Consider the following 128,491-nt stretch of genomic DNA (forward strand, 5'->3'; position numbering starts at 1 on the left):
CAAGAGCCTGTGGTCCCCTTCTAGGGAGGCCAATTTAAGTCTTTCCATCCACCCATTCTCTGTCTGTGTATTGGTGTCCTCATCAAAATCAGTAGACAGTATTTCCCTGAAGCAAGTAGGGATTCCAGTTGACAACAGTAGCTTATTGAAAGTGCTAATGCAGGTAACTTGATTTGAAATTTGACCATTGAGCATTTTGATGAAGTTCATAGCCAGAAAATCAAATGCAAATTTTAATTTTTACCTGAATATTCTCTTCAATGACTTAGGAATCTAATGAAGGTATTTCTTACCATCCTGGTGCATTTTTATAAGGCAGGTGTATACAAGGTTTACTTGTTATTTGAGAAAAATTCTGGCTGTAATGAGTGAAAAATATTAATGAAAATAACAAGAGAAACAAATCTACAAAACCAAATATACAGAAATGAGCTGCTACAATTAAAAGGTGTCTATAAAAATCAGGCAAAGGGTTGTGGTAGTAGGTAGAGAGGCACCAACCACCTATTGAGATACTACTGCTAGAGTTATTGGGCCCTTTGACTGGCCAGATAGTACTAAATTGGATCTATCTCTGGTTGCGGCTCATTTTTCCTTCGCCTACGCATACACCGAATAATCTGGCCTATTCTTTACACATTCTCCACGTTCCTGATACACCTGCCAACACTAAGATAACTGAAAAGTTCTTATTTGTGCAACACGTTAAATACTGCGCTGTAATTATTCAGTGGCTACTTCCCTCTTGGTAAGGTAGAAGAGATTCTTTAGCTATGGTAAGCACTCTTCTAGGAGAAGGGCACCTCAAAATCAAACCATTATTCTCTAGTCTTGGGTAGTACCATGCCTTTGTACCATGGTCTTCCACTACCTTGGATTAGAGTTCTCTTGCTTGAAGGTACACTCAGGCACACTATTCTAAGTTTCCTTATTCCCTTTCCTTACTGGGCTATGTTTCCTAATGGAGCCCTTGGGCTTGCAGCATCCTGCTTTTCCTACTAGGGTTGTAGCTTAGCAAGTAGTAATGATAATAATAGGCCATACAAGATAATTTATTTTTTATGGCATCTCTCAAATTATATTGCTTGTGTGCAGTATATGATACGTGCAGTTTCTGAGTGCACTCGGTATCCAAGGTTATTTACATTTGATAATCCAGATCATGCACGCTTGGTATCCAGATAATTTACACTGTAATCAAGATCGTGTATCTCTTACTGTACATGTCCTTTGGTTTTACTTGTTATGCTGCTTCAAAGACCTCCTATTCTTTTGTTGATCTTGGAGTTTGTCTTAATACATGTACAGTAATTGTCTTCCATTTTTGGTCCTTTGATGAAATCCTGTTGAAAATTATGCTAAGGAACCAGGTATTGCTAGTGATTATCTACTTTTTTAATTATGCATTCAAATCTCAAAGTTTGATCAGGTCATGCACATTTTCTGACCCTTTTTAATTGGATAGTAATGGTGGTCGGTCTCTCTCTGTAAGGCATCTGGAATGTTAAAAAGTTCCATAGTTATAGTTATGGATTATATAAACAAACAGATGAGTTGACATTTATACTTTTATATATGTGGAGTAATTTTTGGTACTGTATTGAAAAAACTGGTATTGGCCTGGAAATACTGAAAGACCTTTTGGTTTAAGATGTCTTCAGTTTCATAGACTCACTCTTTCATTGCATTTAGCAAAGCAAACTGTTTTTCCAAAAAACAACTTTGAGAATTTTGGAGTCTATTAGTTTGGGTCTTGGATGGCATAGCACCATAGTTTTTACTTTGTAATGGTTGCTGAGAAATGGGTAATTGCTATACCCATCAGTTCCTCATACTATATCTAGCTTTTCCAAAGATGTTTTGGAGATAGCAATGATAAACTCTTAAGTCATTCGATTGCTTAGTGTTATCTTCTTACAATCGTAGTCTCTTTCTCTTGTGAGGTTTAGCAAGGGAGTGCTTGCTCATTTAAAGAAACTCACTGGTATTGTCTCTTAATTTTTTCTTCCTTATTTTAAGGTATTTTCTTCCACTCCTCCCTATGATCCAAATTCAGGCTTTTTTCGTATATTGAAGAATCAACATTGTCAATGTAGGACTGTTATCATGTGAAGCATATTTACATGATTAAAATTCAGTTCCTTTGGGATTGTGTTTAAGGAAGTACTTGATGTTTAAAAGCCCAAGACATAACTGATTTGTAAGCTTGGTGCCCCACATCAGGCCCTTAAAATCCCCTTATCACATTACTGCATTATTTTCTTGTACTGGCTGCTATGCAAAAACTTGTTTCTGGTCGACATTGTCAGTCAGTCTGTTATCACAACTTCCCGCAGTAATGTGGAAAGGATTTCTAATGTAACCTCAAGTTCATGTTTTCTGCAAATTTGATATTTAACAGATTTTAAGCAATGCAGATACTGCTATGAAAATTTGAAATTTAGTCTCTGTTTATTTTAAGAGATTTTATTTGTTCATTGTTCTCGGGTCACAGCAGCCTCATCCTCACCCACTTTCTTGACTCTGTTGTTAGCTGCATACCAGGTTTAGGTATCACACATGTATTGTGTGGATATTGATAAATTGTGGTCAAATTCTTTGGTCAGGAATATTCACAGTACACATCTAGATTGGGACATCTTTCCAGTTTGTGTTGGTTTCAGTTGAAAGGTAGCAGATATATGTTAGATTACTTTAAAGTGCACCTTCCTGTAGTGACTTGGTTAGAACAGATCATGTCATTTATGATCAAACATTTGATTGGTTGAAGACTAGGAATTCACATATTTAAGATTTGAAGAGTTATTGTACTGTGAGTGCTTGGAGTCATTTGTCATTTTGTATTTCTGCACCTTCCAGAAAAAAAAAATATTGCATGACTACTAATATTTTATCTGGAATATATTGGGTCAATAATTCCAATGCTGTTTTGTTGAACTGAAGATTCAAAACAAATTTGATTATCCTGAATTTGTTTGGTGCATTAATACTCAAGTAGTGTCTTTAAGGTTGGTTCGGAAATATGGCCTTAGCTGTTTTGAGGTTACTAAAGTTTTTCTTGATATCAGCATGTCAATGTACACAACCTGAAGGTAGTTAGGATGCTGATTTGACTAGTTCCTATCCTAAGTTTTTGTTATTCAGCTAATAATGTTATCCTAGCATAGCTCTGATAAGCATTTGGGGATACTATGGTTCTCCTATTTAGAATTTGTTACAAGTCTAGTGTAAGAGGTTCACATTGGAAATGGTCAATTGCAGATTGTGGTTTCCTCTGAAAAATTATCATGGCTAAAGAGATAGAAGCATACCCATAAAGTATTTTGTGTCTTGTCTGTACACTTTAGTTTTTATAGTTTTCATGTATTCTTTAATAACATTTAATTAGAAATATTTTTGCAGTTATTACAAATGCAGAAAGTGTTATAAGATCTTTTGATACCATTTTATTTAAGTGACTTTTACTTACTTTCATTTGATTGAGAATGATATTTTGATAAAAATTTGTCTATCAACTTTATTGGATGTATTGTGCCATTTGTTTTTGCAGCTAAAGAAATATTAAGGTAATAGCTATTAAATTCCATGGGTGTAATTTATTCTTTTGTATAAAGGATCTCTTATTAATATTGCTCAGTCAGGGCTCTAAGGTTAGATTGTAAGCAGTAAAATTAATAGTGTACACTTCAGCATAAATGTTAATCTGTACATGAAAATAAAGATAAAAAAAATTGAAAGAGAAAATGAAAACATTTCAAGGGCCTAGTAACACTTGTTTTAAATAAAAAAATTTTGCTGTAGTTTATTTGTTACTAGGTGGGCTTTGGGGTGGGCCTTGGTTGGGTTTTCATTTTCTCTTTTTAAAAAAATCTTGCTGAGTTTTGGAGACAGTAAAGTCATGTTCCTTTGATGATGATGATACTACTGATACTATCTGCACCAGTACTAGTGCTTTTTCATTTCAAGTAGTGATATTTTCTCACAATATACATATACATCAAATAATGTGCTTGTTTCAATCCCCATCATTTCTAGATTTGCAAAATGAAAGAATGATTATCACAAGAAAAAAATATTCATTAGAAAATTCATGCCAAAATAACTAACTAAAAGGAAATGGTGAATGGTTATGGCAAATAAGAAGCTAATTTCACTTACTTTATTATCGACTAACATTGTCATCATTTTGGATGAACACAAATTTACTGGCAAGAATTATTCAGGGGTCTCTCTTAAACATCAGTTTACTTCCAGCCAATTTCAACTCCTTTAATGAGGCAATATTTAGTGGTCATATACCAGACCAAAGTTACGTAACTGAATATCTGGATGGAACTGGTTAACCAAGAGACTTGGGTTATAGACATTGAGGGAAAGAATGAGAAATTCAGTCAGTAGGGAAAGGGGGTTTAGGAAAATGTCAGAGAGAGAAGGGGGTGGGGGATGAAAAAAGTGTCTGGGATCCCATACCTCCAGCCCACCAACTCTTCCTCTTTCCTTTTCCACCTTCAGGTAGGTGGCCACACTGCACTTCCTGTCCCACACAACCCTATAAAGGGGGCCATTTTTTAATCTATGTCTGTAAATACTTGTATTATCTTTGGTTAATAAAATAATGAAATCTATTTTTTGTATTTTATTGTTGCCTCTTCTTACATGTTACTTTTTTACATTTATCCTCTTCATTAAAATCATACTGCTCTTTGTGTAGATTTTGCTTATTACATATTTTGCCTTCACAAAATATTCATGAAATTAAACTTTGTGACAGGCTTGATCTAGTCAACCTTACTGCAAATACACCATTAACCACTTCATTAGCATATGCAATAAAGCAGATTAGGACAAGTACAGAGTCAGACTTCTCATAAGAGTTCAAAAGCTAGCGTGACATACAGGCATTAAATTCATAAGAAATCTGGCCACTTTTGTACATCCTATTCTATTTAATTGCATATGTTAAGACAATGGTCAGCAATGTATTTGCACAGCAAGACAATTTAGATCAAGCCTTTAAAAATACTTAATTCTCATGTTTTTATTGTAACAAACAAATCATACACAAAAGGCAGTATGATTTAACTTTTGTTTTAATGGTCTTAAAAGAATTTTGCCACAAACCAAACTTACTTGAATGTTGTTGAATTTCATAACATAATTGTTAAGTAGTCTAGACAAATAACATTGCATATGCCCTGCATGATTTTATATCAGGCTGTCAATATAAGTGTTGCACTTAAATAATCAGAGGAACCTGAAAATTCCGAGACCATATAACAAACCAATTTGCAATCACAGTTGAAAAAGCTTGATGATAAACATTGAGTTATTGATAGGGAAAGCAAGGTTAGCCAAGAATAAGAAATTCACATACTGTAAACTATATGATAGACTACGGGCTGGCAACGCAAGAGCCTGTGTCCAGCAAAAGGATGGGCAATCTATCATGCAAGCAATATATGATAGAGAACAGTGTAACACTACATAATCAAGCTATTCAACAAGAACCAATTAACCAGCTAAAACTTCTGCTATTCCATTCAAGAGCATCATTATGGAGATCCTTCCATAACTGGTCCATATTGGAAAAATTTCAACAGAGGTTATCAAATATTCCCTAATAGTGAAAATGTACTGTACAAAGCTATTTTACAAATACTAGCTACAGAAGTTACAGTGATCACTTCCATGTGGACAAATGTGTAAGAAAATATTTTTGGATAAAGCAGAACATCTGAAATAACAGCAAATCTTGAGACCTTCAATTGAAGATACTGTATGATCACAGTGAATTAGACTACCAGACAACTTAGTAGAGTAGAATTAAATAACCCGAGGTATACAAAAAGCTTTGGCTCCTACAATTGACAAGTTTAATACAATAGACAAACAAATACCCAGGACTTCGACATTCATATAGAATAGAACCTGTTTGCAAAATATATGCAGACAAGGTGAAACGAAAAGCGACCTTAAATACAAAATTTTAGTTATTAATATAACTAGCAATTCATCTGACCAATTCTTCACATTACTGAGTTTGATCTAAAAGGCCTGGACAAGGACAATCAGCACTAAAATGCAGCAGTGTTGCTATAAGGCTTTCAAGATTAAAAGTTGGACAGCAAGATGGATTAGAGATGAAATGGGCTAAGAAAGTTACTGTAGCAAAGGCAAAAGGGATGCTGTAAAGTTCATTTAGCAATGCCTACAACATTACACAGCAATTGGAAATGAAAATAAAGGTTTAAAATATCAGAATTACCAAGGAATCAACTCAAAACTGAAATAAAGCTTAGGAGATTGCTTAGGCATATGTTTGTCCAATAAAGCAAGGGCCAGGCCATACACAATTTAGAGGTAAAGTAATTACTAGAAAACTTGTAATAACATCTAACCTTGGCAGTCCAAAGAATATTCTGGACCCATAACCAACATGTGATTATATATAATTTAATACCATCTATGACAAGCAGTGCAAAGAAGCCCAAGAGTTAGCTCAACCTGAACAAGAGATTTCAATTTGACATTTTCAAGTGGTCACTTGAGAACTTGTTCAATATTGAAAGCAAGGGGAATCTATGAAGGAAATACAATCATAAGGGAATAGATAGTTGGTTCAATTCCAAGTGATTTTTCCATCTAGCCAATTCATGACCTAGGTTGTGAAAAGCAACCTGATACTACTGTAGAAGTAGCACTTGAAGAACCCAAGAACCAAGGACACAAATCTGGCACCCCAAATTACCAGTGAACTTACCCAGTATTCAGTAATGTAAGACTATCAGTATGCTAGCAAAGTTCTATCCATTTAAGGACCTTAATTTGATTGAAAACCAGTAGAGCTAAAAGTTAAGTCAGCCATGCAAACCAATAGGGAAATTAGTCATGGATATTCTATATAAAAACAAAATAACGAATGAAGAATAAGAAGTATGCATATTGAAAGGGTAGTTAACCTTGTGTAGCTTTTATGTAGGTGGGAAAAATGAAATACAAATTTGCACTTTTAGATCAGCATGAATGACTGGCACTTACAAAAATTGATTTTGTAAGGTATGACTGCTATTTAATAATATTCTTTAGTGTATTGGATTACAATAGAGGAAGTGAAGAGAGCACTAGATGAAACGAGAGTAGGAAAAGCATCTGGTATGGATGGTGTGAGAGCCGAGATGTTGAAGGAAGGGGGTGTGACTGTACTTGAATGGTTGGTGAGATTGTTTAATATGTGTTTTGTATTGTCAATGGTACCAGTAGATTGGGTCTGTGCATGTATTGTACCACTATATAAGGGTAAGGGAGATGTGCATGAGTGTTGTAATTCAAGAGGTATTAGTTTGTTGAGTGTACCTGTAGTTGGAAAAGTGTATGGTAGAGTAATGATTAATAGGGTTAAGGATAAAACAGAGAATGCAGTCTTAGAAGTACAGGGTGGTTTTAGAAGAGGTAGGGGTTGTATGAATCAGATTTTTACCATTAGGCAGATATGCGAGAAATATTTAGCAAAAGGTAAGGAGGTGTATGTTGTGTTTATGGATCTGGAGAAAGCTTGTGATAAAGTTAATAGGGAAGCAATGTGGAATGTGATGAGGTTATATGAGTTGGGGTTATATGGAGTTGGTGGAAGGTTGTTGCAAGCAGTGAAAAGTTTCTACAAAGGTAGTAAAGCAAGTGTTAGAATAGGAAATGAAGTGAGTGATTGGTTTCTTGGTTTCCGGTGAGAGTGGGGCTGAGCCAGGGATGTTTGATGTCGCAGTGGTTGTTTAACTTGTATGTTGATGGAGTGGTGAGAGAGGTGAATGCTCGAGTGCTTAGACGAGGATTAAAACTGGTAGACGAGAATGACCATGAATGGGAGGTAAATCAGTTGTTGTTTGCGGATGATACTGTACTGGTTGCAGACACAGAAGAGAAGCTTGACAGACTAGTGACAGAATTTGGAAGGGTGTGTGAGAGAAGGAAGTTGAGAGTTAATGTGGGTAAGAGTAAGGTTATGAGATGTACGAGAAGGGAAGGTGGTGCAAGGTTGAATGTCATGTTGAATGGAGAGTTACTTGAGGAGGTGGATCAGTTTAAGTACTTGGGGTCTGTTGTTGCAGCAAATGGTGGAGTGGAAGCAGATGTACGTCAGAGAGTGAATGAAGGTTGCAAAGTGTTGGGGGCAGTTAAGGGAGTAGTAAAAAATAGAGGGTTGGGCATGAATGTAAAGAGAGTTCTATATGAGAAAGTGATTGTACCAACTGTGATGTATGGATCGGAGTTGTGGGGAATGAAAGTGATGGAGACAGAAATTGAATGTGTTTGAGATAAAGTGTCTAAGGAGTATGGCTGGTGTATCTCGAGTAGATAGGGTTAGGAACGAAGTAGTGAGGGTGAGAACAGGTGTAAGAAATGAGTTAGCAGCTAGAGTGGATATGAATGTGTTGAGGTGGTTTGGCCATGTTGAGAGAATGGAAAATGGCTGTCTGTTAAAGAAGGTGATGAATGCAAGAGTTGATGGGAGAAGTACAAGAGGAAGGCCAAGTTTTGGGTGGATGGATGGAGTGAAGAAAGCTCTGGGTGATAGGAGGATAGATGTGAGAGAGGCAAGAGAGCGTGCTAGAAATAGGAATGAATGGCGAGCGATTGTGACGCAGTTCCGGTAGGCCCTGCTGCTTCCTCCGGTGCCTTAGATGACCGCGGAGGTAGCAGCAGTAGGGGATTCAGCATTATGAAGCTTCATCTGTGGTGGATAACGGGGGAGGGTGGGCTGTGGTACCCTAGCAGTACCAGCTGAACTTGGTTGAGTCCCTTATCAAGCTGGGAGGAACGTAGAGAGTAGAGGTCCCCTTTTTGTTTTGTTTCATTTGTTGATGTCGGCTAACCCCCAAAATTGGGGGAAGTGCCTTGGTATATGTATGTATGTATTGGAAAATATTACTTACAAATGAGAGTCAGTTAGAGGTCTAAAACTACAGATATGACAATTCAAATGAAAAATTTTGAGATGGATGACACACTATGAATGGGTGAACAACAGCAGGAAGAAACCAATGAAAAAACTTAAATGGGAATTAAGGCTGTGTACAAAACATATGAGAAGTGAGAAAAACAATAATTCTTTGTCAAAACTTCAACCAATAATGTTCCACCTGCTCAAATTACAAGGATTGGAATATACTTTTTAACCAAAAGGCCAATCTGTTAGGTTATAAGGGGAAAGCAAAACAAAGACTAGTGTTTCAAAGCCCAAGGATATTCAGGAATATGGAGCGAAGGAAGAAGCAAAGCTCTCTTCCTCCCCATCAAAGCATACGACTGTCACTGCACAGACGGCCATGACCTACACTTAGCCCACAGGGATGATTGTGAACAAAAACCTACACTTGGAGCACAGGGTTGATTGTGAACAATCATGGCCATAGCAAAAAGCAGTGTGGATAGACAGTTTAACAAAACCCAGATGCAAAATCAATCTTTCCCTGGCCTGTATGAATCTCTTTTCACATCCATAGCAATCAAAAGCCAGCATTTACTTCCCAATAGAAAGAAAGAAAAGTTCAATTAAGGGTGCAACAGTAGGTTTGTACTCATTGCGGCCAAAAACATGAGTTGAGAGCTTTCGACAGATAAAGGGAGTGGCTCTTCACCCTCACTCACAACCTGTTGTTAACTACCTAGTCAACGATTTCAAATCGTGTCCATCTCTTGCTGAAAACATAATTCCTACAAGACAAAAGACTTGTATTGTATAAGCATAAGAATAACACATTAAACCCTAAAAGTCTGCATATCAACACTTCAATAACTAAAAACTTCAACCAAAGACTAACTGCACAAACAACCTAAAAGGACCACAAATTTTCCTCTACCAAAACATTCAAGCACCACAATTTTGTCCTGGAAATGTAAAAATACAGTAAACACTTTTAGTACACAGGGTAATAAGGATAGAGTCATCTTTTATTTATATAAAATTCCAAATACCATTTGCACAATACAATTCAACCTCAATTTTTATGAAGAAAGCTCACAATAACTTTTACAAAAAATCTATGCCAGCTCAAGCTATTGATGTCAAGTATGTAATTACAGTATTACTTAGAGATTTGTTTTTTTCATTAAGTAATAAATATGTAACCATTGTCTGCTGCATTTTCAAGTTCAATTGAACTGTATGATTAAGGAAATTAAAAATGACAGTAAAAATGACAGAACTTTCTTAATAGAAAGAGCAAAAGAAAACCCGGGATGGAAAGCTTAAAATGTTTGACTGGTCACACACAAGGGTGTTCAATAAATACTGCATGACACTGCATACTGTACAGTACTAATATATTACTTAAAAACTTCATTCAGGTGGATGCAATATCATGATAAATCTATAATGTAAGTTGTTAGTTGTTGATGAGGCAATTATTCAAAATCCCCTTATTTAAATGCATACAATACAGTTAATGTACAATACACTGATGATATCCCAGAGCAAGTATTAACTCCCCATGTTTCCCAACCGAGCTTTATATGCCATTCAATACTGTATATGAATTTCTACTAGTAAAACGTATCGTCTTAGAAGTCAGCTTGACAAAAACTATCATAATAGTGAATCTGACAAATACAAGAGTAATACAGCATAAGTAAATGTAGTAAATATTTTTTTTTTTTTTTAACTTTTTAAGTTTTTAGTTTTTCAGTTTCATTTAGTATGATGAAATATGTCTTCTGCTAAAGTGCACTTCAGAAAATACAGCTTATAGGCATCTCTTGGCATGAAAATGTGTAATGTGCCAAGCAAACTGCAAAAACTTTACAATGAAATGTCAAAGGTTCCAGTGCTCCTCGGAAGGATATGGATTCAAAGCACAAAATAATTTAATAGGTGATTGGTGAGAGCCTCTAGTGAATATAGAGAGGAAGAAGTGGGAGCTACCTCAAAGAAGTATCAAAGATATGTACCAGTTTGCACAAACTATTCAGCAACTAGAGGGTTATAAACATTGAGTTATATACATTGTTCATCATTTATTCTTAATATGTTTTATGTTCATTTGAGTTATATACATTGTTCATCATTCATTCTAAATATGTTTTATGTTCATTTCAGATTGACCGTGGTCATTGTTCAATAATAAAGACATTTGAATAAATGGACCAAGCTCTTATTTATGACCACAGTCAATCCATAAAAGCCTCCACTATTTGCAGAATCACAAGTTAAAAGACGAGAGTCACGAGACTTGGTTCCTTCTTCCTCTCTCTTTGTCTGAGAAAAAAATAGAGGTCTGGCAGTGAACTATTATCATAAGTAAGATACTTTGCTAAAGATGAATTTATTAAATGGACAGATAATTCAGTGTCAATGCAATTATGGAAAACAATCTAGTACTGTATAAATATTGTCCTATTTATTAAATAATGAAAGGATATATATGATTTTCTAGAATAATGAAAGGAGATTTAAACTCTTAAAATAATGGTTATCAAGACTTTTAACTTGAAAAAGTGTGTTGTACTGATGTAGAAAGGATCATAAGATATTTTTGAAGATTCCAGAAAAAGGAACTGAAAGTCAAATAAGTTAAAAAGTTGAAATTTGGTAGGAAGATTTGAGGATAAAGGTTCAATAACTGCAGCGACAGAATTTAAGATTCAACTTGAAACTATGCTAGAACCCAATGCTATACTGTAATGAATAAATGACACATGTAACATGATTAAGTACACAAAAGCTACTTTGTTTTATCTTGTTTATAGTCTACTGCTGCCAAAAACTATCAACCTGTGTATTTTATAAGGACCCAGAATGTGATTATTTTTGGTTATACATACATAAATGTATCTGACCAGAGACCTTTCTTAATCATACTTTAAGACCCTGCAGTATCTTTCCCACAATCAACTTTGGTCTCTCCCTAGCTTTATATCCAACCTCATCAACAGGAAATAAGTTCTGGTTTTTACCCCCAGAATCAAGGATGTTTATACTGTTAGATGCCCTTATAAGTAATATTTCTCACTGGATCAAAAATTGGGATTCATCTATTCATCCCTTGAGTGAGGATTTTTGGGACCACATTAAATACTAGTCCACCAAGTTGTGAACGATTTTGGGACCACATTAAATACTAGTCCACCAAGTTGTGAACGATTTTGGGACCACATTAAATACTAGTCCACCAACTTGTGAACGAGTACTAACATCCGGGGAAATGGATGTATGGTGAAAAAGGTAAAATACTACTTCCAGGTACAGTTGTAATACATAACAATTCTCAATTTTTTTTTGCTCGACTGGATATGATTTATGAATATTGCTTGAAATTTTTTATACAGTGTATATAAAAAATATAATCTATGAATCTTACTTGAAATGGTTGTTTTATAATTATATAAAAAAGTAGTTTTGCAGATCAAAGATGCACAAGATGAGTATGCACCTTTTACATAGCATATACATTTACATTCAAATCTCATGGGGTACAATCTGAAAAAACTATAAACCTATAAAAAAGAGGAACCCTGGGTAAAAATCAGTGATATGCTAAGATTTAAACATAATAAAGCATGACAAATGTGATACTTTACTAATACCAATTATGCTTGATAAATGTATTACTGTATTTCCTATTCATCACCTTTTTTTTTTGCTTCGCTGATTCTTAATTTAGGATTTTGAATAATCATGTCGTCAGTGGATGAACATATAGCCTATTACCTGTTAGGAACATTTAGCGATACAATAGAAAAATTAAATGAGTAAAAAACTTGGTGAAATAGAAAAAAATTATTATACTGCTCTGTTTTCATAGATTTTAGTACATACTACACAATTAAACCATGTTGAGCTTAAAGTTTGCATGGGAGTCTAGCCTGATTTATGTAATAACTTAAAAGGAACATTCCCATATAAGTATCTAGTGTCTATGCTACAGTACTGGTTAAGTAATAAATGATGTATGATAATTTACAAAAATCTACACATACTATACTGACCACCTATGTATAGTGATTGAAGATCAAGATACAGGAACACTATGTGTCTCAAGAAAACAGACAATTCAAACATTATGCTTACTAAATTACAGTTATTTGTAGAATTATATTACAGAGCTATAATATTCTTGCTTCTAATGTTTCACAGATAAATTTGTAATTGTAAGAGGGAAGCTAAGAAATGGAGTAGAATAGCCCAATTACCCCGTACTCAAAGTCGCGCTTCCTAGTCTGCCTTAAGATAGCGCATATCTTAGTGTAACGCTATATGGACAGAGGGTAGTCTTGAATATAGTTTCTTACTAAAGATAGATTAATCAGACTACCATATTCAATAAGCATATCCTCAAGACCAAAGAATTTGTTTTCAGACAAGGGAATATAACTTGAACAAGATACATAAGTTGGACATTGGGAAATTAGAAAACGTAAAACTAAAATGTGGAAAGCCATGCAACTGATAGGGGCCCAAGATTAGACATATACTGCATACAATTTTCTGTTACAGACTCTAATAAAAAAAAAATCAAAACCTCTAAATTTGGATATGAACAGCAAACTAAAAGCCAAATCACTAAAACTAAAACATGAATGGCACTGTGTTCCCCTGGTGCTAACTAACCCTAGTCATTTATTAAACCAATAGTTCCCCATAAAATCCTCTGAGTTTTGACGTAATTGACTCAATATTACCATAAAATTCACTGTCATTTAATTTTCTAAATCATCCTATTAGGCATATTTAGTATTAAAGATTTCAGAGCAATTTGAAGGTGGCAATTCACATTTTGATAAGACCTTTAAAAGTTACATTTTGAATGCAAAACTATACTCTTTGCTTTGGTTGAATTCCTTAACACCCACAGGAATAAAAAAATATTCAAGAAATTGAATCGTACTGTGCAATCTAAGACTTTTTAACCAAACAAAATATAAAATTCCTGGTTTTTGCAATAATTGCTGACTAATCTCTCTTGTAACTTGTCAGAAGAGTCGAGTACCAAGTCCACAAGATGAATAAATTAAAGAGATGGCTAATAAGTACGTGAAGTATCTATAAGGAGGGCCAATTTTTCATGTACCACGACCTTGTAGGCAGTGCTTAGGAATCCTTACACCAGTTCTATTAGCTTCAGCTGTCGTGCTTTCTATCTTCAGCTTCATTCAAATATTTCATAGGACATATGGTGCAGACAAGGTGATACGGATGTCTTTCTTTTCATGTCCTGTTGAGAAGTAAAACAAGTTATTCAAACATTGTCATGACGAAAATAATCATAAAGTATTAGCCAACACAAAATATATCAATATTGTATATACCTGGCACTTTGCAAAGTTTTCTTTCTTCTAGGCCCTATGAAACCCCCATTTTCAAACTAACAGGTCTGATCAACTTTCCTTGATAACAACAAGGCTTCAACAAATAAGAACTACTGTAACTCATTTATCCTTGTAAGAGTATTACCATGTATTTTTGAGACTGTCTAAGCATCATATCCCTGCATTTTTTCTAGACAAATATTAAAACAAAATAAATAACTTATTACACTTGAGGAGTAGAAGAAAAGCTAAAGAAACCTCTCAATGTTGCTTACATATCTGTAGCAATCTAAGACACAAAAATTTTAAAAGAAATGACAAATTTGTAGATAATTTGTATTTTTCCTAACCATACAAACCTTAGCTATTTAAATAGGGTATTACTTTCGGCGTAGCTGAATGACGACCCATTAGTTTTTTAACGAGGGTCAACTACCCCTCGCTAGTTAGCGGGGGGGTAGGGGAGGGGTAGCTAGCTACCCCTCCCCAATCACACACCGGTGAACTGATTCACTTCGCTTAGAGGTAGGATTTCACGGGGGACCGGGCTGGCGGGCAAGTATGATTAAATAGCTAAGGTTTGTATGGTTAGGAAAAATACAAATTATCTACGAATTTGTCATTTGTTCCGTAACCGAAATACAAACCACGCTATTTAAATAGGGTGACTTAACCCTTAGGTAGGGTGGTAAGTCCCAACCTTACTGGCTTTGGCTTTGCCCGGGGACTCAGAATCTGAGTGTGTAGCACTCAAGATAAGGAGTCCCTGCACCTCGCAAATCCCTTGCTCTGCAAGGAACGTGCGGCCTACGTAAGCTTGTGTGTGAAGGAATGAAGTGTGACTCGTCCTAGGAAGTTGACCTGGAATCCTTTAGATGGAATTCTAGGATAGGACGTTCCCAATACCACCTCGTCAGAGTATGGGGGACGCAACAGTATTATCTTAATACTAGGAACACAAGGAAGCATGGTTTACCTGCAGTGGTTTGAGGTCAGCTGGGCAGAGAACCAAGGATGCTGCTTTCCCCAAGAGAGGGGAGGATGAAGAAAAGAGTAAGGGCCAGGCATACTTTTTCAATCATGCAGACTAAAACCGGGTAACAATGCCCTCAACCTTCTGCTACTTGTCCATTAAGGAGCCTGAAGTTTAGACCAGCTGTTGTACAGCCACCACAGGGCCGATAGAGAACGTATCGAGCCTCCTGTGGGTCACGTCCTGCAGGTAGTGGGCTGTGAAGATCGTTTGACGCTTCCAGACCCCAGCTTGTAGAACCTGCGTCACTGAGTAGTTTCTCTTGAATGCCAGGGACGTAGCGATGCCTCTGACATCGTGTGATTTAGGGCGACGTGACGGAGGAGGGTCTGGATTCAGGGACTGGTGGATGACCCTGCAAATCCATGCTGAGATGGTGTTCTTAGTGACCCTCCTTCCTGTGCTCACAAACAATGCTCGCACTCAAGGACGGGCTGCAGCTGTTCTCTTAAGATAGAGCCTCAGACTCCTTACTGGGCACAGTAGGAGATGGTCTGGGTCATCTGTTACAGAAGGGAGATTCTAAATCTGGAAGGAGTCGAACCGTGGGTCCGGAATCCCAGGATTTTGAGTCTTAGCCACAAACTCAGGGACGAACCCGAACGTTAGCTCCCCCCATCCCCTTGAATGGGCGACGTCGTACGAGAGACCATGAAGTTCGCTGACTCGCTTGGCCGAGGCCAATGCGAGTAGGAACACCGTCTTCCAAGTCAGGTGACGATTGATTGATTGATTTAAAGTTTTCAGGCATCCTGACATCTAAGGTCATTGACGCCGGTAACATTTAATTTATGTATACAAAAATAAAAAATAAAATAAAATAAAAAATAAAAGAGTATTCAATTAAAATCATAAAAGTTGAATGGCATAAAAGTTAAATAGTTTTCAGAAGACCTGCTTCTGAAATAAATCTAAAAATGCCACTTGCATAGTAGGACACATCATTTCCAAGAATCTTGGCAAGGATGAACCTGCCACCCTCACCTCGAGCCTCAAACAAATATCTATTCCTTAAGTTGTTATAATTGGGGCATTCGGTCAACAAATGCCTCACTGTTAGGGGTACTAAACAGTCGTCACAATACGGTTGGTGTTGGCCCTTCAGCAGAAACTCGTGTGTCAACCGAGTGTGACCAATACGGAGATGACAAAGAGATGTCTCCCATTTTCGGGGCATCATATTATACCTCCAAGGAGATATGACATTTGTTACCTTTCGCATTTTATTCCCATCTAGGCTATTCTATTGCTGTTGCCATTTATTGCAAACCAATTTCTTGATGTCAGGTAAGAAATCATTACAGGGAATGGGATACCTTCTTGGCAGCAACTCGGATGCAGCCTTCTTAGCCAGTAAATCTGCCTTCTCATTCCCAGACACACCTACATGTGCTGGAACCCAACAAAATTAAGCTGTTATACCTCTCCGTCCAATAATAAAAAGCCATTCTAAAATCTTTAAAACTAGAGGGTTATTAGAATTAAAAACTTCTATAGCTTGAAGGACACTCCTTGCATCACTAAAAATTGTAAAATTACCCTCCTTCTCCAACGCTATTTTCTCAATAGCGGTTAATATGCAATACAGTTCGGCAGTAAATATGGAAGCGGTCAGAGGAAGTGCACCTCAACAATTAAAACCATTACTATGTACTCCAAATCCAATGCCAGCATCAGATTTGGAGCCATCAGTATAGATAAAAGTTGATCCTCTATGTTCTTTAACATGTTCATTAAAAAAAAGACCTGGCTTCTAGGTCTGACATATTCTTCTTATCTCCAATAAAATATTTACAAAAAGATATCTCTGGTAACTTCCATGGAGGCGTTGATGATACCTTGAATGGAAGTACCTTACCTCTAATTATATCTAGACTGTTTAATAATCGTTTCACCCGAAAGCCATAAGGTTGAGGAGATTTTGGGTGCAACTCAAAGTATGATGCGTGTCTTACAAGGCTTGCAGTCTGAAAGGCTAGAGGGTTAGGGAGTCTTTGCAATCTAAACCAATACCGAATAATGGAAGACATTCGATAAAGGTCTAGAGGTAACTCTCCAGCATCAACAAGGAAACTTGGGATAGGCGAGGTTTTAAAAGCTCCTGTAGACAATCTAATACCTGCATGATGTATCGAGTCTAATATTTTTAACTGGCTTGGGGTGGCTGAAGAATATATTTTACATCCATAACTAATTTTGGAAAAAATCAAGGCCTTGTATAATTTTAAAATAGTATTGCGGTCTGCCCCCCATGATGTATGGGACAATACTTTTAATATTTTTAATATATTCAGAGCTTCAACACATTTAGCTTTTAACGCTTTTAAGTGAGAAACCCATGTAAGCCTACAATCAAATATCAAACCTAAAAATTTAGCTTCACTTGCACATGGTATCCGTTGACCTTTAATGTATATATCCGGGTCTGGATGTACTCCCCGGATACGACAAAAATGGACAATGGTAGTTTTATTTGTCGAGAACTTTAATCCATTCATGTCAGCCCACTGGATAATTTTATCAATAGAGAGTTGGATTTTTCTCTCAACCATTGCCATTCTAGTGCCAGCAAATGATATTGAGAGATCATCAACAAATAATGTTTAGAGAACATCCCGGGGAATGACTGAGGATATCCCATTAATTGCTAGTGCAAACAGGGTTATACTCAGCACACTCCCCTGAGGAACTCCTTCTTCCTGACACTTACTCTCTGATAGTTTCCCCCACTCTCACTTGAAAAACTCTATGCGAAAGAAATGACTGAATAAATAGTGGTAGTTCTCCTTTTAATCCTAGTTCATGAATTGTTTTAAGTATACCATATCTCCATGTGGTATCATATGCCTTTTCAAGGTCGAAAAAAACTGTCACATGGTGCTGTTTGGAAGCAAAGGCTTCACAAATAGAGGACTCAAGTCTCATTAACACATCAGTTGTTGAGAGCATTTTTCTGAATCCACATTGAATCGGTGATAAAATACCCTTCTTTTCAAGGTACCACATCAACCTTACATTGACCATCTTCTCCATGATTTTACATAAACACAAAGTCAATGCAATAGGTCGATAGCTTGCTGCTAAAAACTTGCCCTTACCAGGTTTTAAAAAGGCTAAAATAATGGCTAGTTCCCAAACACTTGGGTAACTATGATCATGCCATATTCTATTGATAATACTTAAAATAAATAACTTTGTATTAAAATGTACATGTTTAACCATTGCATATGGAATTCCATCGGGTCCAGGAGCTGTATCGTTGCAAGTAGCGAGTGCAGAATCAGGTTCTCTTTCAGTAAAAGGAGAATTATACGATTCTTCCCTTCCTGTTGCAAAATTAAAAATTTCTTTTCTTCAATGCTCCTGTACTGGTGACCAGGAGCTGCTACACTCTTGCATGATACATTTGAAAAATGGTCAGCCAGGGCATTACTAACTTCATTTCCTTCAGTCACAAACTGACCATTCACTTTCAACACTGGTGGTGGGTTCTGGGTAAATTTGCCTGCATTTTTTTTTATTTTCCTCCATACAGAAGATGGTGGTGTTCTACTATTAATGGAGGAAACAAAAGCCACCCAAGATTGGCGTCTAGCTTCTTTCATGGCACGACGGAACTGTGCTCTATACTTTTTGTATGATATCAAATTTTCATCAGTACGGCGTCTACACAATCTAGTCAGGGATTTTCTGGTGGCTCTGTGCAAGGCTGTTAATTCTGAGGACCACCACGGGAATGGTCGTCTTTTGAATAGTCCTGTGGTTTTGGGAATCAAATTGATTCCTGCTGTATGAAGAGTTCCATTCAGTAGGTCTATGGCATCATCAATACTTTCAAACTGTTCTGCTCTCCCTTCGATTTCACTTAGCTCACAAAATTTAACCCAGTCTGCCTTGTCTAGATTCCAACGTGGCGATCTTTGCAAAGGTGGACCCTTGTTGGTGTTTATAATGATTGGTGCATGATCACTAGTATGCCAATCATCTAATGTCTTCCAATCAAAATCAAGAAGGCAGTTAGAGCTTGCAATTGAAAGGTCAATGCATGACAAAGTACCTGTCTGAACATGGAAGTGCGTGGGCTCTCCTGTATTAAGGAGTCCCACATCCTCATTCTCCACAATTGATGAGATAATATTGCCTCTTGTGTTGGCCAAAACATCACCCCATAAAGGATGTCTACCATTCATATCTCCCAGTAAGAGAAAAGGTTGAGGGAGTTGTTGAATGACTTCTGCTAAATCATCATATAAAATATCATTTGGAGGTAAGTACAGAGAGCATATTGTATATTTTCTCCCTATATCAATTTGTACAACAACTGCCTGCAGGGTTGTACGTATAGACATAGGTATTTGGGGAACATCTCGACGAATGTACATGAGACTTCCGCCATGGCTCCCTGCTTGTTGATTATATGGTGTTCTATAGCTAACATACTCTCGAGGACTAGGAGTGTTAGAATCAAGCATACTTTCCTGTAGACATACAATTATGGGGGAATGCTCATGAATTAGGAGCTTAAGTTCTTCATATTTTGCCCTCAAACCCCAACAGTTCCATTGCAAAATGGAGGAGAAAACTATGGATTATTTCTGGAAGACATCTTGGATGAGGTCTTCCCATTAGCAGTTTTTAATCTAACATTATCACCTGTAGGTTTCTTCAGAGGTGGTCTTGTTATGTTGGGTTTTACATTTGTGTTTTTCTTTGTATCCTTTTTATCTATTTGTTGAGGTGGATGGTGGACCTCAACTTGAATTTCTGATTTATTCAGTTTATCTTCTAGTTCATTAGAAACATCAACAGACAAAACATCAAATTTATTTGATCTCATAACCTTAACGTTTCTAATGGAGGGTGGAGAGAGAGATGGAGGTCTCTCTTTTACGATTAATCGATGGTGGGATTCGAGGTTTTTGCACCTTTCCCACAACAGGTGCATCAGGTAAGTTAGTCTTAAGTGGAACCTCCATCAGATCAGGCAAGGACATGGCCTGAGAGAGGTTTGTATTATTTTTTGTAATGGCGGCTGAAGGCTGTACAGCAATGGGCAATGACTAGCCTAGTGTTAATACACCGTGGTAAAGCCCCAGGAGGTAATATGGTTACCTCGTTATTTGACATTTTGTCAGATGGTATACTTTTTTTTTTGAGCTATTGGCAGCGCTAGGTTGGTTTGATTTTAATGCCTTAGCATATGTATTTGATTTATTTAATTGTCTTTTGGCATGGGTCACACTTATATGTTCTAAGTTTGATTTGTTGAGGGCAGCTTCCTCCAACTTATATAGCTCGCAACTCGTCTGTGGATTTGTGATTCGAGCTGCAATTTAAACACCTGGCTCCAAGTGCACACTCTCCATGGTAAGATTTGGAGCAAATACCACACATCTTCTCATTTTTGCAAACTTTGGACGGGTGTCCAAATTGAAAACAATTAAAGCATTGCAATGGCTTCTGCTTGAAGGGTCTTACTTTGATCCTTTCGTTCTCAATAATAATATGAAAAGGTACATCAGCATCCTGGAACGTAAGGATTATCATTGATGTACCTGGGACTTTATGAACTTTCCATACATTTAATGGACACATGGCCAGTATCTCCTCCTCTGTAAAATCATATAGATCTCTGTTAAAGACTACGCCCCTTCCGTAGCTAAAATTTAGGTGGGGTTTGACATCTAACTTAATGTCATCATTACTTATTTTCATATTGGACAATATTACCGACTGTGTACTGGATTTGGCATGGATAAGGAAACTATTTTTTCCGAAACGAAATATATCGCCTGGTGCAATAGTTCCTACTTTTTTCTGAATAAATTTGCATATTTTAAAATAATTCCCTGTAACCCCCTTTGATTCAACTATAAGCCACATCGGTGGTTTTGGATTTCTCTGGGAGGGCATAACTAAATCTGCGTCTTTTTCCAACCAATCGGAAGGCCTGTAAACATCCAAATCTTTTGGTACCTTATCGCAGAGAGCAGCCGTGACATTCAAGTTATTAATTTTAATATTATTCAAGTTACTTATTGCACTAAATGCTTCATCATAACTACAATAAGATATCCATGAATCCCAAGTTTCAGCTTCAAGTTTCATCCTTATTTCTTTTATGCATCCATATCATTCAAATGCTTTACATAGATCATCATAATTTGTCTCTATTGAAATTTGTGTAACATGAAGGATTCGAAGTTTCCTCGTGTTACCCAAATTACTCGATTTTGAAATATCAGTAGAATGGTCCTTTCCTGTTCCGAGGTCATCAACAGAGCTTTCCCTTATCACATTAGCAGAGGTCGTCAACAGTGCCTGGGGAGAGTCAGCGTATTACTATTACTATTACTATCCAAGCTACAACCCTAGTTGGAAAAGCAAGATGCTATAAGCCCAGGGGCTCCAACAGGGAAAAATAGCCCAGTGAGGAAAGGAAATAAGGAAATAAATAAATGAAGAGAACAAATTAACAATAAATCCTTCTTAAATAAGAAACAACGTCAAAACAGACATGTCATATAATAAACTATCAACAACATCAAAAACAAATATGTCATAAATAAACTATAAAAAGACTATGTCTGCCTGGTCAACAAAAAAGCATTTGCTCCAACTTTGAACTTTTGAAGTTCTACTGATTCAACCACCCGATTAGGAAGATCATTCCACAACTTGGTCACAGATGGAATAAAACTTCTAGAGTACTGCGTAGTATTGAGCCTCGTGATGGAGAAGGCCTGGCTATTAGAATTAACTGCCTGCCTAGTATTACGAACAGGATAGAATTGTCCAGGGAGATCTGAATGTAAAGGATGGTCAGAGTTGTGAAAAATCTTATGCAACATACATAATGAACTAATTGAACGACGGTGCCAGATATTAATATCTAGATCAGGAATAAGAAATTTAATAGACCGTAAGTTTCTGTCCAACAAATTAAGATGAGAATCAGCAGCTGAAGACCAGACAGGGGAACAATACTCAAAACAAGGTAGAATGAAAGATTTAAAACACTTCTTCAGAATACATTGATCACCGAAAATCTTGAAAGACTTTCTCAATAAGCCTATTTTTTGTGCAATTGAAGAAGACAGAGACCTTATATGTTTCTCAAAAGTAAATTTACTGTCGAGAATCACACCTAAAATTTTGAAAGAGTCATACATATTTAAAGAAACATTATCAATACTGAGATCCGGATGTTGAGGAACCACCGTCCTTGACCTACTTACAATCATACTTTGAGTTTTGTTAGGATTCAACTTCATACCCCATAATTTGCACCATGCACTAATTCTAGCTAAATCTCTATTAAGGGATTCACCAACCCTAGATCTACATTCAGGGGATGGAATTGATGCAAACAGAGTAGCATCATCTGCATATGCAACAAGCTTGTTTTCTAGGCCAAACCACATGTCATGTGTATATAGTATGAAAAGTAATGGGCCAAGAACACTACCCTGTGGAACACCGGATATCACATTCCTATAATCACTATGGTGCCCATCAACAACAACTCTTTGAGATCTATTACTTAAAAAATCAGTAATAATGCTAAGAAACGACCCACCCACTCCCAACTGTTTCAGTTTGAAAATAAGGGCCTCGTGATTAACACGGTCAAAGGCAGCACTAAAATCAAGGCCAATCATACGAACTTCCCGACCACAATCAAGGGATTTCTGTACAACATTGGAGATTGTAAGAAGGGCATCACATGCTCCAAGGCCTTTACGAAAACCAAATTGCAAACTAGGGAGTAGATGATTACCTTCAGCAAACCTATTAAGACGTTTTGCCAGAAGACGTTCAAAAACTTTTGATAATATGGGAGTTATGGAAATTGGGCGGTAATCAGTGGGACTTGAGCTACCACAAACACATTTACATAGAGGAGTAACATTACCAATTCTCCAACTAGTGCTAAAAGCTCCTCTTCTTGCTAACTTGCGCAAAATAACAGATAACTTTGGAGCTAAGAAATCTGCTGTCTTTATAAAAAACAAAGGAAAAATACCATTTGGGTCTACACCTCCATAAGCATCAAGGTCCACCAACAGAGCTTTAATCTCACGAGATCGAAAAGCTAAACTAGTTAGTTTAGCCTCAGGAAAACAGGAATGAGGAAGTTCAAGTTTTTCATTACTCTGTTTACTGTCAAAAACATCAGCCAAAAGGGTTGCCTTTTCCTTTGGACAGTGAGTGACTGAGCCATCTGGTTTAAGTAAAGGAGGAACTGTTGCATCTACACCAAAGAGTGCAGATTTAAGGGTAGACCACCATTTATGTTCCTGAGTTGTACCAGAAAGTGTTTCTTTTATGGTTAAATTGTACTCCTTTTCAGTTGAGGCATAAACTCTCTGAGCAAAAGCTCGAAGCTGAGTATAGTTGTTCCAGGTCAAATCTGGGGATGGGGGTTCGTTCCTTAAAGAATCCATTAGACGAGAGAGAGAGAAAAGGGTTAGTTTGATGTACCTGCTCGAGAATGTTAGGCCATCACACGTCGAAAAGGAAATTTGCTCTCTCCACTATCGGCACAATGAGAGTATACTTCCCAGATGGTCCACTCCATACCCTACCTGAAGGATAGCATCAAAACAGATATAGAGGCACAGGTGTAAGCTGAACCCGCCTGTTAGGACTGAGACCAAGAAATTATGGAATCATCCTCCCCATATCTATAATGACGGGCTTCCGGCCAAAAGCCGAGAGTCCTACCCCAAGCATTGGATCCCCCTGGATTCCGAAGACCCAACACTTGAGAATAGTTCCGCCAAAAAAGTCCAAACCATCTTCGGGATGGGTGAAATCATCCAATACTCTTACATATAGCTTTGAATGCAAACACCTCCCAACCATGATACCTCCTCCCACTCATCAAAGCAGGCAGCAATAAAGGATGTATGAACATCCCCACCGGGGCTACAATGGATGTAGAAACATCCAAGCCATAGGAGAAAAAAAAAAATATATATATATGTACATAATATATACACATATAATGAGGGAAATTTTTCTCATAGAGTTTGGAAAGCAAAAGAAAAAGGTGAAAAAGAGAAATTTAGATTCGAACTGGGGAGCAATTTCCCCAAATTCGAGAGCCCTCTTGCTCGTCACCAAGTTTCAGCACGGGAATGAAATGCCGGGCTGAAGCTCAATGACTTCATCAAGGCATTCTCTCATTAAGAGGGAGTCAGGTGACGATCAGAAGCCTGGCGTAATGGTTCGAACGGAGGTCTCTTAGGAGACCTGAGGACTCAAACCACGTTCCATGAAGGAGGTCTCACTTCCGACTGAGGGCAGGTAAGCTCGTAGCTTCTTACGAGTAGAGAAAGTTCCAGCGAGGAGGAAATGTCCATTCCTTTCAGCCTGAAGGCTAGGCTTAAGGCTGAGCGATAGCCTTTCACTGCCGAGACTGAAAGGCGCATTTCTTCCTGCAAATACACAAGAAACTCTGCTTTTGCTGGAATAGTGGCATCAAGGGGAGAGATACCCCTTCCACGACACCAACCACAGAAGACTCTCCACTTCGCCTGGTAGACCCCTGCGGATGACTTTCGCAGGTGCCGAGACATCCTTTCTGCAACTTGTTGCGAAAAGCCTCTCTCTGTGAGGAGATGCTGGATAGTCTCCAGGCGTGAAGCCGAAGCGATGCTACGGCTTTGTGAAAGATGTTGCAGTGTGGTTGCTTGAGTAGCTTGTGTCGCGGAGGAAGTTCTCTCGGGAGTTCCGTCAGGAGCTGCAGAAGGTCCGGGAACCACTCTGCATGATGCCATAGCGGAGCTATTAGTCATTGACAGGTTGACCGATATTCTGGTCTTGTTGAGCACCCTTCTCATCAGACAGAATGGTGGGAAGACGTAAACGTCGATGTTGTCCCACCGTTGTCGGAAGGCATCTTGCCAGAGTGCCTTGGGGGTCCGGGACTGGGGAACAGTACAGCGGCAGCTTGAAGTTCAAGGCTGTCGCGAACAGGTCCACCGTCGGGGAACCCCACAAAGTCAGGACTTTGTTGGCTACTATAGGATCCAAAGACCACTCGGTACTCACTATCTGTGATGCTCTGCTCAGACTGTCGGGGAGTAAATTCCTTTTGCCCGGAATGAAGCGAGCTGATAGTGGAATCGAGTAGACTTCGGTCCATCACAGTATCTCTACTGCAAGATGGGATAGCTGTTGTGAAAAGGTACCTCCCTGCTTGTTGATGTAAGCCACTACTGTGGTGTTGTCGCTCATCACCACCACGGAGTGACCCGCCAGGTGCTGTTGGAACTGTTGAAGTGCCCCATATACGGCCTTCATCTCTAGCAGATTTATGTGGAGGCACTTTTCTGATTCTGACCATAGGCCTGAGGTCCTGTGGTTCAGAACGTGGGCCGCCCACCCTTCTTTTGAAGCGTCCGTGAACAGCATCCAATCCGGGGGGAAGACGAGAAGATCCACTCCCTTTCGGAGGTTTTCGTCTGTCACCCACCACTGAAGGTCCGTCCGTTCTGCAGGACCCATAGGGACCAGAATGTCCGGGGAATCGTGGCCTTGATTCCACCGGGACTTGAGCCGCCATTGCAGGGATCTCATCCTGAGGCGGCCGTTTGGAACTAGACGGACGGGCCAAGGAGGAAAGGTGACCTAGGAGACGTAACCAAGATTGGGCTGGAAGCTCTTCTCGTCTGAGGAAAGGATCTGCGACCCTCCTCAGCCTTGCTATCCTGTCGTCTGATGGAAAGGCTTTGTGGAGATTGGTGTCCAATATCATGCCTAGATATACCAGTCGTTGAGATGGAAGAAGAAAAGACTTCTCGAGGTTTACCATGATCCCTAGATCTTGGCAAATTCCCAGAAGCTTGTCTGTGTCGAAGAAGGGTCGATTCCGAGTCTGCCAGGATCAGCCAGTCGTCCAGATAACGCAGGAGACGGATACCGATCCTGTGTGCCCACGAAGAGATCAGGGTGAACACTGGAGAATACCTGGGGTGCTGTGGAGAGACCGAAACACAGAACCTTGAACTGGTAGATCTTGTTGTCTAGGCTGAATCTTAAGTACTTCCTGGAAGACGGATGGATTGGGATCTGGAAGTACGGGTCCTTCAGATCCAGTGTACACATGAAGTCTTGCGGTCTCACTGCAAGTCTGACCGTGTCTGCTGTCTCCATGCTGAACGGAGTTTGTTTGACAAACTTGTTCAGAGCTGAGAGGTCAATGACTGGTCTCCAGCCTCAAGACGCCTTCTTTACAAGAGAGAGTCGACTGAAGAAGCCTCGGGAGCCGTCGACGACCTCCTGGAGAGCATTCTTCTTCAGCATGGTCTTGACTTCTGCCCGTAGGGCTAGCCCCTTTGCCGATCCCATGGCATAGGAGCTCAACGACACTGGATTCGCTGTCAGGGGAGGAAGAGATGTTATGTACGGGACGCGATATCACTGACTGATCACGGAGATCGTCCAGGAATCGGGCCCGAGTTGCTGCCACCTGAATGCGCAACTTTTTAGGCATCCCCCCACTGGTGGACATGCAGGGGGATTGCCAATCCAAGCGTTTGCGGCCTCGGACGCTCCCTCTAGGATTCTTGCCTCCCCTGGAGGACTTTTTGCCCTTCTTGTCTCTGACAGGAAAGGGCTGCTGCTTGGACACCGTCGTCTTTGCTGCCGCTGCCGGTTTCGTCGTCTTGGACTGGCGAGGTTGTTGAGTTGCTGGAGGTTTGTAGGGCTTTGTTGTAAGAGCCCTTTGGAGAAGAGAATCCTGGTTCAATTTTCTCCACCTCTCAGCTGCCTGTTCCACATCCATGGGCTCAAACAAACTCTTTCCCAGGAGGGAAGAGCGTCTGAGCTTGCAGACATCCACGGCTGGGACCTTCGAGTGGAACCTCTCGGTCACCGCATCACGTCGCTTCAGGATCGAGTTTGCCCACAAGTTCGAGACTTGGTGGGCCAGAAACTCAATGGTGCGTGTGCCCGAAAGGAGGAAGGTCTCCAAGGCCTTCCTGGTGCTCTCCTTGGACAGATCCTCGTATCGCAGCAGGATGTCCAGAGACCCCAGCCAGACATCCAGCCACGAAGTGGCCTGCATGGCACACTTTGCGACCTTCTCCTGATTCAGGATCTCTGTTGTCGAAAATGTCACTTGCCGGCTGGAGAGTCTCTCAAGAGAGACTCCCCAGGTAAGCTCTTCCACAGAGTGGTGGAGTGGAAGATCTAAACAAGACTCCTCCATGATCTCAAAATACCTCCTCTGTTGGACACGAGGAGGTGGGAGGAGCTTGTTGCCAGCAGTGGAACGGCTGGAGGCAGCGAGCTCGGAGAGCTGGCCCCAACCTTATCCCTGGCACTCTTCACCCCTTGGGACCAAGGCAAGGCCGCACTGGCCTTAGTGGGTTTCTGAGTGCCAAAGACTCGGTCCAGGACCGTGTCCTTGGCCTCACGAGGGGCGATCTCAGGGTCCTTGAACCCGTTGAGATGCCTCATCAGAGTCAAGACTTGCCAGAAGGCATGTTCTGACTCTTGCTGCTCTTCTCCTGGTGAACTGGCACCAAAGTCTCCTGTCCCCAGATGCTCTACTTGGGGGGACACGTGGACGTTCTCCTGAATCTCGCTGCCTCTGGTCGAATCCTGGAAGACGACTTTGGGATAGTCTTCGAGTCCTTTGGTTCCCTTCTAGGAGGGATGCATGACTCTAGCAACGAAGTCTGAGGGCTCTTCTCCCATTGGTGCGGTGGGAGAAGGTCTCACCTCGGTAGATTCTCCTGAGGACGGAAAAGCTTCGTCCACAGGAGAGAACGTCGGTGGGGGGGAAGGAGCCTTCCTTACGTACTTCGTAGGAGCCAGTTTGACACTGGAAGAAGCCACCACGATCTCTACTCCTCTCTTCCTCTTCAGTGGGGTCGGAGCTGCCGATGGTTTGAGACCCAAATCAGCGAAGGCAGGCAACAGCCTGGACGACAGCTCAGATAAGGGACCCAAACCATGGCTGCTTACTGACAGACGCAGTGTCAGAGAATCCCGCTGGAGGGAAGGGGATCGGGCGATCCTTCGGAGTAGATACCACAGGGCCTGCCTGAAAAGAAAGGGAAGAAGATTAGTGCCTAGACCTCTCTGAAGACCCCCCCCCCCCTCCTCCTGCGAGTGCGCTGTTCTGCCCTTGCGCGGGGGGGGGGGGGGGGTGTTTGTGTGTGTGTGAAGAAGATGACCTGACTGCTCTCGCTCCTGAAGACTCGCTGGGAAGCTCGCATTGCGAAACCCGGAGGGAATCGCGCTGGCGTTCGCGAGATGGAACAATCCCAGGTTCGCACACGAGTGCGCGGGCGCGCAGATGGAGGCGCGAGCGAGTGTTGGCGAGCAGGAGAATGACGGCGCGTAGGCGAACAACAGAGTGCAGGCGAGCGATGGTGCACAGGAGGGCGATGGCGCGCAGGGCGAGCAGGTGATCTTCTGCGAGCAGGCTCATGGGCGCACTGGAGAGTGATGGCGCGCAGGCGATGGGGCGCGGACGCACAGGAGATCGCTGGCGTGCAGGTGCGCAATCTGGAGAAGACAGATGGGGCGCAGGATCAGCAGGCTTAGAGGTGCGTAAAAGAGACTGCTCGTGGGCACGTCGTGTCCAGTCCACCTCGAAGTGCGCACGGTAGGAGCTGGAACCTGTGGGCGCGAAGGTGACTGAGCGCGATGGCGCGTAGGCGAGGGTTGATGAGAGGGGGAGTTCCGAGGGCGAGAAGGCGAAGGATGAGGCTTCCTTCCTACGCCCAAATCCGAAGATCGTGGGCGCGCGGGCAAGCGATGGGGCGTAGTTACGCGCTGGCGCGCAGGGGAACTTCACTGGCGAGCTGGAGATCGTGGGCGCAATGTTTCCGGCATAGGATGACACTCAGCAACAGCAGGATCAGGAGAAGGCTTGCACGTAACTCGTGGACGCACAGGTAAAACCTGGCACTTAAGGGACTTGCTCACATTGTGAGACAAGCCCTTTTGCCCCGAAGGGACCGGTGCCCGTTGGATAACGGGGTGCGAGGGCGCCCACTGCGCATCAGCTGCCACGAACGGTGAAGAAGAGTCAGCAGGTCTGGCAGGCGTAGGAGATCGCGAACGATCTGCAGAGGTCCAGAGATACGGCTGTAACGGTCGACTCATGACAAGGAGGATCCTCTGCAGGGGACGGCAAGGGCGAGGAGCCGAAGAGGCGCCTCCTAACTCCCTTGTGGGGAGAAGGAAGTCCTCTACGGCGAGGAGGAGGGCGAGCCTTGCGACAGATACGTCCTCTGGGACCAGGAACACCATCGTCGGTCCTCCGAAGAGGAGTCTCTGTCACTGAACTCCCCCGAGGGGAAGAATCACCTGCAGGAGAGACCGTTGGACTCGGCTCCTTCCTCGAAGAATGTTCGGAGGGGGGAACTGAGCCTTCAGCAACATCAGCACCCAAGGCAGGGGTTTGACCCGACCCGTCGGAAGCCTCTGCCACAACAACGTTGACGATAGACAGAGGGTCAACCTCCGCTATCACCGGCGACTGTTTGACAGCTGCGCCCAACAGGATCAAGTCAAACAGGGCTTCCCTGGAGGGCGAACCCTTAAGCCCCAAGGAAGCCCAAAGCTGCAATAAATCATCATTATAAACAGAAACAGATAAATCCTCCCCCGGAGGAGGAGGAGGAGCTGCCTCGCTATGGGAGGCAACTCCCTCTCCCGAACCCCGAGGTCGGTCAACAAAAGAACGGCCTACGCTACAGCTCGACGGCCTCTCACGAGAGACCGGTCGAGTGGGAGCTTTGGAGGAGGTTCGGGCAACAGAAGAGGAGTCCTTGGAATTTTCCTTCTTCAAGGAAACCCTTGAAGGAGAAAGATCCCGCTTAGACTTCTTCTTCAGTCACCGGGAAAACCTCTCCCACTGGGAAGTAGACCACTCCCTGCACACTTTATCCTTATCACACCGTTGACCTCTGCAGAACGGACACAAGGTGTGAGGGTCCGTCTCGACCGCCGACATATAAGTCCCACAAGGTGGTCGGGTAAACCAGGGCATTTCCGCATAAGGAGAGAGGCCAACTTCCAAACATACAAACCGAAAGAGAAAGCAAAAAAGATTAAGGCTGTCAATGCGAGGGTGAGAGCAGACACGTCTGACCATCACCCGAGCCAAAAGCGAAGTGAATCAGTTCACCGGTGTGTGAGGGGGGAGGGGTAGCTAGCTACCCCTCCCCTAACTAGCGAGGGGGTAGTTAACCCTCGTTAAAAATCTAATGGCTCGTCATTCAGCTACGCCAAAAGTAATACCCTATTTAAATAGCGTGGTTTGTATTTCGGTTACGGAAAAATTGTATTTTTCATAACTGTACAAACCAGAGTCCTTTAAAATAAGGAAAATGTCTTCAGCAGAGCAGGAATGGGCGTTGAATTTGTTAACAAGGTAGTTAACGACAAGTGGTGAGCGTGGGTAGGCAGCCCCGCCCCTCCACCTGTCTGAATCACTTCACTTTTGACCTTCAGCTCAGGACAGACGGGCGCTTGTGGAAGTCTAACTTTTAAAAGATCCATGTTTAAATAGCTGGGAAAAATATAAATTTGTCATTCGTCCCGAAGTGTATAAAAACCTTTCGCCCTTAAAAACAGGGACACCCACTGACAGGTGGGTCGGAAGTCCTAGAACAGAAACTGGTTGGTAAAGACGCCTGCCTAGATTTCACACAATTTTCCACCACGGCAGCTACCTTTGCAGGTGGGAAAAAAAGTAGAAAAATGTTGGGTGGTCAATCACACTAGAATTTCGAAGGGCAAACATATCCGTGTGTCATGTGTCAAAACTTTGAGATGAATCATCTCATCTTTTAAGAACAGATTCCCTAATTAAATGCTGCTTGGTGAAGGACAAATTCAAAGGCTTTTGCTCCTGAATGCAGTGGTTCCTACCACATTGTTTACGAGTGTCAGGATCTGAGAGATTTTCTGAAATGGCAAAATAATATACTAGTCCTGACTACTGGTCTAGCCAGAAGCAGGTTGAAACACAGACATGGATGCAACTTCAAAGTTCAGCAATTCTTGAGCAGAAGTGATTGTAGACAAAAGGGTTTACTGTAGTTTGTCACTAGAAGTGCCCGGAGTCAGATTCACTACATCTGTGTCAATAGGCAAAGGGCTAAGATGAGCTCCAGTATGCACATAAATTTCTTTGATGAGAGAGACGAAGGAGGTAATCAAGATGACCTACTTGATCTCAAGTGCCTTTTCTGCATCTGAAATTTGATTATAGAGTAACCCCAAGGTATCTCTACCTTGATTTGATAGGGGCATGTCAAAGTTTTGACATATGCTTTGGGATTCTGGAAAGAAATCATCAACTATGCAGTGAATCGCGGTTGTCCGAGCCTGAAATTCTTCAAGACTGTCAATATGCCTAATAGGGATCATAATTTTCATGAAATGTGAGGCTTCTCCCAGGACTGAGGTTGGGACTTGTAAGGGAGCAACACTCGCTACCTCTGAGGGTTCTGCTTCATCCACCTGTTCTGGTGAACCTTCTATAAATATCAGAGAAGGAGGAACAGGAAATCTGGACTTAGTCTTGGATCTTGAAAGGTTTTGATCTTGTTTCGGAATTACTCTGGAACTCTTTACTCTTGCCGAAATATCCTTTCATTCTTGTCTAGTCTCCGATATGTGAGCAAAGGCTACAGACGATAAATGATCATAACCCAAGTACTATGTTCAGGCGGACCTGGTCATCATAAGAAGGTACAGTAATGGCAACAAAGGTTTGACCTCCTTTTCAGCTGAGGCATAGTAATAAGTTGAATTCCATGATCTATCCTCATACCAGTGATATCAAGACTTTCTGCTTGATCCCAACATTCTCTTTGTCTCCGGGGTGGGGGATGCACAGGTGAACTCAGCTCTAACGCCTATGAGCTGATTGGTTATGATAAGATGTCGGAGGGGCAACTCTACGAAAAGCAGGACATGGTTCAACTTTTCATTTCTGATGTAATGGTCTAACTTGTATAACTGAGGATCCTTTATTAATATCAGTTGGTTTTGCCCTGTGAACAAATTTGGAACAATTGTCTACCTTCCTTGAAGATGGCAAAGATCTAGAAGCCATGGAGTTGTTCTTATGCTGCGTGATCATATGTGTTTTAGGAATACGAGTAATGGTGGAAGCATGTTCAACTTGAGGCCAACAAAAGAACTGGAATTGGTAGCAAAGCGTTCCGTTGCCACGCTAATACTGGGCCACATGGTCTGTTCCGATGGATCCACTTGCAAACTTTTTTCCATTCCTGTGTAGGAAAGCGTATGTGGGACTGTTTGTGGAACTGCAGACGTAACGATAAAGTAATACTAGCACTTGGTCGGTAGGACCAGACATCTTCCCTTTGAACAAATGTTTTCTTAGGGGACCTATAACACTACTGTAATTCTTCAGGAGATTTCACTCTTTTTCTCTGAAAGGAGAACCTACCTGTAGGGACCCATGGGGTAACATGGAGACCTGATTCACACTGTGGCCTGGAAGGTGAATAATATGATTCCTCCAGAATCCTTGGAGGCATACAAGGGGGTGTATGGCATACAGTTGTAGTACGCTTTGGTGTATGCTGTGGAGACACCTTTAAAGTTTTAACAGGAGAAACTCCTTGGACCATAGAGAAGTCTTCTTAATCACCTAAATCAGAAATAAAAAGCTGGTCACACAAACTACACACTCACCAAAGTAGTGCATATTATACCAATATTTCTTAGATTTGAATTTATGAGTTTTGGTCATAAGAGCCAGCACCGGAGCCCGAGAGGCATTCGCCACCAATGTGCAACTGGGGGGGGGGGGGTGCCAGTACACATTGCAGAACTAAAAACAGTTACTGTACTTCAACCTGATACACACTACAAAACTAACATGTGGCATCGATTCTTTAAATCTAGTGTAAAATTTACCGAACCAAAACCAATCAACAGTGCACAAATCGAATGCCTATATCAAATAATTTTTTACTGTCAACTAAAACTGGTTTTCTGCAATAACGCTGAAATTCCAAAATTTATTCCATTGAAGGCGCTTAAACCAAAAGACCTATTCAGGTTCCAACATTATCCCATTCTCACAATTCAATACAAAAATAAAATATGATATGACTGCCTTAACAACAATGAATCTAAAAAAAACAAGGTATATACTTTGATTTCCAGCCAAATACATGAACCATATATTTTTCCTACTCGCTATCTTGTGTTTCATACATTACTGACCATGATTATTGGGGCAAACCACCCCCTTATATAGACAATTATGGGGACCCCCCTTGGAAACCGGGTTTTTTTGGGTTGGGGAAATGCCAAAAACGAGCAATTTGCAGCAATAATATTTGTTAGAAAGACAAAATAAACACAATATAACTAGTTGGAAAAATATGTTTCATGTAAGTGGCTGAAAATTAAAGTATCATAATTATCTACGATTCCCTTCACGTCCTTCTAATGCTTTTTGCTCCACCGTGCGCTTGCTTTGCTCGCGGAAAAAGAAAAAGAGCAAGCTTCGTATGTACTGGTAAGCAGTAATGTCGAGCTGCACTCTCAATCCCCGTGGCCCATTATTTCCAGGTTATATTTTACTTTCACATGAGTAACAATAGCTGTACACTGATCGGAGAGTGCTTCCATTCTAATTAATTGCCAACATAGATGAAATTACACTAAATTTCGTAATGGATTGTACTTCCCTCGAGTTCCTTGTTGGAGACATCTTTATGTGGTGGTGGTTTAACTCAAACTGAACGGAAGGGTGAAAAAAAAAAAATTACAGTTTTAGAACATCCCAAAACTTGCACATAAATATTTGGAAGCTCCTAATTGGTTAAATAAAGCTAAGTAATGATTACGTCATACAAAAAACAAAAAAGCTGGCCTAAGCGAATGGAAGCAATGCATGCACAGTTACCGCAATAACTCGACATCGGTCTCCCAGATGTAAACAATGGACTTAAGCGGGAGAACAGACTTCCCATTTTAATCGACCTACACGCAAGTTATTATGCCCCAGCCCTATTTAACATATAGAGAAAAATACCAAACTAGCCAGCACCCGTTGATTTCTTTAAACAAATTCCAGTTTTGCTAGTATTTAAAGTATAATATAATAACCAAAAACAGAATCCAATCAAGTGCCCCACCTGGTGACACTGTTCTGACTTCCTTAAAAGAAAAAAAACCCCGGCTATCATTCATTATGAAAAAAAACCCCGGCTATCATTCATTATACATCGGCAAATCTTTCAGACATTGCTAATTTATAATAAGTTTTATCACTTTTTTCATATTCAGATTGCTTAGAATCTTAAAAAAAAATGGGTAAATTTTTATATTTCAACAATATCTTTTTCAACTTTAATAAACAGGGATATGGTATAATTATACAAGTTTTGAAATTTTTCTATAATGATTTCTGACAGAACCCATAGTTTTTACTATAGTGAGTCGACCACCTTAACTAAAAACCTATGGTTTTGCGCTAGATATCATAAATTATGTTCAAACCACTTTGAAACATACCGTGTACCAGTCTAATTGTATGTACTAACAACTTTTAAACTGTAGTTCCGCCAGTCATCATCATAAAAAACAGTCATCGTAATAATAAGTAGTCACCGTTATCAAATCAGAGTAATTGTAACAAAACGTGGTGAAAACACTGGAGCTTTTATTTACCAGGACTTCCGGATGCATAGAAAACGTAACTTTTCAATCCATTTACTAGGGAGTTATTCGTAAGTGTCATCGTATTAAAAATATATCCCTACTTCATTGAGGAAAGGATTTCATGGATTTTGCTCTGCCACATGCTCGCTTCATTTGCGATTAAAAATTATCTCCTTGCTCCTATGTTCTAGCAAGCGGAACACGCTTTGCTACGAGTGTTAGCCCCGTGCGCTAGTATTTCGGCATTATCAATTATGCAAACTTAGAATGTGATTTCCTCGGTTATTACTACCCAATGATTCATAGTTGCAGTTTAAACCAATATACTAGTAAAAATTTATTAAAATATGCTGATTAAAATCGTTTACGAGAAGATTGTACCAATGTAAAATAAAACCACCTAACCTAGGGCACTTTTAGATTATTTTCTGCAGTTGTATCAGACAATAATTGTTGGAAATAAATAGGTTTTGAGTTACTAATGTCAACCCATCGGGTCCATGGACCAAAATAATTCATAACATCGATGTCTACAAAAACCATTATTCAAGCCACACTGAATACCAATGAGGAATATTTTTATATTTTTAGATAAGGCCATATTTCCCAAGTTCCATATCTTACTGGTATTGATTGATAAAAGCTGGAAAGAAAGTTCCGGTTAGGTTAGGCAAGGTTACGAATTAGGCAATGTTACGAATTTGACGGACCATTTTGTTTTTCAAGCTGTAACCCTTTCTCAACTAATTACAATGTTAATTCTTTGCTGGATATAAACGCTTCCCTCATTGTGGAAATAACAGAAATTAGCACAATAAATAATCAGAATTTCGAGAAGATAAGACACCAGAAAACTTATTATTTACCGGACCCAAGTACCATATGAGGACATGTGCCAATAAATAACACTTGAAATCATGTGGGGCCAATGGGAGATTTCAAAATAGCACCAAAGGACCATGCATGCAATCTGAGAATAATTGTAGCCAGACTATCAAAGTAACTATTATATGAGTTCTTTTAAAACCATTGTGAACTTATGTTAAAGCCGACAGGCTAATGGAGGACCCAGAACAAAATCTTAACCAACCCATAAATAAACTAGCAAAAAATTGAAAATTCAATTTGCACAGGTTATTACATATGACATTACAGGGCTTGAATAAATTACACTTACTTTTGCAAGTAATATAATGAAATCTGCAGTATTAAAATGTCAAGGACTTTCGGTGGAACTTGGAAAAAGGGTAGACAACACTTTCTGAGACGTTCAACATGGCTGTCATGTGTCATGGCAGCACTTAGATACTTAAAATGTCGTATAGAAGCATGCATGATTTATGAGAATCTGCATGAAAGTGTCTTAAAAGTATACCCATTTCAATATTTACAGTAAATTATCATATCTAATCTCAATATAAAGTCTAACAATACAGTACTCTACAATCAAAACTTCTAAAAGCACATTGACTACTCGTACGGCCGCCACCACAATTTCAACATTTGGGAATCAGAACCTTTAGAGAAAACGTATTCAATATATTTTCTTTGAAAATTTTTTAGTGATAGACTTAAATAAATTTTCATTGAAATTTTAATGCAAATAGATAAATATCTTCTAAATAATACTAAGTAATTGAATGACTTACATACATTGTAATATAATTAAAAGTATGCTTAAACATTTAACTCATAGTTCTCCTCTTTATCATGATCAAATATTTGCAAATATACACAAAGAGACTACGATTTATCCTTACAAGTGAGTAAATATAAACTTATGTATGTTTATAAAACTTTCCCAATGAAAAAATACGCAAAACGAGACGAAGATTTGTTATATATTAGAATAATAGCAAATTTAAAAGATCGCTAGATTTTGGAATAATCTAGCGAATATAAACCAATATGAACATACTTACACCTTATAGCCAGCGTTTGCAGTACTGTTTTACAAATTTGCGCTATCTGAGATGATTCAAGAGCTGAAGGCCATATTTATGAAAAGACATGAACTTATAGAGGAAGATGTAAGACATCATAGAAAGCCCAAGCTCAGAAAAGAGTTTAAAAGTAATATAGCAAGTTAAATTGAAAGGAAAGTACTAGAAAAGAAATGACCAAGTTATTTGGGTCGCGGGAGTTACATAGAACTTAATACAAAGGAAGATATTATAATGATGACTAGGTTGAACAAGTTAGATATAAAGGGATATTATCAAAACTAGAACTAGGATGACAGGCTACACTAAATTTGTAAATTCCAATTACGCTACAGAACATGAAAATTTAGAGGTAATAACATAAAGTTAAGGAAATTTAAACTGGAAATTACATCAAGATAAGAATACCGATATGTAGGCGAGGTATTGGAATTAAAAAAAAAGAAAAAAAAAAGAACATCATAAGTAAGCTATGGTGTATGTATGGGAGGTACCTAATAATTATGATCTTTCGCCCTACAACGTATTCCGTTTTTTTTTTTTTCCACAAAACGAGTTTCCACATGGGTCCTCCAATAATTGCATTAGTACTGGATGGTCAAGATCTCATATGCTGGATCAGAAACTCAAGTTTTAAGACAAAAGAAGAAGCAAAGCTTGAGAGAACAGAGACGAGAATGCTGACGTGAATTATGGGAATATCACTGTTTGAAAGATTGGAAAATGACGAGATAAGAGGAATGGCAGGTGTAGTAAAGGTTACTGATATGATAAGACACTACTGAGATGGTGTGGTCACGTGTTAAGGATGGATGGTGGGGAGGGAGTGAGGAGGGCTTATGAGGAAGTTAGGAACCTGTTAGGAAGAGAAGATCAAACAGGAGGCAGGGAATTAGATGGCGAGATAAAGTGAAGGATGATATGGAGAGAAGAGGTTTGATTGAAGAGGATGCCTTTGATCGAAGGCATTGGAGAAGGTGCATCAGGAAACTGACCCCTTAATGTAAGGTTAATGGTGGGAAAGAAGGTCAAAAAGCTCATGCTAGCTTAAGGATGATTTAATCAGAAGGCCGCCATCTTATCTTTGCTATTGAAAATAGATTTTGAAATGGTGAAGAAACTGATATCCCTGTTACAGCCATATAGAACTTTTGATGAATATTATGGCAATGAAGGACTCTCCAAAGGACAGCGAGGCTACTGCGATGTGTTATAGAAGTATATAATCCAGTGTTAAATGCAGAATCAGAGGAACATATAGAAATATAATATCTAAAGTAGGGAAGAGTATCCTAGAATTGAAAATGTGGGTTTGAAAATCAAAATGAGCAAAACAAAGATAAGAGTAATGAAGAGGAAGGGTCCAAGGGTGTCCATAAGGATATTTTGGAAAGGTGTAGACGTGAACTCACCACTTGAAGAAATGCCAGTAAAAACCAAAACAGACATATTATATGTTACCAATGCAACATCTTCCAAATTTTACAGTTCTCAAATATAAACATGCAACCCATTTGTATATAATGTGATAAACTAAGCAATCAAACAGCAAGTTGAGATGACTAATAAACTTATTTGCCTGTGTAAGCTATAGGTTAGGTAACAACACCATCCCTGCATCCCAGTAAAATGGTTGATTACTGTATACATTAATTAACTAGTGGATTACACACAGTTCTAAATGTTTCTTCTGGTCTCATGAATTTAGCCGTTGAACTTTAACTAGGCCTTCCATTTTCTCCTTTTATTTAGGAGCAAACTATCTGCCCTTCTCAATCTTGAATATGCATTAGATTAGTAGATAATATTTAGTCTTAAAAGTATAACGTTATTAGTTTTAGAATGCAAAAAAAAAAATGTATAAAATATTTCAGTCAAATAAAACAAGAGATAAAATCCTAAGTTCTTTAAAAATGCATTAATTATTTCTCATTTAAAGGCTATATCCACTATTCTAGCTGCACCAAGAAACAGCATGTAAAATAATTATGGATATTGGTCAATATACATTCAGATAAAATTTACACTAAATGTTGAACTGATTAAACTATTTAAAATGCTAAACAGTTTATTTTATGGAATATAATCACATAACCGAACTTACAATACTGCTTATTTTCCATATACCTGATGTTATTTCTTATTCAGTAATTCATTTTAAAGCATTACATACACGTAAATTTTATAACAAGAAAGCTTATAATGTTTTTTTTTCAAGTATATATTTACCTGTTCGTAAATACATCTCTATTTCCTAAGTTATATTTCACACTCGATTCTTCTAGGTTTCACTCGCTATGTTTGATAACCGGAGCTAATGTTTACACTCTGAACTCTTCGGAAAAACTGACGTTGGCAACGTCGTTCTTCATCGCATCCTATTCTGTCAAAACGTTTGTTACCTGAGGTAACAAAAACAGTTAAAAAAGAAAAAAAAAACCCTTAGAAAAATGTTCATTTTATAATTGTTTATTTCCTTGATATTCTGATACGAATATATATATATATATATATATATATATATATATATATATATATATATATATATATATATATATATATATATATATATATATATATATATATATATATATATATATATTTCTGAAAGTATTAATTTCCGACAGGAACGAGCGTCATTTTCGAAGAGAACGGACCTTTTTCTATCTATCTATCTATCTATCTATCTATCTATCTATATATATATATATATATATATATATATATATATATATATATATATATATATATATATATATATATATATATATAGTTTTTTTCCCAAGGTTACATTACCCTGTAATACAGTACAATAATACCATGAATTTTTTCCTGTTTTACTTTTTATTACATAGCATCATTCAATTAAATAAATCATAATTCGTGCCAAATATGTACAAAATTTAGTCGTTATGTATAAGGTGGTCTTTAGCCCAATGGAAGATGATAGGTTAGGTTATTACATTATGAATAGAAGGAAAACTCCGCATTATTTCATATTATTTGAAATAAGTTATTTAATATTTCTATGGGTGTCAGATAGTCCTACAATACAAGGTATTAACGAATATATTCTTCAACAAGCTTTAGAATCTATGCCATTTGTTAAATAACCTGAATGATTGATTTCCTGGTTATTTTTTTCCCTTTGCCTCAAATTGAGAACCTGTTTTCCAGGTTAATTTTATTTTACTTAAATGGGAATTAAATACTAGAAATGTTGCTTAGTTCTAGGCCTGTATTGGTGATAAGAATTTGCTAATGTCTTTCCCAGCTTGGGGTAGCCTAACGATTATTTTTTGTGTGGATTTTTTGGTGCTAACGAAGTACTAATAAAGTTTTTGAAGGTATGCAAAGAAGCCTTCATATTCATTTTATAAACTGTAGGCTATCATGGATTTAGTATTTTCATGAAATATTTCACATGTGCTCCTTGTTTGTGAAATTTACTCCTGCTAATGTGGATAAAAACTGTACATTTTAAAGTTAATCCTCATTGGAAAGTACAGTATTGTGTCCTCAGTGTAAAGCTTCACTTAAGAATGCAATTGTTTTAGGATTTCATACAGTGTGTTTTTTGGCTTCAACCTACCCTGAATGAGAGTATGGGCTTTGGGCAACATGGGATTCATCCCAAAAATCCTGTTTTGAAAATACATGACATATATTTCATTACTAAACATTAGTTGATCATTTGTGTTCTTGCCATGCTTCTTTATTTTGCATAAAATTTCATGAATTGAAACAATTCTTTGGTAACTAATAGCATAACAATATTCAAACCCTTGGAGTTATCAAATACAGCCCCCGCCTTTATTTTTTTAAACTTAAGGTAGGAAAATTATAATTTTTCATCTTCAGTGTCATACATCACATTGCTTTCCTGCTTATCTAACTTTTACTTTACGGGCAAATAAGTCATTTCGAGCCTGATGAAATACTACCCAGCCTTATAGTACTGTACTTATTCAATAGTAAGGTCTCGTTATGAAGATGGGGCAAGATCATAGATTTCCCTTTCTGTGTTCTACTAATAAGGGGTAAACTCGGGCACACTATTCTCTCTTGTTTCTCTTCCTCTTGTTATTTTGAAGTTTTCATCCTCTTGTTATTTTCAAGTTTTTATAGTGTGAATATGATTTGTTTCAATGAGAACTTTACAATAAACCTCAAATTTTTCTTTGACTAAATATTTCTGCCCAAAAGCAAGAGCTATGATGAGACAAAATCTTTGCTTTGTTTACTGCCCACATATGACAGTTCTCAACCTATATTATTATAATTATTATTACTTGCTAAGCTACAACACTAGTTGGAAAAGCAGAATGCTATAAGCTCAGGGGCTCCAACAAGGAAAATAGCTCAGTGAGGAAAGGAAACAAGGAAAAATAAAATTTTTAAGAGCAACAAAATTGAAATAAATATATCTGATATAAACTATAAAAACTTTAACAAAACAAGAAAAAAGAAACAAGACAGAACAGCATGCCAAAGTGTACCCTCAAGCAAGAGAACTCTAACCCAAGACAGTGGAAGACCATGGTAGAGAGGCTATGGCACTACCCAACACTAGAGAACAATGGTTTGATTTGGGAGTGTCCTTCTAGAAGAGTTGCTGACCATAGCTAAAGTCTCTTCTACCCTTAATAAAGGGAAAGTGGCCACTGAACAATAAGTGCAGTAACCCCTTGGATGAAGAGAAATTGTTTGGTAATCTCAGTGTTGTCAGGTGCATGAGGACAGAGAATATGTTAAGAATAGGCCAGACTATTCGCTGCATGTGCGTAGGCAAAGGGAAAATGAACCGTAACCAGAGAGAAAGATACAATGTAGTACTGTCTGGCCAGTTAAAAGACCCCATAACTCTAGCAGTAGTATCTCAACGGGTGGCTGATGCCCAGGCCAACCTACTACCTATACAAGTTCTAGAAAGAAAGACAAAAACCAATTGGATGACAAATAACAATTTTTTTCACATTAAACTGTGGCAGATATCAAATTCGACATATCCCAAAGAGGAAGAATACCAAGGTATAACTGCACAGCTACTATCATTAATATATGCACTGTACATTGTATTTCATATAAATTACTGATATTGAACAGAGTATAGTTCAGCGTTGTTAATACACAGACCTTTCTCGAGTAACATTTGATATACAGTATGTAAGGTCATATTTATCTACCAAGATTTTTGGACTGGTTTGGTACAGCACTATAATATAATGCTTGACAAGTTTTATCCTTTGTCCCCATTATCTCTGCAACTGGTTATTCTTGTGATTTGGACTTGTGAAACAACATAAACCATTTTAGCACTAACATGTTGGCATGGTACCATATTTCCCAACCACTACTCTTTCCCAATTGGGGGCTCCCTAGAGGAATGGCAGTATCCTTGAAGAATGTCAAGACAGAGTCTTGGGTGATGAAAGTTTTTCTTTGCTAACCATGCTCTTCTACCAATCTAGTGCGCATCCTACTGGGACTTGTTCACATTCAATGCTGAGAAGGATATGTATGGTAGATGACGAGGAAACCGCAATAGAGGAGGTCACTAAGTGTTTTAAAGATGGTACTTTGTGCTTCTAAAGGTCTAAGGAGGTTGAGGACTGCAGGTAGATTCAGTAGCCTTACTGCCTGGTGAGACAGCTTACGATTAATGGGTTTGTGTATGAAAAGTCAGATTTGTAATAAAAACTAAAATTTTCTCATTTCCTACAGGGGCAGTCCTCTTGCAGTCGACACCACAGCACATACTTGGGCTATCATGGCATAAATTAAAATGAGAGATTTGTTTGTTGTACATGAGCAAAATTCGAGTAGTCATCTTTTATCATCCTCATTTTAAAAGGAGCAATATCTACGAACAAGTCTTTGAGGCCTTGAAGCACATTTCTCACCTGAACTGTCAAAAAGACAGCGGACCATGACAAATTCAGGGTTAAAGGAATTACAGTGAAAGACATCAAACAGTTACCAAACAATTTAAGCAATTACAAAATATTTCCAGTACAAGAATAATTCTTTTAATATTTGACTTATCAATAAAATGACATCACAGGTGTTTTGTATGAATACAAATTAATAAAAAAAAAATATTGCTAATACAACAATTGTAAAGAGAGGCATATGGATGGTGATGATTAAATGAAGTAATAAGACATTAATCTTTGAATCACCAGAATAAGTAAAAATTACATATGATCACGCTTCATGCAAATGTAGACTTATCTACATTTTAACACTAACATCACTGAAAATATTTACAAAAGATGAAAAGGAACAACAACGTTAACAAAAGTTGGTTTTCAAATCAAGACAATACAACTCTAGGAATATATAGATGTCTTGATTTCCCAACAAATGCTGTGTTAAAATACCATCTAAACACATTTATAAAGTATAGTGGAATTACAGTATACTTACACTCACTTATACATTATAATTTCACCCAATGTTTATACAGTATAGTACAATTATAATTTCACCCCATGCTTATACAGTGCAATTATAATTTCACCCCACACTTATACAGTATAACTATAATTTCACCCCACATTTATACAGTATATAATTATAATTTCACTCCACGCTTATACTGAAGTGTAATTATAGTTTCATCCTATGCTTATACAGTATAATTATAATTTCATGTCTGGATTTGAAAATAGAATAGAGATATAATAGCAACATAAGTTTTCAGAAACAATAATGAAAACATTTTTAAAAGGACATCTCAAACTCGGGTATTACTTTTTCATTTAAAACACAAGATATTTAATTTGCCACGATTCTAAATCAAAATAAATCTCTTGAAAACATTCAACAATCACTATCAATGTAGTTTGGAAATGAAGCTGGTAAAAGAAACTGCAATTTAGTATACAAGTAGAATCGATAAAAAGATACCTATGAAGTTGTACCTAGAGGTCTCACCAACTTTCAAACTAACAGACTTCAACCTTCTGAACTTATTCAACAATTGAAGAAGACTGAATGAGAATTCTTTTCTCTAATGGTAAAACCAAAAAAAGGAACTGTTACTATTATTGTTCCTCCACAATATAATCTGCTACTCTTAGTTAAGATGGGCTCATTTGATAGCCATACACACACGGTATGTGTTCAGTATAAGGTCACGGTATGCCAAATTTTTAGCACTTTGAATAACTTAAGAACTGTGCATTAATTCTAAAATTCTAAATTATTGTTTCTATAGGGTTAACAAGTCTCTTCCACATACAGTCTTTGATTTGAAATTCAGTACAAAGTTTAATGATAAAATACGATAATTCTTGCAGTGCTTGCCAGAGTAAAAGTGTATGACTTATTGTGATGCTTTAAATTCCAACTACAGTACAATATCTATATTACTTGACACAATGGTAAGAGTAATTACATGAAACCCTGACCCACACTTTGGAAATGCTATTACACAAAAGTGAAAAAATTTAATTGAGCAAAGTGGTGATAAAAAATATTGCTTCTCTATGGAATCTGTTTTACTGATATTAACCCCTAGAACTAAAAAATTCCCTATTTTCTTTCTCTTCAAAGAGACATTCCCTATGAATGAGACAAATCCTTTGTCTTTTGGCCTCAAAGTCAAAACTCCTCCCTATCATCTTGGCACCATAAGTCAGTGGGAGGACAGCGGCGGCGTATATGAAGATCAGGGGAGCATAAAAATAAACCTTATTAAAATTGTATATTTTTATGAATTTCCCGATGTTCATATTGCCGACTCTCACTCACAGATGGAAGTGGGTTATCGGTGAAGGAAAGAAGCAAGTCATTTATAGTTAACATTACAGACACTCGCATAGTCTAGATTATTGGTAATAAACCATCTCAAAACATATTTTGAAATACGGTACCCAAGATTAGTTTTTTATTATATAACCACAACACCAAATAGCAAGGTTTGAATTTTTTCAACTAAGAAAAATAAAATTAATTATATAACCACAACACCAAATAACTAAGTTTGAATTGTTTTAACTAAGAAAAATAAAATTAATTAAAGCCCAAAATACTAGACCAAATTCCCAGCGTCCACCATAAGACCTTCAGCCCAAAAATCCTGATAAACAAATAAGGACTCTTAAGATGTTTAACAAAAATGATTCTTGTACATAATTAATCTACCACCAAAAGCCTTTCCGATGAAAGAATACTGCCGAAATTAAGGGATGTAATTGTACTTCCAATACCATAAACCCTGATCTTCTAGCCTTTTATTAGACTTGTGCTGATTCTCTGTGAGCTTCCGTGTCCAAACTTTTTACAAGAGAAGATATTGCTTATTTGGACAGAGGATGACTTGGAATACCAATCCCCTATAAAAATTTAGGAACAATGCCTCTAATGGTAGTAATTTTGTCCAAATTACTGTATACTGAAAGGCTCTTACCCGACAAAGAAATCTATTTTCTAATGTGGTGAACTCTTATCCTAAAATTATTTTTTGCTATGAAAAGCTTACTTTATATTAGAAGATAAGTGTTTGTAGTTTACTTATGAATTTATCCGATACCAATATCAACATAATAACTATTTCATCCGTGAGATCTTTAATCAGAAGATTTTCCTGAGGTTCAAAATTCAAACCTTCCAGGTATTGTAAAACTACATTTAAATCAAAAGAATAGGCCTGACTACTGAAGGTCCGCCAATACTAAAATCTCTAAATACATCTGCTACCATACCTGAAAAGGATAGAATTAATCCCAGATGCTTGAGTAAAGAATTGAGCTTGGATCTATATCTCTTAATGGCTGAAATTGAAAGTAAAAATCTAACATTATTCAAACTAGTTACCGTATAGTTGTCAATACATTTCTAGAATCCAGATTTGACCAATCTTGTAACAGAATATCTACCTTGCATGGTAAGGGATCAAGAATTGGTGAACTAAATACTTCTAGCATTTTGTTCAGTGATGTAACACTTCTACATTTGCTTGATTTCACAATTTCCAAATTATTAGACATATTGACAGGATGTAGACACCATTCATTTGGAAGAATCTGACTTTTCCTCCTTAACCAACTTGCTAAGCTTTTTTCCAAGAATAGTGAGGGACAAGGGTTAGTCCTCTTAAATTTGTCCATGTTAATAGCACCTCTGATATCAAGTACGGGATTCGTGACTTTGTCCCCGCATTGATTCTGTATGTAGGCCTGTAGTCTCACCTAAAAATACCGCAATGGTCTTCTCTTCCAGCAGTGTTACCTGGTCCTGAAGAGCTTTTAATTTTGGTAGATTTTAGCAATTAATAAGAAGAGTTGTCTTTGGCCGCAACCTTGACATAAGTATAAGATTTACTTGTGCTCCATTCTTCTTGCAAACAGAGAAGGGACCAGGATTTTCATTTACAAGCAATCTTCCTGGATTAACCACCTGCAATCATCCAACCAACTTCACTGGAACTGAGATTGTGTCCAGATAGAGTATTTTTCCAATGTAGATCTAAGATGAAATTGGGAAATCCCCATCTTCAGGAATCCCATCAGAATGAATTACTCCAAAGAAGTCGTTGTCCCTAGGTCTCACTAACTTCCAAACTAACAAAGACTTCAACCTCCTAAACTTATTCAACAATAGAAGAAGACTGAATTAGAATCCTTTTCTCCAATAGTAAAAGCAAAAAAAGAAGTTACTATTATCATTCCCTTTTGAGTTAGAACCAGAGGGGGGACTTCTCCCAAGCTTTCCCGTAACCTTAGCAACCACACTTGCTGATCCAGAATCCTTTCCAATGAATCGCTTAAATATAGCAAATCATTTAGATATAAAAGAACTCTTAGCCTCAGAACCCACTAATAAACCTAAATTTAAACAATCCGGAGTCAGGGTCAGTTGACTATTCTAAAGTGGACATTAAGACAAATGATCTATGGCTTGAACAAACCATCGATGGTTGCCAGTAACAGCTAGATTATCTTATTACTTTATTAGAGGCGTAATTCTACTGAAGGGAAGAAAACAGGATTTTTTTAGTTTAAGAGTAAATGTCAAGAAAATCAAGCTTCTGGAGTGAAGGAACATCAGAGCAGGTTCATAAAAATAATTTGCCATTCCTTCAATACCTTACGGTATTTGTAATTAATCATTTAAAGAATGGATTTACGAGTAAAATCTATTAATTCTTTGTAAACTAAAAGTACTTTCCATGCAGGTGCAATCTACTGGACAGGCGTTACAACAAAACCCACGCAAGGGGTGAGACAAGTTACTGCACAACTCGGGCAATCGGAGTGACTTCAATCCTTTTACTGGAATAAAGACAATTTGATCTGATGGCTGAAAATGATCCAAGTAAGAGTATGAGAATCTGCTCCTTAACCTTCAACAGTTTGTCTTCTTAAAAACCACCCTACTCTCAAATGGAATAAAAAATTATTAAAATACTTTCAATCTATGTAATGGACACTAAGTCCAACAAAACCTCTTGTCCTTAGCATTTTCCTATTTCTTAAATACTTTCCATTATACTATAAAAAAGCAAAGATTAAAATATATTCTACAACCAGCAATTATCAAAACTTTGTATTTCTTGCCATTTAATACTTAGCTATCAATATACATGCAAGGTCAAAACTGCATACACAAATCATATTGTTATTTTTATTTAGCTTAAATAAAAAATAAAGAAACCTGAATAATGTACTATCAAATAAAGTAACACGCACAACAAAAAATACATCTACCAAAAGTAGCACCACAGGCCTTATTGCATATACAGTAATACAAAAAACTGAATTATAATCATAAAATTTGTTTCCATATTCACCCGATGTTACATATCGCTTTTCTCTGGAAGCTTGGTTTTATCAGTACTTACCCCTGAAACTGAAAAAAAATATCCAATTTTCTTTCTGTTCACGACTTATGCATCTAGTAAAGGAGGCAAATTACTGCTTAATGTCAAGAAGCGAGGCTCAGGCAAGCCACAGAACCTTTGTCTTTTTAGTCTCGAAGTCAAAACTAATCCCCCTCATCGTAACAACACCTCAAGTCAGTTGGGAGGACTGTAGGCATGTATATGAACATCAGGTGATATTAGAAATAAATTCTATTATTAAAATTCCAGTTACCGGTAGTTCTAAAAATCTCCCCTGACATTCATATTGCTAACTCCCACAATCCGATATGCCATTTATAGTTTTAAATAATACTGTACAATTTATCAAAATTCTAGATTCCACCAGCAGTTTAAATCATTGGTAACAGCTCAACTAAAAAACACAAACAGTGAAATACGAGACTTCTTCAAGTCTTACTTTTTAGATATATATTTCATCAAAACTGGGTATTAACTCTTCATGAAACCCTGAAAAGTTCTCAAATAACTACATGAAATTTTGAGGAAAATAATTTTCTCCAACTATGGAAATTTTTCTGAAAAAATCATGAATTCCAAAAAAGTGTACGGACGATCCATTCAGTGGGCATGGAACAGATTTTCTACACAAAATACCTGAACTGTCGCCATATTTGTGCGAGTAAACGGACTACTCGCCAAATAATTACATAAAATTGCATTTGAATTTCAAAATCCAGGGAAAAATTACTAGAGCCATAGTCAACTAAGCATTATATCGGTTCCATAGGCTAAACTGCTGTGACCTTTAAGAAAATGACAAATTTAAACGTTTTGTAATATAAAACCTTGTAGCTAATTATCAAGGACTGAAATGCGAGTCTTTAACATTCAACACACAAAGAATAAAATGAGTACAAAACCCAAAATGTTATAATAAACATACAGTATCTGCAGTAATTGTCTGATTACTAGAAACCTACACATCTTATACCGTAAGTTCTTTTCTCTGCATCAGTACTAGGAGGCACCATTTAAAAAAACTTCTAATATTGGAGGGTATACACCTACTAATGTACAGTATTATCTCCTAAACCCTAAGCCCATCTTTTGTTCATTTTAAACTATTTATTTCCTGTGATTCTTACTTTGCCATAATTCAAATTTAATTTACATCTTCTGCATTAGAATATTACAAATAAAACAATTCAAAATGTCATGAAATGTCTGTAAAAACATTATTTGCAGCCTATTAAAACTTCCAAGATCAGAAAGACTGCCTTCCAATTTGTTAGATAACTAGATTTTTCTTTATAATTCTCTAATCTGTTGGACCATAATATCCAGTAGACTTCCATATTTTTCTACAACGCTGAACCCTTTCCACTAACAATACGGATGAATGGGTAATTTTCTTGGCTTTCCGGTGTGCTGTATCAACAGCACCTTTCATGAAGAACTTCCAGAACCTTTGGCTGTAAAGAAATTAAGCTTTTAATTACATAAACATCACATATTAACATCATTACCAACAAAAAAATGAAATAGACACCAATTATAAAATTTACCTTAATATATTTACAATAAGACATTTTATGGAAATAGTTTTGCAAACAGTTCATTACACAGCAAACTTTCATCCCCAGATTCAACCATTGCTAGGTGTATAGCAAAGAAATTATCTTCAAGCTCCCCTACATTGTATTTAATGAAAACAAGAAAAAATGTAGGGATAAAAATTATAACTATAATTTGTAAAGCGATGAAATATTAGGTCATATTTATTAGCTATCACCAGAATTATAATCCAATGCTGTCTCTTGCTTTTCCTCTATCATAAGACTAAAGGATGCAGGAAGGAGTGGATCCAGTTATTTAAAAATCTCTTACCATAATTTTGAGCAAATCTGCACACAAGAAATGCTACACTGCTGTTTGCCAGCCACAATAGCACTATCATACTTTTGTACTGCACCATAATGCCTGAATTCTATGACATAAAAAAAGTATGAAAAAATGAAAATGGGAATTCCAGCAAGACTATGAAAATGCCCATTAAAATGGAGGCACATTATAATTTTTCTAAAATACAAGGAATAGGAAATTTGAATAAAAATTCTTTGTAGAGAATTGGTACATACGATTAAAAACTTACGTTAAATAATCAATTACAGCAGAACTCACTACCTTTATAAGCAAGGAATGGGTTCTATATTCCCCTTACTTAAGTGGGAACTTGCAAAAGATAATTGGTATCAATGACCTTCGATGCCAGGATGCCAGAGAACTTCGAATCATTCATTGCAAAAGATAAACCGTAAGCATAAAGTCTGCAGCAGCACGATTAAGTAATTCATTTGCAACTTTTCATCAATAAATACCTGGTTGAAAATACTTGATCTAGCTCATGATATGACACCTGATAACCCAGAAATTTTACGAAATTAATGGATGACTTTCCCTCATAGTATCTTGATATGCAGCACTATCCAAAGATCATAATCCATACCTTTGGCCCTTACAATAAAGAGAGGTCTGAAAATGTGCAAATGCTTTTTTCCAATTTATATTTCATATGCTCCCTTAGTTGATAATTAAACAAGTTCTAATACTTCCTTTGTTGAATAATTATGATCCTCAGTATGTTTTCAAATTCTTCATCAATTGTATCCAAATGCCTATCAAAATAACCTCTCTTGCAATTCAAAACATTTTTTTTATTTACCCATCAATTCTGGCGAGTCTTCAATGTCCTTCACAACTATCTATCATCTAAGTGACATGTCCTCGATGTGGGCTGTCAATTGCTTTCACCTGGTCCTGTCTCTAGCTCTCTGTATAAATTATCCAGCTGTTACTTACTTATTTACATCTTCCAGTTAGCTGTCCCAAAAACTTTTTCCATTGCTGGCCTCTTACTCTTGCCCCCTCTATCTTTACCCGAAGGCACAAAAGTTTGATCTTTTCCCTTCTCATCGCATGCCTTCACAACTATCAGTCCATAAACCTTCAACATGCAACGATTATTTATGGTCGTCTTCATTCATTTATGGCAGATTTAACAAGTCTGTGACTAGTTGCTACTAAGGATGAGGTTGACATCTATTGCTCTTTTGTTGTGGTAAAAACAAGGCAGGTCTATGTAACTCTCCCAATCTTAAGGATGAGGTTGACATCTATTGCTCTTTTGTTGAGGTAAAAAACAAGGCAGGTCTATGTAACTCTCCCAATCTTAAGGATGAGGTTGACATCTATTGCTCTTTTGTTGTGGTAAAAAACAAGGCAGGTCTATGTAACTCTCCCAATCTTAAGGATGAGGTTGACATCCATTGCTCTTTTGTGGTAAAAAAACAAGGCTGGTCTATGTAACTCTCCCAATCTTGAGTGTAGGCAGATAAAAATAAAACCTCAATCTTCTCCTGTCCATACAACAGTCCCTTCGAATACATGCAAAATTGGTTTGAAACCTAGTACAAAGCATGAAATTTTTCATTACTATATGGAACCCATATAATACAGTTAAGTATATTTCTATTACTGAGATTCCCGTATGGTATTGTTCCTTTTTTAATTACTGTATAGTACTTTATGAAAAAATAAAGAACAACCATGTTAAGTTAATCTAACAAAGTCTAGGCTTATTGGATCATATAAACAAGGAAAATAATGATATCTAACTCTTCCTTTGCAAGATGATCCACCATTTCCAGAGGGATATAATTAATATGCACATAATTTTACCCTTGTAAAATAATAAGGGTTATCTACCATCCTTCTTGCAGTAAAAATTGAAGATATCACAAATTTTTAAGTAATTTGTATTTTTCCTAACATACTTACCTAGAACTACCTTCTTAGGAGTTACTGGTAACTCTACCTAACCGACCACCTTTTTGTATAGTTTACCCTCTTTCCGTTTTCTAAGGGGTCAACCTCAGGCGGTGTGATATGTGCCCTGAGGCGACCCGGGGTCGGGCAGCGTGCTAGCTCAGGTAGAATCGCCAGTAAGTTTCTGGTCGCGACGCGATAAACATCACGCCGCGCTCTCTCTTACCTTGTGCGACCCTTTGTGTCCCCCGATCCTTTGTGCTTACCGTATACTGATTAAGTTATAACATGTATGTGAGAATAAAAATGCAGTAAATGATGTAGGCTGTGATTAAAAGCACTAGTCTATGAATTTCCAGATGAGACTTTTGTACAATGTCTGTCCCTTTTCAATTCATCACGATGTTGCAAAAGATGTATAACTTTGGTGATTTTTTCGGGTGACTATTACACTGCAATCCACTAAAGCAGCAACCATACTCCATAATTTTGTCTGGAGCCTTTGTAGGGTGACGGCCAGATCCCGTAGAAAACGGGAATATTCTGAACTGTGGCCGTAGTTCTAAAAACGATTTTGGCGGGAGAAGCTAACTTAAAAAAACCCACTTAACCTATGCTAAAAGCCATATCCTTACCCAGGGGGGCTTTGCCCCCCCACCCCCCCCTTACACAACAGTTTCCTTACCTACGAGTACAACGGGAGAAGCTAACTTAAAAAACCCACCTAACCTAAGCTAAAAGCACAACATATTTAAGATCCGTAGACCATTTCCAAACGTTTTTACTCTATACAAGATAACAGTCGGAGCGATAATAAGCAAATTAGGACGCTTGGCCGTAGCGCTACAAACTACCCTTTTGTCTTAAGAATCTGTGCAACCTGAAACATTTCGCCAAGTTGGTAATCACACCAACTTTGCGAATTGTTCCAGTGGGCGATAACTATAAACCCATAAAAAACCAGTAACCTGCAAACTACTAAAGTAAGAAGTTTTATAGTATTTATGCAAGGTAAAATGAATGCTCATGCAGCGTAAAAACCATAACTTTATCTGGTGCACTTAATATAGACAAACTGAATGAGGTCATATGGTGTCACTCAAAATTATTAAAAACACTTCTGTAGGCATTGTGTACCACACCTTGGATGGCCAGATATGGTACACATCGCTCCAAACGATCTCAGAAATTACTGTATGCGTCATGTACCAGACGTGGATGCAGGGCAACAAAAATCTCCATCTCTCTAACAGTACTTGTTGGAGAATTGGTAATGTTACTCCTTTATGTAAATGTGTTTGTGGTAGTTCAAGTCCAACTGATTACTGCCCAATTTCCATAACTCCCATATTATCTAAGTTTATGAATGTCTTTTGGCAAAATGTCTAAATAGGTTTGCGGAAGACAATCACCTGTTCCCTAGTTTGCCATTTGGCTTTCGTAAAGGACTTGGAACATGTGATGCCCTTCTTTTAATCTCCAATGCTGTACATAAATCCCTTGATTGTGGTCAGGAAGTTTGTATGATTGGCCTTGATTTTAGTGCTGCCTTTGACAGTGTTAATCATGAGGCCCTTCTTTTCAAACTTAAACAGTTGGGAGAGGGTGGGTCTTTTTTTCATATAATTATTGAATGTCTAATAATAGGTCACAAAAAGTAGTTGTTGATGGGCACCATAGTGAGTATAGGAATGTGATGTTTGGTGTTCCTCAGGGTAGTGTTCTTGGCCCATTACTTTTCATACTATTTACACATGACATGTGGTTTGGCCTAGAAAATAAGCTTGTTACGTATGCAGGTAATACTACTCCCTTTGAATCAATCCCATCTCCTGAATGTAGAACTTGGGTTGCTGAATCCCTCAATAGAGATCTAGCTAAAATTAGTCCATGGTACAAATCATGGGGAATGAAGTTGAATCCTAACTAAACTCAAAAGTATGATTGTAATTAGGTAGAAGACAGTTGCTTCTCAACACCCAGATCTCATCACTGATAATGTTTGACTCTTCAAATTTTAGGTGTTATTCTTGACAGCAAATTTACTTTAGAGAAACACAGGTCTGCGTCTTCTTCATTTGCACATAAAATTGCTTTACGGAGTCTTAAGATTTTCGGTGATCAATCTATTCTGAATTGTTTTAATTCATTTATTCTACCTTGTTTCAATTATTGTTCTTCTGTCTGGTCTTCAGATGCCCATTCTTATCTTAATTTGTTGGACAGAAACTTAGAGTATTAAATTTCTTATTCCTGCTCTAGATATTAATCTCTGGCTCAGTTGTTCAATTAGTTTGTTATGCTTAGTGCATAAAATTATGTTATTTTCATTAGTAAAATAAATTTTTGAATATACTTACCCGATAATCATGTAGCTGTCAACTCCGTTGCCCGACAGAATTCTACGGAAGGGATACGCCAGCGATCACTATACAAGAAGGGGGTGTACTCACCAGCGCCACCTGTGGCCAGGTACTGCAGTACTTCTTGTTGACACCACTTCAATTTTTCCTCGATCCACTGGTTCTCTATGGGGAGGAAGGGTGGGTCAATTAAATCATGATTATCGGGTAAGTATATTCAAAAATTTATTTTACTAATGAAAATAACATTTTTCAATATTAATCTTACCCGATAATCATGTAGCTGATTCACACCCAGGGAGGTGGGTGAAAACCAGTGTACATGTATATCAAGAAGCTAAGTATCCCGTATTTCATATTATCAGTTATTCAAAATAACAATGAAATAATAAGTACCTGGTAAGGAAGTCGACTTGAACCATTACTCTGCCTTTAATAAGTTCGTCTTCCTTACTGAGCGCAGCGTTCCTCTTAGGAGGCTGAACAACCCTAAGGTGCTGAAGTATAAAGGGCTGCAACCCATACTAAAGGACCTCTACACAACCTCTAACCTAGGCGCTTCTCAAGAACGAATTGACCACCCGCCAAATCAACTAGGATGCGGAAGGCTTCTAGCCTACCGTAACAACCCAAAAACAACAATAAAAGCATTCAAGAGAAAGGTTAAAAAAGGTTATGGGATTAAGGGAATGTAGTGGCTGAGCCCTCACCTACTACTGCACTCGCTGCTACGAATGGTCCCAGGGTGTAGCAGTTCTCGTAAAGAGACTGGACATCTTTGAGATAAAATGATGCAAACACTGACTTGCTCCTCCAAAAGGTTGCATCCATAATACTCTGCAGAGAACGGTTCTGTTTAAAGGCCATCGAAGTAGCTACAGCTCTCACTTCGTGGGTCCTTACCTTCAGCAAAGCAAGGTCTTCATCCTTCATGTGAGAATGAGCTTCTCTAATCAGAAGCCTTATATAATACGAAACTGCATTTTTGGACATAGGCATCGAAGGTTTCTTGATGGCACACCATAAGGCCTCTGATTGTCCTCGTAAAGGTTTTGACCTTTTAAGATAGTATTTTAGAGCTCTGACAGGGCAAAGAACTCTCTCTAGCTCGCTACCCACCATGTTGGAAAGGCTAGGAATATCGAACGATCTAGGCCAAGGACGTGAAGGAAGTTCATTTTTTGCTAAAAATCCGAGCTGTAAGGAACATGTTGCTGATTCGGATGTGAATCCTATGTTCCTGCTGAAGGCGTGAACCTCACTAACTCTTTTGGCTGTTGCAAGGCAGACGAGGAAAAGAGTTTTGAGAGTAAGGTCTTTGAAAGAAGCTGACTGGAGAGGTTCAAACCTAGGAGACATAAGGAACCTTAAGACTACGTCTAGATTCCAGCCTGGAGTGGACAATCGACGTTCTTTAGAAGTCTCGAAAGATTTAAGGATGTCTTGTAGATCCTTGTTGGAGGAAAGATCCAAACCTCTGTGGCGGAGAACTGAAGCCAACATACTTCTGTACCCTTTGATCGTAGGAGCCGAAAGAGATCTAACATTCCTAAGATGTAACAGGAAGTCAGCGACTTGGGTTACAGAGGTATTGGTAGAGGAAACTGCATTGGCTCTGCACCAGCCTCGGAAGACTTCCCACTTGGATTGATAGACTCTACGAGTGGATATCCTCCTTGCTCTGGCAATCGCTCTGGCCGCCTCCTTCGAAAAGCCTCTAGCTCTAGCGAGTCTTTCGACAGTCTGAAGGCAGTCAGACGAAGAGCGTGGAGGTTTGGGTGTACCTTCTTTACGTGAGGTTGACGTAGAAGGTCCACTCTTAGAGGGAGAGTCCTGGGAACGTCGACCAGCCATTGTAGTACCTCTGTGAACCATTCTCTTGCAGGCCAAAGGGGAGCAACCAGCGTCAGCCGTGTCCCTTCGTGAGAGACGAACTTCTGAATGACTCTGTTGATGATCTTGAACGGCGGGAATGCATATAGCTCGAGATGGGACCAATCCAGCAGAAAAGCATCCACGTGAACTGCTGCTGGGTCTGGAACTGGGGAACAGTACAAAGGGAGCCTCTTGGTCATGGAGGTGGCGAACAGATCTATCGTTGGCTGACCCCACAAGGTCCAAAGTCTGTTGCACACGCTCTTGTGAAGGGTCCATTCCGTGGGGATGACTTGATCTTTCCTGCTGAGGCGATCTGCCGAGACGTTCATATTGCCCTGAATGCACCTCGTTACCAGTGAGAGGTTTAGATTTCTTGACCAAATGAGGAGGTCCCTTGCTATCTCGTACAGCTTCCTCGAATGGGTCCCTCCCTGCTTGGAGATGTATGCCAAGGCTGTGGTATTGTCGGAGTTCACCTCCACCACCTTGTTTAGCAGGAGGGACTTGAAGTTCATTAAAGCCAGATGAACTGCCAGCAACTCCTTGCAGTTGATGTGAAGCGTTTCCTGTTCCTTGTTCCATGTTCCCGAGCATTCCTGTCCGTCCAAGGTCACGCCCCAGCCTGAGTCTGATGCGTCCGAATAGAGATGAAGGTTGGGGGTCTGAACTGCTAACGATAGACCCTCCTTGAGAAGGATGTTGGTCTTCCACCACATGAGAGTAGTCTTCATCTCTTTGGTAACAGGAATAGAGACCGCTTCGAGCGTCATATTCTTGTCCCAGTGAGCTGCTAGATGGAATTGAAGGGGGCGGAGGTTGAGTCTCCCTAACTCGGTGAACAGGGCTAACGATGACAGGGTCCCTGTTAGACTCATCCACTGTCTCACCGAGCATCTGTTCCTCTTCAGCATGCTCAGAATGCACTCTAGGGCTTGGCTGATTCTTGGGGCCGACGGAAAAGCCCGAAAAGCTTGACTCCGAATCTCCATTCCCAGGTAAACGATGGTTTGGGAAGGAATAAGTTGGGACTTTTCTAAGTTGACCAAAAGACCCAGTTCCTTGATCAAGTCCAAAGTCCAGTTGAGACTCTCCAGACAGCGACGACTTGTGGGGGCTCTTAACAGCCAGTCGTCTAAATAAAGGGAGGCTCTGATGTCCGCCAAGTGGAGGAATTTCGCAATATTCCTCATCAGTCGCGTAAACACCATAGGCGCCGTGCTTAGGCCAAAACACAGGGCTCTGAATTGGTACACAACCTTTCCAAAAACGAATCTCAGGAAAGGTTGGGAGTCTGGATGAATAGGAACGTGAAAGTAGGCGTCTTTCAGATCCAACGAGACCATCCAGTCCTCCTGCCTGACCGCTGCTAGGACCGACTTCGTCGTCTCCATAGTGAACGTCTGCTTGGTGACATAAGCATTGAGCGCACTGACGTCCAGCACCGGTCTCCAACCTCCTGTCTTTTTGGCCACCAGAAAGAGACGGTTGTAGAAGCCCGGGGATTGATGGTCCCGGACTATCACCACTGCCTCCTTCTGTAACAGGAGCGACACCTCTTGGTGTAACGCTAGCCTCTTGTCCTTTTCCTTGTAGTTGGGAGAGAGGTTGATGGGAGAAGTGGTCAGAGGGGGATTGCGGCAGAATGGTATCCTGTAACCCTCCCTTAGCCACTTGACAGACTGGGCGTCTGCACCTCTTCTTTCCCAAGCTTGCCAGAAGATCTTGAGTCTGGCTCCTACTGCTGTCTGGAGAGGAGGAGAGTCAATGTTTGCCTTTCAAAGGCTTGGGACCTTTCTTGGACCTGCCCCTGAAACCGTCTGAACGGGTACTTCCTCGGCTGGGGGCTCTGCCACGAAAGGGCGGAATAAATCTTGTAGCAGGAGTATCGGCCACTGGGGTGCGGTAAGTTCTAGGAACCGAAGGAGCAACCTTAGCCTTACGTGCTGAAGAGGCCACAAGGTCATGAGTGTCCTTCTGAATAAGGGCCGCAGACAATTCCTTGATAAGGTCCTCAGGAAACAGGAACTTAGAAAGCGGAGCAAAAAGTAACTGAGACCTTTGACAAGAGGTGATACCAGTGGAAAGGAAGGTGCAAAGTTGTTCCCTTTTCTTGAGTACTCCCGAAACAAACATGGAGGCAAGTTCGCCGGAACCATCGCGAATTGCTTTATCCATACAGGACATTATAAGCATGGCCGAGTCCTTGTCGGATGGGGCAGTCTTCTTGCTCAAGGCCCCCAGGCACCAGTCGAGAAAATTAAAAATCTCAAAGGCGCGAAAGACTCCCTTTAAGAAGTGGTCTAAGTCAGAAAAGGTCCAGCAGACCTTAGAGCGCCTCATAGCCGACCTTCGTGGAGAGTCAACCAAACTTGAGAAGTCAGCCTGGGCAGAGGCAGGGATTCCCAAGCCTGGTTCCTCTCCTGTGGCATACCATACGCCCGCCTTAGAAGTCAGCTTAGTAGGAGGAAACATGAATGACGTCTTCCCTAGTTGCTGCTTGGACTGTAACCACTCCCCTAACATTCTCAAAGCTCTCTTAGAAGATCTAGCGAAGACGAGCTTAGTGTAGGCAGACTTAACAGTTTGCATGCCTAGAGAAAACTCTGATGGAGGAGAGCGAGGGGTAGCAGAAACAAAGTGATCCGGGTAAACTTCTCTGAAAAGAGCCAGGACCTTTCGAAAGTCAATGGAGGGTGGTAACGACTTGGGTTCCTCCACGTCAGAAGAGGGATCATCCAGGTGCGCAGCTTCCTCTTCAGAAACCTCATCACCTGAGTGTTGAGAAGCGAGAGGTAAAGTTACAGCGGTATGCTGAACGGCAGAATCCTGACAAGCGGGTGCATATACACTTGCGGATTCATCCTCAAGTCTCTGTTGAAGAGGATGAGGGCTGGTAATGACAAAGTCATGAGGCTGGGAAGAAGGAGGCTCTGCGGGAGTCTGGGGAGCAAGCGTGGTGAGAGGCGACTGTAGTAAAACCTGAGGTTCAGGCTGCAAAGACTGCTCAAGCTGAGGAGAAAGAGGTAGATGCATGCGTTGAGGTGGCTGACTCATTGCATGAGGTTCCTGTCTCAAGAGTTGCGCTTGCTTCAAGGGTTGAGGTGGCTGCGCAGTAAGAGGTTCCTGACTCACGAGTTGAGGTTCTTGAGGTGGGTGCTGCGAGAGTTGAGGTGGCGGCTGCGCAGAAAGAGGCTCCTGTCTCACGAGTTGAGGTTCTTGAGGTGTTTGCCTCGAGAGTTGAGGTTCTCGCCTCGAGGAAAGTGGAGGTATCAGCTGCGAGAGCTGAGGTGGCTGCCTCAAGGATGGCAGAGGTTGTCGTACCTCAAGAGGTTGCTGCCTCGAGGATGGTCTTACTGCAAGAAACTCTTGCCTCAAAGGAAGAGGAGGTTGTAAGGCATAAGACTCCTGTCCCCATTGTTGAGGAGGTTGCCGCGAGGTAAGAGGTTCCTGCCTCAAGGAAGGTGGAGGCTGCAGCACAACGCTGGTAGCTGGCAACTCCCAACGCGGTAGCTCACGCATGGAGGTAGCTTGAGGAACCTCAACTTCGTACGTCTGGCAGACTGGACTGCGTAGAGGAGGAGGAGCGCTCGCAGGAGAAGGTGTAACCTTCTCTGCCTGAAACTCTCGCATCAATACCGCAAGCTGCGACTGCATAGACTGCAGCAAAGCCATCTTGGGATCAACAGACGTTGAGGTCTGTTGAGGCAGAGCCTTAACAGAAGTTGAGGTCTGTTGAGGCATCGCCTTACCTCTCTTAGGAGGCGTGCAGTCACCTGATGACTGCGGCGAGTCAGAGCTAGCCCAATGACTACATCCGGGCTGTGCGGTCTGGACTTTGCGCTTAAGAGGTCTTGAGACCTGAGTCCAGCGTTTTCTCCCCGAAAATTCTTCTGCAGACGAGGAAAATAAGGGCTCAATCGTCTGAGAGTGGAAGTGACGATCTCTGTAAGATACGCCCGCAACCACCGAGGATACTGCTGTGCGCCGATCAAGGCCTGCCGAACCCTTTTGCCCTTCGACATTGCTTCTCCCCTGGGCTTGGGAGCTTGCAAGAGGTCCCGGACTGGGAGGACGACTGGCACGCACAGAAGTACCCTCACGCACAACACTGACACTGACACTAGCACTCGGCACAGCACTGGCACTACCACTTCCCACTGCACTTTTCACCTTAAGTTCCTTGACGTCTGCCAAGAGGAACTTGTGGTCACTCACTACCGATTCCACTTTATCACCTAAAGCCTGAATGGCACGTAAAACATCAGACATATCAGGCTGAGCACAAATAGTAGGATCGGGGGTAGCCACTACAGGGGGAGGAAAAGGTTGAGGATCATGGGGTGAGGAATAAAGTGAAGAGCGAGCCGAACTCCTCCTAACTCTCTCTCTCTCTAACTTAGTGGTATACTTGAGGAGTCGAACAAAATCAAGTTCCGAAAGTCCGGCGCATTCCTCACATCGATCTTCCAACTGACAGGATTTTCCCCTACAGTCGGAACAAACGGTGTGAGGATCAACCGAGGCCTTCGGAATACGCCTAATACAAGTCCTACATCGTCTTTGGGGAGGAGCTTGAGAAAGGTCGGACATCTTGAATCAAAGAACAGTCAAGGGGGAATTCCAATTAAAGCAAAATATCGTTACCATTAATCAAAACAATCTAAAAGCTATCTAAGCTAAAAGACAAGTTTCCTGTATAGCGAAAGCTGAAATCTTAGAGCAATACTTCACCAAAAACCGTGAAAAAGACTCCAAAATTAAGAGCGTATCCATGAATGTCTTGCCGGAAGCACGACAGAGGAAAAATTGAAGTGGTGTCAACAAGAAGTACTGCAGTACCTGGCCACAGGTGGCACTGGTGAGTACACCCCCTTCTTGTATAGTGATCGCTGGCGTATCCCTTCCGTAGAATTCTGTCGGGCAACGGAGTTGACAGCTACATGATTATCGGGTAAGATTAATATTGAAAATTTCCTAATTCTAACTATCCTTTACATTCAGATCTTCCCGGATAGTACAGTACCACCCAGTTCATAATACTAACTATGCAGTTAATTCTAATAGGCCCTCTCCATCGAGGCTCAATCCTACACAGTACTCTCAAAGTTTTATTCCAGCTTTGACCAAGTTGTGGAGTGATCTTCCTAATCAGGTAGTTGAATTGGTAGAACTTCAAAAGTTCAAACTTGCTGCAAATATTTTTATGTTGAACAGGCTAACAAAAGTCTTTTTATAGTTTATATATAAAAGATCTGTTTTAACGTTGTTACTGTTCTTAAAATATTCAATTTTAATTGTTTATTACTTTTTATAGTTTATTTATTTCCTTAATTCATTTCCTCACTGGGGTATTTTCACTTTAGCAACTAGGGTTGTAGCTTAGCTAGTAGTAGTAGTAATAATAATAACAATAATAATAATAATAATAACTATTCTTGTTTTGAATTATTTGTTTTCTACACATCCTAGTCACTTCTAAAGGAAATTTATTTTTGCCATGTACAAAATGTCCAAATCCAATTTTTTTTACTCAAACAGATACGATTGTAGTTATAATTTTGCAATCTACCGTGGAATGATTACAGAATAACAATATCACTTCAATGAATAAATTTTTTTTTTAAACATAAAATCACAGTGCTTTACCATTATTTAGAGAAAATTATATAAAAGAAATTTCTGAAAAATTACTCTATAATAACTTTACAACAAATGGGAAACTATTTAGAGTGAAATACAACAGAAAATAGGGAAAACTTTTGATAAATTTATTTTGTAATCAGCGGTAAAATAAACATGGAAAGGTAGGTTACTGTTGAGTAAGTGAACATGTATATCCGATGGGGGAAAATCTCATATAGCTACAGAGGGTGGATCCGCTGCTTCTTAATGAAGGGGTTAAAGGTTTTCTTATGAGCAGAAATACATATTACTTACAGCCCAACCCTGTTTATTTTGGTTTTATACAGAAAACCGAGTATGCAAGTTTTAACCCTTTCACCCTTAACGCTCCAACGCAATAAAGAGCACGTACGAACCATGTATGAATAATGTAAGGACTGGATACAAGAATGAAAATTGGTTAAGAGTAACAACAGGTGTTAAGCAGGGAAGCATTCTTTCCCCACTCTTGTTCATTGCATATATAGATGTAATTATAAGAAGTTTTAAGGAAAGAATAAATATCTCGGGAGACATCATGATTTTTGCTGATGATATTGCTTTCTGGACATATGATCGTGAAGAACTAGAAAGAGCATTGATAGCCTTGAAAGATTGTTTAACAGAAGCTGGACTGAAGATGAACATTAATAAAACAGAAATATTAACAATCAACAAACAACAAGAAGCTCCAACGAACATCATGATAAGAAATACGGTAATTAAGGACACCAACGCATTCAAGTATTTAGGGTGTATGTTTACAGACAACGGGTATAAGAAAAAAGAAGAAATTACTGAACGAATAAAGAAATATAATAAATGCTGTGGAGCACTCTATCCAATTATGAGAGATGCATACGTACCTATAGAAGTACAGCAAAGAAAACCATATTTGAAGGATTACTAACACCAATCGTGACATATGGATCAGAGAGCTGGACAATGACCATCAAAGACAGGAGCAGAGTCCAAGCTTCAGAGATGAAAAGCCTGAGAATAATAATGCACAAAACAAGAAGAGATAGAATAAGAAATGTAGATTTTAGAAGGATGGTTGGGGTATCTCCTATGTTGAACAAGATTGAGAAGGGACAACTGAGATGGCTGGGACATTTAATAAGAATGGATGGAAATAGAATTGCAAGGAAGAGATGGGACTGGACGCCTGGTGGGAGGAGATCAAGAGGTAGACCACGTAAACGCCGGAGGGATGGAATTCAAGAGATTTTGACAAAGAACAACATGCCAACAATTGAACAGCTGAGAAGAGAGGGAATTTTTGAAAACAGAATTGAGTGGAGAAGACAACTGATTCCACTAACAGGCTGAAAGCCTACCTGGGAGTGGAAGTGAAGTGAAGTGAAGTGACCCTTAACGCTATTTGGAACTTTCCAACCCTTAACGCCCAAGGCGTTTTCTTTTTCACGCATGTTTTGCAATTTTTTTTTTTTAAATTGCGCTAAAAGCCTTAATTTTCGTCATAGAGAGGTCAGGTTGGTCTCATTATTTTGGAAAATGCATGAAGTTTCTCATAAAGTTAACAAAAATATAAAAAAAAATGTAAATAGCAGTTTTTTGCAAGGACGCACCGGTACGTCCACGGGGATAAAGTGATGAGTTTTGTGAAACGTACCAGTACGTCCATTGGGGGTAAAAGGATTAAGGATACAAAATTTATTGTTACTAGTACATTCATAAATTTATTTATAAGACTTATCAATAAATAAAAAAACTTATCCTCACCTTCATTAAGGATACAAAATTTATTGTTACAGGTACATCCATAAATTTAATTATGAGACTTATCAATAAAAAAATGAAAAACTAATGCTCACCTTCATCATTCTTCATTTGAGAAGCTCTTCTGGTTCGCCTACCAATTGGTTGCTCAGGGCTTTGTAATTCAGGTAACTTGGTTAGGGCACGGGGGACTATGATTTCCTTTACAGTCTTGTTTGGCAGAGGACTTGAAACTTTAACTGGTGAAGTTGGTGGACAGGAATCTTTGAGGGGTGTTGAGTGTTCAGTGGATGTCCTTTTTAACGGTCTCCCTCTACGTGATGGACTCGACACCTGAACTTGTAGGGGGACAGATTCCTGGGGAAGCCTTCGCAAGGAAGAAGACCCTAACCCATCGGAATTACTGGACGAGGAGAGTCTGTCTTGAAGCTGGATCTGAATAAGATGAGATTCATTACATGAAGATGAAGGGAAAATCAAGCAGAACTTTGTTTACAGTTATAGTGAAAGGCACAAATAAAATCTTTTTCTTTTCAATTCCATTCCAATACCATAAGCTGACGCATGAGTAATGACCTAGGTGTCCCCGAAAAGTGGACATATTATTTTGCCTCTCACTTGTTATGATTTAACTGAATAATCAACTTAATTGGCCCCCTCACCTCTTGGTTTATTTAATAACTTAGTATCATTCCTTTTAGATTTTTATTCATCTTTCAAAAGTGTACAATTAATAATTTACTTTGTCATCTGTGTATCGCAACTGTGTAGGACTAATGATATCATAATGTAGTGTATATACCAATATCTAAATAAAGCATCTTTTTTTTTCTTTTTATTGGCAGTCAGTAAAATACAACATGCAAGACATTGATTAATGTTTCCATGTACTAATAAACTACTAGTACGCACTTTTGGGATGACCAATCCTTTCAGCATGTGTATGATATTATCATTATTGTACTTCTTTTGAAAAACCTCAATGTCTTTTTAAGTTCCATTCCAAAGTGAATTCAACCACATTACTATAACATTGGAAATGTCAGTTTGTTATTACCAAACACACTGCTCTAATTGACATATATCCACATAACTATGGATGATTATGCACATGGTCTGTTTAAAGATTTGGTGGGGGGGAAATACTATGGCTGAAATTGAAAATGCGCATATGTACGACGGCGTGAACATAGAATTTTCATGGTTATCGTGAACTTTCATGCCAGCGAAATTAAATGATAACAGTATAAATTTCTATTATCAGCCAAGTACTGAAGTCTCTCTTGTACAGCATTTGTGGTTTCAGAACAGCTGAAAAAACTGTTCAATTTAACGTCTTTCCTATGGCAGATAATTAAAACAAATTTTTAGCAAATATTAGGAACGAAAGCCTTTTTAGATTTGGATGTATAGCATCTGAACTCTCATGGGCTGGCACACCTGAAGACAATCAGAGGTGAGACAACAAGATTAAAGAAAGGAAACTTTATTATTTCCATATATTTCACAAAATATCATCTTGGGAGCCCTAGTTCTACTTTTTAATTTTAGCCTTCCAATCTTTCCAGACAGTACCATCCTATTCGTAGTACTAGGTATGAAGTTGATTCTAATAGTCAGGCCTTCTCTATCATGAGGCTCAATACTACACAGTATTTTAGAAGTGGAAAAGTTGTGGGATGACCTTCCGAATCGGGTAGTTGAATTGATAGAACTTCAAAAGTTCAAACTTGCAGCAAATGTTTTTATGTTGAACAGGCTCACATAAAGTCTTTTTTGGTGGAAGGAAAATTAGTTGTAGCAAAAGAGTGGGGGAATAGAGTAGGTGGATGTAAAAGGGAGGTAGTGAGGGTTGAAGAGCTAATAAAACCGGGGGTAAAAAGTAAATATCAGGAAAGGTTGAAAATGGCATATGACGAGGTGAGAGTAAGAGAAACTGGTAATTTAGAGGAGGAGTGGAAGTTAGTAAAAGAAAATTTTGTTGGGATTGCAAGTGATGTATGTGGCAAGAAAGTTGTTGGAGGCAGCATGAGGAAGGGCAGTGAATGGTGGAATGAAGGAGTGAAGGTAAAAGTGGAGGAGAAAAAGAGGGCTTTTGAAGAATGGCTGCAGAGTAATAGTATAGAGAAGTATGAAAAATATAGAGAGAAAAAGGTGGAAGTAAAGCGCAAGGTACGTGAGGCAAAGAGGGCAGCTGACCTGAGGTGGGGTCAGGGATTGGGTCAGTCATATGAGGAGAATAAGAAGAAGTTTTGGAAAGAAGTGAAGAGAGTAAGGAAGGCTGGCGCAAGAATTGAAGAGACAGTGAAAGATGGAAATGGAAGGTTGTTAAAAGGAGAGGCGGCAAGGAAAAGGTGGGCGGAATATTTTGAAAGTTTGCTGAATGTTGAGGATTATAGGGAGGCTGATATAATTGCTGTTCCAGGTGTTGAGGTGCCAGTGATGGGAGATGAGAATGAGAGAGAGATTACAATAGAGGAAGTGAGGAGAGCACTAGATGAAACGAGAGTAGGAAAAGCCTCTGGTATGGATGGTGTGAAAGCTGAGATGTTGAAGGAAGGGGGTGTGACTGTACTTGAATGGTTGGTGATATTGTTTAATATGTGTTTTGTGTTGTCAATGGTACCAGTGGATTGGGTTTGTGCATGTATTGTACCACTATATAAGGGTAAGGGAGATGTGCATGAGTGTTGTAATTCAAGAGGTATTAGTTTGTTGAGTGTAGTTGGAAAAGTGTATGGTAGAGTATTGATTAATAGGATTAAGGATAAAACAGAGAATGCAATCTTGGAAGTAGAGGGTGGTTTTAGAAGAGGTAGGGGTTGTATGAATCAGATTTTTGCAGTTAGGCAGATATGCGAGAAATATTTAGCAAAAGGTAAGGAGGTGTATGTTGCGTTTATGGATCTGGAGAAAGCATATGATAGAGTTGATAGGGAAGCAATGTGGAATGTGATGAGGTTATATGGAGTTGGTGGAAGGTTGTTGCAAGCAGTGAAAAGTTTCTACAAAGGTAGTAAAGCATGTGTTAGAAAAGGAAATGAAGTGAGTGATTGGTTTCCGGTGAGTGGGGCTGAGACAGGGATGTGTGATGTCGCCGTGGTTGTTTAACTTGTATGTTGATGGAGTGGTGAGAGAGGTGAATGCTCGAGTGCTTGGACGAGGATTAAAACTGGTAGGCGAGAATGACCATGAATGGGAGGTAAATCAGTAGTTGTTTGCGGATGATACTGTACTGGTAGCAGACACAGAAGAGAAGCTTGACCGACTAGTGACAGAATTTGGAAGGGTGTGTGAGAGAAGGAAGTTGAGAGTTAATGTGGGTAAGAGTAAGGTTATGAGATGTACGAGAAGGGAAGGTGGTGCAAGGTTGAATGTCATGTTGAATGGAGAGTTACTTGAGGAGGTGGATCAGTTTAAGTACTTGGGGTCTGTTGTTGCAGCAAATGGTGGAGTGGAAGCAGATGTACGTCAGAGAGTGAATGAAGGTTGCAAAGTGTTGGGGGCAGTTAAGGGAGTAGTAAAAAATAGAGGGTTGGGCATGAATGTAAAGAGAGTTCTATATGAGAAAGTGATTGTACCAACTGTGATGTATGGATCGGAGTTGTGGGGAATGAAAGCGATGGAGAGACAGAAATTGAATGTGTTTGAGATGAAGTGTCTGAGGAGTATGGCTGGTGTATCTCGAGTAGATAGGGTTAGGAACGAAGTGGTGAGGGAGAGAACGGGTGTAAGAAATGAGTTAGCGGCTAGAGTGGACATGAATGTGTTGAGGTGGTTTGGCCATGTTGAGAGAATGGAGAATGGTTGTCTGCTAAATAAGGTGATGAATGCAAGAGTTGATGGGAGAAGTACAAGAGGAAGGCCAAGGTTTGGGTGGATGGATGGTGTGAAGAAAGCTCTGGGTGATAGGAGGATAGATGTGAGAGAGGCTAGAGAGCGTGCTAGAAATAGGAATGAATGGCGAGCGATTGTGACGCAGTTCCAGTAGGCCCTGCTGCTTCCTCCGGTGCCTTAGATGACCGCGGAGGTAGCAGCAGTAGGGGATTCAGCATTATGAAGCTTCATCTGTGGTGGATAATGTGGGAGGTTGGGCTGTGGCACCCTAGCAGTACCAGCTGAACTTGGCTGAGTCCCTGGTTAGGCTGAAGGAACGTAGAGAGTAGAGGTCCCCTTTTTGTTTTGTTTCATTGTTGGTGTCGGCTACTCCCCAAAATTGGGGGAAGTGCCTTGGTATATGGATGGATATGAGAGATCTGTTTTAATGTTGTTACTGTTCTTAAAATATTCTAATTGTTCTTTACTTCTCAGATAGTTTATTTATTTCCTTTCCTCACTGAACTATTTTTCCCTATTGGAGAGCCCTTGAACTTATAGCATCCTGCTTATCCAACTTGGGTTGTAGTTTAGCTAGTACAGTAATAATAATAATAATAATAATAATAAAACAAAAACAATATCATGATTCCTATATTGCTTTTTCATAACATGAAATAAAAATAAATGCCATATATGAAATGCTTGATACAAATAAGGAAGTTAATTCTAGATATTTATATTGTCTAAAATGACATTATTACAGAAGAGATACTCAACTTGCACTGCTATTTTCACACTTTTTGAAAAAAAAAATAAGATTATCAAAGAATTTTTTGGCTATATCTACTTTATCTAAACAAATTTGAAAACACAAAAGTACAATTAAATTAGAAAGGGAGACAACTTCAGAATATAGCTTACCTCTTCTTGTGGTGTTTCACTTAGAGGGGAACTTTTTTGAGTGTCAGAAGTTTTTAGTGTCTCTTCCGGCACATTGGCAAGTCCTTCTTTAGCACACGACAAACGAGTCCTTCGTTTCCCAAGACTCAGCCTTTTGCTTTTATAACTGGATTGTCTTGGTTCTGTCAGCTTTTCAATTACATCTTCACTTTGGCTTTTTGATTTGTCTACACTTCCACTCATTTCTTCACCAACTGTGACTTCAAAAAGACACTTTTCTGAAACACTACAATCCTCTTTCTCTACAGATTCTTTTCTTTCAATTCCTGCTTTGCCTGTCTCTTCGCGATCTAACAGATTACCTACCTTATCTGGAGTAGCACCTTTACCTGTCTTCACTGTGTCTGCATCTCTCTTTTCAGAGATACTATCACTTTCCTTGAAAACTGTTCTTTTAAGGCCACTATTATCTTTTTTGGGAGAGCTTCTTTTACATTCTGAATGCTTCTCTTCATTGTTATCACTGCCACTACTTTCAGCAGTCACTTTCTTCTTGAGTTCCCTGCCATTTGTCTTTTTTGATGGAGTAACTGACAGCACATCATCTTTTTTACTTCCTACCCTACTTCGTAATTTTTTAGGTGAAAACACACTTTTGACATTTGAGCGACCTTTATCACTAGAATCCGACACATTTTCAGAAGACAAATTACCCTGCTCTTTACTACGCGTCACCCTCGTCGAGGAGGATTCTTCCCCTTTACCGCTAGGAGTGTTTTTTAATTTTGATCTTTTACCCGTAAAACGTTTTGCTGGAGTTTCAGAAGCTTCAGCATCTGTGGATTCACCATCATGATCTACATTCTTCTTTGAGGAATTATTACAACTGGGACTCTTGACAGGGTTTCTTTTAACTGGAGTGCAAAGAGACAGTTTTCTATAATTTCTCTTTGGAGTACTCCTTAAGGATTGCTTTAAACTGTCTTCATCAGAGGATTTTCTAGAATACTTTGGAACATTATCTGGAGAAATAATTTTATTAGGTTTTGATTTCTTTTGAGAAAGTGACGACTCATCCTGTTCTTCAGGAATAACTTTTTGTGGTGAACGAATTCCTCCCCTTCGACCACCTCGTGTACTAATTACAATTTTACTTTCTTCGGGCAATTTCTCCAGCAGATCCCGGAGTCCCTCTGATGAAGGTACACTTTTCTTCGTCTCACTTTCACCCGAATCTAAAGGCAAAACTAATTCACACTCTCCATCACTAACATCAGGGCTAATAAGAATTTCTTTTGTAAGAACAGCCTCTGAAACACGTTGCGCAGCAAGTTGTGGAATTTCCAACTTGTCAAGGTCTTTGTTGGCAAAAGTAAAGGACTCCGTGGTTTTCCCCAGAGGGCTTTGCTTACTCGACCTCCGTTGCCACTTTTTAGATACACTAGCTGATTTGCTTGAAGTTTTGTACTTTTCAATGGTCCTTTCCTTTATTACTGTAGAAACAGTTGATTCAAGACCGTCTTCACTGTCAGCTAACCCAGATGTTGAAAGTACCTCAATTTCATCTCCTTCTTCTTCCTCTAGTAATTCTCTAAAGCTGAAACTCTCCTCTTTGCTGTTCTCAAGGAAAACTTGCTCATCATCAAAATTCTCTACCCTTTCGGAACTTTTTTGTGAAACACCAATAACATCACACTCTGCTAAAGTTGACTTTACATTTCCATCAGATAACTGAGAACAAGGATCACTGTGTGGCATATCGTCTTGTGGAGTAGAATCATCAATTCCCATCTTATTTGTGATTAAAGAGGCTGTTACCTTATCGCTTGCATCACCTTCATTCTTTGGACAGCCTTCCGAGAGAGCTGATTCTAAAGATCTCTGCACTTTTAAACCTTTTGTTTTGAAAGGAGAAGCAGCATTCACTGATACTTTCCTCCCTGGACTGTTTCTCGGAAGTGCATTTGACGAAAGTTGGTTTTGCCTTGTACCTTTACTTCTTAGCCTATCCAGAAATCCTTCTTCAACAAGGTAATTGCCTACTTCAGAATCAGATATACATTGCTTTGTCATTTTTCTTTTCTTAACCCGCATGGCATCAGCTTCACATTCTTTTGAAGAACTATAACTTTTCCTACCTCTTTTTCTCTCTATTCTATTTAAGGGGAATCTTTCAGAGAGAGATTTCAAACTTCCTGCATCAAATTCCAACGCGCCTTCACGATGTTGAGCAACATCATCGGATTCACTTGGACTAAATCCTTTTCCTGCAGTAGTACGGCTAGTTTCAGACACAGCAACATCAGAGTCGGTGCTTGCCGCTTTCTGCTTCTTTTTAAGAATCGAGCTCCTCTGACTTCTTCTTAAGGGTGAAAAATCAGAATCGGATGCTTCACCAGCTTTGAGTAACAAAGGATAAGACTTTCTCTGGGAGCGCGTCTTCCTGCGGCTGACAGGAGTCGGTTCTTCCGATGCATCGCTGCTGGCTTCATAAGCTTCATCACCATCATTGCACAAAATATCCTCGTAACTTTCACTTAATTTGTCTCGGGAGTCTTGATTTCCCTCTGAAGCAGATATGTTCTTTGGGTTGTATTCATCAGACTCCAAATTATTTTGGAGGGGCACCACCCTAACCTCATTTGGTGATGGAGGTGCCATTGAAACATCAGTATTTGTATCGAGTCCCGTTTCTTTCTCTTTAACAATTAAAGAGTCCTTTTTGTGTTTTTCTACTTGAGGCAAATTATTAACATCACACTCTGAAGCGCTTGCTGAAGATGGTGCATTGGTATTCTGAAGGTCGAGTCCAGCATCATGTGACAGTTTCAAATCAATTTTCTCATGAGAACCATTAGTACCATCGTGTGTATCATTCGCATTTGAATACATGCAATCCACTGACTCATTCAGTTGACTAAATGTTTCCCCTTGCTTACTATGTACACCATTGACATCTTTTCCTGGGGTAAATATGTTCTTTGATGTATTTTGTAAATCATCAGCATGAATGTCCCTTTCTTTGAGCTCACTGTTCTTTGGCAACTCTTCTAAAATAATTTCTTCATTAATATCTTGTTCTTTCTGTTCACCGTTTTCTAGAGAATCTTTTAAATTCCTTTCAATGACCTCACTTTTCTTTGGCAACTCTTGTAAAGTAATTTCTTTATCAACATTTAGCTTTTTCACTTCATTGCTCTCTAATAACGACTCTTGTAAATTACTCTCGACACTGATTTCTAGTTCTTTCAGTTTACTACTCTGTAAAGTAGTCTCTGTATAAGTATCTATTCCTTCCCTTTTACTATTTTTTTGAGAATTAAGTAAACCATTCGATGTGCCAATTTCTCCTTCTATTGGTTCACTATGTTTTGGTACATCTTGTAAACTCTCAGCATCAAAATTTGGTTCTTTTATCTCACTTGATTTCTCATTTAATAGACTCCCTAAAGACTCTTCCCTACTTGTATCCCCATTAGGTTTACCACTACTGCAAATAGCATCAACTACATTGGTATTTATTTTAGATGTACTTTTGGAGGTATCATTTTCTATGCAAATAACATCAGGCTCATCAGCATCTGCTTTAGATGTATCCCAGTTTGAAGCATTTCCTGTGCCCAAATCGATAGAACAATCATTTGGAGATCCAGATTTTTCAAAGCCATTCATTGTACCTAGTGTCTCATTTGTGGATTCAATTTGGGAAATTTTGTAACCAGCAACTATCTCTTGGATGTCACTACAATCTGTATCCTTTTGAGAAGTGGTATCGTATATAGAAACACTTTTTTCAGTTAACTTACTTTTACTAGAAATTCCTGGACTCAAAGCATCCTTACTCAAATTGTCAATGCTTTGCTCTTCTACATCAGGCTTCCGTTCAATTGAGTTTGGTAGTTCCTTATTACCAACAACATCAGAGATCTTTTGTATACTGCTGCTTACTACTCTTTCATGATCTTTCAAGACAGTCTTCTCTTGAATAGCATCATCCTCCAGTTGTTCCTTGAGAGTCTGATATTCCTGTTCACCATTTTCTTCTGAAATTACTACTACATCTGATGAAGAGGAACTAGATATTTCAAACTCTTCTTTAAGGCCTTCAATGCTGCTTTTTCGTCCTGTGTCTCGTACGATAGTTTCCAATATTGCCTTCATACCCTCCTCATTGTCGCTAGTAATGTCTTCCTGTTCTGGAATACTAAATTGGGAAGCTTCCTCTTCTTCATCACACAATAGATTTTTTCTTTTTGATGTGTTTCCAGTTCTTAACTTCAAGTCATCTTCCAAACACTTCTGATGGTATATACGTATTTCTTCATCAGTGAACATCTTGTTGACCTCATCACAAGGGACAATATCTCCTGGCGATCCATATGCCTCATCTCTGTCATCTCTGTAAGTAGATGCACCATCACCAACTGCATCTGTTTTATAATAGATGACATCTAGGTCTGAATCATTGTCTTCTGCTTTGGCAAGAAAGGCTTTTACTTTCGGGGAGGTTTCTATTTGTTGGGAAGGAGTCGCTATACATTTTTTTTCCTGGATGGGTGTACTCTGCACAATTTCTTTTGGGGATTTCTTAGCTAAATGAGGTGATGCCTTTCTTGGTGCGGGTTTATCCCAGTTTAATGTTGTTACAGTAAAGTCCCAGCTGCTTGTACGCAGCCTTCCTTTACGCGACTGAGACTGTGGAGGACTTGAGTTCCATCCTCTATAATCACTTGGAATCATCTCATGACTTAAAGAGACTTCATCTTTTGCACTGCTCAAAGATTTTTCTTGTTTACTAAGTTTCCTTCGTTTCTTTCCCAAGTGCGTTTGGTCTTCTTCATCTGTCAACGTGGTTAGAATATTCTCTTTTAGCTCAATTTCTTGATCAGAACTGTTCAACATTAAGTTAATAATTTTCTTTAAAAATTTCTTCTTTTTACGAATGTCTTTACTTTCAGACAACTCTAGAAGAGAATCTTTTTCAATTTTGGGTTTCTTGGCTGATGGCGTAATATTTTCCTCTTGAGCATCCTTGTCATCAAAAAGCAGAGATTCATTTTCAAAACTTTCTGACTTACACTCTACGCTACTTCCTTCGGTAACAGCAGAGATTCTCCTCCTCTTTTTCTTCTTATCTGAACGTTCAGAACTTTCCCCTGATTCTTTTGCTAAGTTTTTAATTTCATTCTTTTTCTTTTTGTGACTATGAGAAACTGGAGTTACTTGACCCTCACATTCAGATAAATCATCTTTGATATTCTTTCTGCTAACAGGAGTTTCTGCACTAATATCACTTTCTCTTTTATCTTTTTTAGTTTGAGATGAAATTTCAGGGGAATGTCTACTTTGCTTTATGGATGCTTGAGCTTCTGGTACATTTTCTAGTTTACCGATTCCACTCACATTCATTCCTTCGCTGTCCAACGGACTGGCCTCATTTTCTTCTTCAGGATATGTAGACGTTTGCTGCTTGGTTTTCTTTTTCCTCTTCCTCTTTTTCCGAGAAAGCGCTCTATCTTCCTTAGACCCTTTGTCAAACTCACTTCCCTGATCTGCTTCAACATCCAACGGTGTGACATCTACTTTATCACTACCTTGGGACACTGGAAAACTTTCTGATTCAATTGTCCTTTCAATGTTCAGACTGACTTTCTTGTTTTCATTCTTTTTCTTCTTCAATTCCAATTTTTGGTCCATTTTCTTCTCAGATTCACTTTCTAGTTTTGCCTTCAGGCCTGCATACAACATTCCACTCTTTTTAGCGGATTCTACGTTAGTAATTTCTGGCATGCAAACATCATTCAAGCATTTTTCGTCATCAACTACTTTTATGTTCTCAGGCTTTGCCATCTTCTTTTTCTTTATTTTAACTTTTTCTTTACTAATTTCATCACCAAACTCGCATATCTCCTTTGTTTCCACCGAGTTTACTCCCATTTGCCAATTTCCTTGGGGTTCTTTTAATTCATTTGTAAAACTACCTTCCATTGCAATATCATCACCCTTTGTGTTTTTCTCAACAGGCACTTTTCCCTCATCTGACATTTCTGTAATTAAAGATTTTTTACGTTTGGTTTTCTTCTTTTTCAATTTTTCTACCTTCAACTCATCACCCAACACATTTACATGCTTATCTTCCGTCAAATCTAGTTGCACTTCACTGATAGCATCGGTTTTAGGAGGCTCCGCACTGGCAATACATTTCTTTAAAGTAGTTTCCCCTACCTCAGATGTGCCATTTACGTCCTTGTCATATCTCATATCACTTTCATCGCCCTCTTTTTCTTCACTCACGCCGACTCTGCGCTTTACTTTCTTTTTTAATTTAACTTTACCTTCAACTATTTTCTCTACATGCATCTGTTCAACTTCCATGGGACTTCGCACTTCATTGCTCCTTTCTAACTCTAAAGATTCATTCACTTGTCCGGCATCCAAGGATTCTTTGTTCTTGGCTTTCTTTTTCCTTTTCTTTTTCAACTTCACTTTACCTTCAACTACTTCCTCACATATCTGTTTGGATTCCATGGGACTTTGCACTTCATTGCCCATTTCTAATTCTAAAGATTCATTCACTTGTCCGGCATCCAAAGATTCCTTGTTCTTGGCTTTCTTTTTCTTTTTTAATTTCACTTTACCTTCAACTACTTCCTTACATATCTCTTTAGCTTCCATAGGACTTTGCACTTCACTGTTCTTTTCCGAATCTAAAGATTCATTCACTTGTCCGGCATCCAAAGATTCCTTGTTCGTGGCTTTCTTTTTCTTTTTCAATTTCACCTTGCCTTCAACTATTTCGTCACATATCTGTTTAGCTTCCATAGGACTTTGCACTTCAGTGTTCTTTTCCGAATCTAAAGATTCATTCACTTGTCCAGCATCCAAGGATTCTTTGCACTTTAGTTTCTTTTTCTTTTTCAATTTCACTTGTCCTTCCTTCAATTCTTGTGCTTCTACCTCAAAACTTCCCTCCTGCACAGTAGTTTTGCACTCAAAGGTAACGTTAGGGATTTTTTCATCGTCACTCACTCTACTTTCTTCATCTCTTTCCTTAGCACAATGATTTTCAATTTCCTTTGCTTTCTTTTTCTTCTTCAATTTAACTTTCCCTTCATTTTTGTGATTCTCAAGTGAACCTACCTCCTTTAATTCCTTATTAGCATTTTCTAATAAACCATTATCCTCCGGCAATTGCACACTTTCTGTTTCTAGTTCCTTGCAAATGCTAGGCTCTGTTGCAATGCTAACTTTGCGTTTCTTTTCCTTAGGGGCTTTACAGACTACGTCAACTATTCCATCACACGTTTTCCTCTTATCATTCTTGCATTTCAACTCTTTCTTAATCATATCCTTATTATCGCTTGAACTATTCACAGATTCATTAACTTTTTTATTTAGATCCTTGTCCAAACTTTTCGCAGCTCCAGCGATAGAGGTACTTTCTTCTGATGGCGAGCATGTTTGTCCATTGTTTTCCAAGCGTTTTCCCACCTTCTGTTTGATTTTCTTTTTCTTTGAGTCTTTCTTTGTATGGTAGATTGTCTGAGGAAAATATTATAAATTAGTGTGTAGTCGAAACATAAATGTCGACAAGAAAATTATATCGATATCTAAATAGTTAAAAAAATACTCTCTCATGTTTATGCACCCTGACAATAAGAAAAAAAATATCAAAAGAGCATAGGCAACACAAGTAATCTAAATGGTAAAAAAAATCTATTAGTTATCCAACAGTATTATGTGTGGTGGAATGGTGGAATGAAGGAGTGAAGGTAAAAGTGAAAGAGAAAAAGAGGGCTTTTGAAAAATGAGCAATAGTGTAGAGAAGTATGAAAGGTATAGAGAGCAAAATGTGGAAGTAAAGCGCAAGGTAAGTGAGGCAAAGAGGGCAGCTGACCTGAGGTGGGGTCAGGGATTGGGTCATTCATATGAAGAGAATAAGAAGTTTTGGAAAGAAGTGAAGAGAGTGAGGAAGGCTGGTTCAAGAATTGAAGAGACAGTGAAAGATGAAAATAGAAGGTTGTTAAAATGAGAAGAGGCAAGGAGAAGGTGGCCGGAGTATTTTGAAAGTTTACTGAATGTTGAGGATAATAGGGAGGCAGATATAATTGCTGTTGCAGGTGTTGAGGTGCCGGTGATGGGAGATGAGAATGAGAGAGAGATTACAAGAGAGGAAGTGAGGAGAGCACTTGATGAAACGAGAGTAGGAAAAGCATCTGGTATGGATGGTGTGAGAGCTGAGATGTTGAAGGAAGGGGGTGTGACTGTACTTGAATGGTTGGTGAGATTGTTTAATATGTGTTTTGTGTTGTTAATGGTACCAGTAGATTGGGTTTGTGCGAGTTTTGTACCACTATACAAGGGTAAGGGAAATGTGCATGAGTGTTGTAATTCAAGGGGTATTAGTTTGTTGAGTGTAGTTGGAAAAGTGTATGGTATAGTACTGATTAAGGATAAAACAGAGATGCAATCTTAAAAGTACAGGGTGGTTTTAGAAGAGGTAGGGGTTGTATGAATCAGATTTTTACAATTAGACAGATATGCGAGAAATATTTAGCAAAAGGTAAGGATGTGTATTTTGTGTTTATGGATCTGGAGAAAGCGTATGATAAGAGTTGATAGGGAAGCAATGTGGAATGTGATGAGGTTATATGGAGTTGGTGGAAGGTTGTTGCAAGCAGTGAAAAGTTTCTACAAAGGTAGTAAAGCATGTGTTAGGATAGGAAATGAAGTGAGCGATTGGTTTCCAGTGAGAGTGGGACTGAGACAGGGATGTGTGATATCACCGTGGTTGTTTAACTTGTATGTTGATGGAGTGGTGAGAGAGGTGAATGCTCGAGTGCTTGGACGAGGATTGAAACTGGTAGACGAGAATGACCATGAATGGGAGGTAAATCAGTTGTTGCTTGTGGATGATACTGTACTGGTTGCAGACGCAGAAGAGAAGCTTGGCCGATTAGTGACAGAATTTGGAAGGGTGTGTGAGAGAAGGAAGTTGAGAGTTAATGTGGGTAAGAGTAAGGTTATGAGATGTACAAGAAGGGAAGGTGGTGCGAGGTTGACTGTCATGTTGAATGGAGAGTTACTTGAGGAGGTGGATCAGTTTAAGTACTTGGGGTCTGTTGTTGCAGCAAATGGTGGAGTGGAAGCAGATGTACGTCAGAGAGTGAATGAAGGATGCAAAGTGTTGGGGGCAGTTAAGGTAGTAGTAAGGGTTGGGCATGAATGTAAAGACAGTTCTGTATGAGAAAGTGATTGTACCAACTGTGATGTATGGATCGGAGTTGTGGGGAATGAAAGTGACGGAGACAGAAATTGAATGTGTTTGAGATGAAGTGTCTAAGGAGTATGGCTGGTGTATCTCGAGTAGATAGGGTTAGGAACGAAGTAGTGAGGGTGAGAATGGGTGTAAGAAATGAGTTAGCAGCTAGAGTGGATATGAATGTGTTGAGGTGGTTTGGCCATGTTGAGAAAATGGAAAATGGATGTCTGCTAAAGGTGGTGATGAATGCAAGAGTTGATGGGAGAAGTACAAGAGGATGGCCAAGGTTTGGGTGGATGGATGGAGTGAAGGAAGCTCTGGGTGATAGGAGGATAGATGTGAGAGAGGCAAGAGAGCGTGCTAGATATATTAATGAATGGCGAGCGATTGTGACGCAGTTCCGGTAGGCCCCTACTGCTTCCTCCGGTGCCTTGGATGACCACGGAGGTAGCAGCAGTAGGGGATTCAGCATTATGAAGCTTCATCTGTGGTGGATAATGTGGGAGGGTGGGCTGTGACACCCTAGCAGTACCAGCCGAACTCGGTTGAGTCTCTTGTCAGGCTGGGAGGAACGTAGAGAGGAGACGTCCCCTTTTTTGTTTCATTTGTTTGATGTCGGCTACCCCCTAAAATTGGGGGAAGTGCCTTGGTATATGTATGTAGTAATTATAGGTCGTACAATATCTTCAGAACCTTAGGCACAAGCAGAGGGCAACTAATGATTGTAGACAGCCTTAACATGCATTGTTATAATTTCTATTAAAACATTCTAACTGACCAATAACAAAATATTCTCAGCTCCTTAAAGGCTTGGTAGAGTTTGCTCTTGATATAGAGAATCTATTTAATGAAATAATCATTGGATACAGTTGAAATGTTGAGGACTTTGACAACAATTCTTATAATTTTGATAATCAATTGAACGCAAAATATATTTAAAAGTAAAAATAAATTTTGAATAATCATTGCTCAGCTTTCCAAAACTGAATCATGTATGCTATTCATCAAAGGCCCAGTGGTAAAAACAAGCATGACCAGTTTAAGGTCAGGATACTATTTACTATACTGTACTATAATTGAGTGTCCTTTTTAGTAGAAGGCATCAAAACCCTATCGTGGCTTTAATCAATCTCAATTTGAAGCAGTAAAGTGGGAGTTAAGTAGAGTGCAAGATACAAGTTATATTGCTTTAGTTGAAGCCATTGTTTCCACAATCAAGGAAGGAAGGAACCATAAAAAAATGCCCCAATTAAAAAGGTGAGGTAGAGGAAAAAGAGGAACTTGAAGTTTGCCTTCTACAGGGTCGTACAGGCGGATGACAACGCTTGGCATGGAAGCGTCAACATAGACTATGAAGAGACAACAGAACCAGATAATAAATCCTTAGTGCTTTTCCGGGATCAAGTAAGCAACTCTCCTCTTCAAACATAAAGATATCTTCCTCTGATGGAGCACAGCGATATCCAAGGAATGACAACTTCCTTGGGATTATGTCGTCGTCGTTGACACAAGGCCACAATAGCAAGGGAATAAACAGTAAATTGTAATGCTGTCTGACAGGAACAAGAATGAGGATATTGGCAGGTTTGCACATAAAACTGTCAGACAACTACAGTTTAAAAGCCACTCATGAATGGCAGAGGCAAGGGACAGCGACAATACTTTTATATTGACCATATATATATATATATATATATATATATATATATATATATATATATATATATATATATATATATATATATGTATATATATATATATATATATATATATATATGTATGTATATATATATATATATATATATATATATATATATATATATATATATATATATATATATATATATATATATATATAAACATACACATATTTATACATAAAAATATATATTTATGTTCAGCACCTAAGCCACCTTGTCAACCAAGCTAGAACCAGGGAGGCCCAGGCAATGACTGCTGATGACTCGGCAAGCAGAACTATAGACTCCCCCAAACCCTTCATTCTCACATCACATGGATGATGAGGATGTAGACACTAAAAGAAACTATCAAGCTTGAGTGGGACTTGAACCCCAGTCCGGCAGATCACCAAGAAGGGATGTTTCGTCTTTCTTAATATCCCTCGTACACGACAATCTGCCAAACAATTTACCTAAAAGAAAAGGATAGAAAATGGCTTCGTAATACTAGGCAAGCAGTTAATTCTGATAGCCAGGCCTTCTCCATCCTGAGGCTCAATATTACGCAGTACTCTAGAAGTTTTATTCCAGGTGTTACCAAGTTGTGGAATGATCTTCCTAATCGAGTAGTTGAATCAGTAGAACTTCAAAAGTTCAAAATTGGAGCAAATGCTTTTTTGTTAACCAGGCGGACATGAGTCTTTTTATAGTTTATAAAGGACATATTTGTTTTTGACGTTGTTAATAGTTTATATATGACATATCTGTTTTGACGTTGTTGCCTTTTTTAGAATGATTTATTGTTAATTTGTCCTCTTCATTTATTTATTTCCTTTCCTCACTGGGCTATTTTTCCCTATTGGGGCCCCTGGGTTTATAGCATCTTGCTTTTCCAACTAGGGTTGTAGCTTGGATAGTAATAGTAATAATAATAATAATAATAATAATAATAATAATAATAATAATAATATGGATGCCAGAAGCACATCCGTACTATCCGGTAGCTGTAAACAAAGTGGGAGCTGACTACTTCCACCTCTTTAGATCTAAACAGCTGCTCGTTAGATCTAAACAGCTGAAAGCATTCTCCTATTAAATAACAAAGATTTGTATTCATGTAGGAATGAACCTAATATTTACATGCATTACAGGGTGAAAAAACTAAATAAACTGGACCCAAAGTTCTTTTTCCAAGCTTACCTGCAAAGCAGTTGATATTACCATGGCTTTGAGAATAGACTTTGTGTTTAAGGTATCAAGCTTTAGCCATGAAATATTTTCCTGAGATGACCACTCCTCAAAGGATGGGGGCATTTTCAGCAGACTACATATGGAAGTTCGAACACTGGACACCTGCAAAACAATTGTCAAATTCAAACTCATTTACTACAAGTTACGGGTTTGAAGGATGATAAGCCTCATTTCAAAACAATGGTCATTCTCATAATACTGTATTAAGGTTTAAAGATTGAAGCCTTATCCATATTACTAAAGAAATTTTATTTTTAGCAATGTTTACTCTCACTAATTATTTGTCTAAAAGATGGAACTAAACAAAAGAATGGGTACTTTAAGACACAAGTTTTACAAATATTTAATATACATCAAGAGGTAAACTCAATATAAAAATATACAAGAGGTCAAAAATAAAATGGCGTAGTGTGAAGAATCATATTGAACGTATAGCTAACTGTCACTGTCAGCGGAGCGGATCCGCGCAAAGCCAGTGGGCTACCACTCAAGTAAAGAAGTGGCGCGGCAGGGAAAAATCCGCTCAGCTCTAGAGTGAAAGGATTCATTTAATCTATCAGTCGACTGAGAAAGGTGGATCTGCAACGCTTGCGCGAGTGTATTAAAAGTGTATAGTGCGAAAGAGGCCCCTAACTGCCATTTGGTCTGCCCGAAGGTCTGAAGGGAAGCCAAAAGATAGGATCAACTGATAGGGACCGTTTCATCTTTCTCATAATAATTATTATAAAAGCTACTGGAAACTACATTTGAGTGTTTACCAAGATACGGAAAGGGGGGGAAAGAAAATCTACCGTAATTGTAAATATTTTTCTTCAGTATCCTTCCATCTAATGTATAGATCACCAGTAAAGTGCTTATCTACATATACAGTACTGTAATATTGATAATGATTTTAAACAAATATTGAAGCCATTGTATTCTCTATTCAATATGCTGCATCCTAATTAGCCCATAATATAGTGAGGCAATATTGCCGTTACAAACATCTATCAGGTTATTCAGGTTAGCCAATTTCAACTGAACAATCTCTACGAGACACAGCTAAACTCAACACAAATAAGACATTATATCTTACCCTTAACAGAATAGGGTCATCAAAAGTAGCACAAAATCTTACTTGAATAATGGCCAATTATGTAGATGTTGTAAATACAATTAGCTATAGCCAATAGTTTCAGGATAAAACATAACAATAATGAAAAAAGCAATGGTGTAAACAACTTGGTAACATTTTCACCAGAAACCTCATCCATTCTGATAGTCTTTTTAAGGAAATGGTAACAGCTCACTCAGATAAAGAAAATATACTTATAGCATTTTGATGAAACGTAAAATAAAATTTGTAAATACGGCCTTGACGCTATTCTTCGAAAATACTGTATGGCAAAATAGTCAGTCGCTATCAGACCAGATAAATACTCCTTTAGTCTTGCGCTTTAAATTTAAAAACTTGATGGAAAAATTCAAGAAAAATTCGTGAAGCAGCAGCAACTTGGATGGTTGATGAAAAAAAAGCATGGAGCTAACTTTGCAAAATGACAGATATTTCAGAAAAAGAATTCTTAATTCTTGAGGATCTAATGTTATGAATGACTAATTTACAATGAAAACACCTAAAACACTGGTTCTGGTGTAAATAATTACAATACACTCTTTTACTAAAGTACTGTATACTGACATCTCTCCTATACAGTATAATAAAGAGCAAGAGTCTGGCTATATAAATGAAATTATATAATTCTTTCTGGTCACGCTGAGCGGCATTGCCAGATGTATAACTATTCTCTCTCTCCCCATCCCCTGGGTAGGGGGAACAGGAAGTAGTCATACCCTGGTGAGAGGGGATACCCCGAGGGGTACAATCAGAAACCACAACTGCCGTGTTGTAGTTAGGCAAGGGGGAAGGGTTGAATCTGTGTATGCATATCTATGTAAATATTTAGCCGTTGTTTTTGACAGGTGGCATGAACTAGTTATACATAAATAAAATTGGGTGTGATTGTAACCCAGATACATGGATTCAAATAACTAGTCATTAGATTATGTTTCATCTATTGTTATCATTTTACTTATTTGACATTCAAATAAATTTAAAAATAATATTTTAAAGTGACATCTAAGGCTAACAGACCTTGGTAAAAAATTGCACAGTATTAAGATTCCAATAAGATCATAGTTATTTCATTGGACTTCTGACTGTACTATTCAAAAGAAATTAGTACAAACACCAAATCTATAAAATGAGGTAACTTGAGGTAAATGCACATCTTAGGAACAAGTCAAGATGATTTTTCCAAAGGGAACATGAATTCTTTGGCTTCCATGGACTTGAGTTCTAGTACTAATGCCTTTATAGCATTCAAAATTGATTAAAATTAACATTGTATGAACACAATTCATTCGCACTAACCTCTTCTCTGGGTAACATAAAGAGCCAAAACTTTCCAAGAACAAGGTATTTCAAGTACAATTTTGGAGATACTAAACGAAGTTCATGCTTGTTCCTTTTCAAAGATGCGAAAAACAGCCTGAAATTTAAAGACATTATTATTAACTTCAGCAATCCTACATATCAAATTGCCATAATTAATGCAGTAACTCATTTCAAGTCCTGGTCTGCATACATACACAGATTTTTTTGTCATTGTATAGCAATGGTGAGTGGTCTCCATACTTTGATGTGTGTTATTGCTGTATTTTTCTTTTTTTCAATGCCTGTTTTCCCATCTAACACTCATGCTTACATCAAATTGCTACATAATCCTTAAAAATCCTCCTGGTAAATTAAAAAATCACACAGATATTCTTCAGCAAATAAGAATCCTCATATTGATGTACTAAAGATGGGGATAAGTTTCTTGTGCCTTAACACAAGGCTATTTTTCAAATACAATTATAGAATATTTCCATAAAATCCTCCCAAGTATTCATTGCAATATTTCTAGCTACTGGTGCTGCAACTCTATTGTTTTGTAAAAAAAAAAAAAAAAATCAAGAAAAGCCACATAGCTTCCTAATCTATGTAGTAATAAAGAAAGATCTTTTCACATGAATGTTATTAAAAATTCACTTGCAATTACTACAACCAAATAATAATGTACTCTTATACAAACCTTATGATGGGAACAAATATTTCTGAGTCTCTCAATTTGGTGAATATAAGCGTTCTACAGTGGAGGAGAGCATCCACCATCAGTTCTGATGACTGGACTGTAATGAAAGATTCGATGAATATTTTTAACACTACTAGGGCACCCTTGACTTTTCACAAGAAAATATCAAATAAATATTACAATAAAATGATAAAGTTAGTCTAAAACAATTTCCATGAGCTAGTTCAAGTTATTACATTTCTGGGTCGACCTGTGACGGCCGGTGAAAAGTCCTTCTTTCTACCTTTTCTGATATAAATCTTCCAAATATACCAGAGAAAAATAAAAGCATGGAATGCAGAGGTTACTACCCTCGCGCGAGCACCTCGTGAGTGTCGTGTGAAAACCACTATTCACAGGCTGTCTTCCAATTAGATAACTCCTTCATCAAAGGGAAGGGCCGTAACAAAGACCCCAGAAACCACACTTGTACCACGCCACCGTCACCCACACGAACGCCTTCTAGGTCATCCTTTTGTTTTGGACTTGCCCGCTAAGTCGTAAATTGTTTTGATCGGTGTTTCCGCAAGTGATTGTCGTTAATTCAACATGACTGACGCTGCTACTTCACCTTTACCAATGTTAAGTACCATAGTTTGTTTTGACAGTTTATTTCAGTACCGGGCATTTGTTCTTTTTCCAGTAATGTGGAGCAAGTCCAAAACAGAAGGATGACCTAGAAGGCGTTCGTGTGGGTGACGGTGGCGTGGTACAAGTGTGGTTTCTGGGGTCTTTGATGAAGGAGTTATCTAATTGGAAGACAGCCTGTGAATAGTGGTTTTCACACGCCCCTGATGTATACACGACACTCACGAGGTGCTCGCGCGAGGGTAGTAACCTCTGCATTCCATGCTTTTATTTTTCTCTGGTATATTTGGAAGATTTATATCAGAAAAGGTAGAAAGAACGACTTTTCACCGGGCATCACAGGTCTCTCCCCAGAAATAGATTTTTCCTTCGTCAAAATCCCTTTATTAACAAGAGGGGCATCCAGTAGAGAGCATGCCTTCACCACTTCAAGCAGTTTACTTAGTTCTTAACCCCACTGTGTATTTGTACTTTGATGTATTTTCTTCAAAATATCTTGGATTTGTCCTTGGGCCATAGCCCCCCTGTCCACCAAGTTTCGTTGAAATTGTTTCAGTAGCTCTTGCATAATGTTCACAAACAAAAAATCGATTGATAAAATATTTTCCATTTACTTAACCCTTTTACTCCCAGGCTAGTTGGAAATTTCCAACCCTTAACCCCCAAGGGGTTATTTTTTTCCCCAGCACATTTTGCAGTATATTTTTTAAAATTGCTCTAACAGCCTTAATTTTTGTCATAGAGAGGTCAGGTTGGTCTCATTCTCTTGGAAAATGCCTGAATTTTTTCAAAGAATTATCAAAAATATGAAATAATAAATTTTTATAGCATTTTTTTGCAAGGACGTACCGGTACGTCCATGGGGGTAAAGGGATGGCTTTTGTGAAACGTACCAATACGTCCTTTGGGGGTAAAAGGGTTAACCCCATTATGTATTTGTACTTTGATGTATTTTGTTCAAAATATCTTGGATTTGTCCTTGGGCCATAGCCCCCCTGTCCACCAAGTTTCGTTGAAATTGTTTCTGTAGCTCTTGCATAATGTTCACAAACAAAATATTGATTGATAAAATATTTTCCATTTACTTAACATTGCAATTATTTACAAAGTACTTCTGCGTACTTTTATTTTAATGTACTTAATCCAAAACATTACAGATGCATCCTTGGGTCATACCCAACAGGACTACTGTGTTTGGTCAAAATCGGTACGGTAGTTTTTGTGTAAAGTGGCTCGCAGGGGTGAATACATACCCTTTGCTGTTGGCGAAGCAAAAGTTATAACATAATTAGTTTATAAAAGGACAAAAATTAATCTACACTCGATAAAAAGGACGACTACATCCTTGAGAAAAAAAAAAAAATGTATTAATTTATAAAAGGACAAAAATTAATTTTCACTCAATAAAAATGACAACTACATCCTTTAATAATAATAATAATAATAATAATAATAATAATAATAAAAAAAAGAAGAAAAAAAAAAAGAAGAAGAAGAAGAATGGTAACCCAATCACTTTTCGATGTGTAAATAAAGGTGACCTAACTGAGAAAATAAATACTTTTGAAGTCACGAGTTACATCACTGTACAATGCATTACCATAGATATAAAAAAGACAAGAACATATATTTGGCATGAGACTAGCAAATAATGAAGTGCGCAAAAGAAAAAATCCTAGACAACTGTAAACAAAAATTTGTTTAATATCAGAAGCTGATATATCAATCAAAAGAAAAAAATAATGCCTCCTGTGGTGGGAGGATCTACTTTTGGTAAGCAGCTCTTCTAAGAGAAGGACACTCCAAAATCAAACCATTGTTCTCTGGTCTTGGATAGTGCCATAGCCTCTGTGCCGTGGTTTTTCACCTCTTTGGGGTAGAGTTCTCTTGCTTGAGGGTACATTCGGGTACACTATCTTATTTCTCTCCCTCTTGTTTTTTTTTTTTTTTTTAGTTTTTATAGTTTATATATGGAATATTTATTCCAATGTTATTACTGTTCTTAAAATATTTCATAGTAATTGTTAATTACTTTTCTTGTAGTTTCCTTATTTTCTGTCATCACTGTGCTATTTTCCCTGTTGGAGCCCTAAGGCTTATAGCATTCTGCTTTTCCAACTAGGCTTGTAGCTTTGCAAGTAATTATAATACAGTAATAATAATAATATTGGGTTGGTTGACATGAATCTCGTGGACATGGAAATATGACAAATTCGAAGATAATTTGTATTTTTCCTAACCATACAAACCTTAGCTATTTACAAAGGGTATTACTTTTAGCGCAGCTGAAATGACGAGCCAAGAGTTTTTAACGAGGGTTAATTACTGTACCCCCGCGCTAGTTAGCGGGGGGTGGGGAAGGGTAGCTTGCTACCCCTCCCCCCTCCACACACCGGTGACTTGCTTCACTTCACTTAGAGGTAGGACTTGACTTGGGGGTCAGGGATGGCGGGCACATATGTGTAAATAGCTAAGGTTTGTATGGTTAGGAAAAATACAAATTATCTTCGAATTTGTCATTTGTTCCGTAACCGAAATACAAACCACGCTATTTACAAAGGGTGACTTACCCCTTAGGAAGGGTGGAAAGTCCCCAGCCTTACTGACTTCGGCTTGCCCGGGGGCTCGATCCCTCAGTGAGCAGCACTAGAGAGAGGGAGCCCCTGTACCTCACAGGTTCCTAGCATCGCTAGGAACGAGTGGCCTACATAAGTAGTGTGAGGAGGAGAGTGTGACTCGTCCTATGAAGTTGACCTTGAGACCTTCAGATAGGAATTCTAGGATAGGACGTTCCCCATACCACCTCGTCAGGGTATGGGAGACGCAACAGTATTAAGCTTAATACTAGGAGCACAAAGAAGCATGGGTTACCTGCAGAGGTCGAGGTCAGCTATGCGAGGACCAGGATGCTGCTTCCCCAAGAGAGGGGAGAATGAAGAAAGAAGTAAGGGTCAGACATACTCTTTCATTCACACAGACTAAGACCGGGTAACAACGCCCTCAACCTACTGCTACTTGTCCAAAAAGAAGCCTGAGGTTAGACCAGCTGTTGTGCAGCCACCACAGGGCCGATAGAGAACGTATCAAGGCTCCTGTGGGTCACGTCTTGCAGGTAGTGGGCTGTGAAGGTCGTTAGACGCTTCCAGACCCCAGCTTGAAGTACCTGCGTCACAGAGAAGTTTCTCTTGAAGGCCAGGGATGTAGCAATACCCCTGACATCGTGGGCCCGAGGGCGACGTGACAGAGGAGGGTCAGGATTCAGGGCATGGTGGATAACCCTTCGAATCCAAGCAGAGATGGTGTTCCTGGTGACCCTCCTCTTTGTCCTGCCTGTGCTCACAAACAAAGCTCGCACATGAGGACGGACTGCAGCCGTTCTCTTCAAGTAGTACCTCAGACACCTCACTGGGCATAGTAGCAACTGGTCTGGGTCGTTTGTTACAGAACGGAGACTCGCGATTCTGAAAGAGTCGAACCGAGGATCCGGCACTCCAGGATTCTGAGTCTTGGCCACAAACTCAGGGATGAACCTGAACGTTACCTCCCCCCATCCCCTTGAATGGGCGATGTCGTACGAGAGACCATGAAGTTCACTAACTCGCTTGGCCGAGGCCAAGGCGAGTAGGAAAGCCGTCTTCCAAGACAGGTGGCGATCGGAGGCCTGGCGTAATGGCTCGAAGGGAGGTCTCTTGAGAGACCTGAGGACTCGAACCACGTTCCAAGGAGAGGGTCTCACTTCCGACTGGGGGCAGGTAAGCTCATAGCTACGTATGAGTAAAGAGAGTTCTAGCGATGAAGAAATATCCACGCCCTTCAATCTGAAGGCCAAGCTTAAGGCTGAGCGATAGCCTTTCACTGCCAAGACAGAAAGGCGCATTTCTTCTCGCAGATACACAAGGAAGTCCGCTATTGCTGGAATAGTGGCATCGAGTGGAGATATACCCCTTCCACGACACCAATCACAAAAGACTCTCCACTTCGCTTGGTAGACTCCCTCAGAGGACCTTCGCAGGTGCCGAGACATTCTCTCCGCAACCTGTTGCGAAAAGCCTCTCTCCGCGAGGAGACGCTGGATAGTCTCCAGGCGTGAAGCCGAAGCGAGGCTACGGCCCTGTGAGGGACACCGGAGTGGGGTTGTCTGAGAAGCTTGTGTCATGGAGGAAGCTCCCTTGGGAGTTCCGTCAGGAGTTGCAGAAGGTCCGGAAACCATTCCGCGTGATGCCATAGCGGAGCTACTAGAGTCATCGAACAGTTGACCGATAGTCTGGTCCTGTTGAGCACCCTTCTCATCAGACAGAATGGTGGGAAGGCGTACACGTCGATGTTGTCCCACCGTTGCTGGAAAGCATCTTGCCAGAGTGCCTTGGGGTCCGGGACTGGTGAGCAGTACAGGGGCAGCTTGAAGTTCAAGGCTGTCGCGAACAAGTCCACCGTCGGGGAACCCCACAAAGTCCGGACTTTGTTGGCTATCTGAGGATCCAAAGACCACTCGGTACTCACTATCTGCGAAGCCCTGCTCAGACTGTCGGCGAGCACATTCCTCATGCCAGGAATGAAGCGAGCTGATAGTGTTATCGAGTGGGTTTCGGTCCACCTCAGAGTCTCTACTGCAAGACGGGATAGCTGTTGCGAAAAAGTGCCTCCCTGCTTGTTGATATAAGCCACTACCGTGGTGTTGTCGCTCATCACCACCACGGAGTGACCCGTCAGGAACCGTTGGAACTGTTGAAGGGCCAGAAAGACGGCCTTCAATTCTAGCAGGTTGATGTGTAGGCACTTTTCTGATTCTGACCAAAGGCCTGAGGCCCTCTGGTTCAGAACGTGCGCCCCCCACCCTTCTCTTGACGCGTCCGAAAACAGAGCCAATTCCGGGGGGAGGACGAGAAGACTCACTCCCTTTCGCAGATTCTCGTCGGCCAGCCACCACCGCAAGTCCGTCTGTTCCAGAGACCCCATTGGGATCAGAATGTCCGGGGAATCGGATCCTTGATTCCACCGGGACTTGAGCCGCCATTGAAGGGATCTCATCCTGAGGCGGCTGTTTGGAACCAGACGGGCCAGGGAGGATAGGTGGCCTAAGAGACGCAACCACGATTGGGCGGGGAGTTCTTTTCGCCTGAGGAAAGGTTCCGCCACCCTCCTCAGCCTTGCTATCCAGTCGTCTGATGGAAAGGCTTTGTGGAGATTGGTGTATTAGCATGCCTAGATAAACCAGTCGTTGGGACGGCTGCAGAGAGGACTTCTCGAGGTTTACCACGATCCCCAGATCCTGGCAAAGATCTAGAAGCCTGTCTCGGTGCCGAAGAAGGGTCGACTCCGAGTCTGCTAGGATCAGCCAATCGTCTAGGTAACGAAGGAGACGAATGCCGTTCCTGTGCGCCCAAGTCGAAATCAGGGTGAACACTCTGGTGAACACCTGAGGAGCTGTGGAGAGACCGAAACACAGCACCTTGAACTGGTAGATCTTGTTGTCTAGGCAGAATCTCAGGTACTTCCTGGAAGACGGATGGATTGGGATCTGGAAGTACGCATCCTTTAGATCCAGTGTACACATGAAGTCTTGTGGTCTCACCGAAAGTCTGACCGTGTCTGCTGTCTCCATGCTGAACCGGGTTTGTTTGACAAACCAGTTCAGAGCCGAGAGATCGATGACGGGTCTCCAGCCTCCAGTAGCCTTCTTTACAAGAAAGAGTCGACTGAAGAAGCCTGGAGAGCCGTCCACGACCTTCTCGAACATGGTCTCGACTTCGGCCTGAAGGGTCAGCCCCTTTACCGATCCCATGGCATAGGAGCTCAACGACACTGGATTCGCTGTCAGGGGAGGTTGAGATGACGTGAACGGGACGCGATAACCTTGGCCGATCACTGAGACCGTCCAAGCATCGGCCCCGTGATGTTGCCACCTGCGGACGCAACGCTGAAGGCATCCCCCCACAGGTGGACACGCAGGGGGACTGCCACCCCTAGAAGTCTTGCCTCCCCTGGAGGACTTACCGCCCCTCTTGACCTTGGCTGGAAAGGGCTGGGGCTTAGACACCACTTTCTTAGCTGCCGGTGCCTGTTTGGGAGCCTTACGAGGCTGTTGCTGCTGTTATGGCGGGGCTGGAGGCTTATAGGGCCGAGTTGTAAGGGCCCTGTGGAGGAGGGAGTCCGTGCTGGATTTCCTCCACCTCTCAGCCGTTCACTCCAAGTCTTGAGGTTCAAACAGGCTCTCCCCCAGGAGGGAGGCATGTCGGAGCCTACACACATCTACGGCGGGGACCTTCGGATGGAATCTCTCGGACACAGCATCGCGACGCTTCAACACCGAGTTGGCCCACAGGGTGGTAACCTGGTGTGCCAAAAACTCGATGGAGCGGGTGCCCGAGAGCAAGAAGGTCTCTAGGGCCTTCCTATTGGTCTCCTTGGACAAGTCCTCCGATCGCAATAGGATGCCCAGAGATCCTAACCAGAAGTCCAGCCACGAAGTGGCCTGCATGGCACACTTAGCGACCTTCTCGTGGTTAAGGATCTCTGCCGCCGAGAACGACACCTGCCGGGCAGAGAGTTTCTCCAAGGGAACTCCCTTCGCCAGCTCCTCCACAGAGTGATGGAGAGGAAGAGCGAGGTTGTGCTCACCCAGGATCTCGAAATACCTCCTCTGCTGAAGGCGAGGAGGAGGGATGAGTTTGTTCCCGGCAGTGGAACGACTGGAGGAGGTAAGAAGTGCGAGCTGAGCATTGGCCCTAGCTCTGGCACTCTTCAGCCCCCAAGACCAGGGCAGAGCTGCACTGGTATTGGGGCCTTCCGAACGTCAAACACTTCATCCAGAATCGTGTCTTTGCCTTCACGGGGGGGGGGGGGGGGGGGGGATGACTGGATCCGTAAGACTGTTAAGTTGCCTTATCAGGCTTAGGACCGGCCAGAAGGCATGTTCGGACTCTTGCTGTTCTCCTCCCTGCGGGCTGGCAGCTAAGTCTCCTGCCCCAGGAATCTCTTCCTGGGGTGATACGTGGACATTCCCCTGGGTAGTCGTGGGTTCCTGACGAATCGTTGCAGAGGATTTAGGGATGGTCTTGGAATCCTTGGGTTCCCTCCTGGGAGGGATACAGGATCCCAACAATGAGGTTCGAGGGGCCCCTTCCTCACGAGACGATTCTCCTGCCTGAAGCGAAGTCTCCCCCCCTGGTGCCGAGGGGAAGACTACCGCCCCACTGGACTCCCCTGAGGACGGAAAGGCCTCGTCCACGGGAGAAGGAGAGAGTACTCGTGCAGGAGAGGGGACCCTCGAGACCGACCTCTTGGGAACCAACTTCGCCCTGGGGAAAGTCACCACGAAGTCCACTCCTCTCTTTCTCTTCAGCGTAGGAGAGACAGCTGCTGGTTTGTTACCCTGGCCGGCGAGTGCTGGTTTCATAACCCTCACTAACGCCCGTACCAGCGGACCAAACCAAGTCTGCTGCTCCAAGGACACAGAGTCCGAAATCCTCGCTAAGGTGAAAGGGATCGGGCGATCCTTTGGAGTGGACACGACAGTACCTGCCTGAAAAGAAGGTGGGGAAGAATGCTGTACTGACCTGTCTTCGTCCTGCAATGCCAACCTGTGCTTGGATGGAGGTGATCCCAAATGCCGTCTAGGAGCACGCGTCTCTGCTGCTACCACCGGCTGTGGAATTCGCCGCGAACTATGGTCGCGCGGGTGATCGCGCGGGCGCACAGGCGAGCGGTCGCGCGGGCGCGCAGGCGAGCGATCGCGCGGGCGAGTGGGCGTGAGGGTGGGCAGGTAAATGAACACGTGTCCGAGGCGACGAACGCAAGCGATGGCGCGACGGCGAGGGATCGTGCTGCCGAGTAGGTGAAGAAGATCGCTGGCGATGTAGATCCACAGGCGATCGATGACGAGCTGTGGTATGTCGATGCACTGATGTGCGATGGTGAGCAGCATGCGCAGGTGAATGACTGCGTGATGGTAAGCGATGGCGAGCAGCATGTGTAGGTGAATGATCGCGTGATAGGGTGCGATGGTGATCAACATCCGCAAGAGGGCGATCGTTCAGGGTTGTGCGATGAGGAGCAGCATGCGTAAGCGGGCGATCGTGCAGGGTTGTGCGATGGCGAGCAGCATGCGCAGGTGAATGATCGCGTGAAAGGGTGCGATGGTGATCAGCATCCGCAGGAGGGCGATCGTTCAGGGTTGTGCGATGAGGAGCAGCATGCGTAAGCGGGCGATCGTGCAGGGTTGTGCGATGGCGAGCAGCATGCGCAGGTGAATGATCGCATGAAAGGGTGCGATGGTGATCAGCATCCGCAGGAGGGCGATCGTTCAGGGTTGTGCGATGAGGAGCAGCATGCGTAAGCGGGCGATCGTGCAGGGTTGTGCGATGGCGAGCAGCATGCGCAGGTGAATGATCGCGTGAAAGGGTGCGATGGTGATCAGCATCTGCAGGAGGGCGATCGTTCAGGGTTGTGCGATGAGGAGCAGCATGCGTAAGCGGGCGATCGTGCAGGGTTGTGCGATGGCGAGCAGCATGCGCAGGTGAATGATCGCGTGAAAGGGTGCGATGGTGATCAGCATCCGCAGGAGGGCGATCGTTCAGGGTTGTGCGATGAGGAGCAGCATGCGTAAGCGGGCGATCATGCAGGGTCGTGCGATGGCGAGCAGCATGTGTAGGTGATCGCTGGCGAGCAGAAGGTCGACGCGTGTCCTGTGAGAGGATAGGTGGTGCGGCGCGTTCACGAGCAGGAACGGGAAGATCGCTGGCGCGTTGGCGAACATGTGTTTCTGACACACGCGCAGCACGATGTTGCGTAGCCACAGGACCAGGTGGATGGTGAGCAGGGAGTTCAGCAGGAACTAAAGGGTGGTCAGAGACCACAGGGCGATGGTCCTCAAATGAGCGCTGACGCTCGGAAGAGAGCTGACGAGCAGGAGAGCGCTGGCGAGGGGGGCGAACATCAGGAGAGAGCCGACGAGCAGGTGAGCGTCGGCGAGCAGGAGAGCGCTTGTGCGCTAGCCCTGCTCGCGTAAGGGAAGAATCCCTTAACCCCGAAGGGACCGTTGCCCGTCGGGTGACAAGTTCTCCAGAAGGCGAAGATCCGGCAGGAGATGGTGAGCGGTCTGCAGAGAGGTTCAAGGAGGGCGGAGCAGTCGGTTGAGGCTGACGAGGAGAGTCCCCCCCCTGGAGGACGAAGACCCAAAAAGGCGCCTCTTACTCCCCCTGTAAGGGGAAGGGAGGCCCTTGTGGCGTAGAGGGAGGTGAGCCTTACGGCGGAGACGGCCTCGGGGGAGATCGTCAGGACCATCGGTCCTCCGAAGGGGAGTCTCCGTCAAAACACTTCCCTCAGAAGGAAGCTGGGCAGCAGTCGAGACCGAAGGACTCACTTCCCCCTTCGAAGGATGCACGGAAGGAGGAGGAGAGCCTTGAGCACCATCACCAGCAACAGCACCTGCGTTGGAAGGCCCAGCCACGTCGGAGGCCTCTGTCACCACGACGTCGACAATAGACAGAGGGTCTACCTCTGCTACCACCGGCGACTGTTTAACAGCGGCCCCCAACGAGACAAGGTCAATAAGAGCGACCCTGGAGGCCAAGCCCTTAAGCCCCAGGGACGACCAAATCTGTAAAAGATCATCACTGGATAAGGCATTATTATCAATAACCTCCCCCGGAGGAGGAGGGGGAACCGCCTCGCTATGGCAGGCGACGCCCTCTGCCCCCACCGAAGGTAGGGAAACAGAACAAGGGCCTGCGCTCCCACTCGGACGACTCTCCTTAGGAGGCGGACTAGGGGGAGCTTCGGAGGAGGTTTGGGCGGCGGAAGAAGAGTCCCGAGAACCTTCCTCCTTCAAGGCTAACCCCGGAGGAGAACGGTCTCTCTTGGACTTCTTCTTACGCCGACGGCCAAACCTCTCCCACTGGGAGGCAGACCACTCCCTGCACTCACGGCACATGTTATCCTGGTCGCACCGTCGGCCCCGACATTGAGGGCAGAGGGTGTGAGGATCCGTAATAACGTCCGACATGAAAGTCCCACAAGGACGGCCGGCAACTCCAGGGCATGTACGCATAGTAAATAAAAGAAAATAACTGAAGGTCAACTTCCAACCAATCACACAAGCTGAAAAGAAAAAGCAGAAAATTAAAGGCTGTCACGAAGGCGATGAACAGACACGTCTGATCACCGCCGAGCCAAAAGTGAAGTGGAGCAAGTCACAGGTGTGTAGAGGGGGGAGGGGTAGCAAGCTACCCTTCCCCACCCCCCGCTAACTAGCGCGGGGGTAATTAACCCTCGTTAAAAACTATTGGCTCGTCATTTCAGCTGCGCTAAAAGTAATACCCTTTGTAAATAGCGTGGTTTGTATTTCGGTTACGGAACAATTGTAAGTTAATGGGTAACCTGCTTATACATTATCATCTGAAAATCATATGTAGATGATGAACATGAATTTGCATTTTTTTTTCATTTGTGAATAAGGTCAAGACACCTTTTTCATATAATGTTGAAATTAAAAACTTAATTTTTTGCTTCATTTATGATAATAATGGTAATAAAGAAGTTGTTCAGCCTATTCCTTATTTAAGGAATTAAGGACAAAAGTAAAAAATGTTAACCCTTTTACCCCCAGGCTATTTGGAAATTTCCAACCCTTAACCCCCAGGGGGTTATTTTTTTCCCAGCACATTTTGTAGTATATTTTTTTTAAATTGCTCTAACAGCCTTAATTTTTGTCATAGAGAGGTCAGGTTGGTCTCATTCTCTTGGAAAATGCCTGAATTTTCTCAAAAAATTATCAAAAATAAGAAAAAAAAAATTTTATATAATTTTTTTCCAAGGACGTACCGGTACGTCCATGGGGGTAAAGGGATGGCTTTTGTGAAACGTACCAGTACGTCCTTTGGGGGTAAAAGGGTTATCACAGCATTCCTCATAAAATCACAAATTTTACATCAAAACACAAGACTCCAGGTCATACTTCAAAATACTGTACTACTAGTCCAGATAAAATGTAAAGATTCAGAGTTCTTTCAAACACTTTCTAAACTAAAAGTAATCATTTTAATAAATAGAGATTCATAATGTACAGTCCAGATGCTTCACCTACTAAACAAATTAAGCTTAAAGCAATTTCTTCTTATACAGTAGCCACACTCACTACGGCTTCATTCCTCATGTTGTGCTCGGCTGCTAATTAAAAAGTACAAAGCTATAAACTTCAAAGGTTTGGAAGACGTAACTGTGATAATCGAAAGATAAATTCATTCAACCGCACCTGATAAAACTAAATACGTTGATAAAATCATAGATATCTATGAAGCAAATGAAAATGCATTACAACATGAGGAGTGAAACTGATATAAGAGTTAGTTAGTAATGACAGGGAGAAGCAGATTTATGTTTTTGAAGGAAAAGGTTTTGCATTTATGTCTGCTTAACCCTTTTACCCCCAAAAGGACATACTGGTACGTTTCACAAAACACATCCCTTTACCCCCATGGACGTACCGGTACGTCCTTGCAAAAAACTGCTATTTACATTTTTTTTCTTTTGATAATATTTTGAGAAATTTCAGGCATTTTCCAAGAGAATGAGACCAACCTGTTAGAGCAATTTGAAAAATATATACCGCAAAATGTGCTTGAATAAAAAATAACCCCTGGGGGTTAAGGGTTGGAAAGTTCCAAATAGCCTGGGGGTAAAAGGTTAAGCAACTAGAGCCAGGAAAAGTAAGAATCTCGGGTAAGATCCATCAAAGTAATATACATTGATAATGATTTTTCAAGATTTACAAAACTTACCTAACAATAATGTAATCTTGTTAAAAATTGTCTGGGCAACTTCAGCTTTCTCCTTCCTGAAAAATAGAAAATTTATCAACATTTCTAAGAAAAATTACACTCAAAACACTTTTATCTTTTAAAACATAATATACCTAAGCATAGCAAACTAATTGTTATTTTTTTCATAAAAGCACCCAACTTGGTATGCATTTTCTTCATTTTTTTTTATGTTGGTAAAGCCCTCAAATTTGGGGTAAGTGCCATGGTAGATAGATTTATTGTACTCAATTGAAACATGGATAAACTAATAATATGTCCTGCTCCCTAGGTAGTAAACGGTAAAACGTGAGAGCTTCAGTCAGATCTGCAATTTTATTCAATTTTCTGATTTTGTAATTACCACAATTATCAATTCCTTTTTTTAAATTAGAGTAAAGTATGTAAGCAATAACAAAATCTTTATTGATCATAAACCCATTGAATGTGAATATCAATTGACTCTAGTTCTCTAATAATAGGCTCGTTTTAAAAAAAAAAAGTTTTGAAAGAGCAGCCATTCATAAATAAATTTTTTTTTTTTACCTGAGAAAGCTTGCTCATAATACTTGGATATAATTTTCTTTATATCAGACAATGGAATTTTACATGTTACTTAAATCTAACAAAGACAATAACAAGAGCTTATATCCCCTCTGGGTAAAGTCGAACGGCGGGCATTTTGGAAAAAGAATGCCACAGCTGGCAAAGGCACAATCTTGGGTTACTCCATAGCCAGTATTGTTGGAGCCCTTGGGCTTATAGCATTTTGCTTTTCCAACTAGGGTTGTAGCTTAGCTAGTAATAATAATAATAATAATAATAATAATAATAATAATAATAACAACAACTCTTATGTTGCAACAGTTCACAAAAAAAGTTGGTTTCCTTACCTCACTGACAACACTTTAATGTCAATAACAGCAGGTAAAATGACCGAGGTCAGGCGAGCGATTTCAAGTACAGACAAATCCTGAAAGAAACTAACCATATACTTGTGCTGCATACAAACATTTTGCTAACATTGTTTATGATAAGAAGAGCCTGAGCATAAGAAGCATTTCTTGTCGAAGAGCTTACAGTACTATAAAATAATAACACTTCTAACATGATATTTGTATCTAAAAACATAATGAAATGTTTCAATGATAAATATATTTACAATACTGGCAGAACTCGTTATTGTTTTGTGAAAATACTTACAGACTCCTCAAGAGAATGAGTAATGTGTGTAATAAGACTGCTGTACGCTTCCAGTAAGTGTAATGCTTCTTTTTTGGGTAACTCCCTTTCAAGCTTCAGAGGCTGATGGATCTGACTGTAAGACAAAATAAAATAAATAAAAACACTACCTTATAGCTATATTAGAACGAAGCAATTCTTGTCCTGAAGTGGTGATAACAGTCATATGTTAGATTTCTGTCACATTACACAGGACTGGATGGGAAATAAGAAAGAATTCAGATGGAAGATGTCCCTTGAAAGAACTGAACTTAAATGAAATCGAAATGAACAAACATTCCAAAACAAAAATGGTGATACAGGGAGAGAGTATAAAGCCATGAGGGTGAACAACAATAGATTGTGACCTGATGAAACAGATAATGAAGAAGTTGGTGATGAGATGGAAGATAGAAGTTAATGATGATGAGGAGATGAAACGAAGAGTAAATGATGAACACGAGATGATGGATGGGTCTTATTTGTGGGGAAATTTGAAGCACAACTTCTGTAGGCTAATGATGAAGAAAGACTGCCAATTTTACTTTGTAGTCCTTAATTTTTACAATAAATTCACACTTTTCCTCATTTAACATCACGCTCCATGAAACAAATGCAAAAATATTTTTGTGCTTACAGTAATCTAAATCTGTTAGTGATCCTACTCGTCCACCAATTATTACAACGATGATATTGCAAGCTAGGTAATTTTTCAAGCTAGGTAAATTACATAAAATACAGTAATACCTTGTTATACAGGTAAGTTTTTCTGAACCTCAAATCCTAATTACACTAACGCTATCATTGTTATTTTTCCTTCTTCAAAGCTTCCGACCATTTTCCCTTCTACAAAATACCTAACGGCTTTCTTCTGTCTCCTTCTCTTAAAACAAAATGAAAAAAAAAAAAAAAAAAAATTGATGATACCAAGGACCAATGCCCATTTTTTTCAAGACATGGCTAGTTTAAAAACTGATTGCACATACACACATAAAAAGGCAATACAGTACTACATGTAGTACAGTATTGTATATTATTCATAGAGACATGTCTCAATTCATATCAAACATTTAAAGCATATTAATTTGAGACTTGCAGATGGTACAGTAGAGAAACAGCATTTCATTACACCATAGAAATTCTGCTCGTTTTGGGATAGTCTTATTCGCACAGTACTTGCCCACCAAAAATGTGCATACGGAGGGCAACTTTTGCTCGCAGATCAATACAGTACAATGAACATGTACCAAAAAGAAATGTCCAGAACAATCATCACGTAACGTCGTTAATTTCATATACAGTGATACCTCGGTAGTCGAACGACTCTATACTCGAACAATTCGGAGTTCGACCAAAATTTTCGAGAAATTTTTGCTGCGGTGCTCGACCAAAAATTCGGTACTCGACCAGCCGAACACGTGACGACCGCATGGGCTTTGTGATGATCGCGCCATCTCGGCCACTCTCGCTTGTTCGGGAAGCATCAGTTCTCTCGAGAGCGTCACTCAGACAACGCGCGATCAGCATTCGTTGTGATTTAGTGATTTTCAGTGCTTTTAATTGCTTTTTTAGCTTTCATAATGAGTCCCAAGAAAGTAATGAGTGTTAAGGGGAAGGAGAAGAGGAAAACAGTGCGAACAACGATCGAGTTGAAGAAGGAAATTATAGCGAAATATGAGAATGGTGTACGAGTGTCCGATTTAGCGGTAGAATACGGAATGGCGAAGTCGACCATTTCTACGTTTTTAAAGCATAAAGAAATGATTAAGAAGGCGAATGTTGCAACGGGAGTTACGGCGGTAACTAAGCAAAGGCCACAAGTGATTGAGGAGATGGAAAAGTTGCTTTTAATATTTATTAAAGAAAAACAGTTGGCCGGGGAAAGTGTTAGTGAAGCGTTCATTTGTGAAAAAGCGTTGCATATCTATGAAGAATTAGTGAAGAAAAGTCCGAGTACCAGTGAAAGTGATTCATTTACATTTAAAGCGAGCAGGGGTTGGTTTGAAAAGTTTCGTAATAGAACAGGTATTCATCGTGTTACTAGGCATGGGGAGGCAGCTAGTTCGGATCAAATTGCAGCCGATAAATACGTGGGGGAATTCGATCGGTACATAAATGAACAAAATTTGATCGCACAACAAGTCTTTAATTGTGATGAGACTGGGTTATTTTGGAAGAAAATGCCAGCCAATACGTACATTACCAAGGACGAGACGAAGATGCCAGGTCACAAGCCAATGAAAGATAGGCTAACATTGTTGCTGTGTGCAAATGCAAGTGGCGATTGCAAGATCAAACCCTTGTTAGTGTACCACTCGGACAACCCCCGGGTGTTCAAACGAAATAATATTTGTAAAAGTGCACTACCAGTTATGTGGCGCTCGAACACTAAATCTTGGGTCACAAGACAATTCTTTACTGAGTGGATAAACGAAGTGTTTGCCCCCCAGGTTAAGGCTTACCTCATTGAAAAGAGCTTGCCAATGAAATGTCTTCTGGTTATGGACAATGCTCCTGCACATCCTCCAGGTCTCGAGGATGACTTGAAAGAAGAATACAGCTTTATCAAAATCAAATTCTTGCCCCCCAATACTACTCCCATACTCCAGCCCATGGACCAACAGGTCATTTCAAACTTCAAAAAACTCTATACCAAGGCCCTTTTCAGAAAGTGTTTTGAAGTGACCAGTGACACGAAGTTGACCCTAAAGGAATTCTGGAAGGAACACTTCAGCATCCTCAACTCTGTTAACATGATTGACCAAGCTTGGCGAGGTGTGACCTATAGGACATTGAACTCTGCCTGGCGTAAGCTGTGGCCATCATGTGTCACAGAGAGGGAGTTTGAAGGTTTCCAACCAGAGGCGGGTCCAAGCACTGCTACCCCTGTAATTTCTGATGACACTGATGTCGTTGAGGAAATTGTTGTCATGGGCAGGAGTTTGGGGCTTGAGGTCGACAAGGATGATATTGATGAGCTTGTAGAAAGCCATTCTACCGAGTTGACTGTGGAGGAATTGTTGCACCTGCAACAACAACAGCAGCAGGATCTGATTGTGGAGCAGGAATCTTCAGAAGAGGATGAGGTAAGGGAGGATGTTCCAAGTTCTCTCATCAATGAAATTTGTTCCAAGTGGGCAGATGTGCAGGCTTTTGCTGAAAAATACCACCCAGAAATTGCAGTAGCAAACCGGGCAGTGCATATGTTTAATGATAGTGTCATGTATCATTTTCGAAAAATACTGCAGAGGAGGAAGAAACAATTAACAATAGACCAGTTTTTCACAAAAGAAAAGAAAGCTGCTACATCAAAGCCTGTTTCTCCTCCAAAGAAGAGACAAAGAAGAGAAGAAACCCCTGAAATAGATCTGCCCACCCTTTCATTGGAGAGAGAAATAACTCCTGAAGGAGAACTACCCCGCCACATCATGGAAGGGGACTCTCCTTCCAAGCAGTAACCTCCCCCTTCCATCCTCTCCACATCCATCCCTGTATGCCATCGAACCGCTGCTCAAAGGTATGTTCACTACAGTACAGAAAATGGTTTAAAATTGTTTTATTTTAGTACAGTAAATGGTTTAAAATTGTTTTATAGGATTTTCTGACCAATTTCATACACATTTAGATAATTATTGTTGTTTAGGTACACGTTTTATTAATATTTTGGGCCTGTTCGAGTGCTTGGGAACGGAATAGAATATATACCATTATTTCTTATGGGGAAAAAAAATTCGGTACTCGAACAAATCGGAGGTCGAACACGGATCTCGAACGGATTATGGTCGAGTACCGAGGTATCACTGTACTGATTCTTATCTGCCATAAGTAGCTTCTGGATATATTTCAAGCTACTAGTCGTAAGTGTCCTATCTTTGAAAATAGCCAACATTACACCCATAGCACCATCTCTGCCTAACTATAGTGTAAATTTTCCACTCTTCCTTGCTAATACTGTATACAATATTAAATCTCCCAAACAGTTTTCCAATTTTTACTTTTTGTATTCCCGAATGCCAATAGGGCTTTCGTAACCTAAATTTAACTCAATTATTGTAATTTTGAAAATCTAATGGAATTTTAACCATTTTACCCCCAGGCTATTTGGAACTTTCCAACCCTTAACCCCCAGGGGTTATTTTTTTTCAAGCACATTTTGCTGTATATATTTTTTAAATTACTCTAACAGCCTTAATTTTTGTCATAGAGAGGTCAGGTTGGTCTCAATCTCTTTGAAAATGCCTGAAAGTTTCTCAAAAAAATTATCAAAAATATGCAAAAAAAATTGTAAATAGCAGTTTTTTTGCAAGGACGTACCGGTACGTCCATGGGGGTAAAGGGGTGTGTTTTGTTAAACGTACCAGTACGTCCTTTGGGGGTAAAAGGGTTAATTAATCAAAAAGGTTTTCTTTAAAGAATACATTTGCATACAAATACAATACCAACCTTCTGATCACTTTAGAAATATTATGCAGCAGTATCCGAGAGCCACTTTTTGCCAGCTTCTTAACGAGGAATTTCACCAGTTTGATCCAGGGTATTTCTCCTTTCTATAATAAAAAGAATGAAGTAACTTGAACTCGCAAATAAAATTATTCATAATGTAAACAGCATTATCATATTTGTATAAATTTTAATAATAATCATGATATTAATACTAATAATAATGATTAATGTTAACATTACAGTAATGTTAAATATCTACTGGCATTATATATATATATATATATATATACCAAAGGCACTTCCCCCAATTTTGGGGGGTAGCCGACATCAACAAGAAACGAAACAAAAAAGGGGACCTCTACTCTCTACGTTCCTCCAGCCTAACCAGGGACTCAGCCGAGTTCAGCTGGTACTGCTAGGGTGCCACAGCCCAACCTCCCATATTTCCACCACAGATGAAGCTTCATACTGCTGAGTCCCCTACTGCTGCTACCTCCGCGGTCATCTAAGGCACCGGAGGAAGCAGCAGGGCCTACCGGAACTGCGTCACAATCGCTCGCCATTCATTCCTATTTCTAGCACGCTCTCTTGCCTCTCTCACATCTATCCTCCTATCACCCAGAGCTTTCTTCACTCCATCCATCCACCCAAACCTTGGCCTTCCTCTTGTACTTCTCCTATCAACTCTTGCATTCATCACCTTCTTTAGAAGAAAGGCATTTTCCATTCTCTCAACATGGCCAAACCACCTCAACACATTCATATCCACTCTAGTCGCTAACTCATTTCTTACACCCGTTCTCACCCTCACCACTTCGTTCCTAACCCTATCTACTCGAGATACACCAGCCATACTCCTCAGACACTTCATCTCAAACACATTCAATTTCTGTCTCTCCATCACTTTCATTCCCCACAACTCCGATCCATACATCACAGTTGGTACAATCACTTTCTCATATAGAACTCTCTTTACATTCATGCCCAACCCTCTATTTTTTACTACTCCCCCTTAACTGGCCCCAACACTTTGCAACCTTCATTCACTCTCTGACGTACATCTGCTTCCACTCCACCATTTGCTGCAACAACAGACCCCAAGTACTTAAACTGATCCACCTCCTCAAGTAACTCTCCATTCAACATGACATTCAACCTTGCACCACCTTCCCTTCTCGTACATCTCATAACCTTACTCTTGCCCACATTAACTCTCAACTTCCTTCTCTCACGCACCCTTCCAAATTCTGTCACTAGTCGGTCAAGCTTCTCTTCTGTGTCTGCTATCAGTACAGTATCATCCGCAAACAACAACTGATTTACCTCCCATTCATGATCATTCTCGCCTACCAGTTTTAATCCTCGTCCAAGCACTCGAGCATTCACCTCTCTCACCACTCCATCAACATACAAGTTAAACAACCACGGCGACATCACACATCCCTGTCTCAGCCCCACTCTCACCGGAAACCAATCGCTCACTTCATTTCCTATTCTAACACATGCTTTACTACCTTTGTAGAAACTTTTCACTGCTTGCAACAACCTTCCACCAACCCCATATAACCTCATCACATTCCACATTGCTTCCCTATCAACTCTATCATATGCTTTCTCCAGATCCATAAACGCAACATACACCTCCTTACCTTTTGCTAAATATATATACGTATATATATATATATATATATATATATATATATATATATATATATATCATATACATATACCAAAGGCACTTCCCCCAATTTTGGGGGGTAGCCGACAACAACAAGAAACAAAACAAAAAGGGGACCTCTACTCTCTACGTTCCTCCAGCCTAACCAGGGACTCAGCCGAGTTCAGCTGGTACTGCTAGGGTGCCACAGCCCAACCTCCCACATTTCCACCACAGATGAAGCTTCATACTGCTGAGTCCCCTACTGCTGCTACCTCCGCGGTCATCTAAGGCACCGGAGGAAGCAGCAGGGCCTACCGGAACTGCGTCACAATCGCTCGCCATTCATTCCTATTTCTAGCACGCTCTCTTGCCTCTCTCACATCTATCCTCCTATCACAAAGAGCTTTCTTCACACATATATATATATATATATATATATATATATATATATATATATATATATATATATATATATATATATTGTAATAATTATTCATAATGTAAACAGCATTATTAAGTTAGTATTAATTATAATAATAATCATGATATTAATACTAATAATAATATTAAAATCAAATGTACATAAAATTTGTAATACTTTACAATATTATAATAATTTTACAACTTTCCACACTAAAAATCAATTCATGGAGTATAAAAATCAATCACGAGGATCTTTTAAAGTAACATCAAGACACTAAAAGTTGTGCAAAGCAGACATCTTACCTTCTTTTGTTTGCCAATTTCACTCGTCAAAGTTCCCAGCTCTTTCTTTGACAAGGAACTGGCGCTCAGTCGCTTCGTCCAGTTCTCCATCTTTACGTAGCAAGCGGTAACAAACAAAGCTCAACACAAAATTACTCTGAAAAGATTATAAAGCACAATTTTATGAATGCAATAAATAAGAAGAAAAATTAATTCTATCATTAAACTTTGAAAGTGGCTTAAAAATATTACAAGAGTACAGAAGGTTCTTAACTTACAAATATTCAGAGATACAAATCTGAGAGAAAATAACAAGGATAAGATAAAGAAAACAATACTATACCATTTAATACAGTAAGATAAACAACGTTTGTAATAACTTGATATCTATTTCATAAGAAACCTATTTGCTGAATTTTGTAGCTGGAAATCATAGGCATGGAAGTCAGGCTAGGCCTATCCTAGGCAAAATTTTAACAAAATTGTACTTACAAACAGCTTCTTGGGACCAATTAAGTTTGTAAGCTGAGGACGTTCTGTATCTGCTATAATTTGCAATGGGAAGTTTATTGCCACAAATTTCAAAACGATGACAAACTTGGAAGAACAGTACTGTAATTTGAATTTTTCCTAACTAGACAACCTGAGCTCTTCACTATGGATGCATGTTTTCAGCACAGATAGAACTAACTATAAAATTTTAATGGATTGATTGATTTAAAGTTTTCAGGCATCCTGACATCTAAGATCATTGACGCCGATATCATTAATTTTATATGAAAGATAAAAAGAATATTCAATTAAAACCATAAAAGTTGAATGTCATTTTCGAAGTTAAATAGTTTTCAGAAGACCTGGTTCTGAAATAAATATGACAAATTCGAAGATAATTTGTATTTTTCCTAACCATACAAACCTTAGCTATTTACAAAGGGTTTACTTTTAGCGCAGCTGAATGACGAGCCAGTAGTTTTTAACGAGGGTTAATTACCCCCGCGCTAGTTAGCGGGGGGTGGGGAAGGGTAGCTTGCTACCCCTCCCCCCTCCACACACCGGTGACTTGCTTCACTTCACTTAGAGGTAGGACTTGACTTGGGGGTCAGGGATGGCGGGCACATATGTGTAAATAGCTAAGGTTTGTATGGTTAGGAAAAATACAAATTATCTTCGAATTTGTCATTTGTTCCGTAACCGAAATACAAACCACGCTATTTACAAAGGGTGACTTACCCCTTAGGAAGGGTGGAAAGTCCCCAGCCTTACTGACTTCGGCTTGCCCGGGGGCTCGATCCCTCAGTGAGCAGCACTAGAGAGAGGGAGCCCCAGTACCTCACAGGTTCCTAGCATCGCTAGGAACGAGTGGCCTACATAAGCAGTGTGAGGAGGAGAGTATGACTCGTCCTATGAAGTTGACCTTGAGACCTTCAGATAGGAATTCTAGGATAGGACGTTCCCCATACCACCTCGTCAGGGTATGGGAGACGCAACAGTATTAAGCTTAATACTAGGAGCACAAAGAAGCATGGGTTACCTGCAGAGGTCGAAGTCAGCTATGTGAGGACCAGGATGCTGCTTCCCCAAGAGAGGGGAGAATGAAGAAAGAAGTAAGGGTCAGACATACTCTTTCATTCACGCAGACTAAGACCGGGTAACAACGCCCTCAACCTACTGCTACTTGTCCAAAAAGGAGCCTGAGGTTAGACCAGCTGTTGTGCAGCCACCACAGGGCCGATAGAGAACGTATCGAGGCTCCTGTGGGTCACGTCTTGCAGGTAGTGGGCTGTGAAGGTCGTTTGACGCTTCCAGACCCCAGCTTGAAGTACCTGCGTCACAGAGAAGTTTCTCTTGAAGGCCAGGGATGTAGCAATAACCCTGACATCGTGGGCCCGAGGGCGACGTGACGGAGGAGGGTCAGGATTCAGGGCATGGTGGATAACCCTTCGAATCCAAGCATGAGGACGGACTGCAGCCGTTCTCTTCAAGTAGTACCTCAGACACCTCACTGGGCATAGTAGCAGCTGGTCTGGGTCGTTTGTTACAGAACGGAGACTCGCGATCCTGAAAGAGTCGAACCGAGGATCCGACACTCCAGGATTCTGAGTCTTGGCCACAAACTCAGGGACGAACCTGAACGTTACCTCCCCCCATCCCCTTGAATGAGCGATGTTGTACGAGAGACCATGAAGTTCACTAACTCGCTTGGCCGAGGCCAAGGCGAGTAGGAAAGCCGTCTTCCAAGACAGGTGGCGATCGGAGGCCTGGCGTAATGGCTCGAAGGGAGGTCTCTTGAGAGACCTGAGGACTCGAACCACGTTCCAAGGAGGGGGTCTCACTTCCGACTGGGGGCAGGTAAGCTCATAGCTACGTATGAGTAAAGAGAGTTCTAGCGATGAAGAAATATCCACGCCCTTCAATCTGAAGGCCAAGCTTAAGGCTGAGCGATAGCCTTTCACTGCCGAGACAGAAAGGCGCATTTCTTCTCGCAGATACACGAGGAAGTCCGCTATTGCTGGAATACTGGCATCGAGTGGAGAGATACCCCTTCCACGACACCAACCACAAAAGACTCTCCACTTCGCTTGGTAGACTCCCTCAGAGGACCTTCGCAGGTGCTGAGACATTCTCTCCGCAACCTGTTGCGAAAAGCCTCTCTCCGCGAGGAGACGCTGGATAGTCTCCAGGCGTGAAGCCGAAGCGAGGCTACGGCCCTGTGAGGGACACCGGAGTGGGGTTGTCTGAGAAGCTCGTGTCGTGGAGGAAGCTCCCTTGGGAGTTCCGTCAGGAGTTGCAGAAGGTCCGGAAACCATTCCGCGTGATGCCATAGCGGAGCTACTAGAGTCATGGAACAGTTGACCGATAGTCTGGTCCTGTTGAGCACCCTTCTCATCAGACAGAATGGTGGGAAGGCGTACACGTCGATGTTGTCCCACCGTTGCTGGAAAGCATCTTGCCAGAGTGCCTTGGGGTCCGGGACTGGTGAGCAGTACAGGGGCAGCTTGAAGTTCAAGGCTGTCGCGAACAAGTCCACCGTCGGGGAACCCCACAAAGTCAGGACTTTGTTGGCTATCTGAGGATCCAAAGACCACTCGGTACTCACTATCTGCGAAGCCCTGCTCAGACTGTCGGCGAGCACATTCCTCTTGCCAGGAATGAAGCGAGCTGATAGTGTTATCGAGTGGGTTTCGGTCCACCTCAGAGTCTCTACTGCAAGATGGGATAGCTGTTGTGAAAAAGTGCCTCCCTGCTTGTTGATATAAGCCACTACCGTGGTGTTGTCGCTCATCACCACCACGGAGTGACCCGCCAGGAACCGTTGGAACTGCCGAAGAGCCAGAAAGACGGCCTTCAATTCTAGCAGGTTGATGTTAGGCACTTTTCTGATTCTGACCAAAGGCCTGAGGCCCTCTGGTTCAGAACGTGCGCCCCCCACCCTTCTTTTTACGCGTCCGAAAACAGTCAATTCCGGGGGGAGGACGAGAAGACTCACTCCCTTCCGCAGGTTCTCGTCGGCCAGCCACCACCGCAAGTCCGTCTGTTCCAGAGACCCCATTGGGATCAGAATGTCCGGGGAATTGGATCCTTGATTCCACCGGGACTTGAGCCGCCATTGAAGGGATCTCAACCTGAGGCGGCTGTTTGGAACCAGACGGGCCAGGGAGGATAGGTGGCCTAAGAGACGCAACCACGATTGGGCGGGGAGTTCTTTTCGCCTGAGGAAAGGTTCCGCCACCCTCCTCAGCCTTGCTATCCGGTCGTCTGATGGAAAGGCTTTGTGGAGATTGGTGTCTATTAGCATGCCTAGATAAACCAGTCGTTGGGACGGCTGCAGAGAGGACTTCTCGAGGTTTACCACGATCCCCAGATCCTGGCAAAGATCCAGAAGCCTGTCTCGGTGCCGAAGAAGGGTCGACTCCGAGTCTGCTAGGATCAGCCAATCGTCTAGGTAACGAAGGAGACGAATGCCGTTCCTGTGCGCCCAAGATGAAATCAGGGTGAACACTCTGGTGAACACCTGAGGAGCTGTGGAGAGACCAAAACACAGCACCTTGAACTGGTAGATCTTGTTGTCTAGGCAGAATCTCAGGTACTTCCTGGAAGACGGATGGATTGGGATCTGGAAGTACGCGTCCTTTAGATCCAGTGTACACATGAAGTCTTGTGGTCTCACCGCAAGTCTGACCGTGTCTGCTGTCTCCATGCTGAACCGGGTTTGTTTGACAAACCTGTTCAGAGCTGAGAGATCGATGACGAGTCTTCAGCCTCCAGTAGCCTTCTTTACAAGAAAGAGTCGACTGAAGAAGCCTGGGGAGCCGTCCACGACCTCCTGGAGAGCACCCTTCTCGAACATGGTCTCGACTTCGGCCTGAAGGGCTAGCCCCTTTGCCGATCCCATGGCATAGGAGCTCAACGACACTGGATTCGCTGTCAGGGGAGGTTGAGATGACGTGAACGGGACGCGATAACCTTGGCCGATCACTGAGACCGTCCAAGCATCGGCCCCGTGTTGCTGCCACTTGCAGACGCAACGCTGAAGGCATCCCCCCACAGGTGAACACGCAGGGGGACTGCCACCCCTAGGGCTTGCGGCCGCGGCCGCCACCCCTAGGAGTCTTGCCTCCCCTGGAGGACTTACCGCCCCTCTTGACCTTGGCTGGAAAGGGCTGGGGCTTAGACACCACTTTCTTAGCTGCCGGTGCCTGTTTGGGAGCCTTACGAGGCTGTTGCTGCTGTTGTGGGGGGGCTGGAGGCTTATAGGGCCGAGTTGTAAGGGCCCTGTGGAGGGAGTCCGTGCTGGATTTCCTCCACCTCTCAGCCGTTCGCTCCAAGTCTTGAGGCTCAAACAGGCTCTCCCCCAGAAGGGAAGCATGTCGGAGCCTACACACATCTACGGCGGGGACCTTCGGATGGAATCTCTCGGACACAGCATCGCGACGCTTCAACACCGAGTTGGCCCACAGGGTGGTAACCTGGTGCGCCAAAAAGGTCTCTAGGGCCTTCCTATTGGTCTCCTTGGACAAGTCCTCCGATCGCAATAGGATGCCCAGAGATCCTAGCCAGAAGTCCAGCCACGAAGTGGCCTGCATGGCACACTTAGCGACCTTCTCGTGGTTAAGGATCTCTGCCGCCGAGAACGACACCTGCCGGGCAGAGAGTTTCTCCAGGGGAACTCCCTTCGCCAGCTCCTCCACAGAGTGATGGAGAGGAAGAGCGAGGTTGTGCTCATCCAGGATCTCGAAATACCTACTCTGCTGAAGGCGAGTAGGAGGGATGAGCTTGTTCCCGGCAGTGGAACGACTGGAGGAGGCAAGAAGTGCGAGCTGAGCGTTGGCCCTAGCTCTGGCACTCTTCAGCCCCCGAGACCAGGGCAGAGCTGCACTGGTCTTAGGGGCCTTCCGAACGTCAAACACTTCATTCAGAATCGTGTCTTTGCCTTCACGGGGGGCGATGACTGGATCCGTAAGTCTGTTAAGTGTCCTTATCAGGCTTAGGACCTGCCAGAAGGGCTGGAAGCTAAGTCTCCTGCCCCAGGAATCTCTTCCTGGGGTGATACGTGGACATTCCCCTGGGTAGTCGTGGGTTCCTGACGAATCCTTGCAGAGGACTTAGGGACGGTCTTGGAATCCTTGGGTTCCCTCCTGGGAGGGATACAGGATCCCAACAACGAGGTTCGAGGGGCCCCTTCCTCACGAGACGATTCTCCTGCCTGAAGCGAAGTCTCCCCCCCTGGTGCCGAGGGGAAGACTACCGCCCCACTGGACTCACCTGAGGACGGAAAGGCCTCGTCCACGGGAGAAGGAGAGAGTACTCGTGCAGGAGAAGGGACCTTCGAGACCGACCTCTTGGGAACCAACTTCGCCCTGGGGGAAGTCACCACGAAGTCCACTCCTCTCTTTCTCTTAAGCGTAGGAGAGACAGCCGCTGGTTTGTTACCCTGGCCGGCGAGTGCTGGTTTCATAACCCTCACTAACGCCCGTGCCAGTGGACCAAACCAAGTCTGCTGCTCCAAGGACACAGAGTCCGAAATCCTCGCTAAAGAGAAAGGGATCGGGCGATCCTTTGGAGTGGACACGACGGTACCTGCCTGAAAAGAAGGTGGGGAAGAATGCTGTACTGACCTGTCTTCGTCCTGCACTACCAACCTGTGCTTGAATGGAGGTGATCCCGAGTGCCGTCTAGGAGCACGCGTCCCTGCTGCTACCACCGGCTGTGGAATTCGCCGCGAACGATGGTCGCGCGAGGGCGAATGGTCGAGCGAAGGCGAATGGTCGCGCGGGCGCACAGGTGGATGATCGCGCGGGCGCACAGGCGAGCGGTCGCGCGGGCGAGTGGTCGCGCAGGCGAGCGATCGCGCGGGCGCGAGGGTGGGCAGGTAAATGAACACGTGTCCGAGGCGACGAACGCAAGCGTTGGCGCGACGGCGAGGGATCGCGCTGCCGCGTAGGTGAGGAAGATCGCTGGCGATGTAGATCCACAGGCGATCGATGACGAGCTGGCGAGTGCAGTCGCTCAAGTTGGCGATGGCGCGATGTGGTATGTCGACGCACTGGTGTGCGATGGTGAGCAGCATGCGCAGGTGAATGACCGCGTAATGGTAAGCGATGGCGAGCAGCATGCGCAGGTGAATGATCGCGTGATAGGGTGCGATGGTGATCAGTATCCGCAGGAGGGGGATCGTTCAGGGTTGTGCGATGAGGAGCAGCATGCGTAAGCGGGCGATCGTGCAGGGGCAAGCGATGGCGAGCAGCATGCGCAGGTGAATGATCGCGTGATGGGGTGCGATGGTGATCAGCATCCGCAGGAGGGCGATCGTTCAGGGTTGTGCGATGAGGAGCAGCATGCGTAAGCGGGCGATCGTGCAGGGTCGTGCGATGGCGAGCAGCATGCGCAGGAGGGCGATCGTGCAATGGCGAGCAGCATGTGCAGGCGGGCGATTGCGCGATGGCGAGCTAGAAGCTGGCGAACCATGTTCCTTCAGGAGCGTTGGCGAACGTCGGCGCGCTAGTTGTCGCTGTTGAATAGGCGATACTAAGATCGCCTGTGCGCGCTGGCAAGCAGGTGAACGCTGGCGAGGAGGTAATCGCTGGCGCGTAGGTGATCGCTGGCGAGCTGGTGATCGCTGGCGAGCAGAAGGTCGACACGTGTCCTGTGAGAGGACAGGTGGCGCGGCGCGTTCACGAGCAGGAACGGGAAGATCGCTGGCGCGTTGGCGAACATGTGTTTCTGACACACGCGCAGCACGATGTTGCGTAGCCACAGGACCAGGCAGATGGTGAGCAGGGAGTTCAGCAGGAACTAAAGGGTGGTCAGAGACCGCAGGGCGAGGGTCCTCAAATGAGCGCTGACGCTCGGAAGAGAGCTGACGAGCAGGAGAGCGCTGGCGAGGGGGGCGAACATCAGGAGAGAGCCGACGAGCAGGAGATCGTCGACAAGCAGGAGAGCGCTGGCGAGCAGGAGAGTGCTGGCGAGCAGAAGAGCGCTTGTGCGCTAGCACTGCTCGCGCAAGGGAAGAATCCCTTAGCCCCGAAGGGACCGTTGCCCGTCGGGTGACGAGTTCTCCAGAAGGCGAAGATCAGGCAGGAGATGGTGAGCGGTCTGCAGAGAGGTTCAAGGAGGGCGGAGCAGTAGGTTGAGGCTGACGAGGAGAGTCCCCCCCGGAGAACGAAGACCCAAAAAGGCGCCCCTTAGTCCCCTTGTAAGGGGAAGGGAGGCCCTTGTGGCGTAGAGGGCGGTGAGCCTTATGGCGGAGGCGGCCTCGGGGAGATCGTCGGGACCATCGGTCCTCCGAAGGGGAGTCTCCGTCAAAACACTTCCCTCAGAAGGAAGCTGAGCAGCAGTCGAGACCGAAGGACTCACTTCCCCCTTCGAAGGATGTACGGAAGGAGGAGGAGAGCCTTGAGCACCATCACCAGCAACAGCACCTGCGGCGGAAGGCCCAGCCACGTCGGAGGCCTCTGTCACCACGACGTCGACAATAGACAGAGGGTCTACCTCTGCTACCACCGGCAACTGCTTAACAGTGGCCCCCAACGAGACAAGGTCAATAAGAGCGACCCTGGAGGGCAAGCCCTTAAGCCCCAGGGACGACCAAATCTGTAAAAGATTATCACTGGATAAGGCATTACCAATAACCTCCCCCGGAGGAGGAGGGGGAACCGCCTCGCTATGGGAGGCGACGCCCTCTCCCCCCACCGAAGGTAGGGAAACAGAACAAGGGCCTGCGCTCCCACTCGGACGACTCTCCTTAGGAGGCGGACGAGGGGGAGCTTCGGAGGAGGTTTGGGCGGCGGAAGAAGTCCCGAGAACCTTCCTCCTTTAAGGCTATCCCCGGAGGAGAACGGTCTCTCTTGGACTTCTTCTTACGCCGACGGCCAAACCTCTCCCACTGGGAGGCAGACCACTCCCTGCACTCACGGCACATGTTCTCCTGGTCACACCGACGGCCCCGACATTGAGGGCAGAGGGTGTGTGGGTCCGTATTAACGTCCGACATGAAAGTCCCACAAGGACGGCCGGCAACTCCAGGGCATGTACGCATAGTAAAGAAAATAACTGGAGGTCAACTTCCAACCAACACACGCTGAAAAGAAAAAGCAGAAAATTAAAGGCTGTCACGAAGGCGATGAGCAGACACGTCTGATCACCGCCGAGCCAAAAGTGAAGTGAAGCAAGTCACCGGTGTGTGGAGGGGGGAGGTGTAGCAAGCTACCCTTCCCCACCCCCCGCTAACTAGCGCGGGGGTAATTAACCCTCGTTAAAAACTATTGGCTCGTAATTTCAGCTGCGCTAAAAGTAAACCCTTTGTAAATAGCGTGGTTTGTATTTCGGTTACGGAACAACTAAAAATTCTGCTCGCATAGTTGGACACATCAAGTCCAAGAATCTTGGCAAGGATGAACCTGCCATCCTCCCCTCGAACCTCAAACAGATATCTATTTCTCAAGTTGTTATAATTGGGGCATTCGGTCAACAAATGCCTCACTGTTAAAGGTACTAAACGGTCGTCGCAATATGGTAGGTGTTGGCTCTTCAGCAGAAACTTGTGTGTCAACCGAGTGTAAACAATACGGAGACGACAAAACTTTTAACGCGAGGTGTCAACAATCCTCCGTTAGTAAGGGGGGCGGGGTAGCGGGTGTAGACCAGCTATCGCGCTTACACTCTCATAGTGTATCATATCACTTTTGATTTTTGGCAAGCATCTATAAGGGGATAGGCGATGGCGGAACAAGTACGAGTAAAGAACTCAGGTTTGTATAATAAGGAAAAATAAAAATCACTTCCAAATTTATCATTTGTTTCTACACAAATACAAACCATTCGCTCTTTACTATGGAGACTCGCCCTTAGGTGGGAGGAAGTCCTCAACCCACTTTGACTGTGAACTTGACCTGGGATACAGCTCTAAGTTTGTTGAGAGTAAGAAAAGTACCTTGATACCTCGTGAACTCTCAAATAAGCAGGAGAGTTGATGGCCTGAACAGTTTTGATGAGTGAATGGTAACTAAGCACCATGACTTGACCAGGTAAGAATAAAATGTACACATCTTCAAACTTAAACCTAGACATTGCATGCCTCCCCTTTGCACGGAGGACAAGGACATTATAAAATACAGTATACTGTATAACATATTTTAGACCATACAAGGGAAATGGTTATTATCTGCAAGTCTAAGGTAGGCCAGCTCGCCAAGTCTTCCAGATGCTGTGCCCCAAGAGAGGGGAAAATGAAGGATGAAAATTGCCAGTCATTTTATTCATTCATCCCAGACTAACACCAGGTAATGCCTGCCCTCCACTGACTGTTACTTGTCCTGTGAAGGAGCCGAGATATCTTGTACCACTTGTTGAGTGGCCACCGCAGGACCCAGAGAGAATATATCTAGGTTCCTGTGGGTTAAATATTGCAGGTAATGGGTGGTAAAGGTGGTCTGACAATGCCAGACACCTGCTTGTAGGACCTATGCCAAAGAGAAGATCTCTTGAACGCTAGAGACATGCTTACAACCCTAACACCGTGAGTTCTGGGTTCTACGATCACGACGAGGTGAGTCTTGATTCAGTGCACGGTTGATGACCAGTCGAATCCAAGCAGAAATTGTATATTTGGTGACTCTCCTCTTGATCCTGGATGTATTTACAAGCAAACGTTTGGCCCTCACAGGACACAGTAACAGCTGATTAGGGTCATTGGTTATGTCACAGAGACCCGATATCTGGAAGAGCCTAAACCTCGAGTCTGATACAGCCGGATTCTGAGTCTTATCTACAAAATCCGGGACGAAGCAGAGTGTTATTTGCCTCCATCCCCCTGAAGGGTAAATAACGTAGGAAAGACCATGCAACTCGCTGACCCTCTTAGGCGGGGCAAGAACAAGAAAGAAAACTGTCTTAAATGTCAAGATGTGATTGAAGGCTTAACATATCGGTTTGTAAGGAGCTTCTTTTAGGAGCGTAGTACTCGTACTACGTTTCAAGGAGATGGTCTAACTTCCAAATGGGGGCATGTAAGCTCGAAACTCCGTATGAGAGACAATTCCATTGATGAGGAAATGTTAACTGCTTTCAGTCCAAAGACAAGGCTCAAGGGTTAGGAATAGCCTTTCACTGCTGAGACTAAACAGATTTTCATCCCCGAGGTACAGAAGGAACTCTGCTATCACGGGGATAGTGGCATCTAGAGGAGCGACACCAACAACAGAAGATAATCCACTTATGAAGGTATCCAGAAATACATTTCACCACTTCATGTAAAAACTCTTTGTGAGAGGCGATGCTGGATAACCTTTAGGCATGAAGTTGTAGGAAAGCGACTGGCCTGTGGTATATCTCTGCGTGTGGCTCCTAGAGCAGGTCGTGTAGGGGAGGAAACTCCTTTGGTACCTCTGTGAGCAGGTCTGGATACCCTTCTCCTTGCTGCATTAGAGCTAATAGGGTCATCAAAAGGTCTTGCAATGCCTCAGGACCTTCTTGAGGAGTCTCCTCATCACAGAGAAAGGGTGGAACGCATAGACATCTAGTCTGTTCCACAGATGTTGGAAGGCAACTTGTAGGGATGCCTGGAGATCTGGTACTGGTGTGCATTACACGGGAAGTTTCTGGTCGAGACGTCACAAACAGGTCTATTATTGGCAAACCCCACAAAGGAATTTGATGGCTATCCAAGGAAGTAAAGGCCATTAGGAGTCAACTATCTGTCTTTCTGCTAAATTTATCCGTGAGAATGTTCTTTTTTCCTAGAATAAATCGGGCTGACAGGGAGACAGAGTTGTCTTCCATCCATTGCAGTATCTCTACCTGGAACCCGTGGCCTACCACTACCCGATTCAACAAATGGGCTCTCCAACAGTAGCAGTCCTAGGGAAAGGTTTTTTAATTGGGATCTTTCAGAACCTTCTTCCATCTAGTCACCAGTGGAGGTCTAATCTTACATCCTGATCCACTATAATTGGATCACTGTTTCATGAAGCACCACTAGACATAGCATAAGAGTAGTTGAGTGAGGGACCAGTTTTTCAAGAACAAATTACACAAAAGTTTTTGCCATAGTCAGGCTGGAAGATGCTGATGATAAAGAAACAGGTGAGCTATCCTCCCAAGTCTGCCTTGTCGAGACAAATTTCAAACCAGTTGTCATCGCCTTAATGATTGTTGTTGTTATCGTCTTCTTGAAGGAAACGGCTCCATGCAAGAAAGAGGCCAGGCTGGACTTTTTCCACTTCCAGACCATTCCATCCCATCTTCAGTTGGGAAGAGGGCAGCACTTTGACTAATAGGGGCATTTACTGCCTATAAACCATCTCATTAGCAAACCTGGAGGCTAAAGCATCCTTCCATTTAAGGACAGTTTGTCCATTGGTTAGCCAATTGGTGTGCTAGAAACATGACGACCTTTGCCCCAGAAAACACCAGGTCAGTCGACAGTTTCTCCTTCTCAGGGTCCGACAGATCCAGAGTAGTGGCAAAGTAGGCTATCATAGCCAGCCAATAGCCTAGCCAGGGTGTTGCCTGAAGTGTAGGCATGGCTGAAGCCTCCATATTTGCCAACTCTGCGGCCAAAAAGATTTTAGATTGAAAAGCCAGTCTCTCCCGAAATCCCAGGCGTTTAAGTTATGAGGGATGACTCCACTAGTATTGGTAAGGTGTTGGCCTCTTCAGCTGCATAAAAGTGCCTCTGTTTAAGGACTGGGAAGGCAAGATCTTAGAGGATGGCTCGCCTTTGAGGAATTTCTGTGACCCGAGACATGATATTCTGTAGTCCCAATTGTTTCCTTGGCCAACTCGGACCTAGGTAGCTTCAGAGTAGGTATGGTACTCTATGGAGTGCCCAGGAGTCTTTCGATCGACAAATTTCTCCTGTTCTTTGGGCCTTGATTGGATCTCCCAGTCCAATGACTTGTTTTATCAGGGATAGGTCTATTGCATCAAAAAACTGGATTCAGACTTCAGATCTTCGGCATCAGTTGATGTGGGTCCTAAATCTGGTGCCGAGGAGGCCAGTGTCAATAGAATCCTCTTGTCTGGTTGGAGACAACATAATGTTCTGAAGAAGGATGTCATCTAACAGAACTTCTTTCCCGACCCAAACCAAACCAGGGTGGTATTAGGAGGGTTCCCTTCTCTCCAGTTATCATTCTTCATCCTAGAAATTGACCCAGCTCCCTCGGACAAATCCTATGCTCTTAGCTTTACATAGATGGTTTAAATCTAGGGTATGTGGGGGGAGGGAGGGAGGGGGATCCTTAGTGCCAGGATCATGCATGCTTTTTGGCTATGTTCTATCATCCTTCATCTCTCTCTTCAGCCCTCCTATTGAGAAAGGCATGTATCAAGGATTCATGATTTGGGCACGAGCTTCCGTCAGTCCGTGATATGAGTAGGAGCTGAAATCAAAGTGGCTACCTGGTGAGCCAGCAGTCGGATGGGGGTTCACCTCTGCGTGTCGGTAACAACCAGCACCTCATAATTCTACCAGGCGAGTTTTCCCAGCGTCGCAGAAATCATACTTCTTTTGAAGGATAAAGGATTTGTATTTGTGTAAGAACAAACTGAGGTGTTAACGTGAGATGGGGACAAAAAATAATAGCATATATTTGTGGGGGTAAACATAGCACTAAATGAATAGACATAAAAAGAAATTAAATATGAAAAGTACTCATAAGGTTTATTCTTTAATTAACCATTATCCTAATCATAAGAATCAAACGTTACTTAGAACAGTATGATTATGGGTAAACGAGGCTACTTTACCTATAATCTTACAGTAAAAACAATCAAAATATTTATATCATGTATTTTCCCTATGTTCTCAAGCTAACATCCTAACAAGAATATCTTACTAAACAAAGAACATCTCGAGGCTAAATTCCAAGAAAAACCAAGTACAGTACTTGTTAGAGGATAATCGCAAGTACTTACATGTCTTATGACAAGTACTACTCGGCTCCTCTTTTTAATTTGTGTCAGACCGAGGAATCACCTCCGTTTCTTTCCGAGCGGCAACTCGATACCTGACACACTACAGGTCTTCAATTTACAAACTTACTTGGTTCCAAGAAGCTGTTTATAGGTCTAATTGTTTAAAAGTCCAATTTTGATAACTTTTGGCCTAGGGTAGACATAACCTGAATTCCATGCCTATGATTTCCAGCTACAAAAGTAAAAAAATAATCAGGTTTCATATGATATAGATATCAGGTTATTACAAATGTTGTTTAACTTACTGTATTAAATGATGCAAGATTGTAATAAACTATTTCTTTATCCTATCTTTGTTATTTTTGGTTGGATTTGTGATTGCAACTCAAAATGTTTGTAAGTCGAGTGTTTGTAAGGTACCTCCTTACACACAAATTTAACCGATATCTTAAATCTCAGATATTATATCAAAAGTTCGTATGCATTATTGTAATAGAAGGAAATACTGTAATAAAACAATTTTATGGTATATAATTCATTAACCCTTTTTTACCCCCAGGCTATTTGGAAATTTCCAACCCTTAACCCCCAGGGGGTTATTTTTTTCCCAGCACATTTTGCAGTATATTTTTTTTAAATTGCTCTAACAGCCTTAATTTTTGTCATAGAGAGGTCAGGTTGGTCTCATTCTCTTGGAAAATGCCTGAATTTTCTCAAAAAATTATCAAAAATATGAAAAAAAATTTTTATAGCATTTTTTTGCAAGGACGTACCGGTACGTCCATGGGGGTAAAGGGATGGCTTTTGTGAAACTTACCAGTACGTCCTTTGGGGGTAAAAGGGTTAAGTAAGCAAAACGACATTTGTAATAACCTAACATTTAATTCATGAGACTGTACTTCTGTATTTGTTGACTTTTGCAGTCGGGGTGGGGGTGTGTGTGTGTGTGTGTGTGTGTGTGTGGGGGGGGGGGGTTAACGCTCCTATGCCACCCCATTTACACTACCGTTTTCTTAGTCAGTCGTCATCATACAAGGAAGCGAGGTAAGGCCTACCCTAGTACAACACTTATCAGAATTTGACGTACAAACAACTTTTTGGAACTAATTAGGTTTGTAAGTTGACGACCTTTTGATATTACAATTACTCTACAGCTACACTCTTAAATCAAAACTATTTCTAATATGACCACTGTAGTAAACTACAGTATTCCTACATACCACATAAGTTAATAAAAATATAGCAAATACAACTAGTAATAATAATAATAATAACAACAACACTACTGTACACACAAAGATTGATGATTCGTCAATATTACAATTGGCAGTCGATTCATATTGAAATTACAGTAAGCAGTCGATTCATCCAGAAATTACAGCAATATATACCAAAACAGTAACTTACGATCTACAATACAAGTACAGGAGACCTTGAAATATCACCATTCAAATAAAGAACGATCCTACACGAAATATAACATATCCGACAGTTCAACTTCAAGTGAGTTTACTATAAAAAGTATTCTAATAGAAATTATCTTGAAAAATAAATACATAGACCCTTCCTATTAAAAAGAACATACACATATATTCGATGATTCGACTTAATCCCAATAAAAGCATGTAGGCCTATAAAAACCAGTTATGGTCAAACACCTGTCATTTCAAAAGAGGTACACAGATTTTGCGTCTTCACATTAGAGTCTATAACTAATCACACAACAAATACAGCCGTTTCTAGTCCACTGCAGGACAAAGGCCTCGGACATGACTTTTTTCATGTCTGGGGTTTGGCCAGTTTTCATTAGCACGTTGGTCAATACAGATTGGTGATGGTGGAAGACGTTTGTCTGATCGCTCAAAGTAAACTAACCTGATATGGGTCCCCGTAACTAGTACAGCTTTGCTAATCATGGCGATACACAAACCCTTTCACCACACAAAGTTGTCTCCACTCAGAACATCTCATAAATCGTAAAACATGCTACAAATATTACGGACCAAAAAAATAAAATTTTCTCCATTAAGAAAATTGATTTGACAATTAAAAAGAAAATTTGGAGCTTTTGTATATCAACGGCCAGTTCCTCCCGCATGCATAGAAAATGGACACCAACTAACCTAATCTGCCACACCTAACGACCTAAAAGCTGTGTCCTTACCTAGTTAACTAATGGGGGGGGGGGGGGGCTTAGTGCTCCATCATGACTCCCCTTACACTACCTTATTCTCAATTAGTCAACATACATAAAGGTGGCCGGGGGTGAACGTATGATAGCGGCCACCTGTATGTATGACGACGGCTGACTAAGAATGCAGCAGTGTAAAGGGGGTCAATAGCACCCCCAATGAAGTAAGTAGGTACGGACACAGCTTGTAGGTTAGGTTAGTGGGGAGGGGGGAAAGTTTAGGTTAGTTGGTGCCCGTATTTCATGCTCGCTGGAGGGACTGGCCGCTGATATACAAAGACTCAGGTGACCGCTAACATATATATATATATATATATATATATATATATATATATATATATATATATATATATATATATATATATATATATATACATATACATATACCCCGGAAATTTATATAAGCATGTCCCAAACAACTACACACAGACACACACACACACACAAAAACCCCCAGGGAATGAGATTGTTCAATTTGGCGGTGCACGGGTAAAGATTCACAAACTGGCCTAACCATTCCAAAATAATTTACAAAGTAATTTCACTGTAACTTAGGATGTAACCTATAAAATAAATATATAAAAAATAAGGTTAATTCCAACTACTGCTTAAAGCAAAAGCAGATATTAGACTTGATTTGTAAAAGCTTAAAAAAAAGACTTGCTTTGTCAAAGCCCAAGCCAGATAAACAAAGCATTTTCACGAGTGAATGCAAATACCCACATGGCTCTTTTCTTTCATTATTGAAAGGATTAATCACTTCCATTTATTCCCAATATACAAAATAATTGTTATTCTGTAATCTAAAATGGTAATACTATTATAGCATATACTGTACATGGGAAAACAAGTGCCGGGTAATTGTCTAGTATACGTCGTAATATTACAGTAAGCAGATCGATTATTATACTAATTATACTTAATTTAAAAGCATAAAGGCTATATAATATTATTCAGGACTACATGGAAATGAATGCCTTCAAAATAATATGTTTTCTTTTATCCAAAACATTAAAATCTAGGCAAGTTCTTGTTCAGGCTTGATGCATACCGGTGTAACTCACCAATCAAAAGATTTATCTAATGAGACAGCATGAAAATTAAACTTAATTGAAAAGCATAAAAGCTGTATAATATCATTCAGGACTTCATGGAAATGAATGCCTTCAAAATAATATGTTTTCTTTATCCAGAACATTAAAATCTAGGCAAGTTCTTGACCAGTTCTTGTACGTCGTGGTCATTAGACAGTACAAAGATCGATTATTATCCTAATTAAACTTAATTTAAAAACATTAAAGTTGTATAATATTATTCAGGACTTCATGGAAATGAATGCCTTCAAAATAATATGTTTCCTTTCATCCAGAACATTAAAATCTAGGCAAGTTCTTGACCAGTTCTTGTTGAGGCTTGATGTATACCGGTGTAACTTTATCAAATCAAAAGATTTATCTCATGAGACAGCGTGAAATGACTTACCTATCATCTACCTAATTAATGGAAGACCAAGAATACACCTTTAACTGCTCCATGTGTATGAATTAGTGGAGCACAATCGCACTTTCAACTTTCAACTTTCAACCCTCCTCGAAGTATCTGGTTCTCGTTTCTCGCCACAGTCCGGAAAGTCAGGCAAAACTTGATTTTCAAAGTCCTGTTCCTGTTTTATTTTCCTGATTTTAACCCCCATATAAACACGAGAGGCAGAAGAAATACTTATTTTATATATTCTGCCTAAATGGGTGAAAAGGCATGACTTTATAGGGGATTAATTTAGGCAACGCGGGTGGTTACAGGAGGAGGGATATTGAAAACAAGCCCACGTTTATTCGGACATTGGGAACAGCTGATCGCAACAAGAAGAAGGTCGTTGGGCGCCGGATTTAAATAGGATAAATCTCCTAATCTGAAATTGTTCTAAATACTCTAAAAAATGGTATAATAAATCCTCCTTAACTAAAATTGCTCGAAATACTCTAAAAAATTATATGATACACACCTTAAACTAAAATTTTTCGACATACTCTAAAAAATGGTATAATAAATCCCCTAAACTAAAATTGTTCGAAATACTGTAAAAATTATATAAGAAATCCCCTAAATTAAAATTGTTCGAAATACTCTAAAAATTATATAAGAAATCCCCTAAACTAAAATTGTTCTAAATACTCTAAAAAAATGAAATAATAAATCCCCTAAACTAAAATTATTCGAAATAGGCTACTCTAAAAATTATATAAGAAATCCCCTAAACTAAAATTGTTCAAAATACTCTAAAAATTATATAATAAATCCCTCAAACTAATATTGTTCGAAATACTCTAAAAAATGATATAACAAATCCCTTAAACTAATATTGTTCGAAATACTCTAAAAATAATATAATTAATCCATTGAACTAATATTGTTCGAAATACTTTAAAAATGATATAATTAATCCCTTAAACTAATATTGTTCGAAATACTCTAAAAATGATATAATTAATCCCCTAAACTAAAATTGCTCGAAATTCCCTACTTAATTTACTTGACATACTTTAGGGGTTGTTTTCCTGGTCCTATCACACATGGAAATCTTATGCACCACATGACCTAAAATGTCTGTTTGTTCGGGATATGGAGATTTTATCAGAACGGAAATAACTGGTAAAATGGTAATTTTAAACTCACCTATTCATTGGCAGTAGTTATAGTGTAAGGAGTCTTTTTATAGTTTATTTATGACATATTTGTTTTTGATGTTGTTAATAGTTTATTTATGACATGTCTGTTTTGACGTTGTTACTTTTTTTTAGAATGATTTATTGTTAATTTGTTCTCTTCACTTATTTATTTCCTTATTTCCTTTCCTCACTGGGGTATTTTTCCCTGTTGGTATCCCTGGGCTTATAGCATCTTGCTTTCCCAACTAGGGTTGTAGCTTGGATAGTAATAATAATAAGGATATCAATTGATTAAAAATTCACACTGCTTGTTAATTGTAGAATGTTTTAAGACCTACTACGTTATACGAGCAATATGTAGTGCGAAAAGCCGAATGCCTTGGGATATATACGATGAAATTAATTACGAAATGTCCTGTAGATAGTAGGGTTCCCTCGCATTAAATGACCAGAAAAGCAGCCTTTAGAGTTAATATAAATATCACCTTCTTCCATTTTAAATATGCGAAATAGGAACAAAACAAGAAAAACCTGAAGACTTATCTTTTTAGAAAGTGTTATAATAGTGATCTGAAAACTATTAAGCCTGAATACAAATGCTAGCCAATAACTGAAAAGATACAGAGCAAAATATTAACTGGAAAGAAATTATTTTTTCACACACCAAGGCCTGCCTGAACAGACCTTTAGTGTCTGATGGAGGGCGAGAAATAAACCAGTAAAAGTAAGTAAGTAATCATAATTTAGTCAAATAAAAAACGACATATCGTAAACTTTTCACTATAGTGTTAATCAGTTGGAACCACTGTATGGTGAAGAAAAAATAGATTAGAATACGCCATTGAGATCAACATAACAATACGCTCGTCAGCTATAGCTACAGAACCTGAAAAAGAGTATAATATCCATTTCACGGTCGAGAATGAGGTTAAGCAGTCGTCTCTAGCAGGTCCTTTACGTAACTAACTCGAAAAACAAGACTTTTTAAGGTGGTCATGATTAATCTCTCTCTCTCTCTCTCTCTCTCTCTCTCTCTCTCTCTCTCTCTCTCTCCTCTCTCTCTCTCTCTCTCTCTTACACACACACACACACACACATATATATATATATATGTGTATATAATATATATGTATATATATATATATATATATATATATATATATATATATGTGTGTGTTGTGTGTGTGTGTGTGTACACAAATATGCATTTACATACATACAAAAAATCAAACAGACACACACACACACACACACACATATATATATATATATATATATATATATATATATATATATATATATATATATATATATATATATATATATATATATATATATATATATATATATATACACGCGTATTGTGTTTAACCTTTTTTACACTGCTCACATGAAAACTCAACACTCCATCAGATACTTATAGAATCACTTACGTAAACCACTTTAAAAACCCGAGTCAGACGAGGGGTGACCCATTCTACCTGTGAAGGACAGAGCCAGGCAATGGGAGAGGTGGCAAAAGAACATACAAACGATGGCTCTACATTGTCACGTTTGGTTCATGCATGCCTTTGCTTGTAAAAATATATTTCCAGTTTCATGCATGCATTTGCTGGAAAAAATATGTTTTTCAGTTCATGCATGCCTTTGCTTGTAAAATATATTTCCAGTTCATGCATGCCTTTGCTTGTAAAAATATATTTCCAGTTCATGCGTGCCTTTGCTTGTAATATATATTTCCAGTTCATGCATGCCTTTGCTTGTAAAATATATTTCCAGTTCATGCATGCCTTTGCTTGTAAAATATATTTTCCAGTTTCATGCATGCCCTTTGCTTGTAAAAATTATTTTCCAGTTCATGCACACTTTTGCTTGTAGAATATATTTCCAGTTCATGCGTGTATTTGCTTAGAGAACATTTTCCAGTTCATGCATGCCTTTGCTTGTAATATATATTTCCAGTTCATGCATGTATTTGCTTGTAAAATATATTTCCAGTTCATGCATGCCTTTGCTTGTAATATATATTTCCAGTTCATGCATGCCTTTGCTTGTAAAAATGTGTTTTCCAGTTCATGCACGCCTTTTGCTTGAAAAAATATATTTCCAGTTCATGCATGTATTTGCTTGTAAAATATATTTCCAGTTTCATGCATGCCTTTGCTTGTAAAATATATTTCCAGTTCATGCACGCATTTGTTTGTAAAATATGTTTCCAGTTCATGCATGCCTTTGCTTGTAAAATGTGTTTCCAGTTCATGCACGCCTTTGCTTGTAAAATATATTTCCAGTTCATGCATGTATTTTGCTTGTAAAATATATTTCCAGTTCATGCATGCCTTTGCTTGTAAAATATATTTTCCAGTTCATGCACGCATTTGCTTGTAAAATATATTTCCAGTTTAATGCGTGTATTTGCTTATAACATTTCCAGTTCATGCATGCCTTTGCTTGTAAAATATGTTTCCAGTTCATGCATGCCTTTGCTTGTAAAATATATTTCCAGTTCATGCGTGTATTTGCTTATAACATTTCCAGTTCATGCATGCCTTTGCTTGTAAAAATATATTTCCAGTTCATGCATGTATTTGCTTGTAAAATATATTTCCAGTTCATGCATGCCTTTGCTTGTAAAATATATTTCCAGTTCATGCACGCATTTGCTTGTAAAATATATTTTCCAGTTCATGCGTGTATTTGCTTATAAACATTTCCAGTTCATGCATGCCTTTGCTTGTAAAATATATTTTCCAGTTCATGCATGCCTTTGCTTGTAAAAATATATTTCCAGTTCATGCACACTTTTTGCTTGTAGAATATATTTCCAGTTCATGCGTGTAATTTGCTTAGAGAACATTTCCAGTTCATGCATGCCTTTGCTTGTAATATATATTTCCAGTTCATGCATGTATTTGCTTGTAAAATATATTTCCAGTTTCATGCATGCCTTTGCTTGTAATATATATTTCCAGTTCATGCATGCCTTTGCTTGTAAAATGTGTTTTCCAGTTCATGCACGCCTTTGCTTGAAAAATATATTTCCAGTTCATGCATGTATTTGCTTGTAAAATATATTTCCAGTTTCATGCATGCCTTTGCTTGTAAAATATATTTCCAGTTCATGCACGCAATTTGTTTTGTAAAATATGTTTTCCAGTTCATGCATGCCTTTGCTTGTAAAATGTGTTTCCAGTTCATGCACGCCTTTGCTTGTAAAAATATATTTCCAGTTCATGCATGTATTTGCTTGTAAAAATATATTTCCAGTTCATGCATGCCTTTGCTTGTAAAATATATTTCCAGTTTCATGCACGCATTTGCTTGTAAAATATATTTCCAGTTAATGCGTGTAATTTGCTTATAACATTTCCAGTTCATGCATGCCTTTGCTTGTAAAATATGTTTCCAGTTCATGCATGCCTTTGCTTGTAAAAATATATTTTCCAGTTCATGCGTGTATTTGCTTATAACATTTTCCAGTTCATGCATGCCTTTGCTTGTAAAATATATTTCCAGTTCATGCATGCCTTTGCTTGTAAAATATATTTCCAGTTCATGCACGCATTTGCTCGTAAAATATATTTCCAGTTTCATGCATGTATTTGCTTGTAAAATATATTTTCCAGTTTCATGCATGCCTTTTGCTTGGAAAATATGTTTTCCAGTTCATGCATGCCTTTTGTTTGTAAAATATATTTCCAGTTCATGCATGCCTTTGCTTGTAATATATATTTTCCAGTTCATGCATGCCTTTGCTTGTAAAATATATTTCCAGTTCATGCATGCCTTTGCTTGTAAAATATATTTCCAGTTTCATGCATGTATTTGCTTGTAATATATATTTCCAGTTCATGCATGCCTTTGCTTGTAAAATATATTTCCAGTTCAAGCATGCCTTTGCTTGTAATATATATTTCCAGTTCATGCACGCCATTGCTTGCAAAATATATTTCCAGTTTCATGCATGTAATTTGCTTGTAATATATACTTCCAGGTCATGCATGCCTTTGCTTGTAAAAATATATTTCCAGTTTCATGCATGCCTTTGCTTGTAATATATATTTCCAGTTCAATGCACGCCATTGTTTGCAAAATATATTTCCAGTTAATGCGTGTATTTGCTTGTAATATATACTTCCAGTTCATGCATATATTTTGCTTATAACATTTTCCAGTTCATGCATGCCTGTGCTTGTAATATATATTTCCAGTTTCATGCATGCCTTTGCTTGTAAAAATATATCTCCAGTTCATGCATGCCTTTGCTTATAAAATATATTTTCCACTTCATGCATGTATTTGCTTGTAAAATATATTTCCAGTTCATGCATGCCTTTGCTTGTAATATATATTTCCAGTTCATGCGTATATTTGCTTATAACATTTTCCAGTTCATGCATGCCTTTGCTTGCAAAAATATATCTCCAGTTCATGCATGCCTTTGCTTATAAAAACATATTTCCACTTCATGTATGTATTTGCTTGTAAAAATATATTTTCCAGTTCATGCATGCCTTTGCTTGTAAAATATATTTTCCAGTTCATGCATGTATTTGCTTGCAAAATATATTTCCAGTTCATGCACGCATTTGCTCGTAAAATATATTTCCAGTTCATGCATGTATTTGCTTGCAAAATATATTTTCCAGTTCATGCATGTATTTGCTTGCAAAATATATTTCCAGTTCATGCATGTATTTGCTTGGAAAAGATTTCCAGTTCATGCATGCCTTTGATTGGAAAAACATTTTCAGTTCATGTACGCATTTGGTTGTAAAATATATATCCAGTTCATGCATGTATTTGCTTGTAAAATATATTTCCAGTTCATGCATGCCTTTGCTTGTAAAATATATTTCCAGTTCATGCATGTATTTGCTTGTAAAATATATTTCCAGTTCATGCATGCCTTTGCTTGTAAAAATATATTTTCCAGTTCATGCATGTATTTGCTTGTGAAATATGTTTCCAGTTCATGCGTGTATTTGCTTATAACATTTCCAGTTCATGCATGCCTTTGATTGGAAAACATTTTCAGTTCATGCACGCATTTGCTTGTAAAATATATTTCCAGTTTCATACATGCTTTGCTTGGAAAATATGCTTTTTTTTAGTTTGCAATATTGAAATTGTATGAATTACATAGTGTAAAAATACATATAAAAAGTCTCTGGTATATTTTACATAACTAGTAAGATTTAAAAAAAGGAAAAATATTTAGGATAAAATCAGGTAGTATTGCTAGACACGATTTCAGCGAGTCAATGAAACAAAATTGTATGAATTACGCAGTATATAAAAACTTTTAGACAATCTCTCGTATATTTTTACATAACTAGAATGATGAAAAAACGTAAAATATTTAGAATAACCTCAGGTAGTATTGCTAGACACGATTTCAGCGAGTCAATGAAAATGAAATTGTATGAATTACGCTGTATATAAAAGATTTAAACAATCTCTCGTATATTTTACATAACTAGAATGATTAAAAAACGTAAAATATTTAGAATAACCTCAGGTAGTATTGCTAGACACGATTTCAGCGAGTCAATGAAACGTTTGATCAAGTTAATACAAGAGTAATTTGGATACATTATGGGCGTGGCTTATGCTAATGCTGACATTACGGGTAATGTTATAAATAATTATTCCAAATAATACTAACTATTAAATAATACTACCGATGGCGTGTGTGTTTTGTTAACATCATGTTAAATAGTATTGCGTAATATGGCTTCATATGTTTTCTTTACGTTTAAGTAAAATCTATATTTTTACAGAGAGTACTGGTTGACATACATACATACATACATATATATATATATATATATATATATATATATATATATATATATATATATATATATATAATATATATATATATATCAGCCGATGATAGTCCACTGCAGGACAAAAAGCCTCAGACATGTCCTTCCCCTCTCATCTGTTTTATAGTCTTCCTACTCTTACTATCTCAAGGGACCCATTCGGTTATTCTTAATTTCTATCTATTACCTGTCATTCTCATTATATGTCCTGCCCATGTATGTATGTATGTATATATATCTATATATATATGTGTGTGTGTGCGCGCGTTGGCTCTTCCACTAAATTATTATCAAATCACTTGCTACAAGGACGACTTTTTAGACCTTTATTTATTTAATTATTAATTTGGTTGGTTATGGAAGGGAAAACGAAATGGAGAGTGATAACACAAAAATATGATAATTGATAGGGAAATGAATGGAAAGTAAATCAAGTAAAATATGATAGGCGAAAGGGAAGTGAATGTATAGTAAAACAAGCTAGAAATGTAAGATTAACTGGATGGAAGTTAAGCACTACACTTAAAAATTTGCATTAAAAAAACAGTAAATGCCTGGCAAACATTTATTCCAGGATTTTTAACCGTTTTTAAAAACGGATATATTGACGTAAAGGAGTGATGTAACCGTCACCAAGCAGTAAAAGATAAT

At 40.4% G+C, this 128,491-nt stretch overlaps 1 protein-coding gene across 1 annotated transcript; it reads right to left on the reverse strand.

The window, feature by feature from the left end:
- Positions 1–44,915: 44,915 nt before the first annotated feature.
- On the reverse strand, positions 44,916–121,170 carry LOC137641696 (uncharacterized). Its single transcript, XM_068374503.1, has 12 exons — positions 120,826–121,170; positions 103,758–103,893; positions 101,372–101,475; positions 96,911–97,025; positions 96,601–96,680; positions 95,690–95,745; positions 83,286–83,382; positions 82,583–82,700; positions 80,122–80,274; positions 68,002–75,522; positions 63,357–63,696; positions 44,916–49,263 (listed from the first exon to the last, which is right to left on the reverse strand). Exons 2-12 carry the CDS (start codon positions 103,845–103,847, stop codon positions 49,238–49,240), a joined length of 8,700 nt encoding a protein of 2,899 aa, XP_068230604.1. The 5' UTR covers positions 103,848–103,893; positions 120,826–121,170; the 3' UTR covers positions 44,916–49,237.
- Positions 121,171–128,491: the final 7,321 nt, after the last annotated feature.

The sequence above is a fragment of the Palaemon carinicauda genome, chromosome 5, assembly GCF_036898095.1.
Source record: "Palaemon carinicauda isolate YSFRI2023 chromosome 5, ASM3689809v2, whole genome shotgun sequence".
In the NCBI taxonomy this organism is placed as follows: Eukaryota; Metazoa; Arthropoda; class Malacostraca; order Decapoda; family Palaemonidae; genus Palaemon; species Palaemon carinicauda.

Coding starts and splice junctions, on each gene's coding strand:
- LOC137641696 (XM_068374503.1), bottom strand. CDS start 103,847: ATGGAGAACTGGACGAAGCGACTGAGCGCCAGTTCCTTGTCAAAGAAA. Junction 96,681..96,910: donor CTCATTCTCTTGAGGAGTCT/GTAAGTATTTTC, acceptor AGTTTCTTTCAG/GATTTGTCTGTACTTGAAAT. Junction 63,697..68,001: donor GTGAAACACCACAAGAAGAG/GTAAGCTATATT, acceptor CATCTTATTCAG/ATCCAGCTTCAAGACAGACT.